Raw genomic sequence first — 144,179 nt, 5'->3', positions numbered from 1 at the left:
CCCTCAGCCATGTACTTGTAAGTTTGGGGGATGCTATCAGATATTAGTCCAGATTCATTTAATTTTTTTTCCAGGTTAGACACAAAAAGTCTTACTTGATTCTACAATAGCTCAGCAGGCCACATGTGCTTTAACTGTTTTGGAATTCTTAATAATGCAACACCCTTCAACAGTGAAGGGTGTGGATTCTAAAATTTTAATATTTTGATTAACATCTCATCTGATTCAGCTGAAGGTTTAAGAATAACATAGGGAAATTATATGGGTAAACCCGTATCAGTAATAGCAATGTCAGCTCTAGGGCGCTTGAGCAAGACACCCTCAATGGGGCTCCTCCTTCAGGGAATCTACCTTCTCACCACCATTGTCATCAGCTCCTATTAACCCTCATCCCCCTTCTCATCATCGCTACCACTTGCTTGCTTGACATGCAGAGAGCCAGGGAGCAAGGAGGCTGTGGCATCTCCTGCTCCTCCTTCTCATCACCACCATTGCCTGGGCCAGAGCGAGAGGCAGGCTAACAAGCAGGTTGCAATGGTGAAGAAGAGGAGCAACTCCAGGGGGTTCTTGTCAGTGAACCCCCGCTGGAGTGTGGACCCCCAGCAGGTGCCCAGCCATGCCTGCCCTTGACGCTGTTCCTGATTAAGGGACTGGGATAATGCCTGGAATATTTAAACACTGAACTGTATTCACTGAAATGGATTTATAGATGGTATTTATTAAATTTAACTACATATAAAAAATATTTGCTGAGGCTGCAAATTTGTTGGATCACATCATATGTGGTGGAATTGTAAAAAGGTTTCGGGTTTAGGTTTATGATGAAATAAATAACATTATATATTATTTAATTCTAAACACTAAGTTACCCTTAATTGGAATTTTTAAATGAGTCTTGGGTGATTTGCCTCACAAAGACATGCAGTGCAATCCTATACACATCTACTCAGATGTAAGCCCCACTGAGTTTAGTGGGACTTGCTCTCAGATGCATACAGGATTGTCAACCTATACACACTTTCCTTGGAGTAAGTCTCATTTCATGAGGTTTACCTCGGAGTGAACATGTATAGGATTGCATTGTTAGTCATTGTTTGGTTGTTGACAGCATATTTAGAAATCGATCACATATGGAAAAATAATCCACTTACACTGCAATCCTATATATGTCAACTCAGAAGAAAGCCTCATTTCGTTCAGTGGGGCTTTCTCCCAGGTAACTGTTACAGGACTGCAGCCTTATGATACACAAAGGTATAGATAGGATATATCCTTGACGGACAAATTGACTGAATAAATTCAGGTGTCTGACAGATGAACATAACCAAAGTTATTTGTTGATGGTTTAGGTTTTTAACATATATAAACAATAATTCTTAAGCAGACATTTCTCAAGTCAGCACATTCCTTTTTGTATTGTTACACTGACTGATAGCAGTTCTCTAGAGATTCAGGCAGGATTCCTTCCTAGCCTTGCCTGGAGAGGCTGGGGATCAAACCTGGGACCTATATGCTGTCACACTGAGCTAAAGCCCCTCCCAAACCTCTGTACATGGAACGGGGGAGGGAGTGCTCTCTTGTCCTTCACCTCAAACGGCAAAGTGTCTTGGGCCAGCCCTGTTCTACACTATACGTTTACCTCTCATCAGTGTCATTCTCAAATTTATATCCCTTAGTTGAAACGTTTGAGTCATTCAAGTGGACTGGAAGTGTGTGTGTGGTTCAAACTGCACCACTTCGAAGACAGAGGACAAGTGTTCCTATTAAAGCTTTGAAGGATGTGGTGGGGTGAAATCCTAAACATAGTTTAATATGGCCCTAGTTCTAGGTGTCATATCCTAAAGGGCACCAACCAAACCTACCTCTCTGACTTCCCAGATAATTTTTCCTTATACGCCACATCACAGTAGTGATGGAGACATTAAAAAATACCACCACCCTTTCCTTCTGTCTCTCAAACACGGTTTCTCTATACCATTCAAACCTCTCTCTTTTAACATATCGTTTTACCTATATGGAGCTAATTGCTCAATAATCCTGAAGAGAGCTGGGAGAGGTAAAGAAGGCATTAGCAAACAACACTTGTAGTATAGTAACTGCTAGTACAACATGCTTCCCTTAAAATGTTCAATGTTGTGAAAGCTGCATCTTGTTCTCATTGTCTAGGATTGCGCTTGTCAACTATAGGTACAAAATTATTGCATTGTGATCTGAAATTAGCCCATAGTTGTTGTGCACTGTCCAAAGTGTTTTGTATATATTTCTTTGCTTTTCTCCCACCACTTATTTTGTATAATGCTTTTCCTCCAAAAAGCCAGATGGAGGAAATCATGTCTGATTTCATTTGAGATGCAGGGATTTCCATAACCTGTGATACATGAGGGAACGCTGTGCAGCCAACATATTAGCTGGCTGCCTTAATTTACTCATCCTCAATGGGCCTGATGCAATCCATAATCTTCCCTCATCACTGGATCAGACCAAAGTCCATCTATTTATTTCAATTTATATCTCTCACTGAAACCCAAAGGTCTCTCAGGGCGGTTTGCACGCTGTTTCCAAAAGCAGCCTGACAGATATCCTTGGAAGCTCACAAGCAAGACATGAAGGTGATGGGCATCCCTTGTTTGATTACCAAATAACGGTGACAAGTGTATGCTATTTCTGAATATAGTAGTTCAGCTTTAGTTATGAGTAGACGTTGATAAACCTGAATCCGTCTAATTTTTAGAACTATCTGCACTGGTACTGCCACCACATCTTGTGACAGCAAATTGCACCAGTTAATTACGCATTGTATGTAGCAGCACTTGTTTGAGACTTAACACTGATAGCAGTGTATAATAATACAGCAAGTCAAGTAATATTTCATTTGTCTTGACTTGCATATTTGAAATAACTGGACTTGCTTTCTCACATTAGAGCAGCCTTCCCCAACCAGGTGCCCTCTAGATGTCTTCAATTACAACCCCCATCATCCCCAGCCAGCATGGCCAATGGTCATGCTGGCTGGAGACAATGGGAGTTGCAGTCCAACTTATCTGGAAAGCGCCAGGTTTGGGAACACTGGAGTACAGGAACTTCAGAAAACAGATTAAGACATCCTGATATAGTAAGAAACTTTTTTTTGGCACAACTTTAAGTCGGTTGGATTCAACAATATTTTTATTGTTTTTTTTAATACAAGTGTATAGATTAGAAGATTTGAAACATTATAAAGCAATATACATAATAAATAACATGCACATGAGAGTCATGTTATCTACTTTATATAACACTGGCTAGTATTCAAAGAAAATCCAGTGACATTGGATAAAGTCCATAAAAATGCTATCCTGTCTTCCCTTGTATGAAATTGTTCAAGTATAAAAAGATTCCAATACAGTGTAAAATATTAAATTCCTTTTTAGGTCAAGAATAAAAATTGCAAGTTATTGCAGTTTCACAGGACAATGTTAAGCAGCATTTCCTAGCAAAGGAATAAGAGTTGATCTATACAGAGATGAAAGTGAAAAACTACCTATTTTTTGTAGGAGAAAATACTGACAACCCACAACCCATAAAGACATTATGTGGATCATTTTATGGGAGTTTATTTCCACATATTGCATTTAAGATTGGGGCTTCAGACCCAGTCCTCCATACACATGGTTGGGACCAAGTCCCACCATGATCAGTGGGACTTAGGCCTAATTATATGCTACTATTGCAGCATAAGAGCTGTTTCCACGCAGTTCAATTCCATGTGGCACCAATACTGTCTGCAAACAGGAATCCCATGGATTGGACAAATCACATGGATATTTCTGACATCATTCATCTGATTCACACTGTGCCCATTTGCAGACATTATTGGTGAGGTATATGACCAGACCAAGCAGTTCCTATTACACAACAGCAATGCATTAATCGGGCCTTACTCCTGAGCAAGTGTGTGGAGTATTATAGCTTTATAGCCCAATTCCTTTACCAATTCCCACTTCCAAGGAAATAAGTTTTACTGAAAATCAATAGTGATTTTTTTCCATGAAAACAGTTTTTACAGTCAAGGAGATAGAGGGAAAATCATGAAACTAGCATTTTTAAGATCAAAACCTTTAAAAATGTGTTTTAAAAGTACCCTTACAATATGGTGTACTTACTGAATTTAAATAAACCCATGTCAGCATCTATAGTCGATTAGGTTAATATTTTATATACTATAGCTAAACCTGCTAAATAACTTATACCATGAGATGAATACATAATTTTACAGTTTCACATCTAAGGTTGTTTTCTTTAGAGCGCAGCATAGTAGAACTTTCAAAATAAATATATCTTTAAATAGCATTACAATTAAGGCACAATATAACCCACATAGCATTAACCCTTGAAGAACTGCAATCTCCACAAGCTGTCTCATGAAAAGACTTGTTTTGCAAATAAATATTTAAATAGGTATTAAATTGTATACAAATCATTCCACTGCCCACCCCCCAATCCCTTAACACAGTTCTTAAAGGTTTAAATTCAGCAAATTTCTTCCTGCCTTTATTCGCAAGCCATGAATAGATACAATAAATAAAAAGAGAATGCTGTTGTAGTAAAGGGCTGATCCTATTTCAGAATCAGAATAGCTGACACCAGCAGTCAAAGTTTCCTAAAAGTGAAACAGGATGAGGAGAGGGATTAGAATGTGACAAGCTCATCAAACAAGCACAAGTGATGTGTTCTTTCCAGAATGGTCTGTGTTATTGATTGTCTGTACAGCTGTTGCACCCATTAATTCCACACCACTTGCTCCATAGTCCCATTCATACAGAGGACAGAAGAGAAAAAACTTTGGTGCCTGTCCACCTCCCCCCCCCGGAAAGGCCACGTTCCTTAGTTTGTTCGATGCCCATTATGAGATCATCAGAAAACATTTTCTTATTATTCAAAGAAAGTTCTGTAGGCCATAATGAAAAGTAGCAATGACAGTCAGTGCTTTCAATATTTAAATAGTCATCTTCAACTTGATACAGGCTACATATTGCTCACCTGGACTTTTTTCCCTGATATTGTAAAATGCATCTTCTACTGGTTTTTTGTTTAATATAAGCTTCTTTTGTTACTTCTGTCATCCTTTCATGATAGGATGATGCCTTGGCTGATACCATAAAGCTCTTACAAATATCCACCCCACAATACCACCCATGATATGGATGCATACTGTACAAAGACAGTGGCATTTGCTTTTGTAATACTATATTGCATTGTAGCTTTCCTTAAAGCTGGATGAGTTACGGTTAATTGCCTCTTTTAAAACTATTTCTATTGGAAGGCTGGAAGGTAAAAATATAGGAAGAATAAGAGAACTTTCTTCACAGGTCCATCTGCTATTGCATTCGATCTGTTTGCAGCTGTTGTGGCTGGTATTGGCCAAAAGCAGCAGCAGCTGCTGCAGCTGTCCCAGGTGCTGCCGCAGTGATTGGTTGCTGGACTGCATAGCCATAGCCCCCAGCAGTGACATATCCTGCAGCAGCTGGGGATGCTGCATAGGGATACTGGTCATAGGCTGCAGCAGCAGCAGCAGCAGCAGCAGCTGAATACTGAGCATATGCCGCTCCAGTGTAGTCAAGGTAGGGTGTGGTAGAGGCAGCAGCTGCTGTAGGCTGGACATGTGGAATGACTACTCCTGGTTGCACAAAAGCCTGTGGATATACATAATGGGCAGGGATCCTGTTGAAAAACAGAAGACCAAGTTAGATCTCACAAGTAAATCTCACTTTCAATTCAGAACTAAAAAAACAAACAAACTCAAATTTAGTTGTTGTTATATGCATAGGGTTGCCACAATAACTAGTTCCAATAGAAAAAACTGATCATCTTAGAAGCCAAAAGGGAGAGGCATTATTGAAAAAAAAAAAAAAGTGTCACAGTGCTGGCGCTGACTTAACAGCACTGATAGTAACTACTGTAAGGCCACATTACCAATAATTTTAAAATAGTTAGCGGGACCTTGATATGTGTGGGACATCTATTAGAAGAGGGAATAAATTATAGTTCTAACTACTAGTCTGGAGAATACAGAATTTAAAGTCACATAAAAGTGACTCATTTCCCCCTAATACTTGCTAATCTATTGAGAGTGTATAACATTCTTAGCTCCACAGAACATTATTAGTTTTTGTAACTACATAACAAGTTTAGTTTGACAATACAATACTAAAAGTTTCCAGGACTTCTTTATTTGTTTGACCACATTACCTATGTTACACAAATATCATGATCTAGAGTAATAAAAGTTTTGTATCGTGGCAACCCTACTTAAATTGCTATGCAGACTCAGCACACATTAATTCCTCTGCAACCTCAGTCACCCTTATTAAAAAATAAAAAAACACAGGCGACAAAGGAGTTTAAATAGAAGTTCACAAGTGTGGTAAACACAGCAAGAATCACACTTTTCAAACCAACTAAAGTGCAATTCACTCCGTCACAAAAGGCCATTGAGGGGAAGCTACATAGATGCCATTAAAATACATAACAGTGATCCCTACACAGGTGTGCATTACACTTCTGAAAAGATTATAAGGCCGCAAAAGTCAAACCTGCTGTGACTTATCAGACCACGGGTCTCCTGCTTTGTGCCAGCTTGTTTATTTCTATACAAGACATAGCTTTGGAAGGGGTGGGGAGAGCTGGGGCAGGTTTATGTTCGGGTAGATCTAGTGTTTAACAGAAGCAGAAACATATTTTGAGCAACAACCCCACGGTTGTTAAGTACATAGTTCAATATCCTCCACATCATGAACTGTTACTTCTTTTTGTGCGCTTACTAAAACAAGCAGGCTAATCTTGGTAGTTGTAGCCATGCTGTCATATCTCAAAATACAGCATTTGTATAGTGCTTTGAGTGCTCGAAGTGCTTCACATATATCATCTTGTTAATCCTTACAAACAAGTCTGCAAGGCAGATCAGTATTATTGTAGGTGGGAGGGCTGAAGCTCAGAGGTGATGGTTTGCCTAAAGGCCACTGAGTATATGGCTATGTTAAGATTTGAAATATGGACCTCAAAGCTCACACCGTTCAGCCACTAGGCTACCCCAGCTCTCAGTTCCCCACCTGCCATACGACATGAGCATGAACTGATCCCTCACATTACATAGAACCCAAAATGTATTATTTCCACCAGCTTTTAGCAGTACTATCTTCAAAGCTTTGACCTGTAGCTCAGACTATAGGGAAGAAACAAACCCTCTCACCCACATGAAGAACGGCTTTAATGAGCTCCAACACACGCACGCGCGCGCACACACACACACACAGCTCCAGATGCAGAATAAAAGCTTTCAACTTCTCATGCAATGTCAAAAGTTTTCCTTTCCAGCTGTTGCACAAGTCAGCTCCACCTGGTCACCCTATATAAATATAGTTAAGGTTAATAGAAATGTGTTTAAATAAAAGTTACTTTCAAATGCCATTTAAAGTTGCCGAGCAAGAGAATACTTTCAGTTCACCAATGTTGTCAATTCTGAAAAGTAATTTTTCAAGACTTTAAAAGCTAAGGTTTATTAGTTTAGCAACTAATCGCTCCCCCCTTCAATGTTTGCAACTCAAGCATTGAAATATTACAAAACTAAGAAAAATATTATTAATAGTAAGAATAAAAAGAATCCAACTAAGAAAAAATATTTACATCATCACTCTCCCACTGTTCAGAATGGGAGAACTGCAATGTGTTAGAATGTCACATGGAAAAGAGGTGGGCAAAGTAAGAAAAGTGAACCTTATTTAACAATCAAGGGCCTTTACAGCTTTTCAAATATGGTGGTAATGATTCATCGCTTCTAATGCTGAGTCCACACTAGAAATATTTCTGTGCTTTTAAAGTGCTGGAGAAGACTCTTATGAGTCCCCTGGACTGCAAGGAGGTCAAATCAGTCAATCCAAAAGGAAATCAACCCTGACTGCTCATTGGAAGGACAGATACTGAAGCTGAAATATTTTGGCCACCTAATGCGAAGAGAAAAGTCACTGGAAAAGACCCTGATGCTGGGAAAGACTGAAGGCAAAAGGAGAAGGGGACGGCAGAGGATGAGATGGCTAGATAGCATCACCAATGCAATGAATATGGACTTGAGCACACTCCGGGAGAGAGCGCAGGGCAGGAAGGCCTGGAATGCTATGGTCCATGGGGTCACGAAGAGTCGGACACGACTGAACAACAACAAATCAATAATAGCTTTGTGGCTTTGTTTTTAGACCACACAAGAAGTTAGTTCGTAGATCATTTGACTATATTATTCACTTAAAACAGATAATTCCAGAGGTTTGTTTCTGTCAAATCTAACAGAGAGGGAGTCTTTAACTATCATGTGAAGGTCAGCTTATCATAGTAGTTGGCAGGAAAGAGGGGAAAAAAATACCCTCCAGCTTTCTGTGCCTACAGAAGCACCGACCTCATGGATTTTAGGACTTGAATCCTTCTTGTTAAAAAAAACCCCAAACACATAAATGAACGGAAGCCCTTGTGATTTGTTTCTTTTAAGCCAAGAAACTAACAGGTGGGGAATTATGAAACTTTATCCCTTTAGAACCTCTTAGTCTACAATATGCATGAACTCTTTTCAGGCGCCCCACTATTATGCCATTTCGCACATGGTGATTGACAGGACAAGCTGCAGCGGGTCTATTTTTGATCATCTGTCATGCGACAAGGCCTTCCAGCTGAGTAAAATGACTTTATAAGGCCAAAGTAAACTTCCATCTGTTGGAAAGGCCAGCATGCAGAGATCGCCATGATACTGTAACGCTAGCTCCTTTTATGCTCAGCAAGGTCAAAAGGTTAAAGAGCAGTTTCCCATTATGCTGCTGAGGCATCTTTATTCAATAGTTTGAGGGGCATTCTTCTGAACTTATTGTGTAGTAGATGGTAGTAACACTGGAATCGAACATAGTTTCAGATTTCTTTCATGGAAGGAGGTATTTTTACTTTGGTTGTTTTAATGCTTATTTCTACTATACCAATCTTACCCTAAGGATGTGATAGCAAACATGCTTACCTGGGAATAAATCCCATGGAACACAGTGGGGCTTTGAGGAAACATGTGCAGGGCTGCACTGCAAATTTGGAATGTCCCAGTGACTTCAACAGAGCTTATATTTAAGTAAGTGTGGGTTGGATTCCAGCCATGCAGCCTGATCCTATGCATATTTACTCAGAAGTAACTCCTGCTGAATACCCTGGTTAATTTACATTAAACTAAGGAATATTTCATTGTTTTTATGGTGAGAGCCATCACAAAGTTAATAAGCTGCATCATATATATTGTATAGCATAGAAACAATGAAAACAGAAACATAACCTAGTCAACATAAATATAGCTACAACAAAAAGTTAGTATCAAAGTTTCATATTCTTGACCTATTAAAGCAGAAATTCTTAGTGAGGGCCTTTTCTGATAGCTAGCACATTGCATTCAGAGTCAAACCAGGAACACACTCTTTATATCAGAGGTTGTATATGTATGCAAGAATCAGAATAGTTTCACTATTCTTTCACTCTTTACTGCAAAAGATATTGTATCATTTGCATTTTATTTTTCCACAATTCTCAAGTTCCTAACATTAACCAGATGTTTTAGTCATGATTCTACATTTGATCACACACTGTGCAATGTGCCCACCACCATCACTGTTAACAGTTGCATAAAACTGGTAATGGAAGCTTTGTGGAAGCTCAGTTACTGCTAAGCATTTCTTGATTAGCTTTTATTAGGCCTAATTTTGTTCCTATTGATCACTGTGGGAGCATTTCCAATGGAATATGAATAAGGCCTTAGAAATATGGAAATAAATGTATTTAAATAAATACGGAAAGTTACAGATAAGTCATATGTAAAACTACAAAATACCACCTCTGATACTGGTTCAGTCATTACAATAAACCATGTGAATAATCCTAGCGTCCTGCCAGGTTTACATACTCCTTCCTCTTCTTTCCTCCTCCAGAGCAACCGCAGTGAAACTTTTTGAAGTTTTTACTTCCATTTTTGATTAACCATAGCTTGTTGTGTCATCTGAACCTGACAAACCGTGGTTAATCTTAACTACGATTTGTTTGAAAGACGCCAACGTCAAACCATGAATTATGAAACAGGCCTATTCAAAACCATAGTTAAAATTAACTATAGTTTAGGGTTTACTGACACATCAAACTGTGATTCATCAAAAACTGAAGCAAAGCTTTCAATCTCATCCTCACAGCTGTGCCAGAGAAGAGGGGAGGGGGACTGCACGAGCCCAGGGGCAATGCTATCTTTGTTCCCATCACATTGAACAACGGTTTATTGTGACATCCAAATGCAGCCATCAAATGGAGAAAGAATGGCAAGCAGAGAGAGAAAAGCAAGCCACAGATTGGCTGAAAGACACTTATCTTGAATTCAAAAACAATTTCACTACAGTTAATAAAGAGATTATACAGTTATACCCTGTTCCAGAATAGAGTAGCTCTTCATAATATAGTAGACATCCTTTCTAAATTTCATAGCACTCTCAGTTCTTTATCGATCCACCACCTCCAATCACATGGAGGTGAATTAAAAAAACCTCTCACTATTTGTGCACCACCCCCCAAACATTATATGAAATATATGTTATATTTCCTTAAACAGACATTCCAGGAAATAATAATACAAATATAAGAAAATAAATAGGTCAGCTCTGTGTGTTAATCTCATATATATATGAGAGAGAGAGAGAGATAACATATATGAAATATATAACATATATGAAATATATGTTATATTTCGTTACACAGACATTCCAGGAAATAATAATACAAATATAAGAAAATAAATAGGTCAGCTCTGTGTCTTAATCTCAATTTACAAGGTAGGTGGAATGGAGAAGGATTCAGTAGCACATTTTAGCAGGAACACACTGACCCAAGAAAGAGAGAAGCAGCAAAAAGTGTGCATAATGGGATTTGGAGTGGGTAGAGCCATATCACCCTTTTGTCTTAAAGAACTACATTTTTTTTAATGACCCCAGAAGTAAGAGTTTACATGGGATAGGGAATGAGGTGTGAATAACACCAGCTAATGATGGTGGCAAGGACAATGGACTGCATGAAATACACAGAAACATACCCCTCAGAACTAACCCCACCAGATCACCATCCTTAGTTTTAAAATGATTATGGTTATCTAGCACCCAGAATTACATGAACACAGCACGGTAGTTATAGTAAGATTTCTAAAGGATAGATCAAGCAAATGTTTTTGAACTAAATATAACCAGCTTGGAGAGAATAAACTGAATATATAAGGGCATTAAGAACATTCATGCTGGATCAAACCAAGGGTCCATCTAGTCCAGCATTCTGTTCCTACAGTGGCCAACTAGCTGTCTGTGGGAAGCCCGCAACCAGGACATGGGCAGAATAGCACCCTCCTGCTTGTATTCCCCAGCATCTAGTACTGAGATACATACTGCCTCTGATACTAGAGGTAATATATAGCTATCATGACTAGTAGCCATTGATAGTCTTATCCTCCATTAATTTGTCTAAAGCCATCCAAGTTGGTGGATTCAGAAGGCACTAACATCTGGCTAGCAGTGTTATGAAAGCATAAGTAGGTCCTCTCACTATACTTAATATAAATAATCTACTTTAAAAGCATCTTTGGCCTACAGCAGAGCATAGCTGTTAAGAGCAAAATACAACAGACACTCGCTTTTCTGTTAATACGAATTTCCTGCATTCTAGACATGGCAGGCTATTAGGAAAGAAGCCTTTCATCACTCTTATTTGCAAAAGGCACGGTAGCAAGCTCCACTGTTATCTTTGCATATTATGCTAAGGTGCACCCACTCAGATAATGGTAAAAAACACAATATTTTAAAAAGTAATTTTTTTTCTCCAAAGGATGTGAAATACCTCCCCTATACTATACATTTCACACCATGAAAACAGTAAAGTATTGCTAAATGATCACTTAAAGGGCCCAACTTATTTCCCTACTATTAAATCACCTCCAGTCTCTCATGCTTGCATTGCCATTACACACACACACACACACACACACACATATATAAAAGGTAAAGGTAAAGGTGTCCCCAACCAGTCGTGTCCGACTCTAGGGTGCGGTGCTCATCCCCGTTTCTAAGCCGAAGAGCCAGCGCTGTCCGAAGACGCTTCCGTGGTCATGTGGCCAGCATGACTGAACACCGAGGTGCACGGAACGCTGTTACCTTTCCCACTGAGGCGGTAGCTATTTATCTACTTGCAATTTCTTGCTTTCGAACTGCTAGGTTGGCAGAAGCTGGGACTGAACACGGGAGCTCACTCCGTCACGTAGCGCTCGGGTCTCGAACTGCTGACCTTCCAGTCTGCAGTTCATCATCTTAACCACTAAGCCACCGTGGCCGATCTATCTATCTATCTATCTATCTATCTATCTATCTATCTATCTGAAACAAACTGTAAGAAAAATACTGAAGGGAAGCTTTCAATGAAGACATTTTATAAAATATAATTTTTTGGATTTGCCCATCACAGAAAAGGTGATGAAAAGAAGTGTTTAAAAGTTTATATACAGTGCTGCATATTCCGTTCATCTTACAGTGTAGAACCTTACTGTAACTCAGTCATATATACCACATGTCAAAACAATACTTAATTCACCCAGTTACAGTAAAGACCCACAAGTGGCTTAAACTTGATTCACTTACAGCACAATCCTATCCATGTATACTCCAAAATAAGCCCACCAAGTTCAGTGGGGCTTATCCTGAACAAACAGATAGGATTGCATTGTCGAGAGTAAAGGATGAAAGACAGGCAGAAAATTCTGTAAGGGTGCAATCCTATGTATGTTTAGACAGAAAAAAGTCCCACAACTCCCAGCATGCTAGGAACTGTATGACTTTTTTCTGTCTAAACATGCATAGGACTGCACCCTAAGCCAGTTAAAATAGAATATTAAATGGACAACTTAGTTCTTAACTCAAACTCTGAGCTGAAAGGCAGGTCTAATATATAAATGAATGAACACAGTTTCATTTATGTCCTGATTTCAAGTTCTTCCAATTAGCCACACTCACATACTTAGAATTAAGCTATACATTCTTATGCATGACTACCTGGATACATATTCCACATTCCAAGTAAGTGCATTTAAGACTGTATACCAGTTACCTTGACTGCAGTAGTTCTCTGACCCTGAAGTTTTTGTGCTGGAGTGTCTTACTTTAAACAGCAATTCCTTGTGAGCATGAGAGCTTTCATATGCATGCAGAGTCCCATCCTTGCCACTCCCGCAAGGCATTGATTTCAGTGGAGAAAGCAGCTGTATATGCATAAAATACCACTTACATGGATCTACCCCATCTACATAAGTGACTGATGGAACACATTATAACATGATGGGACCCTCAAGGATGGTAATATTATGACCTGTGACATTGTGCTCATGGAGATGTTGGTAAAACGTATGTGCTCGTTCAGCAAACTTTAGATCAGTTTGTAAATTGACAAAATATCCAAATACTCTTATCTTGCATAACTTGTTTATAGACTGCAGCCTAATTTGAAGCCCAATCTTATACACACTTACCTGGGAGTAAGTCCCATTGAACTCAGGGGGATTTACTTTTGAAGAGACATGCACAGGATTGTGCTGTTAGTTAGACTAACTGATTTTTGGCTCTCCCATCTCAGTGGTAGAGGGGCCAGATGCAAAAGAGGACAAGGCTCCTGCACCTTTAATAGTTTATTATTATTTATCCCATATAAATGTGGGATACATTTACATCCCACGTTTCCTCCAAGGAGTCCAAAGCAGCATACGAGATCCTCCTCCTCACCATTTTACAGTTGTGTGGAAGACGGAATTTTAGCCAGTGTAGCTGGTCCATTTCAGCTACACCTGCTGAAATTCCCTCTTCTACACAACTATAAAATGTGCAGGAACCCTGACCTCTTTTGCATCTGGCCACCCCACTCAATGGACTGACTGAGGGCCAAACTAGACCTGGCATTAGCTGCATAGTTTTTAGAATGTAGACAGCAGCCATGGGGAAGGGGATCAGGACCAGAGCATGTGAGGAGGGGAAGGGGTTAACACTTTCCTCCCATCCTGTGGTCCTAATGAAAATCTCCCTCCTGAAGCTGCTATTTCTACTGGAAGGGAAACTTCCAATGGTGCCAGTGGAATCATTTCTTTTGGGGTGCATAACATTTGGAGTGGTATTTTCACTCGGACTGCAGTGTGGGAGGGAAGGGTTAAACCTTTCTCCCTGCATGCTACATTTCTGATCTCTCCTCGAATGGCTGCGATTTAAAATTTTAAGAACTAGAAACGCACAATGCAATAATAAAATCAGCAAACCACATCTGGTTTGGCCCTGAGTGCCTCCTGTTGTCCTGTCATAGAAAGAGAACAATGAGATTTGTGGTACTTTAAGGACTAATACAGAATAATCCTTTTCTCACCCCTTTCACCTATTTAGATAAAACTAGTAATTTTGTGAGAGTTATATTGTATCAAAGTTTCCTTCAAAAACAGTAACAGTACTCAGGAAATTATCTGTTTGCTTTGCAAAAACGTTTTACAATATTTTGGGAGCTATTTGTAGGCTGGGATAAATGAAAAGAAGCCAATTCAAAACAAATAGCAGGGCTATATTTCAAGTTTTCTGCAAGAAAGAAAAGAGTCAATACAATAAAGTATGTTGTAGATTTGGAAGCTTTGGAAAATTAACACTTAATAGCTGGCTGAAACTACACACACACACACACACACACACACACACACACAGTTGCTTTTTCTTTTATGGGAAAAGGATAAAGATCCCTGTATCTTTGTCCTGTGAGTGGAAAAACAGCTGAAGGGAAATTTGAGCAGAAAAACAGCTAAAGAGGAAAGGTTTAAGTATCCCCTCCCCATGCCAATCAATCCTCCCCGTAAATCTCGTGGGATCTGGATTTATTTAAAAACCAATGCCTGCAACTGCATGCAATGGGTTGGATCCAGAGTTGCATGGAGAACTGGATGATTCTGCAGGCAGAGGGGGAATGGCAATTTTCACCAATTCCCCCCTCTGGTGAGTTGGGAAATCCTCCAGAACAGTGTGCAACATGGCACTAGGAATTCCAGCAGAAAGGAGGATTGGTGAAAACTGCCACCCTACCCCTTTCCTTCAGTGGGGAGGATCCACTGGATTATAGTTCTCTCCCCCAATGGAAGGCCTCCTTCTATTCACAGACGGCTAACCCTGAATCTAACCCACTGGGCCAGTTCGCACAATCACTGCAGCCCTCAGTGGCTTATTTAAAGTGCCAGCGGGCATTTTGAATATTCAAGCTGCAGCAAGCATGGGTTATGTGAGGGTTGTCTAACCCTCGCATAAGCCACCCTCACTGCATTTGCATGACACAAGAAGCCACAGCGACTGCCTGCCATGGCTTGAATATTCAAAAGGGCAGCCAGCACACCCCACAACCCACCATGGCTTAAATGACCTATGTTGGGTGAGGTAATCATGCAAACCCGATCATTGTCTATTTTGAGCTTTAGTGAGCTAGTTAATAGTATAGCTGCTGGTATCTCATGATAAGACATAACAATCCAAAGTTATTGTTCAGTAAGTGTCTGTGTTATGATGTATCACCCTTGCTTCCTTGTTAAGTATTTTACTAGTAAGTTTTGCCATGAGTCTTACTCAGCAAGAATTAGAAAGGATATAGTGCAAAGAAAATTCAAGGCAAGCAGACTTCACCTCCTATTTTTATGCTTATAGAATTAAAGAACAAAATGACTTTTAAGAGTAGCATATGTTTAAAGAAATACTACATATTAAATCTGATAAAGACTAAAAAAATTATCTAATGGGAAAGTGCAGGTGGACGCATATTGTTAATAGAAAGAGCTCCACACCCTTCCCAAGAAACAAAACCAAAACTGCAACATGCAAGCAATGTTGATTTTTCTTTAAAAAAAAGAAATAAAAAAAGAAGTCACACAAATTTAGCACTCACTACAACGTACGGTTAAAAAAAAGATAAAGAATTCACAGGCTAAGCTCGAAAGCAAGAGAGAAAAAAAGTCCCTTTGCTCCCCATGGCAAAGTCAACACTTCTCAACAAAACCAAAATGAGAAGACCACCAAAAACTTTCACTACAGCTCTTTCAATTAAATAAAAGCACACAGTTTAGCTATCAACACCACTTCATTACTGTAATAAATAAAAAAAGCACACGGATATCTATTGACTATATAGAAAAAAACATACATGCATCGTTAATCACCATTTTAGCTTGTTTGTGTGTTTGAGTCTACTGGTTACAGAGTTTAATTCCAAACAGAACTATTCCACCTCTTATCATCATATCCTTCTCATCAGTTATCTTAACTGTAAACGATCCCTGTCAGATTAGAAAGAGATAAATAAACATTGAGTCAAGCTGAAGAAAAATGGGGCACAGTGGGTTGTTTATTAAAGGCACACCTTCTTTTACCACATGATCTTACAAGCAAAGGACTGCTTGAGTACAAGGATAGCATGCATCTTAACACCACTTGACTCAGCTCTAGTACTTATTAAGAGAATTATTAATGAAGTGATAGCATCTTAAATCTGGAAATTTGAAAAATGTAATTTTACTACTAGCAGCCACATTAGAGGCCATTACCATGTACACCTTATCTTTTTCCCACCCCAAAGACTAGTTTAAAGCAGACTTACCCAAAAGGCCTCTGTATTAATGCTGGATGGAGCTGCTGAACACCAAAGGCAAAACCTACCAACAAAACAGATCACATTCTCTATATGAGCATTTTGTCCACTGCATTTTAACTTCACTTATAATGTAATCCTATACATGTCCAGTCAGAACTATGCCCCATTAAGTTTAATGGAACTTACATCCAGGTAAATGGGCATAGGATTGCAGCCTTATACATTCTAATAAATATTACCCTGGGATCAGTGTTGATGAAGAGGTGTGTATAAATCACCTAAAATATATAAAATTGTTAATACATGATCCAGATTTTAGGCATAGAAATGAGAAAAATATGATCTAACCTGGTTTTAATAGCTTTAATAAGATCAGCTGTACACAGTACAGTAGTCTTTATTCTACAGTACAATATTAATGAGAGAGAATTAATGAGAGGTATTATTTCTCACGAGTCACTGTAGCTTGGGGCAGAAATAACATTCAGAATCTCCTAACCTTAGTTACTATGGTCTAGTGTGCTCCTTTCCCTCACCTCCTGTATGAATTTCCCCCTGCCTATCATGGTTTGCTTTAACCATGATGTAGGATTATACCTGCACTGGCACTAACCATGGTTAACACTAACCAGGTTTCTGTTGTTAAGGAGAGTTCAAAGTGAGTTTGTAAAACATGGTTACAACATAATCTAGTTGGCGTTAAGCCAGTTAGTTAAATCTGATGCAGAGGGAACGACACATCATGGTTAAAACCAACTATGGAAGGGAGGGAGAAGTTCATGCTGGAGAAGGAACTTGTGTGCCTGTGGCACATTCCCAATCTCCTAACCAGGGTTAGGAGATTAGGAACATTTTCTCTGAACCAGGCTGGTTTGGTCCTAGTTTCATTCAACAAACCATAATTTAAACAAACCAGAGTCCGTTCGTTTGTCCCGGTTTGGTCATAACAATGAACTTTGATTAGGTTAAAACCAGAAATGCACACATTCAATCACCATCTTGTGACCATGCCAGAGGAGAAGGGAATGCAGAAACCGATGACTTGATTTGCACACAACAACAACCCAAGTGGAGTGTGGATTTTTGTTGAATTGCGGGTTGTCATTGGGTGCAAATTTATGGGTTGTTTATTTATTTATAATATTTCTTGGCTGCCTTTCAGGGCAGAGCCCTCCCAAGACGGCCTACAGCAATAAAATACATAAGAACAGTTAAAATTTTAAAAGTGATAAAAACATCAACACAGTAAAATAGCAATAAAAACAATAAAAGACAACAATAAAACCAGCAACAACAACAACGGCAATAATAGTCATATCAAGAGAAAGCCAAGGTAAAATAATAAGTTTTCAAGGCTTTCTTAAAAGCTTGCAATGACGGAGCATGGCAGACCTCTGATGGCAACTTGTTCCAAAGTTGCGGGGCCACTGCAGAGAAGGTGTACCTCTCACAGATGGGCAAATGAGAAGGGCCCCACTTCTGATCTTAAACTGTGGGCAGACTTGATATGGGTGAAGGCAGTCCAAGTAACTTGGTCAAAACCAGGGTAACCACAAACAACCCAGAGTTCACAACCCAACAACAAACCATTGGTTCTCTTCCTCAGTTGTTCATGGTTAACAACCCATAGTTAAATCATAGTGCAGGGTTCACACGTAATGACAACCCACGATTCAGCAACAACCCATGATTCAATGACACCCATACTAAACCTGTATTCTGGGTTGTTATGTGTGAAACAAGTCGGACGGTTGCGTCTGCCCATTCACATAGTACTAACCGTGGTTTAGTGATACATCTGAAATGGGGCAATTTGAGTAACCAAAGGAATTAAACACGTAGTTTAGATGCTTGTATTTTCCATCTTCTCAGTTTCATTGGTTTGCCCCCATCTCCACAGGGCAGTAACCTCCAGAGGTGGAGCAATGGCTGAAACTATCATTTGTCAATTCAGGCACCATGCCAAACCATAGCACAAAGTATAACTTGCAATTCTGGTTTACCAGCCAACTGCAAATCATGGCACATCAATTCAGACATCACCCTGAACTATAATTACGTTTGCTTGACTATGGTTCGGCATAATTTCTGACCTAAGCCAGTGTATAGAACCCAATATTTGCTCATACAAACAATATCATACATTCCCACAAGAAGTATAGGTCATTTCCTAGTTACGGATTTAAATGTATAGGGGAAATAATCTACAACATAAATCAATTTCTTAGTACCTAAAATAAATAAGGCATTACTATAACATTACATTCATATTGGCTACAGTAGTAATACATTACTTCTAAATTATTTCTATACCACTACATAATATTTGTATAATACAGTACTCTCCAACCTCATGCCCTACAGCCATTGTGGACTACAACTCTCAGCATTCCTGATCATTCCACATACTGGCTGGAGTTGATGGGAGTTGAAGTCTAAAACATCTGGAGGGCACCAGGTTGGAGAAGGTCGGTATAATACCCAAGCTGGATCTAGAAGATCCACTAATGATAATAGAAGGATTAAACACAGAGGTTTCAAAGAAGATGGGGATAAACATACTTTAATGCTTTCAATGGAAGAGGACCTTAGGAATGGCATGGTGTGTTAGGGGGAAGAGGACATGCTGAGATGTTAAAATTCTGTGTGGTACACCCATTCATTCTCCCATAAGAATCCTGAAAAATAATCTAAAATAAAATAATTTCAGAAATAATTTCTAAATCAGAAGCACTAGGATTGGAATCCATTCTACGAGTTTGGGGTGCATTGTAGGCTGGCCATGATTACTCAATGGTGAGGAAAAGCATTCTGCACATGCTCAAAGTACTGAGAAAAGTTCCTGTGCAGGTGATTCATCAACCTGATTCGGTTTACCTTCTGTTATTATATGATATTCTAAGTTATGTTGCTTGTAATGGCTATTAGTCAAATACAATAAAACGTTCAGACTCAAAGAAAAGTTCCAAGGCTAAACTCTGGCCAACCTTTACCAAAACAACTAATAGTATTTAACTCATGAATGCTAATACCGAGCTTAGCAAGTCCATGTAGCCAATAATGTACTTTGCTATTCTTGTCAACCTGAGATAACATATTCCTGTAGATGCAGAATGGGACTTTGGTCTCACAAGGAAATGGAAAGCCATTCCAGCTGTCACTTCAGCTTATGCCAGACAAAAAGTCTGAAAGAAATCTACAATAAATGGCACTGAGTGTCTACGGTGACTGCTGAAAACTGTCAACTTGTTGCACCAGAAATGATGAGTCCAGTATTACAGGAGCACATGTGCAAAAGGTCTCCTTCTTAGAAGAAGTTGGTTTCAGAACCAGACATTTATGTAAAACCAGGATTTATATTCATAAGATGGTGGAATGAATCTTCAATAAATGATAGTGCCATTGTAATTTTAATTTACTAAAAGTATCCAAAGAAGGACATTACTTAATTTAATGGATGTACCACACAGAACAGATATATAGGAAAAGCTCCTTTGTATTTACTATTCCCTGGGTATCTACTGTTCACATACATTAAGGCTATAATCCTACGCACATTTGTTTGGGAGCAAATCCCACTGAAATCAGTGGAACTTGACTACAAGGAAACTGAGTAGGGTAGGCTGGTTAGCTTTTAACAGGAGAAAAACTGCGACATACATTGCCAAGGCACATGCAAATTATACTCCACAGTGGTTTTGAACTCACTCCATTTCTAGGACCCCTCCTACTCCCCCTCCATCTATTTGCAGACTCCCCCTCCATCTCTTTAGCGGGGGAGTCTGCAAAGATTTTTGTACACAGCTAGGTGCATGTATTCCGCAGTAGTGCACAAGGATTTGTGGAGCAAGACAAAAGGATACTCAAAATTATTTTAACAGTGGGTAGTCACTGGCAGCTCCTTCTTCCGTTTGTTTATTATAGAGCGTGTGTAACAGGGAGTAACTCCCAGCCACTGCTCATCTTCTGGCAGTGGTAGATCACTCCACATTCCTGACACATAACCCTGCCCCAGGTGCCTTATGTGTCTCCCACCCACTCAACCCCTAGGACGGCCTGCCTCACCATTTGTGGTTCAGACTCAAAGGGCTGTAATGTCACTGTGACAACTAAGTCATATTTGTGCTAGTGCATCTGTCTTTGTTTCCTCATAATATCAAGTTTTGTATTACACTGGCACAAACCATCTTTCACCATGCACTGGCTGGCATAAAAGCCATAGAACTGGGTGACAAAGGTGTTGTTGTTAGAATTGTGTTATTTTCAGAAAGCTAGGACACAATCCTCAAACTACTCATTCCAAAGTAGCTCCACTGAAATAGGATAGGGTTTTCAATTTCCATTCTCTGTGCCAGTAATGAGAAGTCAGCTACAGAAGAGTGGGGCTGTTCTTACCTGGCTGCATTATTCTCGGTTTTGCTCCTAGGTATGCTAGATTCACATTAGCCTTTCTTCCATCAATGATTGGGTTAGGATCTTTGCAGGCCCTTTCAGCAGCAGCTCGGTCAGCCATCGTCACCTTGACAATAAAGCAGTGCAAAATATCAAAACTGTTATATTAGGTACAACTCAGCCCAACGCTGTGCTTCCACATTTCATTATTATTGTATCTCGCCCTCTTGCAAGCAACCCAAGACGGCTTATATAGTCCTCCTCTCCATTTTATCCACACAACAACCCTGTGAGGTAGGTTAGGCTGAGACTGGCCCTAAGTTACCCAATGAGCTTCACTAGAACCCAGATCTCTGGAGTCCCTGTCCAACACTCTAACCACTACACCATGGGGGCTCGTATAGCAAAACACTGTGTGTGAAACCAAACACTGTTTCCAATAGACTCTCTCAGATCCCTTCACCCCTCCTCATCCAAAACACTACCAGTCAGTAACTTTAGTCTCTGCTTCTCTGTCAAATTAATAAAGAAAAAAAAACCTAATCAGGCTTTTCAGTTTCCACAAACTGTGCGCCCAGAATTTTGCAAGCAGGCACTGAACACCAGTAACACAGGAGCATGTGCCGGAGCAGATAAAAATACTAGCATGTCATATCAGTCTGAAACCAGCTGGCTTCATCTGATGCCAAAATTTCTCTAGCAACTTTTCATATGCAAGTAGGATGCAAATCTCCAGAGGACACGGCACAACTCTCCCCCCCCCCCCCATACACGGAAAAGAAGCAACACACCAAAATACACAACTCCTTTAAGAGGGAAAATAAAACATCCCCTTTTAAACTTCGTATGTATTGCGTATCATCCTACCAGCTGGTTAGCTGCTGTTCCCGTCGGTTGCTCGCAAGTTTTACTAAAGTTCCAGGAAGTTTACCGCTCACCTGCCTTTCCCATCCCCGCGGCCTGACGGTGATCAGAACTCCCCCCTTTGGGGGGCCAAGGGGGATCGGCCGACACAAGCCCCAAAATGCCACGAACTGCCTCCCGTCTGCCTTTCCCTCCCTTACTGCTACTGGATAGCGAACTGCGTTAGCGGCACACGCACATCCCCGCTTTGACTTACAAAGCCGTAACCCCGGGATTTGCCCGTCTGCCTGTCGGTGATGACCACGGCTTCCTCGATCTCCCCGAAGACCTCGAAGTACTTGCGGAGGCTGGAGTCCGTGGTGTGGTAGGGCAGACCCCCGACGAAGATCTTGGTGTACGTGGTATCCTTCTGAGTCGTGTGCATCTTCCAAAAGATGCCGCTTCCCCTCCCGCGAGCCCCGCGCAACAAGGAACGAGGAGGAAAAGGAGCAACGCCTGTTGCTGCTGCTGCTGCGGGTCAACGGCGACTTCGACGGCTCTGCGCGCGCGCGCGCGCCCGCCCGCTCCCAGCCAGCTTCGCCCACCGGTCACCCAGCAAGCCCCTTTCTTTCCCCCAAAACACAGCAGCCGCCCTCGCTCTCTCCAGACCAGCTTCAGGCCGACGGGAGGCCTCGCACGCTGCCTCGAGGAGGTAGATGGTGTTAAAGGAGAAAGAAGGGGGGAGGCGGCAGCTCCAGGGGAAGCGCCGGGCCCAGCCGCAAGCGCTTGGGGAGCCCTCGCCCGTCTCCGGCTTTCCTCCGAAAGCCGCCCGCGCGACCTCCCCGGCTGCCGCCGCTCCGCCCTCCCTGTAGCAGAGGGGGCGGGAAGCCGGGCGGGGCCGGTGCGGCTATTGGCCGCTTCCTCCCGGCCGCTAGTGAAAACTGCTCCAGCGAAAGCGCTGCGAGAGAAGCGGAGCAGAGGCAGGCGGGCGGGCGACGGGGCCTCCCTGGCGAGCAGCCCCTCCACGTGCGCCTCGCAGGGGCCGCGGCCGGCTCGCGCCCCCCTTTCCCTTTTGTTCGTCAGTGCCCGGAGAAAGAGGCCGCCGGCAGAAACCAAAAGCGCGTCTAAGGTCAACGAGCCTCCCCCGGGGGCGCGTCCTGCTTGACCTCGGACGCCGCGAGGTGGAAGCCGCGTGGAGGCTTCTTCGTCTCTGGCGGGCGGGGCCGCCGGTGTCATGTTATGGCGGCCGAGGGCACCCCCGAGCAGCCGGGGGGGCGTCCTCCTCACCCCTGAGCCAGCCCGTGCCTCCCGCGCGTGCGTCGCCGAGAGAGAGCGCGCCCCGAGGGGGCGCTCCGACTGGGGCAGCTTAATTCGGAGGGCTGAGGCTCCGTGGTGCTATTCAGAGAAGGCGAGCACGAGGAGCGGCGGTCTCTGCTTAGTCCCGCGCTCAGTAGGGAGAGTTGGGCCTAGAGGGGGTGCAAGGAGGCAGAGGCGGCTGTTTGCTAAGGAGCAACCGCTTCAACCTCCCGCTCCTTAGTCCGCTCCACCCTCTCTGGGAGGTTCATACAGCAGCTGGCATTAGAGGCAGCAAGCCCAGTTCTCAATACTGCATCACCCAGCAGAAGCAGCTTCCGCTCGCTTCCTTGGGGAAGCCCTGCTGGCTGTGTACGGGTTGTTGAAATGTGGGTTGTTGTGTTGTGTTAACCCAGCGGTGCTAACAAACCATGTTTGTTAACCATGGACAAGCCACAACGAGAACCCATGGTTGTTGGCTTGTGAACTGTAGGCTGTTTGTGGTTAACAAACCATGATTTGTTAGCGTGGCTGGATTTACACTACACAACATCCCATGGTTCAGCAACTACCCACAGTTCAGCAACAGCCCACAATCAGTCCATCATCAGCCTGAATATGGGTTATTGTGTTGTGTAAAGCCAGCCATAGAGTGCATTATAATAGTCAAACATGGAGTTTACTAAGGTGTGGATAATTGTGGTCAGGTCTGACCCCGCCCCCTGCAAAATCTCTCATAGTTCCTAAAAACCAGTTACTTCCAGACTGCAAACCTGATTCATCAGGGGGAGTGCAACACTGTCCATAACAGCTGAGCTCCCATTTCTAGATCAGATAGTCCCCTAACCAAGTCCCACCACCCCCATTCAGCCCTTCACAGCTGTTTAAGCAATGGTTCAGGGTTTCAGCTGCCTTCCTTGGATCTGTTGAAAATGAGAGAATAGCTGTGAGTCTTCAGCTGATGACTCTGTAGCCTAAATGTTTGGACGACTTCTCCCAGCAGTTTCATAAAAATATTAAAAGGCATGGGGGACAAGATGGAAACCTGTCTTACCACATGAGCTAAAAGTCAAGGGCTGACCAGTATTCCCCCAGCACCACTTTCTGGGCCCTGCTCACCAGAAATGAGCAGAGCCACTTAAGCAAACTGCCCTCCATCCCAACCCTGCAAGGCTGCCAGAAGAATATCATGGTTGGACACAACTGAGATGTCTAAGAGCATCCTTAGGGTCATGTATCCTTGCACAATTCATCCATTAGGGGTTCAAAGGCAGTTTCTGTTCCAAAACTGGGCCCACAATTTCATCTGAAAGGGATGTGGATTTACAGATATAGAGCTCCCAGAAGTATAAACAGCCCATACAACTGATAGATTACTGGCAATCTTCATCTCAGTATTCATAGGGCATTCATATTTCATAAACTGCCTTATTGTGTTACTCTTTGCACAGTAGTTTGTTATTCCCATTTTACAAAGAAGCAACTGAGACAAATTAGTCCATAAGGTCTCCCAGATTCAAGTTCAACTCTACCCACTGTCTAGGCCATACTGGCTCTCATTCACTCCACTTTTACCCTAATGCTAGGGAACAAGTAGGGTTCACCTGGCAGACATGGTAGGATTTTTCCCCCCAACTTCATTTTATTTCTAAACTTAGGGATCATTGTTGCAAACTCTGCTACCAGGGTTGCTAAGTACTTTTTCCTCTCAGCAGCTCCAGTGCTTCTCTGCATGAGAAGCCAAATATCAGTTGAAGTTTTTTCCCCTCACAGCATCACTCCCAGGAAAAGTAGCACAAACTAAGGTGTTCCTGGTAAGTCCAAAACAAGGGAAACTTTTTTTAAAATATTGCCTTTGATTTTATTGGCAGAGTGGGGGAAACATTTTCTTCCCTGGGGAATAAAAGGAGAGAATGGTGCAGAGGACAAGAAGGGAAAGTTGGAGAAGAGAATGTGGAGAAAACTAAACTGGGAAATTTGGAGAGCTAGCTAGTATTACCTTTACTTGGATACTGACCTCAGGAGGGGGGCTATAGAAGTGTTCACACAATAGTCAAAGTAGCCTTGCTGATTGGTTAGTTACACTGCTTTGTCAGGGGAAAGCCCTACTTTCAAGAATGAAATACATAGTATGTCAAATAATTTTAGTATTCTCAGGTATCTCTTTGAATCATTATAGTTGAATGTGAGTCTCATAAGAAGCTGATTCTACTTCTCTTACTATCCTATGGGAAAACATGGCTTTGATATCCTGAAGCTTTTGCTTGGCTGCACAGAATTTTAATTTTTTAAATTAAAACTTAGGTAGCCACACAGTCACTTTTGGTTTATGAAGTCAGACATTCAAGGCATCATGGTGCATACAGTACATAAATATAGCTATGATGGACAAGTGGCAACCTTGTTCCCACTTGGGTAAAAATTCAAAGAGCATAAGAATAAGAATGATCATACATGATATACGTTGCTAGGGTACTGAACCAGCGGAGCATTTGTCTGCATCGTTGCCTCTTACGTTTATGTGATATATAAGGAAGACATACACTTATTTTTACATGCTCCCTTCACGATAGTAAAGCTGACATTTTAATATTAGATACTATATGATTGGTAGTACAATGGTTTCAGTGCCAAAAGCCAATTGTTTATAACCTTTATATTGTACGTGCTGCTCTACTTACTATAAGAAATAGGAAACAGATACCAACCATCTTTGCCAGACAACCATCAATAAAGAATTACTGTGGTCAGAGTAAATAAGTACTTTTAGGTGCAATCTTATGTACGTTTAGACAGAAAAAAACTACAATTCCCGGCATTAGAGATGGCGGAGAATTCTGCCACAGACCCCAATGAGGCCGGATTCTAAAGAATCTGGCCCCCTGGAGTCCGTGGTGGAACGGAACACTTACCTCCGCCTCTCTGCGGAGTCCTCTTCAGCTCCTCTGGCTCCGGAGCGCCAGCAATACGGCCGTCATTGCCGTATCGCTGGCTGAGGGGGATTGACTGCGGATGCAGATGGTGTCCAGGATGCCATTTGCAGCCGTAAAGGTCTGAGTTTAAGGTAAATGCAGCCGTAAATGGCTGCATTTAGCTTAAACTAAGACCTTTACAGCCGCAAATGGCATCCTAGATGCTATTTGCATCCACAGTCAGTCCCCATCAGCCAGCAATATGGCAATGGCAGCTATATTGCTGGTTCTTCGGAGCCAGATGGTGGCTCTGTGGAATCGCTGCAGAGCCAGCTGAAGAGGATTCCGGGGGGAGGAACGGATCATCTCCCCGCAAGGGCGGATTCCCGGCCGGACCAGCAGGTAGGGAATCCGCCCATCCCTACCCAGCATACCCCAGCCAGCCAGTCATGTCTGGCTGGGGAATGCTGTGAGTTGTATGATTTTTTTCTGTCTAAACATGCATAGGATTGCACCCTTATACTATATCAGGCAAAGGTAGACAGATCCTGGGAGTCTGGGTAGCCACTAATCCTGAGCAGGGGAAAAAGCTGAAGGGCTTATTTTCATTAAAAATCGAATGGGGTTTTAAATGTTTTATTTTCCCAGAGTTTTAACATCTGACAAGGTTTTTTAAACATGTGATGTAGTTTTATTCTAGTGTTTTATTCGATTGTTGTTTTACTGTTTTTTTATGATCTTATTTCTTATGAATTGCCCCAGTAATACTTACTGAACGGTGACATATAATTTAAATAAATAAATTGGAGCTGAACTTATCTTATTTTTGATGTTTCGTCGTTTTATTACATTAATTACGTTTATTGTGTAGGTTGTTTTAATAAGCCATGTCAGGAAAGGATGCTATAAATGAAATGAGCCGCAACAACATATTTTAAAAATACAGAATGGTTACATTTGTACCAACCTAAATAAGAAAAAGGCCATAAAAACAAGATCCTCAGGTACACTGTGATAACCAAAGAGAGATGTAATACTGCAGTATAAATCATCTCAGAATGCAGTCCTAAACATGTTTACTCATTGGCCAGAATACTGAAAAGCAGGAGCAAGCTTACTTCCTAGGAAGCCATTAGAAAGAATACTGCCTGCACGCATTTACTTACATCTCCATAATTAAGGGCGCAATCCTATCAAGATAGGTGGTCGCCTCCAAACTCGGAGGCGACCACCTATCCTAAGCAAGGCAGGAGAGGCACGGGGGGATCATTCCCGCCGTGCCTCTCCTGCCCTGCTATTTTCCGCTAGACAGCCGTTTTCAGCTGTGTAGCCCCGGGGGGCCGACCAGGAGAGGAGGCTACATGTACGACACATAGGATGTGTCATACAGGCAGCTCTGCTCTCCCCTCCCCAGAACACCCCCAGCCCTGCCCCTTTTCAGTCACTCCGCGCTCCTCTTCTGAGCGCCGAAGATGGGGCTTCTCTGCGCTGCCTCTGAGGCAGTGCGGACATGGGGGAAGGGTGGTTTTCTGGAAAAGAGCATATCCTATGGCCCTCTAGACAGTGTCTAGTGGCCATAGGATTGCTCCCTAAAAGGCAAGAGTGAGAAGCTGAAGGAGGTGGTCTAAGACCATAACTGGCCCGCAGGCAGCTAGCTGGCCAATGACCATCCTTGATCAAGAAGCACATGTTTATCATATATATCACATTTATAAATATGACAAGCATTCAGAAAGCATGCATGCATTTCAGGGGTGCCATTTAAAATTAACTTCAGATAGAAGGATTTTTAAACCTTGTGAGGAAGGCTTGTCCCATCATAAGGGTGTCCTATATACACTTGACTGGGAATAATTCCCTTTGAACTCAATGCGGCTTATGACTGAGTGGACGTGTTACAGGATTGCACTGTAACTGCCATTGCAAATCCTGCTTCCCCTTCAGTCTGAGGCTGTTTAACGTGCAGAGTTCTTACAGCTCATTGTTCTGTGCTATCTGTACCTTGAGTAATTCTGTGCTAGAAAGTTGCCTACTTAATGATGCAGACCCCACGTCCTTAGTTTCAGGATTAAAAAGTACTATTTCCAGATTTTTCTAGAAATCAGGTTGTTTACTGCATATTTACTAGATTTCAGCTTTGTATATGCTGTGAAAGAACCTTAATAACCAATTTAGAACATTTTTCAGTGATCAAGCCACAATTGTTCCTGGCGTGAATTCATTTGTAATACTCTTTATGACTGTAACCATTTGAGAGGTGATTCATAAAATGTGACATTAAGATGTAGGCCTCTGTAACCCAGGAGAGAATCATTCGCTGTCAAATGTTCTTTTAAAATGTACTATGAAGCAATAACTACATTTCTTGTCAGAAGTCATACACTTACCGATAGTTTAGACTCATTAGAGAGAGAGATTGGTTATTGACAGGCATAAGTAGAATTCAAAACTGAATCCTGACAGGTTGAGATTTTAAGTTTCCTAATGTTCTTCTGAAATCCCATACTCATCTGGGGCCACCTAAGTAACCCAAGTCAATTCCAATGATAATGCCAAGGACATTAACAAATGGTTCAATGTAAGAATAAGGATTATTTCCTACTGCAATTTAAATAAATTATCAATATCCATGCAGGGTATAAGTTAGACTGTCTAATGTGTCTTTTGGAAATACAATAATATGGCTTCTTTGAAGCTGACTCAAAGGCTATCACTTACAATGAATAGTTTTCACCGTTACACTTTATTATAGTCTTCCTGTCAGGGTAGCTATGAGCAGACAGCTTGTCAGCTTACCAAGTGCTACTGAATTCAATGGTATTAACATTAAGTGTATTGTCAGCCTTTTTATTTATTTATACACACCAGATGCCTGTCATGTCAGAGAGCAGTGGATGTCATGTAGTCATTCAGTAGGCTGCTGAAGACAACAAAGGCCTTCTGATTATATTCCACTCTTTATTCCTACCAATGGTTTATTTCAGCATATGATAATGACCCAGAAGGACATTTGGAACAGGGCATTATGACCTAAAAGCACAATCCTATACATGTCTACTCAGAAATAAGCCTCATTGAGTTCTATAGGACCTACTCTCTAGTAAGTGTATAGGTTTGAAACCTAAATTGAGTTTTCTGTTGATACTTGAAATAGAGATGGAGTTATCAGGAAGCTTTCCTTTCACATACTAGGATAAAACAAAAACACATTAAACAGTGAAATCTAAATTTATAAAGTGACTTCGTAAAGAGTTTAAGCTGTGAGCTCGCAATATTAGATAATGCTTTATTGACTAATTATTGCATTTCAAACAAAATTTCATCAATGAAATGCATGTAATATATCTAAATGAGTTCTCATTATACTTTACGTAGGATATCATCTACGTGCTAGAATGTCCTAAATACTATAGAAGGGTAGCAAGATATCAGAAAAGTAAATTGTGCAATTGGGGGAGACGAGTCCTCATTGTATTCTAATTAATTTTATAATTCGGTTTATGTACTTTAGCTTTCAAAATTGAACAACTATCAAAAGTTACAGTAGCTTGGTCAGATTGTGTTTAATCCAGACAAAAAGGGGCATAATATAAGCATAGCAGACAAAATGCCAGCATTATTAAATGTGCAAAGGTCTAGAACAAATTAAGAAAGAAGAAAAAGAAAAGTGCCATATTTGTTCTGAATCTACAGTAAAGCAGGTCAACAAGGAAGTGAAGGACAGGTTGCTAAAAATTATGATTGCTGATAAGATTAGAAACAGGAAGCTAGACAGAGGCAGCTTTTGGAGGATAAAATAGTGTTCAAGGAAATATAGCAGAACAAAAATACTTTGTATCTTTTTTCAGTGGATCAGATGCAAGAGAACTACCCACAAGTGAACCAAGCATGTTGTTTGGAGAAATGCTCACAATTGGGTTGCATAGGCATGATGACATTTTAGAACAACTTGACAAGCGAATAGTAACAAGTAATCTGGGCCAGAGAGGATTCTCCCAAGAGTTCTTGAAAATGGAAACCCATTGAGAAATCACAAAATGTATCAACTAAAATATATAACATTGATGAAAATAAGCATTCAAATTCACCATCCTGATAAATATATCCAGAGCTTTAAAGAACCCCTGTATTCTGATATAGACCAACAGTGTTATCTAGAACATCTGTAAATCTGAACCTCTGCAGCATTATCCTTGGCTTCATTTCCAATCCACTTTCTGAGTTTAATCCCATCATATTATAATAGTCTGACCAATGGAGGCTGGTGGCTCCGATGTCAGTGGGGCGGCGAATCCACTCTGGGTTTCAGTAAGAACTCCAAAGGAACTATCCAAGGTGCTTGGATAGTTCCTTTAGAATTCTGACTGAAACCAACAGTGGATTCACGGCCTCACTGACATCGGAGCCATCAGCCTCCACTGAGTCCAACTGGTCTGAACTGGCTAGCTCTTTCGTAATGTAAGTTCAAAACCATTAGGGAGATGGAACAATCCTTAAGTACATTTCTAATTGGCTAGCTAGACTTCTTACTTCATACGGTCAAACTACACTTCGTCTGCGTAAGGAGGCTGGCTTTCACTTGGTCCCCTAAATATGTGTGTTATAACCCCAGTACTTCAGTTCTCCTTGGGGACCCACTCTTTCAGACCTTTTCTGCAAGGAATTCTGTGTGGAATTCTCTGAAGCCCAGGATTCCCGCCATCTGCTGGACTAGTATTTATTGCAAAACACTAAATTTTTCAAAGGAATTACCACAGACTCCTGCCGCTAACTACTGGCTTGGTATATTTGTGCTGCATTCCATCTGGTACCAGGGCAATCGAGGGACACTCACTAACACTTTGCATTTGGGGGTTAACCTAAAGCCAAAGGACGCTGATTTTTCTCGGCATATCTAGACCTTAGGAGGAAGTGAGAAGGCTTCTTTTGGAACTTGGGTATATCATTCTGGTTTTGTCTATGCTATTATTTTTGACATTGTTGCCATTTGTTAATTTATTTGGTCATAGTTTAGGTATTTATGAGGGGAGCAACCACCCAGACATCTGCATAGCGGTCCCAGGTTTTCCTGGGTGAGGGCTCAAGTCATAGCTGAATATCAAGAAAGGGGTATAACCCCTTAGATACCAGGTGGGGCACCTCTTTCAGCCTGACAGCCAAATTCAGTTGGAATTTGGATTTGGTGGGTAGGGCTGAAGGCAAAAGGTATGGGTCCAAAAATACACACAAAAAACCCTACCACATTTTAGCTTAATGTTCTTACTACCAGTGGCTAAGCCTTAGGAGAGGCATTTCAACCTTAGAAGGCGGGGAGGGAGGACTGCACAAAAGCCAAAAAACACTAAGCTATCAGTGGTTGGAGGAAACTATCAGTGGTGGGGCCAGGGGAAGGGGGCATGGTCATTTGGGGATCCCAGAAGTGCCGGATTTGGCCCCTGGGCCTGAGGTTCCCCACGCCTGCCCTAGATGCTGACCCCGGCCCTGGGTGCTGACCAAGGGTTCCATATACACAGCAGAATCTTTTACACATTTACTTAGCAGTAAATCTCACGGAGTCCAATGGGGCTTACCCTTACGGAAATGTGCACATTGTAGCCATAATGATATGAAAGGTATCACTGGTGCTATCAGCATGCGTATGTTTCTGCAGAACATGTGTAAGATATAGGAAATGTCACAAGGCAAAATATAATGGCTTAATATTATTGCAAACTATAAAACAGAAGAATTCCTTGTGGGTGATATTATTGTCATCATTACTGTTATTGTGAGCAGCTGAAGCAGGGACCCAAAGCATCCCTGTATTATTCCCTTGTATTATTAGGACTGTTATGGTCTATGTAATAATATTATATTTTATGTGCTCTAAAGAAATAGCATGATCTAGAAATATAAATACTGAACAGTTTTATATCAGTTTTGGATATATATGTGCGCTGATGTACATATAGACTGCTACACATACAGACACATATAGTTTTGTTAGCAAGCTTTGGTAATCTTGAGCAAGAAAGATATAGATGTTATAAATAAAATAAAATACTGTCTGTGGCAGGCTGGTGTCACCTGAAGAAGAAACTATAAAGATTCCCTCAGAATATATTAACATTTCTCATATTCCTACCCATGCTATGTTCCTAGTCTTGGAGATTTATTATCCTTGAAACCTGATTTACAACAAGGAAATGTGGCTTTGGAGCTCATGGATGTGCTACACATTTGGGGGGGATTACACATTTGTTATTCTTAATTACTGTACCTGATTTAAAAAAACATACAGTCTAATCCTGTGGTCCCACTATAACAAGTGATTGCTTATGACAGCATACGTAATGAAGTTGGAATCCTGTTCCCTCTTACAGGAAAATAAACAGCAAAACTACCTGTAGAAATGAGATGGCATAGCAACACAGACCAATAGTCTCACAGTGTTGATGGCAACTCTACTATCACTCACCAAAGCATGCTGTTGTGTGCTCTGCAAACCACCTCCCCCACCCCCGCAACACATGCACATTACCGATGCATGGAAGGAACCAAGCAATGTACAGCAATGGCATGACAACTCCATGATTTTGTTATGCATGCTCCAATCCTTTGAATGGTGATTTCCAGGGATGCGGTGTTTACTCTGGCTTTGGTTTCCTTTGGAGTGAGGGCACTGGAGGCTTACCGGCATTTGGTAATATTTATTTACAAATATATAGTTGAACATAGGTGGAAGCTCACAACTTAACACTCCCAAGTCTGCTGCTCCCCATCAGGTTTCTCTAGAGGGGCAGCTAGCACCCTAAGATTCCTGAAAAGCACGTGCTCAATTTTCTTCCTCCCTGCGTTCTCCCAGACTGCTCTTTCTTCACACACCAGAGCTTGAATAACTTGTCATCCTCTCTAACCAAAGGAGAGAAAAAGAAAGACATGCTCCCTTTGGCCATATCTTTCAGAGAAAAATAGTCTAACTAGCCTGTATGGCAACCTATCACCTTAGCTTACTTAACAATAGAATGTGCCTGGGCAAAATCTATATGGCAGGTTTTAGGCCCATTAATCCTCTCAGAATCAAAATCCATGGAGTTGGGAGGATCTGTAGAGATCATCAAGCCCAACCCCCATGCCCACAACACTATCATACCCAACATGAATAAAAACACATCATGAAAGCCACAAAGACACTACTACCAGTATACATTACTGTGGCACAGTCAGGGAGAACCTAGCAAATCCCAGGGGCTTGAGTTCCTTGGTAGCATGAACACAGTTTGCAAAGCACACAGGGCCACAAGGGGAGAAAGCCCTATTGCCCAGAGTATGAGCTCTACAGCTTAGTTGATTGTGAAAAAGACAGAAATGAACAGACACCATTCCACAGATAAAAGCTCCATGCACTTATTAAGGCAATTAAGCACGCATACATACACGAGGAGCTGAGAGACACCAGTCCAGATATATGTTTGTAATGGCTGATCATGGTTTTGGACAGAATGATGAGCTCCAGATGATGCGACAAGTCACTTCAGTTTGTCCAGTTACTCATATACTACTCTTTATTTTTCATCCTCTTGAAAGTTTGGGAAGAAGATATTTCATAGATTATTTGCATTTTACTTTGTGAGCATTTTCTTAAACATCCCTAAAAAATTACTCCTGGCTGCTCCTTGTTACCAGACATCTGATATTAAATGGATGATAATAAACCCAGTCTAAATTTTGGTTGCATTCAATATAATTCTTCTAATGTGGATGGTGCATGTAATGTAATGTGGATGGCATCCTTATGACAAGAGTAATATTATAGGCTGCTTTACCTCATGCCTGGGCTACTGAGGAAAAGAGTTATTTCCTTCATTAAGGCTGTAATCCTGTACCCACTTACCTGGAATTAAGACCCATTGAACTCAATGAGACTTACTTCTGAGTAAACATGTATAGGATTGCACTATGAGCTATTACTCTCCGCAGCACAAACAATTCAATCTATACTGAGGATAACATCCCAAAGTATACAAAAAAGGAGAGGTTTGGGAGGGAAAAATATATTAACCATTTTCCTACAGTATGCAATTTACTTCTTAGCCCTTTTATAAACCAGGTTGGGGAAAACTCATTTGTACATTAAAAAACACTCCAGTACTCTTAATGATTGTTCATGTATGTAAATAATCACAGGTTTTTATAGCACACATGCTGTTGTCCACAAAAAGCATATATAGTCTAACCTAGTGCCATTTGGCATCACTGAGAAATTGGCAAGACATTTAGTCATGAGCTATAGCAGCTGCAGTTGGCTTTCTGTTTCATGTCACAAAATTTTCAAGAAGTGTGTAGCCATTGTAGTTTAGACACACCCCTTATCACACCCCTTATCATGCTTTGCTGATTGTATAATGTGCCTGTCTCCCTTTTTGGTGACCTTTTCCGAGTCGTGAGTATGCTAAGAGTGAAGTGCTTCAGAAAATACACTGCATGCTTCATAAGTAGACTATAGTATCACCAAGACTGGTTTTATTCTGAGAAAGATTCCTCCAGGCCTAAGGAAAACAGATCCTCTCTGTCTGACACAACCAAGATTGAGATAGTAAGCGTAACATGATAATGCACAGATGTTCTGCTTGGCATTTTACATGACAAAAATAAAGACAGTGCCCGTATAGAGACTTGAAAGTCACCCCAGAGGATATACTATCAAGGTAGTAAAAGTAAGCACTGTAGCTCATGGGCACCTGTTTATAATTGGACAACTTTAACACTGATATATGAAGGCAGATTTGATTTGAAAGCTATTTAGAGCTTCAACACACATGAAATCCTTAACAGGTGTGAACCCTTTGACATTTTTATATAAAGAAAAACATGGTAAAGTAATCTGTACATAGAATTATGTGTTTTTCAATAATGTCGCCTGATCTTACGCATGTTTACTTGGAATTAAGCTCCACTGAGTTCAATGGGACTTACTCCCAGGTAAATAAGTATGGGTTACATGCTTTATACATTTTAAATTGTTTATAAATACATTCATGTAAGAGTTTTATTTGAGAATTTTCTTGTGCTGAAATTTTGTAATGTATTTGTGAATGCATATAGTTGATTAGTCCATCGTATTTTTTGTGCAGTATGTCTTGTGTATGTATATGTATAAAACTGTCATATGTTATGTAATATATATTATAGTGAGCCCCTGAGGAAGGAGGTTATCTCCAAAACGTTGGGCAAATGACACAAAATAAACTGGCACACATGATCTTGCATCACTTTGTTTTTTTGGCTATTTTTAGTGCCCCCTGTTGTTGGCTGTGGACAAGGCAATAAGACCCATTGACCTCAGGGGGATTTACTTCTGAGAAAACATGCACAGGATTGCATGGCAAGACTCTCTTCTTGTTGCTTTATAATCTTTTATTCTGCTATTTCACTTGTGAAACTGAATACGGAAATAAGATACAACCATGAATAAATCAATAGGAATAAACTGAACAAAGGCAACAGTATACTAGATGGTGTTTACTTATTGATGGCTTCTTTGTGAATACTAGATTTTAGGAAAGAACTGGCGTCTGCTTAGTTCTTAAGTGTGCCACTTGGATTTTGTGACAACTGAATCTATGCTTTCATAATGTTTCTGTTTCTGCCCACTTTATAAACTTTTAAATGCTTAAAGTACGTCCATATTTTATTCAAGGAAAAATTATAGATTATAAAATTAGGAATAAAGTAAGAAGATTTAGCATATGGAGAAGATAATAGGAATCCTGTCCTGAACTGAATACTAGAATTATTAGCTGTGGAGAAAGAATGGCCATGTAACTCATGGTGCTTTCACACATAAATCTTAGAGCCTTTCTACATGAGGCATTTATTGTGCACTCATGATTCCTTACAGTTATTTAAGGGTTCTTTAGACAATGTTTTGATTCTCCAGTTTTGTGTCTGTTTTCTAAGAGCAGGTTCCTGGGTTTTTTTAGAGTGGGAAAAATGGAGTATTGTTTCTGAAAGCAAAAGAAAAGGCATTTCCCTACTTGTGTAATTGAGTTATTCTACTATAGCACAGCACCACCTAGAGGTTATGTAGTGGAAAAGCAGGAAAAGAAAAGCTGTGTAGAGCTCAGATCTGTGATGAGAACAAAAGTATATACAGCAATTAACAGTCTAGTGTAGAAAAGGTCTTAAAAGTGGTGCTTGTTTCAATTACGATTGTAACGCAAATGTACTAAGAACTGCTAATTCAAATCTCAGCTCAGCTATGAACCCCATAGGTGATTTTGGGCGAGCCATAAGCACTATACACACCCACATTTGATTTTTTCCCCCTTTCTTTTATGGGGAAAAGGTAAAGGTCCCTGTATCTTTACCTACTCTGGGTGGAAAAACCGCTGGTGAAAATTTTGAGCAGAATACCAGAAAGGGTTAAGCAGCCCTCCCCAAAGTCAATCTTCTCCATAAAGAGTGTGGAGACACCAGAAGAAAGGCCTCTGAGGGTGACCTTAGTGTGAGCAGGTTTGTGTTAGAAGCAGTCTTTCAAGTTCACAGGTCCCAAGCCATGTAAGGCCTTAACAGTAAGAGCCAACACTTTGATTTGTACTTGGAAATGAACTGGGAACCCATGCATTTGTTGAAGAACCCATGGGATGTGTTCCAGTTGACCAGTCCTGGTTAGTAATCTATCAGCTGTATTTTGATGAAGTTTCTAAGAAGTCTTCAAAGGCAACCCCACATATAATACTTTACAGTAGTCTAAACTGGGAGGGGTTTTTTGCTAGGGCACAGGTAACTGAGACAAGGCTATTTCTGTCCAGGAGGGGTTGCAGCTGGCATATCAGCCCAGCTGGTGGAGGACACTGTGTACCACAGATCCCACTTGGGACTCCAGTGACCAAAGGGTCTTCTAGAGGGAAGGGTCCTAGCATTAACCATCAGAAAGTATTGTGCAGCTATTCTGTCTTTGCTTCCATAATGGATTTTCCACAGCAAGAAGAAATACAAAAGTGGTGGGAAAACATGGAAGAGTTATGACTGAAAGATGATGACACCTGACCGCCCCCCACCCCCACCAATCCCATGAATGAGGCAGGGCAATAGCACCATAAGCACCTCAGCTGGAAGTACTCAAAGCTGGATTTATCAACACTCTCAGACTGTGAAGCTGTCTCTTTTGGGGGGAGCACAACTCTGTATAGAACAGGTTGAACAATCGTGAAATGTTACTTCCTGTGCCTTCAACAACAACAGTATGGCAGGAAGTGCAGTACACTCTACAGCTTCTTCTATCATCAGCTGGTGTGGTGGGAAAAGCAGCACTTGCTGTTCCTTTCTCTGCCACAAAGCTGTCAAAAGCTCAAGAGTGTCCCGTTAGCCAGCAGAATTCTCCTAACAACATTCTGAAGCATTCTTGTGCTTGGACAGAGCCAGAAAAGGACATGTTGCAGCTTGGCCTGATGTGGTGGCAGAGAGAAGACAGAAAGGCTTTTGCTTTGATATTTCATACACAACAGTAGCTAGACTAGGAGCTGGAATCGTGCAGAACTGCCTCTAGCATTCTGCAGTTGTCTGGCAGCAGGCATGTTGTTATGGCAGCTGTTGGAAAACGTTATGTCAGACTGCCCCCTTTCCCTTTCTTCAGGATTAGGGTGTGTGTGTGTGTGTGTGTGTGTGTGTGAGAGAGAGAGAGAGAGAGAGAGAGAGAATGTATTTTGTACAGTTAATATAAGCTTGGCCTGCATCCCCAGCAAATTAAAAGTAACTACATGACTTGCTACACTGAATACTCACATAGCAGAACTACCTCAGATGTTTTTCACCGGCTAAATAATGCAACACCTTTCTGCTCAGCTTTCATTTTTCTTTCATCTCAACTCCAAAACTGCACCACTCGCTCTAAATTTTGAAGAATGATTCACAATTCAACAAAATGGTTGAATAATGATATTGAACAAGGATTCCGAGAAGGAGGTTGTTGTTGTTTTAAGCTGAGGACATACTGACTTTTACAGATTTGGCTCCTTAAGGCTGAGCTTCATCAAATAAATTGTTTTTTTCATTTCATGAGGCTAAATTGTCCTTTTGACTGGGGAAATTCTTAGTATGGTTCTATTTAAAATGAATATGTATATTTATTAGCAATGGCTGTATATCGCCCATCAACTAACCTCCTCTGGGCGCTTAACAATACATTGTTTAAAAATATAAAATTAAAACAAACAAGGATTACATCAAATAAAACAACAAAAGTATAACACCGAAATAAATGAAAGCGTGTTAACTTTTTCACACTTTACAGAAACATTTGCTTATCATTCATTAGACAAAGGAAGTGAGAATTAATGCCATCTGCTCCACTTCTTTATTCATTAGCTGCAAGGGAATCTACTGAATTTAAGGAATATCCAGGTTTTTCTCAAAATTCCTGGAAATGGCAAGATTTGGATATAATTCTCCCAAATAATACAGACAAATATAACTGCTAGTTTGGGGCTCCTGTCAGTAATTATATGATGTATAATATTCACGGGTTTCTGTGGTTTTACTCAAAAGTACTATTTCACCAATATGGGGAAAAATATGGTTTGAGGTTACTTTTAAGAAAGATAAAGCACCCTCGGGCTACAGTCTCATATCCACTTACCTGGGACTTAGCGCCATTAATGGGACTTGCTTCTAAATAGACATTTATAGGATTGCGCTGCCAGTCACAGAAGATACAGTAATCTGATGTCTTTCTTTCTAGACCAGTGTTCTGGCTAAGCTTTTAACACCACAAAGTTCCTTGATTATCACTTGTTGACAGGAATGCAGACCATTTCAAACATTCTTCTTATGTCTATTTTAAGGCAAGCTGGATGCACATATTTTGGAATTCATGCAGAATAGAAATGCATGGATTGTGGGAGCTATGTCTTATTTGCCAGATGAAATGCACAATATTCAAGACATGTCTTGGCTACTGTCAGGTATAAAGCTCTAGTTGGGACAATGCTCTAAAAACACTACCAAACAATTCAAGCAGAACCTTGTTGTCATGACCTTACAGATATCATAATAGCATTCACCAAGAGAAAATTATTTCCTAGTAGCTGTTCCCTATGGCAGTGTAATGATAACACATCTACCTTTGTTTCTTAGTTCCAATGCTTTCTGTTTAGTAAGTTTATAATTTTGATGTGCTATATAACATGGTGTTGGGCTGGCACATCCCATTCTAAAGGTATGTCAAACCCACCCTCTTCCATAGCCTGGACAGACCACTAGGTAATTATATAAGTGTCTTATTTATGGATACTGTTGTGATGGATGTGGGAGGAGGGATGACTCCCTGTTGGTGGGCCCATTCTTTACAAGTTTTAAAAATATATACTGATTGGCTTCCACCAGTCAGGTTGAACCTCCTGACATACCCTAGTCTGGTGGCAGGGGGCCACCCTCCAGCCCACAGCTTAATCTGGCTTACAGAAGCTGCTTATTCAGCCTGTTAGCCTTTCTGGATTCTTCCAGGGTAATGGGTCTTGGCCTCCTGTTGGCCCTCCCCTGCCCTTATCTGTCAAGCTGCTTGGGGAGTTTCTGAACTCTACTGCCGAGGGTCCCTCTCTTCAGCCCAGCCCTAGGAAAAGATAAAAAGGTGCTTTGGGTTTTCTTGCCCAGAGCTCAGATACACAGAACTTTGTGTGAAAATCCTAAGAACATCATCATCATCTTTTATTTGTATGCCCTTTTCCACAAGGTTGTAAGCAAAGCAGCTCACTACATAACAAATGAACAAAAATATAGTTTATAAGATAACAGCAAAAAATATAACAGTACTAAAAAAAATACAATAGAAACAACTACAAATCACCATAATGTTCACAGTAGAAATATCAATATATATATATATATATATATATATATATATATTGGTATTTCTACTGTGAACATTATGGTGATTTGTAGTTGTTTCTATATAGATAGATATATCTATCTCCAATAAAACAGAACAAATAAATTAAACTAATCCAACAAATGAGCACTAAACAGGAGAATAAAGCAGGATACAAAAATATTAATAAATATAGATAGATCTCTGTTCCACATGAGGGTTCTCCACAATTAGCCAACAAGCACTGGTTTGTAGGTCTCACTTGTGGCAGCCTTTGTCTGTCCCAGCTCTCACTTGCATGTCCTCTCATAGTTCCTTCCCTGTCTCTCACCTGGGGAGCTAAATATTGACAGTCCTTCTTCAAGCCCGATATATCCACAAAGTTTTAACATTGTTCAATCTCTCTCCAGCAAACACTCCTTCCAGCACTGGTCTTCAGGCAGCAAGCTTTGGGTGTCTCTACATTAACAGAAAATCCCACAGCCCTACCAAAGCATTTTGCTTCTGTTTCTGTGGCACGATTAGGATTGGCTCCCTTAGACTATGAACGTGACATGGAATTGAAAACACCCTTTCTCAGGAGCCTTAATGGGGCTTTCTATATTTTTCAATGAAACAGTGCCATCTAGCAGCAGAATTATTGTGGTATGTCGGCTCTACACACTGCAGAAATGGCAGCTTTAAAAAAATATTCCAGCTTATCTCCAATCTTCTTTAAGGTGGGATAACTGGGAGAAACCACTGAAGACGTCCTGGAGCTTGATGATGTTGTGTAAAGGACCCACAAATGTCCATGAATGGCCAATCACAAGCACACGATAAATGCCTCATGTAGAAATAGCCTTTATCAGGATCCAGGGTGGTGGGTGAGGCAGGTGGCCTCAAGGGGCTCAACACCTTGATGTTAGTCCCCCTCCAGCAAACACTCCTCCCAGCACTGGTCTTCAGGCAGCAGGCTTTATCAGGATCCAAGGTGGTGGATGAGGTAGGTAGAAATGCTCAACCCCTTGATGTTAGTCCTTCTCCAGCAAACACAAGCCGTAGTTTTGTAACCATATGGTCCTTCCTGTACAGAAGGGTTGCACCAATTCTGAAGGAATTACATTGGACCGCTATTTGCTGCTGAGCCCAATTCAAAGTGCTGGTGTTTACCTTTAAAGTCCCAAATGGCTTGGGGCCCAAATATCAGAAAGCGCATCTCCTCCCATACCATCCTGTCCATGCATTGAGATAATCAGGGGTGGCCCTTCTCCAAGTTCCATCATTAGAAATGCATTATGCATTTGCAAAGGAGAGGGTCTGGAATGTCCTCCTGAGAGAAGTATGACTGGCACCAGTACTATTCCTTTCAGCTGAGTCAAACCCTTTGTATTTTCCCAGGCATTTAAAACTGATGTTGTTGGTGTTTGCTGGCTGAATAGTTTTCTACCTCTCAATGTTACTGTATTGATGTTTTCTCTTTTACTGCTGTTATATTACCATATTTGATTTTAAAGCCATGTACTCTGCCCGGGCCCCTTCATGGATCACTGCCTTGTTGTGGCGAAGGGGCTTGAGTAACTCAGTGAAGCCATAAGCTATGCCGTGCAGGGCCACCCAAGACGGACAGGACATGGCAGAGAGTTCTGACAAAATGTGGTCCACTGGAGAAGGAAATGGCAACCCACTCCAGGATTCTTGCCAAGAAAACCCCATGGAACGTATCACAAGGCTAAAAGATATGACGCCGGAAGATGAGCCCCTCAGGTCGGAAGGTGTCCAATATGCTACTGGGGAAGAGCAGAGGGTATTTCCAAGTAGCGCCAGAAAGAGTGAAGCGGCTGGGCCAAAGCCAAAAGGACACTCAGCTGTGGATGTGTCTGGTGGTGAAAAGAAAATCCGATGCTGTAAAGAACAATATTGTTTAGGAACCTGGAATGTCAGATCAATGAATCAAGGTAAGCTGGAGGTGGTCAAACATGAGATGGCAAGATTGAACATCGACATCTTGGGAATCAGCGAACTCAAATGGACAGGCATGGGCGAATTTAATTCAGGTGACCATCGTATCTACTATTGTGGGCAACAATCCCTTAGAAGAAATGGAGTAGCACTCATAGTCAACAAAAGGGTGGGAAAAGCAGTACTGGGGTACAATCTTAAAAATGATAGAATGATCTCAGTACGAATCCAAGGCAAACCATTCAACATCACAGTAATTCAAGTCTATGCCCCAACCACTGAGGCTGAAGAAGCTGAGGTTGATCGGTTCTATGAAGACCTACAACACCTTCTAGAACTAACACCAAAAAAAGATGTCCTCTTCATCATAGCGTATTGGAATGCTAAAGTAGGAAGTCAAGAAATCACCAGGATAACAGGCAGGCATGGCCTTGGTGTACAAAACGAAGCAGGACAAAAGCTAATAGAGTTTTGCCAAGAGAACATGCTGATCATAGCAAACACTCTTTTCCAACAGCACAAGAGGTGACTCTACACATGGACATCACCAGATGGTCAATATCGAAATCAGATTGATTATGTCCTTTGCAGCCAAAGATGGAGAAGCTCCATACAGTCAGTAAAAACAAGACCTGGAGCTGACTGTGGCTCAGATCATGAGCTGCTTCTTGCAAAATTTCAGCTTAAATTGAAGAACGTCAGGAAAACCACTAAACCGTTCAGGTATGACCTAAATCATATCCCTTATGAATACACAGTGGAGGTGAGGAATAGATTTCAGGGATTAGACCTGATAGACAGAGTGCCTGAGGAACTCAGTAGGTCCGTAACATTGTTCAGGAGGCAGCAACGAAATCCATCCCAAAGAAAAAGAAATGCAAGAAAGCCAAGTGGCTGTCTGATGAGGCTTTACAAATAGCTCACGAAAGAAGGGCAGCGAAAAGCAAGGGAGAAAGGGGAAGATATACCCAACTGAATGCAGAGTTCCAGAGAATAGCAAGGAGAGACAAGAAGGCCTTCTTAAATGAACAATGCAAAGAAATCGAGGAAAACAACAGAATGGGAAAGACTAGAGATCTCTTCAAGAAAATTGGAGATCTCAAGGGAACGTTTTGTGCAAAGACGGGCATGATAAAGGACAAAGAAGGCAGGGACCTAACAGAAGCAGATGAGATTAAGAAGAGGTGGCAAGAATACACAGAAGAACTATACAGGAAAGATCTGAATGTCCCTGATAGCCATGATAGTGCGGTCACTGAACTTGAGCCGGACATCCTAAAGAGTGAAGTCAAGTGGGCCTTAGGAAGCATTAGTAACAACAAAGCTAGTGGAGATGACAGTATTCCAGCTGAGCTATTTAAAATCCTAAAAGATGATGCTGTTAAAGTGCTGCATTCAATATGCCAACAAATCTGGAACACTCAACAGTGGCCACAAGACTGGAAAAGGTCAGTTTACATTCCAATTCCAAAGAAGGGCAACGCCAAAGAGTGTTCAAACTACCCCACAATTGCGCTCATTTCACATGCCAGCAAGGTGATGCTCAAAATCCTACAAGCTAGGCTTCAGCAGTATGCGAACCGAGAACTACCGGAAGTACAAGCTGGGTTTAGAAGAGGCAGAGGAACTAGAGATCAAATCGCCAACATTCACTGCATCATGAAGAAAGCAAGAGAATTCCAGAAAAACGTCTATTTCTGCTTCATTGACTACGCTAAAGCCTTTGATTGTGTGGATCACAACAAACTGTGGCAAATTCTTAAAGTGATGGGAGTACCAGACCACCTTACCTGTCTCCTGAGAAACCTGTACGAGGGTCAAGAAGCAACAGTAAGAACCAGAGATGGAACAACCGATTGGTTCAAAATTGGGAAAGGAGTACGACAAGGCTGCATATTGTCACCCTGCTTATTTAACTTATATGCAGAGTACATCATGAGAAATGCCGGGTTGGATGAATCAGAGGTCGGAATTAAGATTGCCGGGAGAATTATCAACAACCTCCGATATGCAGACGATACCACCCTAATGGCAGAAAGCGAAGAGGATCTCAAGAGCCTCTTGTTGAGGGTGAAAGTGGAGAGTGCAAAAGCTGGTTTGAAACTCAACATTAAAAAAACTAAGATCATGGCATCTGGCCCTATCACTTCCTGGCATATAGAAGGGGAAGAAATGGAAGCAGTGACAGATTTTACTTTCTTGGGCTCCAAGATCACCGCAGACGGTGACTGTAGCCATGAAATTAAAAGACGTTTGCTCCTTGGGAGGAAAGCTATGGCAAACCTAGACAGCATAGTAAGAAGCAGAGACATCACCTTGCCGACAAAGGTCCGTCTAATCAAAGCTATGGTTTTCCCAGTAGTAATGTATGGCTGTGAGAGCTGGACTATAAGGAAGGCTGAGCGCCGAAAAATTGATACTTTCGAACTGTGGTGCTGGAGAAGACTCTTACGAGTCCCCTGGACTGCAAGGAGGTCAAATCAGTCCATCCTAAAGGAAATCAACCCTGACTGCTCATTGGAAGGACAGATACTGAAGCTGAAGCTCCAATATTTTGGCCACCTAATGCAAAGAGAAAACTCCCTGGAAAAGACCCTGATGCTGGGAAAGACTGAAGGCAAAAGGAGAAGGGGACGGCAGAGGATGAGATGGCTAGATAGCATCACTGATGCAATGAATATGAACTTGAGCACGCTCCGGGAGAGAGCACAAGACAGGAAGGCCTGGCGTGCTATGGTCCATGGGGTCATGAAGAGTCGGACACGACTGAACAACAACAACTCTGCCCGGGATCCTCTCTGAATGAATGTGTGGCTTAGAAAGTTTTAAAATAAATGCATAAAGTCACATTTGTAACATCTAAGTTGCATATAAAATGGTTGTGTTGATGATCTTTTATACTGAGCACGAAAGAACAAGATTACTGCTTCAGCTGAGCTCTTAAGCACAGAGGTATAAAGAAGATATCAGAGAAGGAACAACCACATCCTTAGACCATATAAACCTATCTGGGTCCATTGATACTTTGTTGCAGAGTTACAGACAGGAGGTTTAAATAGGAGATATTATTTATTGTCAGGGTTGGAGACCCAAGTGTGAGGAGGTGGGGATCCAAGACTCCCACCCAAGTACCTTTAGGCACAATATTGCCTTACAACAATGTTGGCTTCAAGATAGTGCAACATGAGAATGGCATGTTGTCTGCCTCCTGAGGAATCTGTATAATGACGAAGTAGCTACGGTAAGAACAGACCACGGAACAACGGACTGGTTTAAGATTGGGAAAGGAGTACGGCAGGGCTGTATACTCTCACCCTACCTATTCAACCTGTAGAGAACACAAAATGCGACGTGCTGGGCTTGATGAAGCCAAGGCTGGAGTTAAAATCGCTGGAAGAAACATTAACAATCTCCGATATGCAGATGATACCATTTTGATGGCTGAAAGCAAGGAGGAGCTGAGGAACCTCATGATGAAGTGAAAGAAGAAAGTGCCAAAGCTGGGTTGCAGTTAAACCTCAAAAAACCCAAGATTATGGCAACCAGCTTGATTGAGAACTGACAAATAGAGGGAGAAAACGTGGAGGCAGTGACAGACTTTGTCTTTCTAGGCGCAAAGATTACTGCAGATGCTGACTGCAGCCGGGAAATCAGAAGACGTTTACTTCTTGGGAGGACAGCAATGACAAATCTTGATAAAATAGTTAAGAGCAGAGACATCACACTGACAACAAAGGTCCGCATAGTTCAAGCAATGGTATTCCCCATAGTAACCTATGGCTGCGAGAGCTGGACCATAAGGAAGGCTGAGCGAAGGAAGATAGATGCTTTTGAACTGTGGTGCTGGAGGAAAATTCTGAGAGTGCCTTGGACTGCAAGAAGATCAAACCAGTCCATACTCCAGGAAATAAAGCCAGACTGCTCACTTGAGGGAATGATCTTAAAGGCAAAACTGAAGTCCTTTGGCCACATAATGAGAAGACAGGAGAGCCTGGAGAAGATGCTGATGCTAGGGAAAGTGGAAGGCAAAAGGAAGAGGGGCCGACCAAGGGCAAGATGGATGGATGATATTCTGGACGTGACGGGCTCGACCTTGGGGGAGCTGGGGGTGGCGACGGCTGACAGGAAGCTCTGGCGTGGGCTGGTCCATGAAGTCATGAAAAGTCGGAAGCGACTGACCGAATAAACAACAACAAACACGGAGCTTTTGTCCTACAATTGAGACTGCTCTTTCACGGAAGTTTGCGGGCACTTTACACAATGCAGTGATCATCTCAGGCATCTCCTGCACTAAATGCCCTTCGTTCCATTTTTAAATAGCTCGTAGATCATGAGCTATCAAATTACCCTGTTGTGTTCCGCTTCAGTTTCCTCTGTGACAAGAGTTAAAGCGGCAAGAAGAGGAGCGAGATCAATGATAGATAATGGAAGACTCAGATACGGGGGAAGGGGGGGAAGGGGAGGGGGGAAAGGAAGCGCGTGTAAAGGGAGTCCATTGTGATCCTGCATTTAAAACAGAAGCAGAAAGCCCCGTTTTAAATGCAGGATTTTAGGCTGGTGTAGAGATGCCCATTACGTTCCAAGATAAAACATTAGTTTAGATTGGCCACAATTCTGTCACCTTCTTTACTGATAGTGATGGGCTAGTCAGAGTGGATCCACCTCAGGATCTAGGTAATGCAAGACACATTGGCTAGAATGGAGTAGACTAAATGTTCTTCTTTAAGGCACTGGATTTCATGTTGACTAGATATCTTACATATTTATTTATTTAAGGACGCAATCCTATGCAGGGCGGTTGGAGCACAGAGGGGATCCTCTCCTCCATGGTCCAGCTGACCTGCATTTTCAGCTAGATGCTTAATTTTGTGTGTCTAGCCGGGGATGGCGGAGCGGGGGCGGGGGAGGCTGTGTGCACATAGGAAGCCTTGTAAAAAGGCTTCCAGGGTCTCCTCCCCTCCCCGCCCCCTTTTCACCCTCTCAACACTCTGTTTGTAAGCATGGAGAAGCAGCTGGCACAGAAAGAACTGTGCTGGCTACAAGGGGGAGAGGGAGGAGTACAGAATGTGGTTTCTTGGAACCTAAATATCCTACGTCCCTCTAGACAGTGTCTAGTGGCTATAGGATTTCTCTCTTAAAGTATTATACTTTCCACCTTCATCCAGAAGATGTCAGGGCAGACATTTATGACAATAAAAACAGTATGAAACATAAAGAGACATACAGTAAAATTAACTTGCATTTAAACTATTTCAACCAGTTAAAAATACACATTTAAATTTTAGATGTGATTATCTCAGTGAAGGTGGGGAGGTCATGCTGCTGCTTCAGGTTGTCTTTTTCCCTGTGGTTATTCATAGCTGCTCAGTTCTGATTAATGTTTGTTATGCTGTTAAGTGTATAGTGATAGTGAACAGTGATAGTGGGGTAACAATTTTTTAAACATTCTTCTTCCTGTTTGCTGTTCTTCTCCTTGAACTTTCAAAAATATACACAATCCTGCTGAACTATTTGCATCATGCTCTTATTTGTCTCTTGAAGAAAGAGAAATTACCTGACCAAATTAAAACATAATCAAATATTCTTTTTGTTTTGTTTTTAACGCTTCTTTCAATGTAGGAGAAAAACCTAAAGATGATGACAATAACATTTAATTAGATTAAAACTCTTATGACTCAGTATGTTTCAAAGCAGTTTTGCTGGTCAGAATACTTCATTTATTGTGTTATAAGTTACATCTGACTCCACCACACTAAACTCTTCCAAACTGTTTACATTATCATTCACATCTTCCTTCTCCATCCAAGTTCCTGCCCTCAGATTATTTAAGGACTGCAACTGAAAAGTATTTGAAGCTTTTTTAACTATAGAAGTTGAGCAGTCTATCTCACTCCCTGTAGCTCTGCTTTCATGATAGATTATTGGTGAAGATTTGTCAACCAGCAATTCTTTTTCCACTTGTTCTTCTCCTGTCTGAAAAGAGATGACTCTTTAGACAGAGTAGGCATAACATAGTTTTGGAGATGCACATATACATACAATAGCCCCATGTAGAAATTATTAATATGGGTATAATCAACATGTGGAGGGTAGGGTTCAGGATTGCAGTGGCAGGGCCCATCCTGACCTCCACATACTGATTGTTCCTTTTTGGATACAACTTACATGTATACAAGTTGTACGTGTGTAGGCCCTGCCCTTTTCAGGGTACAGATTGCACAGAGAGAGCCTGTGTGCATAAAACTTGTACACACATATGCTCAATGCACAGATGAACAGTCAATATGTGGAGGGCCTACCACCACAATCCTGATCCCATTTGCCCTCCATGCATGGATTGTAACCACATTAAGAACACCTGAACAGAACTATTGTTAAAGCTACCATTATCTTTCTGTCAGAGTTAAATGGGTCTATCAGCACAATTAATGTTGAACTTAGTTTATAAGAAGGATCGAGACTTCCCTAATTCAAAGATACATTATTGTGATGATACATACATTCTCGATTATTAGGTATAATTAGGTATAGGTATAGACATTATAGTAAAGTGGGTCAGATTAGTGGCTTTCTTCTATTTTCAAGAAAAGTGGTCTTGTTTTCAGTGATCTCTATTGTTAAATTATGTTCTTTCTTCCTTTTGTTTTCAAGCTTTTCCAGTTTGGCTGGTGGTTTCTGTAGTGGTCCTCCCATATGTACCAACTGTTGAAATAGATATATACAATTTTATATATGTGTGTGTGTGTGTGTGTATGTGAAGGAAGACAGTATTTTAAAGGTGAAGAGCCTATTCTACTTTGTATGCACATGTGAAAGATTTAAATTGCAAGCTTTGAAAATGACTTCTGTTAAGTAGAATGGAAAGAAATACACATTGAAGGGAAGCACTACACACACTGCAGTCCTACACACGCTTCACTATTGCCATTGAACATATTGGAACTTACATACATAAATTACATACATCAAAAATCTATTGCATTCTAATGAACTCAGCACACCTATGCAAAAATCCCTATATGATGAAGCGGAACAGATGTACAGATTGATATTTCATAAGACATTTGTTGCTTCCTGTTCACTAGAGGATTAAACTTAATTGTTTCATTGAGTATATGAGATAATTGTTACGTGATGGCATTCCAATGAGATCTAGCTCTCTGGAAAATTAGTAAAATATACAGGAACCAGCACATTAAACACTAGTATTGATATGCTAAAAAAAGTCTGTCATTGTTGTGATATAGCAAAACAGTAGTGAAATTCTGGGTAATAGTTGTAAACACTTACAATGACATTTTTTCAGCAAGTCCATCCAATGTTTTGTCTATTAAATTTTGTCAAGAACTTGCTTATGTGTATGGTCACAGCAGCAAGAGTTACATTTACAAAGCAACAAGACCTACAAAAACTGCATGGTTATATAAAATGGTATCTAATTAAATTAGATATATTAAATCAACTTATTAGAATCAGATCAGATAATAGGTATCAGAAAGTTTGTATAAGCTAGAGGCCAGTGGAACAATATATTTCAAGTGCTCTTAATGGTAATGAGTTCTATTTGAATTTGGTTTAATCTGTGTTTGGCATTCTTACATTTAAACTGTAATTTCAAAATATATTGTGTTTTTGTGTCTATATCTATGTAGCATATCTTTGTATTTTTTTTGTAATTTGATAATTTTGAATTTTCATTTTTTTAAATTAATACATTACGACTTACTTCAGAATGGATATGAATAAGACTGGCCCATTACTTTGGTGAGTTTAGATTACTTTCATACATGGAGCTATCAGAGGCCAGTTCATATTTTTTGCTAGCCTATTACCAATGGCTGCATCCAGACATCACAGGCCTACCTGGGCTCACACACTCTCCCACAACTCTCGTTCTCTGGCATGGCTGTGAGGAGGAGGTCAGAAGCATTCAGTTCCATTTTTTATTGTTGTGTCATCCAAGCCTGACAAACTGTGGTTAATCTTAACAATGGTTTGTTTAAAATAAGCTAGCCTCAAATCATGATTTATGAAACAGGCTTGTTTCAACAAACCATAGTTTGAGATTAACTGTAGTTTCAGGTTCTAACGACATGCTAAGCTGAAGTTAATCAAAAACAGAAGCAAATGTTTCCGGTATCCTCCAACCTGATTTTGGGGGATCCCCACTTCCCCCTCAGGCCCTGCACCACAGCCAACCCTATTTAGCAGGGTCCCCGCAAACACAGGGGGAGACTTTAGGGGGGCTGGGGGGAGTGCCAGGGGAAGTGGAAGAAGGAAAGTCAGCTTCCAGCCCCACGTGTGTTTCTGTGGAGCCAATCCTATGGCTTTCTTCACATGGAGCTTTTACCTGCGACTGAGATTGCTCCCTCACGGAAGTCTGCAGGCTCTTTACATGATGCTGTGACCCTCCAGGGCGTCTCCTGCACTAAATGCCCTTTGTTCCATTTTTATATAGATCATAGAGCTATCAAATTACCCCACTGTGTTCCGCTTAAGTTCCCTCTGTGAAAAGAGGAAAAGCAGCAAGAAGAGGAGCGAGATCATTGAAAGATAATGGAAAACTCAGATACAGGGAGAAGGAGTGGGAAAGGAAGTGCATGAAAAAGGAAGTTGTTGTGATCCTGCATTTAAAATGGAAGCAGAAAGCCCTGTTTTAAATGCAGGATTTTACGTGGTGTAGAGATGCCCTATGTATTCAGCCCAGTTATTCAGTTTGGGGAGAGGGATTGTGCCAATGTCTTCGTAGAAAAGGTGGGCTTGGGAGAGGGAGTTGAAAGAAAAGAGAGAGGCAGTATCAGAAAGGTTTTCTGGGATAGAGGTGCAGACATAAGGGCAAGGAAGAAAGCATAAAGCTGATTGAGAGAGCAAGAGGCCTTCAGAAAGAAATTGAATGAAATCAATAAAATTAGTTCCCTGTTCCACAAGCCAGATTTATCGTAGAAGTAACCCATAGCTTATAGCAGAAAACATCAACTCAAAGCTGAAAGTATATTTCAGTTAATTTTGAAAGTTACTTACCATGGTGTCATCTGCTATTCTATTTTTAGAAGCTGCACTAGGGGTCTTGATTATTCCTTGCATCCGAAGCTCCTCCAAAATGTTAGATGATGTTTGTCTTTCACTTTCTATTAAACTCACTGGTTTCTTGGGAAGTCCAGCTCCTTTGTCTTCACAAATAAAAAGTTTTAAATTATATATTTTTTCTTAATAAAGAAAAAACCGTAATCAGGTTGAGTTCACTGCTATTTTAAATTCTTGGAGTTAATTCATATTTTTATTTACACAAGGAAAAATGTTGAGAGGGGAAATAAGGTTGTGTACTATAATCGAAATCTATCCTAAAGTCAAACACAGAAATTACATTGTTCATTGGCCTCAGGCAGGTTCTCTGCTTACAAGAGGATTTTTATACTGTGTTGGTTGAACATTTAGGACACAATCCACCAGGAAATTATCCAGCAAAAATACCCTTGAATTTATATGAGCTCTTGTGAAGTTCCAGTTAATCTTTTTAATTTACCATTTTCATCAAAGATTACATAATATTGTCATATACATAAATGTTATCCTAAATTCCAATCTTTAACCAATATTCTGTAAATGCCATTAAATCATAAATCCCCTTCCTTTCTTGAGCATATCTAATAGGGATCTGATTTTACATTGCCGCAGTCCCCCAGATTTATTTCCAAAACTCTCTGTGCTCTGGAACAGTGTTTAAAACTCCAATACCTAGCATAATAATTTTTATAGTTTCATCATTAAAAATACATTATTTCTTTTAGAATTGACAGCTTGACTTAAAGTAGAATCATACTTAAATATTGTCTGTGTTTATAAACTGTAATTTCATAATTACTTCAGTAATAATATTAAAATTAGGAATGGGAGAACCATGTTCATTTGTGACTTTTTTTGGTTCATTTGAACAGGAAAAGTGAATATTTCTGTGTGCATTTCCTACAATGTGTACTTTCCCCCATTAACTAAAGCGTGAAAATATATATTTTTTTTGGACAAATGCACGTTTTAAAATGCAAAATTAAGATAGGCGGCCATCTCCAACCTCGGAGGCGACTGCCTATCCAAAGCAAGGCAGGAGAGGGACGGGGGATCGTTCCCACTGTGCCTCTCCTGCCTTGCTATTTTCTGCTAGACAGCCATTTTTGGCTGCCTAGCCACGGGGGGCTGACCAGGAGAGGAGGTTACATAGGATGTGTCATACACGTGGCTCCACTCTCCCCACCCGGGAATGCCCCCAGCCCCGCCCCTTTTCAGTCGCTCCGTGCTCCTCTTCCGAGTGCGGAGGATGAGGCTTCTCTGCGCTGCCTCAGAGGCAGCGTGGACATGGGGGGAAGTCGGTTTTCCGGGAACCAACCTCAGAGTGTGGGCTCCAAGATTGGTTCCTGGAAAAGAGCATATCCTATGGCCCTCTAGACAGTGTCTAGTGGCCATAGGATTGCTCCCTTAGAGACTTTTCTGGAGGATTCCCTCTCCCTTACTTCTTTTTTGGAAGAAGTAAGGGAGAGAGGGCATCTTCACACAGATCTTTAATCCTGCTATTGAGACTTCTCACAGAAGTTTGCGGGTACTTTAGATGATGTCATAGATCTCCAGGGTGTCTCCCACACTAAATGACCTTTATTCATTTTTTTTAAAGACTGGAGATAGTGAGCTATCAAATTATAGCACTTGAGTTCTGCTTGAGTTCTCTCATGGAAAAGGAAAGCCGCAAGAGAGGCGCTAGACCACAGCGCCATCTAGCAGTATGTTTCATTATACAATATGTATAATGAAACATATTGAAGAGTCAGATAAGGGGGAAAAGGAGCAGGGAAGGAAGCGTGTGTAAAGGGAGGTCTTCATGATCCTGCCTTTAAAACAGAAACAAAAAGTCCTGTTTTAAATGTGGGATTTTAGGCTGGTGTAGAAATGCTCAGGGAATCCTCCAGAAAAGTCTCTAAGGGTTCAGTCCCATGCTGGCTGGGGAATGCTGGGAGTTGTAGGACTTTGTTCTCTCTAAACATGGATAGGAATGCACCCTAAGAGTTTGTAAGTCCCTTGATAAAGACCTGTGTTGAAACGTGTTGGGAATTCAATTGGTGCAGCTGTTCCTTCTTTATTTTGGTTTCCAGCCTTACAGCTGTTTTTTCTGATCCCCATTGGTACTATTACGTTTCAAAATGCACATTAAAAAAAAACTCACAAATTTTTTAAACATGATCACATTTGGGAATGTGCAAATATATATATTTTTAAATGTGCTCCCATTTGCGTTTGTAGTGGCGAACGGGGCAAGTTCGGATGAGTTGTGAACTGAAACAAAATTCTCATACCTTCCTAATTATAATATCTAGAAACTTTAGGGCAAATTGATCATAACTGTTAATAGTCAGCATGAATCACACCATCTTCAAGCAGTCAAAAATATTTGTCTTGTTCATTCTATTTAATTTTGGTAGAGTGGTATACAATCTGTAGATCATTACACCATTTATAGATTATCTTAAACCAGGTTTCCTTTAAATGTAAAAATAAGGGGAATTTATCTGCTATACTTACAAGCAGCCTCCATTGTCCTGGTGTAAGAGCACACCCTAAACCACAGTTGGGTCCCATTCTGGTCAGTGTGGTTTGTGCAGCAATACATCCTAAGTATTTATGCCATGGCACAAAGCCTGGTTTAAGAAGGAAGGCATTCAGCATGCTGCATGTTTCAAGTTATGCATATGCAAGTTTAGTTTCCTTTACAAAATACCTTAGAGAACTCTAATCCAGAAGCTATGTAGTTTCAAAAGGCTCCTTCACACCAGGCTTTTATCCTGTGACTGAGATTGCGCCTTCACTGACGTTTGTGGGTTCTTTACATGATGCAGTGACTCTGCCGTGACCCTGCTGCACTAAATGCACCCTTTGTTCCGTTTTTAAATAGATTGCAGATAATGAGCTATCAAATCACACCGTTGTGTTCTGCTTCAGTTTCCTCAGTCAAAAGACTTAAAGTGGCCAGAAGAGGAGCGAGATCAATGAAAGATAATGGAAGACTCAGATACGGGAAGAAGGGGAGGCAGGAAAGGAAGTGCATGTAAAGGGAGTCAGTTGTGATCCTGCATTTAAAACAGAAGCAGAAAGCCCCGTTTTAAATGCAGGATTTTAGGCTGGTGTAGAAATGCCCAAAGAATCTGTATAACAAGCTACAAACTTCAGTAGAGCAGCTACTGGGTCAACAGTCTAAAGACTGCGGCCTTTCATAGTGAGTCACAAACCACTTTAGCAGCCGTACCTGCAATGGAGTATTGAACTGGGGATTTGAAATCTTGGTGCACGATCCAAACAATAACTTGTGTGGATAATGGATTTTATTCCCTTTCACATGTGCATTTAATCCACCAGTATTGGGCAGTGTCCACATGACTGCTCCTTGTCTTGTTTACGTTTGCTTCTTCTCCTTATTCCTGTGCGTTCCAACGCTTATCTGTCTGTGCTTTGCAGTTCATGCATGCACAGCTCAGCATAGAAATACTGGCACTCTAACCATTTCAAGAGGTCAGCTGGGTGGTTACCCACAAGTAGATCTACTGTCTCCCTACCACCCCATTTCAAGAAGCAGGCTGGAGTGCCTAGGTGAACATCCATGGTTCTGTCACATGTGGACTATAAATGTGCAAAGAACATGAAAAATAAGAGATAAATGACAACAAGAAGAAAAAAAGCTGGATAAACATTTCTCTTCCTGCTATCAAACACAAAACACTGTTTTTGTAACACAAGACTTGTTATAATCCGCACCTATATCTTGCTCATTATTTTCTTCTTTAGCACATGGTAACTGTTCTGTACCGTCTTCTGACAATCTTCCTTCACAGGAATTATCGTCAACTCCCGACCCACTTTGAGAGATATTGTCACATGTTCCAAGAGATGCATCCTTTTTAGCCTACAAAATAAATGACATTAGCATGTATATGTACACAAATCCTACTGTGTATGTGTGTGTGTGTGTGTATATATATGTGTGTGTGTGTGTGTATGTATGTGTATCTATATCTATATCTATATCTATATAATTCCAGAGTTTGCTCATGCTCTTGGCTCAATTGTCTAAGTCTGTTCTATTCTTCTGAAAACTGCCACAGAGGAAGGGAAGGGCTGAGAAGGGCTGTTCTCCTCCCCTGAATGTCAGTGGTGATTGTTGTGAAAGGCAGCCAAGGATGTTGTAAACCGGACTGCTTCATGGAGGCCATAGTCCTGCCATCCTTTGCATCTGGTCTCCTTTAGTTTGTTTACATTGCGTCATAAATGTGCATAATATTTAACACCAGAGCTTTGATTCTGGCCATATATTACTGCCAAGCAGACTCAGAGTTGGCACAGCTGTGAATTCTCTGATGCCAAAAATGCTACCCCAGCTCCTGTTAATATGATTTTATTTCCATGCCTGTTGGCATGGCTTTTGCTTGCATCAGCCACCATTCTAAACTTGCCACTGTTGCACTGTTACTTAAAAAAATCTTGCAGAGGATTGTACAAATGTGCAAAGTAAAGAACTGTGTGGAGAAAATCAGAAAAGGCTTGGGGAGGGTGGGGGGATGCAAGAAGGTCACATCTGGAGGTGGCAGCAGGTAGAAAGGTGAGGGAAGGCACAATGTTGGACCACCATGACCAATACATGATGGTAGCCATGATCAAGATTACAGCCTTAATTTGGTATTTTTCCAGAATCAATTTTGCTAACTGAGAACGTTTTCCTCTCTTCATAGTAGTGCCATGCAAACATAACTACCTTTGAGTTTTATACATTGTTGGCATAGGTGCTGTGCTCATTAAATCCATTTCAACCCAGTATTGACCAAGGGTACTTCTGGATGAGGCTTTTATCATTCAATCACCCTGCCTCATTCATGGAATTTTCCGGGGCTCCAGATAACGTCTTCCATTTGTAACCCTACTGTGTTTTCCCACCACTACTGTCTTTTTCTTTCTACAAAAAATCAGTTGAGGAAAAGACAGAATAGCTGCACTATGTACTTTGATTGGTAGCAGCACTAGGTGACCTCCATCTGGAAGGACCCCAAGAGTAAACTCGTAATATATAAGCACAGATCACTAGGAAGACCTCTCCCAGTGTTTGTTTTATGGATATCATTTTCTTATACCATCTCCTACTCAGTGCTTTAATATCAGAAAGACTTCCTCTTGAGAAAGGCTCAGTCAGGCACTTTCACCAATATGAGCGGCTTATATACACTTTGTTCTACATGCCTTTTAAAACTCTTTCTAAATTTGGAAATTTAAATTTTGCTTATGGCCAACACCTTTGTTACCTTTGCTTTTCCTACTCAATTGTCTCTGGACTCCACACAGCCTCCTCCCCACCCCTCTCAAATAGCAGAGCGCCAGCTACGTGCTGGCAGAAATCCCATCTGGCTACTGGGCCTTGCCGCAGCTGCTAGACCACAGTGGACAGAAGGTAGATTGAGATCTACTGGTACATCTCTGGAGGATTTGCAGTCGATTGGCAAGGGTTTCTAACTCTTAATTGCCTAACTACAGCAACAACTAAAAAGCTTGCCCTCACCCAGCCAGCCTAAATTAGGTTGCTAAACGTAATGCTTGTGAGAAAGCCAGGAATGGATTTCTGCATGAAAGGACTTGTGAGCTTGGTTCTGGTTTGTTTGTTTATGTATGTATGTATGTATGTATGTATTTATTACATTTCTATACCGCCCAATAGCCGAAGCCCTCTGGGTGGTTCACAAAAAACTGCTGCCATCTTTGCTGAGAGATTTCCAGCATGGGGAACTAGCAGTAACCCCATCTGTCCCCTTTTGTACAATGCGTATTTAAAGACACAACAATCAAATATTAAATACAACCCCCAAAATAGAGCTCTTCGGATCACAAATTCTTGGGCTGAGCATCTGCTGAGAGCCACCCTGTTCCTTAATTCTTATAACATGTTTGCCACTTGAACCACAATTTTGCAGCTGGCTCCAGTTGGTGGATCTCAGGGTTCAAAGAAAAAACAAAGGAGAACCCACAAGCCTGAAGACAACACACCCTGTGCTAATTATCTTCTTCCTTGGGGAACAACTTTTGCTCCCCCAAGGATTGAAAACTAGCAACAAAACAAAAGGGTGCTGGTGGAAGGAACATGCACAAATAAACAAGGAGAGATGCAAAGAGTTGGCAACTGCTGCTGTACCCCTCTGTCCTCGCTCAAAATGCAATCTTCCACCGAGATGGATAATTAGCAAATTTTACACAAGCAAAAGGGAATATTTTTCTCCCAACACATGCCACTTTGGACTCCTTACAATAGTTACTAAGAAACAGCTTGTTTTTCCCCATTTATTGTCAGAATAATGAAACTGAACAACTAATAAAGGAAATAATAATTAAAAAAACATGTCCACCTCCTGACCTAGAACCTTTCCTTTAAACCCTTTAAGTTGTTCTTCTATTTCTCCTTCCTCAAAGCCATTTATGGGGACAGCTAATGCATCAGGAACCAGGATTCTGTCTGGTTGGCCTGCCCTGAGCAGGGGCAAAGAAGATTCTAGAGGCAGAGAATAAAGAAAGCAGCAGAAAAGGAAGCCTGAGGAGAGGCTAAGTTTGTTAGTTCCTCAACCACAACAAAGCTGTTCAGGGGGTGGGGTTTACTCAGGGTAGAATCTTTTGGGTAGAAAGCAGGCAGCGTTTATTTTCCCCAGACGCTCTTGAACAAAGCTGGACAGGAGGTGCTGGATAGTAGAACAAAGGATAATTGAAGAGATGTGCAAAATGGTGGTAGGTTTCCCTGCCTGATTTATCAGTGCACTGTCAAAACCACACCTCTTTGGAAAGTTGGAAGAACAGCACTAAGACTGTCTACACATATGGAGATTGCACTGCTCTTCTGGGCTTTTTTAAAAACTGGATTTTCTGCAGTCTAAAAAAAACCTAAAGAAGGATGAGGAAAACAGAGGTCAGTAATTTGATAACAACATCGTGTGAATGCCCCATAAAAAGTGAGTGAACAAACAGTGGTAATTGCATATGAATCCCTTGTTTAGAAGCACTGTAGGTCTTGTTTTCCAACCTCCTTGCTATTTCAGTCCTATCCTTTTGGTTCCCTTTTGCACTATCTGTCTCTCTGAAGACGACTTTACTGGTGTATCACTAATAGGCACTGAAAAACTGCTTCCTCCCTGGTTTGGTTGCTGGTTACTTCAGTAACATTTAAGGCTCTGTCCATATGGGTTTGTGCTGATTATGTTGTTCTTTCCAATACCAGTGGAGCTGGCATGGGAAGAAACAATATGATCTTCATGACACCACACAAACAAGACTTGATAGTTTATTAAAGCAACCTTGGAATGAATGAACCTCAGAGAAATAGGTTGTTGGATGGTTAATATACTACCTCAGTGACATATAAATAGTGTCTTAGAGCTTTTCTACACGAAGCATTTATTGTGTGCATATCATTCCCTACTCATGGTTGTTTACGGGTTCTTTACATGATGTCATGACACTCCAGTTTCACTTTTGTTGTAAACAGCACTGTTGGCAAGTGTTTTTAGAGCAGGGAAAATGGGGTACTATTTCTGATGGTGAAAGAAAATGCTGTTTCCACTTGTGAACTTGTGCTATTCCACTATACCACAGTGCCACCTAGTGGTTATGTAGTGGAAAAGCAGGAAAGGAAATGCTCTTCTTGTAGTGCTCGTGTTTCAATTCTGCAACGAAACCAAAAGTAGATGCAGCAGTTTAACAGCCTCATGTACTTTCAGATGATGCTTTTATTACGCAATTGTCCTGCCTTGAACATGGAATTTTACAGGGGGTCCAGACAATGTTGTCTTCCATTTGTAATCCTCCCAAATTTTCCCACCTCTTCTTCCATCATCTTTCTTGCCACAAAACAATCTGTTAAAGAGGGAAAGACGGAACAGCTGCACCATGTCTTTCGATCAGTAACTGATATGTAAGATCAAGAGATCTTGATATCAAGAGCTTCGGCTATTGGGCAGTATAGAAATGAAATAAATAAATAAATAAATAAATAATAAAATAATTAAATGTGTTCACAACAGCAATTCTATGGAAATGACACTATATCTACATAGCCGTTACCAATACTGTTAGGAAAATGGCTGCAAGCGGGGCGTCTGTGCTGCTCTAGGTTCCAAGGTCACTGATTTCCTTAGACTGTGGTGGATAGATGACCGGGTACTATAGCAGTTTGGGGGCAAAGCTGAACTGATACTTTTTCAGACCCCCTTCACACTTATAATGAAGCCTATACCTGTGTTTATAAATATCACAGGACTGAGTGAAGTCCAGAATAAAGATGTCCTGAATTGGAGTGTTTGGACCTAAGAGGGTGATTTACACACAAGCACGCACACAGGGTATACACACATATATATATTACCTACTAGAATATACTCAGGGGGCAGTTTAATATGGCTTCAAGCAGATGTAGCATTATAGCAGGATCTTCACCCATTCAGTTAAGAGACATTAGTCACCCTTAGTGAGGTGATAGAGGCATTTTCCTCCACTCTTAAACAGCAAGGGAAAGAAAAACTACTTCCATAGTTGGACCCATAGTGAGTCTTGTCTTGCCTGTTCAATGTTAGTGTATTCAGTGCCATGGCTACCTACATATGTGTAATGAGCCAGTTCATTCTAACAAAAGGACTATAATGGCCTGGAATCTACTTTGGGAAAGTGACATCCATTAGAGTTGGGGGAAAGGACAGAATGAAACTAGAAGCAATTCTTGTTTGGCTCGGGACACAGACTGGATGATAGAGAGATGGCAATTTTTGACTGGAGTTGATTGTATTGCAGTCTGAGGGACAGCAGGAGTTGTTGCTTTGGGAAATCTAATGCAGGAGGGGTGAATTTGCTGTCTGCTGCAGGAATCTTTTGTTTCCCACTAAGGTCTGCTATAAGAATGGGCATCTTCCTGGGGTGCCCTCCTTAGAACCCACCAGGAGTGTCCCCCCCCGTGCTGAAACTGCTGCAGATGCCAACATTGCCACTTCCAGGAGCATGATACTGCTTCCAAACAAGGTGTGCATGTCCTGCACACCTTGCTTAGCAGGCTGCAAAAATAGCCACGGGAGCCACATTCAGCCAGTGGACCATGTGGTGCCCACCTCTGCTCTACTCATATGTGTGCAAATAAGGCAGACATTACAAAGACACCATCATTCTCCAGTGATCTTTCATCTAAAGAAAACAAAACTCTGTAGCAGTGACTTTAGAACTTCTCACTATTGGCAGAAGTGGAAAACACTTAACAATGTATTACCTGCTTTTTGGCTTCTCTGCCGTGATGTGGATTCTTGGGTGATGGCTTCTCAATAATTATCCTGCTGGAAGTGCTGCATCCCATGGTGTGTCAAGTGCCTGTTTGGAAGCAGTTCTGCCTCCTGTTTTTTTGCAGAAACTATGAGCGCACTTCACCATCACTATGGACTTAAGCTGTTGCCAAGGCCTGTTACTACAATAAATCACACCCAGAAAATAGCCTTTGTCTGATGTCTAGCATGCTGTAGTACTCAGCATCTTAGTCTAAGTGACCCTGTCTACGCATGAACAATTGTCTTGGGTCTGATGTAGACAGCAGAATGACAGCAACAAATCTTGGTGGGTTATGGAAGAATCCTAGCTATCCCAATTAAACAGGAGAAAAACACATTTTCATGCTGTCTTTTCTCCTGTATCAATTTATATCCAGATCCTTTTGTCTTGACTGCAATAAATAAATAAATAAATTGATATTAGAAAGTTCCCAAAAAATGGCTGTTTGGGTGTATATTAATATAAAATATCAGAGACAGAAACCCCAGTGAAGAAGGACATTAGATAATATCAGTGGATAGGGAAGCTCTTTAAACTGCACTGTATAAACAAGCTGTTATGAGTTTCAGACAGGAGTCAATTGCTCTTCAAACACAGAGGAAAGTTTAGCCCTCTTGCTTTGAGTTTTTGTCATGTGAAACATGGAAATACCAGAAAAGTTCAGGAAGTGAATAAAAGAGGAAGTCAAGACATAATTGTGTTGGGGTATTTTGATAAACTAGCTGTTTGGCGTTTGGGATGTTTTAAAGACTATAAAACATGCTAACATTTGTCCTCAAGTATGATTTCTTAGTTTCTTCTAGGCCTCATACCATTATCTTTCTGTATTTTCACTTTATAGGAAATGTAGATCGGCATATGTGTGCATGGAAGCTTACAGTGCAATTCTAATGGTAGAAAACCACCACAAACCAGATCTGCCCCAGTTACCTCAGTTACAAATCTGCTGTATCCAGTTGTCAGGGAGGAAATAGCCATGCCTGTGATATCTGTAGCAGTTGTGCTGACAGCATCCAATCAAGAACCATCACATACCCACAGCTGCCCAGCGACACAGCCTGCCCAGACTTATCTTTGTATGCCGCTCTGGGACCTTTTTACCTGAAAGGCGGGATGCAAATGCTATAAAACAAACAAACAAATAAATAAATGAGGCCAGACAATCAGCTCCTGACATCCACCGCGCACAGCCCCTCCTGCCAATGTCATCACCCACACACTGCTGAGAGAGTGAAAGCACTGAGAGACTGGAAGAAACCAGGCCTCACTGTGGTAAAGCCTGACAGTGTAGCCACACACATGGCCAGGATATGACAAGTAGTAGTTGTTGTTGTTGTCTGCAGTTCTATACTGTCCCATAGCTGAAGCTCTCTGTTCAAATCCCCCAAGGAGATTACCTTTTTATTTGTTGCAGCCCATTCCATCCCAGAAGAATACAACCCCCAGACACATTCAACCCCCCCTCGCTCAAATACACACCCACACCATGCTACAAAGTCACATAGCACAGTATCTTTATTGTCCCCTTCGTGTTGAAAAGGTTTCTGTTTTCATTTTTGTTTGTGCAAAGTCCCTTTTCTGAATGCAGAGTGCTCCCCCTGTGTTGTGCAGACTGCTATTTCTCCTTAGAATCCCATCACCAGAATTCACCCTTCTGAAATCGAAGTGTGCAGGACATAAACCCAGAGAACTATTGCCTCATTCCACACAATCTATCATTTTAGAGCCTTTCTACACCAAGCTGTTAATCTGCTGTATGTACTTTTGGTTTTGTCACAGAATTGAGATCTGAGTTCTACATAAAGGAGCTTTTCCTTTCCTGCTTTTCTGCTACATAACCTCTAATGTGTGTGCTATAGCAGAATAACACAATTACACAAGTAGGAAAATTTAAGTAGGAAATACAAAGACCTTTTCTTTCGCTTTCACAAATAATAATCAATTTTCCTGCTCTACCCCCCCCCCCGGGAAAGTGCTCTTAAAAAACAGACGTCTAAAGAACCTAGGGATGTAAGAACTCACCCTAGCTCGGTTTCTCCGGGCGCTCACTGAAGTGGCGCACCCGCTCGCACCCCCCGGACCTGTGTTTGGGCCGCCCACGAGCTTGGCAAGTTCCTCAGGCTCACCGCGATCCCGGTGACTGCCCGCCATTTTCACCTTTGATTGCTACATAAAACAGGAAGTTAAAACATGCACATAAATATGCGCAGTTTGGAACTGGGAAAGCTAACCAAGCGCAATATTAGAGGTATAATCCTCTAATATTGAATGGGATTGCGGTTAGTCCTGGAGGGCGCAAACAGGGGGCAAGCAAGGACAGCGTCTCAAGGGGTGCAGTCCGGGGGTTGTGGGCGGGGGGAGCCCAACAAATTCCCAGACCCAGTTGGGCACCCATGACATCCCTAAAAGAACCCTTAAACCACTGTGAGTAAGGAATGAATGATGAGTGCACAATAAATGCCATGTGTGGAAAAGCTCTTAGTTATGGTCTCCCTGTGTAGGGTTTATATGCTGATGATGGTGTGCTGTGATTGAGTGCTTTCTGAGTGGGTGTGGCAGGAGGTGGTGGCAGAGAGCTTTTTAGAATTCTGTTTTCCCCTCCCCTAATGGGAGGGAAGTTTAATGCACAATGTGAGGGGATTAGTTACACCAACCTTTAACTATGTGTAACTTTACACTTCAGTGTTGGCATGTCCATGGAATGGAGGGAATTTGGATGCAGCACAACTGCTCTCTGCCCATACCCTGCCCACATCCCACCAATGCTTCACCCCCTTTCTGACCCCTCCGCTGTCATGTCTTCTGTGGTGACGCAGGTCTGCCGGTGGATGCCTGGGCTGGCAGGTGGAGGTGGGAGGCGATCCAATGATGGAGCTTGACGGAGCCCAGCAATGGGCACTTTCCACCAGGGGAGGCGCTTTACCTTATCCTAACTACTTCCATTCTGCAGATCTTCAAGTTAGGATTGCACTGTTATGCATAATGGCAATATTATTACCTTTGTATGCAGAGCATTATAGAGTTTGCCATTTGGGCAGGTCCTTTAGATGACATCCTCCTCTTCCAGGGCCTCTCCCATGCTTTGTGACCATTATTGCGGGGGTTTTCCTAACAGGGAAAATCTAGTATTTTTGCTCAATGGCATTATAGAACCTTCATGTAATTGCACAATTCCACTATACCACAGCGTCACCTAGTGGTTGTGTAATGGGACATATAGAAAGGCAGAGAAACACACACACATGCATGTGAAAAAACACATGTAAAAGAGCTGATATTAATCCTGCAAATGATCCAGAAGCAGACACCTCGGTAAAGGTGTGAGTTAAAAGCCTCATGTAGAAAAGCCCATTAACTCTGCAGCTACAAAGGGGAATACACTGATAGCACTATTTTAAAAGTCACTTAACTAGAATTGCTAACTACAGCCCAACAAGTAGTCTGACGTTATCTAGTAGTTAACTACATTTTAGTAAAATAAATTGGAACAACTTTTGTAACTACTTTGAAGTAAAGTATTTTTAGCTTCTTTCTTATAACTAAGCCCCCCCCTCCTGGGGCTTTCTGCATGCTGAAAGTTGCAGAATTTTCTTTCCTGGGTGCTGTATGTAGTCAAAACAAAGTCTGTGTACAAATACTTATACATTGATACACTTGTAAACAATCAAGAGCTTTAAAAAACAGTTATAACTTGCCAGAAAGTTAATCCAACTGAACTCATTTGGACTTACTATTGCATAAAATCTGAAGATCATACTAAGATCATACATGCTCTAAGATCATACATGCTAAAAAATTAGCATCAGTTTCTAACAAATTTTTATTGAAATGGTCGTGGTTATAAACAAACTTACTTACAGCTCTTATTAGTTCATTAAGTTAAATTTACACAGGTCTGACTTCTTGTTTGCTTTTGCAGTTAAGAATCATGAAAAGGTAATAGTGTTGTATGGAATGATCTTTAAACCAATAAACATTTATTTGTGTAATCTTGCCAATAAGCCACAGAACGTCTACTTTTCTCAACTAGCAAGAGCAGCTAAAGAAAAATAGAAATTAAATGTCAGCAATTAGGAAAAACAGATAATCAAATGTAGGTGTGAGATATCAGGTTGTTGCATAAACATAAGTCAGGAAGCTTTATTTAGAACCACATTTCATAGTAATTTGCAAATGGAAAAAAAGGCTGGTGGGAAATAACATTATGGGTTGGATCCAGACATAATCAGACTTATAATAAACCAATTGAGATTGATGGGACTTAAGTTAGTCATGATTAATGTAAGTCCCATTGATTTCAGTGGATCTACTCTAAGTATGACTACATCTGGATACAACAGTAAGTGTTTTAGAAATGGCAGCTGGTGGATTCTTAAGCCTGCATATGTTTGAGAATGAGAAGAATCTTTCTTTTTTCACCAGGTCATAGGCTTGTCCAGCACATGGGCATAAGAGAGGCCAGCTAGAAGTATGGCGATCAGTCACATGCTCAGGGTCAGGCAGGGGGATAAATCTGGGCAGAATCAGGTCCAAGGTATCCTGGATCCTATGCCAGGAATCAAGGCCAACCCACCGTGTTCCATCTGCCATTTTTTGTCTGTTGTTCTGACCAATGACAGGATATCAGATGGAAAGAGTGTGGGGAGTGTGTATACCTGCTGATCATTGCAAGAGCTTGTTCTTATCGGAGTTCTAAAAGCTATCGTGGCTATGTCTGGGTATAGGATCTTGTAAGCCCTGTTTCCATAAAAAATACCACTATTTTTGTGGTAGCTCTCTCTCCCATCCTTTAGATAGCTGGGCCCAAGGCATGGGTGGGTAGAAGGTAGATCAGAATCTACCAATAGATCTCTGGGTGATGTGCAGAAGGTGAGCAACAACAAAAGTATTACAGCAACAAAATGATCCTCACCCACCCTAAATTATAATGCTCAGATGAAGAAAGCTTGGAGTATGGGTTTCTAGGCATGAATTTTTGTGTGAAAGGCCTGTGGTATCAATTCAGTTCTGGTACACAAAACAAATTCCTGAGCTCAGAATTTGTTAAATTCTAAGTGCAGGGTGCTTGTAGACAAGGCTTTTATTGTGCAATCATCCTGCCTCAAACATGGAATTTTATCTTTGACGTGTGACACGCTTTTGTTTTCCCACTGTTCCGTCTGTCTTTTTTCTTTCCACAAAAATCCTTTAAGGAAAGCAAGATAGAATAGCTACACTAGGGACTTCTTCACAGGGAGCTTTTATCCTGCTATTGAGATTGTTACTCACGGAGGTTTGCGTGCCCTTTAGATGATGTCATCAACCTCCAGGAAGTTTCTTGCACTAAATGACCTTTATTCTGTTTTTTAAAAGATCAGAGATAATGAGCGGTCAAATTACAGTGCTTGAGTTCCGCTTGAGTTCCCTCTTGAAAAAGGAAAAGCTGCAATAAGAGAAGCTAGACCACAGTGCCATCTAGCATCTGTATAATGAAACATATGGAAGATACAGAAAAGGGGGAAAGGAGGGGGGAAAGGGGGGAGGGAAAGGAAGCCCATGTAAAGGGAGTCCGTCATGATCCTTCATTTAAAATAGAAGCAGAAAGCCCTGTTTTAAATGCAGGATTTTAGGCTGATGTAGAGATGCTCAATGACTTTCTGTTGGTAGTGCAAGGGACCATCTGTCTAGAAGCACCCTATGACTTTTACCCCAAGCTCCAATTGGTGGACTTTGAGGTTCTAGTAAAAAAGAATGCAAATCCCACAAGTCTGAAGTCCACCCACCCCTGTATTATGGGGTTTCTCTATGCTGGTATTATGGGGAACAGTAGCAGTACTTCTGTAATAGCAAGAGGCAAGGAGAGAGGGGTGTTTTGTTTTGTTTTTTTAATGAATAAGCAGTAACCATGAAAATCCACCCTATCTATCTCTCCATCTGTCCATCTGCTTAAGTTTGATGGTACTGAGATATGACTGTAGATCAATCATTTTCTTATAATGTGTGCATACATAATAAAAGCCAGTAGAGGGCAACAATATCACAGTGGAAAAAATCAACAAGAAACACTGCAATCATATTAACGTTAACTACAGTTGCCCCACTTTATTGCTTATATCACATTGTATTTTCATCCATGATATTGGGATAAACATAATATCAGAAAAATGATAAATAACCTTGGCCACACATATAGAGTTTTTAAAATATATAACGATATACCTGGCTCAACATTTAAAAGCATATTTGAACTCATCCGTATTCAAAAATAAATGTTCATCTTCATCTTCAAAGAAGGGTTTTCTATATGAGGCATTTATCGTGTGCTCATCATTCCCTATTCATGGTTGTTTACAGGTTCTTAGGATGATGATGTGACCCTCCAGTTTCACTTTTGTGTCTAAAGAGCACTTCTGGCAATTTTTTTTAGATCAGGGATGGCTTTAAAAGGGGGTTAGACAAATTCCTGGAAAGGAAGTATATCAATAGTTATTGAGGGCTATGTGCTACCTCCGGTACCTGAGGCGGTATGCCTATGTACACCAGTTGCTGGGGAACATGGACAGGAGGGTGCTGTTGCACTCGTTTCCTGTTTGTGATTTCCTGGTCGACAGTTGGTTGGCCACTGTGTGAATAGAATGGTAGACTAGATGGACCCTTGGTCTGATCCAGCAGGGCTGTTATGTTCTTATGTTCAGGGAAAGTGCAGCATTTAATTGTGAAAGCGAAAGAAAATGAGATTTCCTTTTGTGTATTTGTGCTATTTCACTATACCACAGTGCCACCTAGAAGTTATGTAGCAGAAAAGCAGGAAAGGAAATGCTCTTTGTGTAGTGCTCAGATCTCAGTTCTTCGACGAAACCAAACATAGATACAGTGGATTAACAGTCTCTATACAGAGACTGGGTGGCAGGTGCTGATGGAGCACTAGGGGCAGGCCATGCCAGGTAAGGGGAACAAGGGAGAGATGTGTAACATATGTCCCCTGTTCTGGGCCTGTCCAGAGCCAAAGGATGGCTGGGGGAGGCGTGACTCCATCTTCTGGCCTTCGTCTGCTGCTCTGCAATGCCAGGTCTGTTACCCAGAAAAAATCCCTCATCCATGACATGATCCTGGATGAGGGTGCAGACCTGGCATGTATTATGGAGACCTGGCTGGCTGAGGCCACTGCTCCAACTCTGGTGGCCATGTGCCCAGCTGGATTTTCATATGCACAGCAGCCGAGGGCTGGGGATCGGAGAGGGGGAGTGGCTGTTATCTACCAAGAGTCCTTGGTCTTCACCAGACCCCCTCTCCAGGACACCAAGGTCGCTGAGTGCATGTACTGGAGGTTGGGCCCGAAGGGCAGTCTGGGGATTCTGCTCATGTACCATCCACCCCACTGCACGACTGACTCCCTGGCTGAGGTGCTTAAGGTGGTCTTTGATGTGCGTGTGCAGTCCCCTAACTTATTGGTGTTGGGGGACTTCAATGTACATTCAGAGGCCATCCTCACGGGGGCACCTCAGGACTTCATGGAGACTATGGCTTCCTGGGAGCTGTACCCTATTCTAACTGGGCCCACCCATGTAGCTGGTCATGCACTAGACCTTGTATTTGTTTCTGGAGAAGCGGGGAGTGATCTGGAAGGCGGGGGTATATCCACCACCCCCTTGTCATGGTCAGATCACTATCTGGTGACGCTGGACTTCTCGGTTCCACAATCCCTCCGCAGGGGTGGAGGACCCATTAAGATGGTCCGCCCCAGGTGTCTTATGGATCTGAATGGATTCCTGAACACGCCTGGGGATTCTCTGGAGCACGCAAACAGCCACTCGGTCGAGGCCCTGGTGGGTGGCTGGAATGCTTCAATCACTGGGGCATTAGATTGGGTGGCTCCAAATCGCCCTCTCCCCCTGAACAGGGTTTGAACTGCACCATGGTTTAATCTGTGGTTATGAGCCCTGAAACAGGAGGTGAGACGGCTAGAGCGCCGGTGGCGGAAGTCTCGCTCTGAAGACCATCGGACATGGGCTTGAACTGTATCTTCAGCCTATCACGTGGCGATGAAGGCAGCAAAAAAGGAATACTATGCTGCCTCTATCATGTCTGCAGAGTGCTGTCCCAGGAGGATGTTCCAACTGGTCCAGAGCCTGGTTGGTCTAGTTGCTCTGGAACTGCTGGAGCATTCTAAGGCGTCCTGTGAGGCCTTGGCAAGGCACTTTGCAGATAAAATTGATCAGATTAGGAGCGTTATTCTGTGCGCCGTGGATACAGTTAGCGAGCGAGAGGTGGCCTGTGGCAAACCAGTTTTGTGGGATCGATTCCAGCTTCCTCCTTCTGTTGAAGTGGACAAGGTGCTTTCATCTGTAAGGCCGACCACCTGCTTACTTGATCCTTGCCCATTTTGGCTCATTATGAGCTGCATAGAGAGATTGGGTGAGGGGATCAGGGCAGTGGGGAATGCTTCCCTTGAGGAGGGAGTGATGCCATCAGCCCTCAAGGAGGCAGTGATAAGACGCCCTCCTTGGATCTCCAAGTTTTGAACAACTTTCGCCCAGTCTCGAATCTGCCATTTTTGGGCAAGATCATTGAGCGGGTGGTGGCGATGCAGTTGAAGGCACATTTGGAAGAAGCCGAAATGTTATTATCTAGATTCATTTCAGTCGGGCTTCAGACCTGGGCATGGGACAGAAACAGCCTTGGTTGCTTTGTGGATGATATGAGGGGGGCTTTGGATAGGGGTGAATGCCCCTTCCTTGTTCTCCTCAACCTCTCAGCGGCTCTTGATACCGTTGACCACGGTATCCTCTTGGACTGCCTGGAGAGGATGGGCATTGGAGACATTGTATTATGGTGGTTCCGGTCATTCCTCTCCGGCAGGTACCAGAGGGTAGCACTGGGAGAGGAGGTGTTGGACCCGTGGCCGCTCATGTGTGTGGCGCCACAGGGTTCCACCCTCTCCCCGATGCTATTTAACATCTATGTGAAGCCACTGGGGGCTATCATCAGGAGGTTTGGGGTGTGGTGCCATCAATATGCGGATGACACGCAGCTCTACCTCTCATTCAAATCTTCACCAGGGTTGGTCGTAGAATCCCTGTCCAAATGTCTGGAGATGGTGAGTGGCTGGATGGGGAGGAATAAGCTGAACCCTGACAAGACCGAGGTACTTCTGGTGGGAGACAAGAGTAGGTTGGGGGATGATGACCTGGTGTTGAATGGGGTACGGTTACCCTTGAAAGACCAGGTCCGCAGCCTGGGCGGTCATTTTAGACTCCCAGCTGTCCATGGAGGCTCAGGTGTCAGCTGTGAGCTGGACCGCGTTGTACCAACTCCATCTGATACAGCAGCTGCGCCCCTACCTTCCTGACCATCTGCTCCCTTCAGTAGTACATGCCCTGGTCTCCTCTCGTCTAGACTACTGTAATGCACTCTATGTGGGGTTACCTTTGAAGACGGTTCGGAAGCTGCAGCTGGTGCAGAACGTGGCAGGTTGCCTGATTAAAGGCAGCTGCCAGCATGATCACATCACTCCGGTGCTGAGGGAGTTGCACTGGTTACCAGTTGTTTTCCGGGCCAAATTCAAGGTGTTGGTTTTGACCTTTAAAACCCTATGCGGTTCTGGCCCAGCCTATTTCAAGGAGCGCCTCCAGCAACACCAGACAGGCCGCTTAACAAGATCAGCCTCAGATGGCCTTCTCTCTGTCCCATCAGCCAGGACAGCTAGACTGGTGGGGACGAGGGAGAGGGCCTTCCACAGAGTGGGGGCCACCACAGAGAACTCCCTCCCTAGGGAACTCCGCCATGCCCCCTCTTTAATGAGCTTCCACCACGCACTGAAAACTTGGTTATTCAGGCAGGCATTTGGGGTGGGTTAGGGTATTTTTAAATAATGTTTTAATGTATAATTTTACTGTTTTAAATTGCACCATTGTACATCGCCCAGAGTGGCCGGGTGACTGGCCAGATGGACGATTAAGAAATTTAATAAATAAATAAAAATAAATAAATAAAAATTAACATCCTCATGTAGAAAAGCTCGAAGTATATGACTTGTCAAGAGATATTTGCTTGCTAAGGACTTGAGACATTAGATTTCTGGTTCCTAAAACATGTTTTAAACTCTCATTGCTGTCCAGTACAGATAAATCTTTTGCCAACTTACACTTGTGAATTACTTGATTAATAAGTTCAGGGTGTTTGAATGCAGATCTTGTGTGAAATTATGCCTTCTCTTCTGGCCTTTAAGGTGGGCCTCTGATCTGGTGGTCAGATTGGATTGCTTTCTTAATTCCCCACTGACTTTAATTCACCCTGGATAAGGTTCTAGGGCTGGTGGAAATGTAGGGGTAGGTCAAATGGTGCCCCAGGTGAGGTGTACCTTTGATACCCCCTCCATTTCTTGCTTTTTTTAATGATTTTTTTAAAAAAATGCATTTGGAGCCCATTTGACAACACTGATATGTAATTTATATGCATGATTTATCTCTGTCATTTAAAACAATAACTGTATATGCATGGCTGTGCAAATTCCTATTTGGACTTGACTGGCGCCCACATTGTAGTGTTTTTGGCACCAGATAAAGACCTTTTTTATTTTCCCAGCATTTTAGAAAATAATTTTAGTGCTTTTAGGTCTTTGCACTGTAATTTATTCTCTGCTGCTGATTTTGTTTTGATTTTTATACTGTGCTATTTTACCTGTTATTATTTTATTTTTATCTTGCATTTTATTATTTTGATTTACTATATACTGCCCCAGAAACTATGGTTATTAGGCAGTTTATATAAAAAAAGAAGAAATAATACATATTCATCCCATATTTAAGAAATTAAAAAAAACAATCTTGTTTCTTCTAAGAAACTTCTTAATTTTAAGAATAACTGAAATGTTCTAACATCAAGAAATTGAACTTTGCACCAACAGAGACTGGGTTAGAATGATCAGTGGAAGAAAAGAAGCCACCATGGCTTCTTTTCCCCAGCCTGTGCATGCTCTAGCACACCTGCCATTTCCCTCATCACGGCGCAGATTGTTGTGTTGTCGGAACCCAGTGAGGTGTGCAGTCGGGGTGCTTTCCAAACCTACAACAAGCCATGGGTTGCAGGGTGGTTTGGAAGCCACCCCCACTGCATACCTCACTGGATTCGGACAACACAGCAACCTGTACTGTGGTGAGAGTAATTAGGGAAATGGCAGTCGCACGAGTGCCACACGCAGGGCAGGGAAAAGAAGCCACCATGGCTTCTTTCCCTGCTGATTATCTGAGCCCAGCCACTAGGTGAATCAGTATTAAGTAGTGCTACAGCTTTAGTGAGGATTAGCTGGTTATACCAGTTTTTCAGCTGTTGAATAGACAGTTGATTAGATAGCCTATGATGAGTGTTGCCCAAATCAGGGTGCCCCCAAGCCTGGTGCTTCAGGATGTTGTCTGCCCCTAAATCTGACTCTGGTTAGGACTCTATAGCCAGGGCCAGTGCAAGCAGCTGCACTGAGGTGGGCTAGTAGGCAGGCAGAATTGCCCCCACCTCATTCCCCCCAGCTTGCCTTTTAAAAATTGTTATGCTGTTGCAGGCTTTCCAGGGCCATCTCACCCCTCAATGCCATGTTCCAAGGAAGGAGTGTTTCCTTGGAGCAAAACATTGTGGGATGGGTACACAGTGAACAGTGCCTGTGCTGCCGCTGCTTTGTCAGGACAAAAGCAAATACAGTTTAAAATAAATTTAAACATTAAAGTAACCTTAAAGTAACTGTACATTGTATTGCAGTGGTGCAGATGCTCTCCAGGGCCACCTCACGCACAATGCTTTTCTCTGAAGAACCGCTTCTTCAGAATGAGCAGCAAGGTATGGGGCAGGCACTCCCAAAAACCCTGCCACCACCAGCTATTTACTTACAACAGCAAGTGGGTGAGTAGGTTGGTACAGCAGCAGCCAGCCAGGGAGATGTGGATGCAATTCTGGCAATGCCAGATGCTGATATGAGTCACACTCAAGGGTGGCCCGGCAGCGATGGGGACCAAGTGGTGAGCAGATGGCTGCAGTGGCCTGACGGGCAGGGCCCCTGGCCCTGACCTGCTGCTTCCCCACTCTTCTCACTCTGCCTCATAAAAGCACTGCCCTCGTCTGCACTGCCTCCCTAGTTTGCCTCTAGTTAATTTATCCTGTGACTGGGCCATGGTTTCGTGCCAATTAGGGAGCAAGAGGGAACTGTTCTACCTGCAAGCTGCCCCTAGCTCATGTAGTAAAGAGATGCAATGGGACTAACAGGTGGAATGTTTTGTTGATCTTAGTATGTGTAAGCATCCATTGAGCTGGAGACTGTTAATTCACAGTTCAAATCTTGAATCCAAGTCTAAATGTGCTTTCTCCAGAACACATGCTGTGGGCTTGATTTGGTGAGATGCCATTACAGAGAAAGGGTAACTATTACTGTTATGCTGGCTGGTGCAACATGACATCCCATGGTGTTGTACTGGCATTACAAACTCACAATGGATGTTCCATCAGCAGATTGTTCAGTGGTGCTATGCTAGCAAGAGCTACTGTTACTAGATATGACAAAGTTGTCCCATGGCATGGACTTGGATGGGGCGTGATTGGGATGGTTTTGAGCATGACACAGTTAAAGGCATTCAGCTACCATACAGCTAGTTTCATAAGCACAGTCCTGTACACTGATATTTCTTAATAACTTCTTATTGTGAGGGGCAGCTGACAAGCAGTATAACACAACAGATTTGCCTCACTCATGAAGCATAGGGTGTCACTGTAGCTGTGCTGGTGCATATCCACTTGCATGCCAGCATATCCACACATATGTAGAGGAGTGTGGGGTAAGCAACATTTATGTTCCAGATTGCTTTTGAGCTGGGACTCTGTACTGGAACAAGTTTAAATCTCTGAGATTAAAATTCTACAATATCAAGTCAATTTTCTGCATTCCCAGTTGCTGAATGGCTTCTGCTTTCCTCCTGGATAGTCATTTGTTATTGTGGGAGATGTTTCTGGCACGGTTTCAGCAATCCACTCAAACATTAATCTTCTCCTCCATGGAAAAAGCCTTGGGCAAGACCTTCTCTTAGCCTAAACCACTTGATAGTGTGGTTGCGAAGATTAAAAGGAAAATAACCCAATGTACACCACCATGAACTCCCTGGATCTACTATAAATACTAACAAATAGCTGAGATCAGAATCGGTCCCAGGTTTATACACACACGTATGAATATATGACACATAGGCTTTTAACAGAGAAAAAAACTGAGACAGCATATAAAGCACCATGGAAACACCAAAAGAAAAACAAAAAAAGACAAAAGGACAAAATATTGAAGTAAGAGATTGTCTTTGTGCGCAAATATGAATTTCAACCATGGTGAGTAGGCAGGTACAATTGTATAAGACTGTTCTATACATAGCGAGAAGAGAAATCAGTTTGCTTCTCTCTGAAAAGCATCCACCTCTAGATTGGAAGGCAATGGCTATTTTTAAATCTCAGTGCAACATTTCACAGAAACTGCATCTGAAACTAGTTTTGAAATGACTGGCCAGAGTAGTTGGAGATCAGATGAAAAAATGTAATACGGATCTGAATCATCATGAAATATGAGACAAAAGGGACTTCGCTGAGTAACAGTCAGCAAAAATCAGATACGATGGAATGTCAACACTACAAACATATTCATAAGAGAGGGTTAGGGAACTTCCAGATGGCTCGGATTTAAGAGATCACATGTGCTATTCTAGTATATCATATGAACAGGTTGCTTCAGGCCAACTGGTGCCCAACAGTACATATGATAGGCACTCTGGGCTACTCAGTCATAATGGCTGGTTTCTTTTCCTGGAACTGTTCCAATGGTCCCAGTTGTTTGCTACACAACCATCTTCAGAAGTTACCATCTGAAAGAGCCTTGGTAAAGCCAAATTGTCAAGAATTTGGAAATTTCCCCCTTCTGTCCAATTTCCCAGTCCTTTTCAGCTGCCCATATCCTTCAGAGCACTGTTCTAGCTTCCTCCTCTCATAGATATCCCCAGAAAGAGAAATTGCTGAGATTGTTCCACAGTCATGCCATCTAGCCTACCAGTTATTCATTCATTATGTTTCTATATTGCCCAATAGTCAGAGCTCTCTGGGAGGTTCACAACACAGTAAAACATAAGGTACAAAAATTTTAAACAGTTTGAAACAGTTAAAAATAATTAACAATAAAACTATCAGGACCCCCGCAAAACCCTAACATTAAAAGGCCCCATCATATGCCATCAAATGCCTGGGAATAGAGGAAAGTCTTAACCTGACGCCAAAAAGATGACAATGTTGGTGCCATGCAGACCTCACTGAGGAGAGCATTCCACAATCAGGGGCCCACCACCAGGAAGGCCCCCTCCCTTGTTGCCATCTTCTGAACCTCCCTCAGAGAAGACACTTGGAGAAAAGCCTTAGATGTTGATAGTAGTATACAGATAGGTTCATAATGGGAGAGGCGTTCTGCTAGGTATTGTGGTTCTGAACCATGCAAGGCTTTATAGGCCAAAACCAGCACCTTGAACTGGGTTTGGAAATGTACAGGCAGCCAGTGCAAGCAGGCCAAAATCCCCACTATCAATCTGTTCATCACATTTTTCACAAGCTGCAGCTTCCAAACCATGTTCAAAGGCAGTCTCACATAGAGTGCATTGCAGTAATCTAACTTGGAGGTTACTTCTTAGAGTGTAGACTACTGTAACCAGGTTATCCCTGTTCAGAGAGGAGTGTAGCTGGGCCACAAGCCTAAGCTGGTAGAAGGTACTCCGTGCCACTGATGTGTTCTGTCAAATCACATGAGCTCAAATCTCCAGGACCAGATGAATTGCATCCTAGAGTAATGAAGGAACTGGCAGAAGAACTCTCAGAGCCACTGCCTATTATCTTTGAGAAATCATGGAGGACAGGGGAAGTGCCAGATGACTGGAGGAGGGCTAATGTTGTCCTTATCTTCAAAAGGGGAAAAAGGAGGAACCTGGGAACTACAGACCAGTCAGTCTGACTTCAATCCCTGGGAAAAGTCTGCAGCAGATTATAAAGCGATCAATATGTAAACAACTTGAAAACAATGCCATGATTACTCGAAGCCAACATGGATTTGTCAAGAAGAAATCCTGCCAGACTAACCTGATCTCATTTTTTGATCAGGTAACCTCCCTTGTGGACTGTGGGAATGCTGTGGACATAATATACCTCGACTTCAGCAAAGCTTTCAACAAAGTGCCCCATGATATCCTGATGAGCAAACTAGCTCAAAGTGGGCTAGATGAAACAACTATCAGGTGGATCTGCAGTTGGCTACAGAATTGGACTCAAAGAGTGCTTATTAATGGGATCTTTTCGAACTGGGGAGAGGTAACGAGCGGGGTACCACAGGGCTCAGTCCTGGTCTCAGTGCTCCTCAACACTGTTATTAATGACTTGGAGGAGGAGGTGCAGGGAATGCTGATCAATTCTGTAGATGACACAAAATTGGGTCGGATAGCTAATACCTTGGAAAACAGAAACAAAATTCAAAGTGTTCTTGATAGACTGGAGCGCTGGGCTGAAAACAACAGAATGAAATTTAATAGGGATAAATGCCAAGTTCTGCACCTAGAAAAAAGAAACCAAATGCACAGTTGCAAGATGAGGGATACTTGGTTCAACAATACTACAAGTGAGAAGGATCTTGGAATTGTGGTAGATCACAAGCTGAATATGAGTCAACAACGTGATGTGGCTGCAAAAAAGGCAAATGCTCTTTTGGGCTGCATTAATAGAAGTATCGCTTCCACATCCCGGGCAGTACTAGTTCCCCTCTACTCAGCACTGGTTAGGCCTCATCTTGAGTACTGTGTCCAGTTCTGGGCACCACACTTTAAGAAGGATGCAGACAAACTGGAGAGGGTTCAGAGGAGGGCAATGAAGATGAACAGGGGACTGGAAACAAAGCCCTACAAGGAGAGACTGAAAGAACTCGGCGTGTTTAGCCTTGAGAAGACTGAAGGGAGATATGATAGTGTTCTTCAAGTACTTGAAAGATTGTCACAGAGAGGAAGGCCAGGATCTCTTCTCGATCATCCCAGAGTGCAGGACACAGAATAATGGGCTCAAGTTACAGGAAACCAGATTCCGGCTGAACATCAGGAAAAACGTCCTGACTGTCAGAGCAATACCACAATGGAACCAATTACCTAGGGATGTGGTGGACTGTCTCACACTGGAGGCATTCCAGATGAAGCTGGACAGCCATCTGTCAGGGATGCTTGACTTAGATTCCTGCATAGAACAGGGGGTTGTACTTGGTCTTATAGGCCCCTTCCAACCCTACTATTCTATGATTCTATGATCTATCCTGATGTATTATGTCAACAAACAGACACTTAGGATAGGCTCCACTGATCAACATGCCACCTTAAAACACAGGTCTGTATCAATACTGTTACACATTTGTGCAGTGCCAGCTATTTTGTGACTAGAATATCTATCACTGCAGAACCACAAATCCAGGCAATAAGACGTAGGGCAAAAACAGATTCATCCAATTAGTAATGTTTAAAAAATGAAAAGTAAATAGAAGCTGTGGGGAAGCCTGATCCAGATCAGGACCATGGATGGGGTGGCAGGAGGGAGGAAGAAATAATGTAGCCCTTTGCCCCTGCCTTGGTCCTCATCCAGATCAGGGCCCTCTACAGCTGGTATTTGCTTTAGGAGGGAAGCTCTCTTGGGGTAGAATCCAGCTAATGCCCTACTTAGAGTAGACCCATTGAAATGAATGGGGCAAGTTAGTCATTACTAATTTGTCCAATTAATGCCCATGGGTCTACTCTAAGTAGAACTTTAGTTGGATTCTTCCCATTGTCTCCAGTAGGAGCTTCCCTCCTAATGCAAATAGCAGCCACTGAGTGGGGCTGATTTGGATCAGGACCGTGTTAGCAGCAAAGGGTTAAAGCACTGCTCCTCCCATGCCATGGTCTTGATAAGATACCACAATTAAAAATTACATGAATCACATCACACCTGCTTTGGAAGAATTGTGTGCTTTATTTTTCTAGTATAGTTCCTATACTGAAATCCTGTAATAAATGTTAATGGAAATAATTTCTAAAAGCACATAAGATTATTTAAGACTGGAAATGGGCTTGTTCTTCTGAATTAATTCTGTGCTCAAGTAACAGTAATGTGACCATCATGTTTTGTCTACACTACAGATTTTACAAATATACTTATTGGTAAAAAGCAATGTGAAAAGAAAGAACAGGCTGTTACTGTTACAAAGGAAAAATAAGTAGAAGGCCAACATTCAGTTCAAATATAAATCTCTACTTCTTGTATTCCAGTTGCTCATTAAAATAAATAGTACTTTTGATAACTATCTCTTAAAACACTGGTTCTTTTGTATGCAGAAGGAATTATGTTCCTGAGTCTCTGACTTTAGTTGATAATAAGTTTGCCACTTCTTTTCTGACAGAGATTTTGTACCTTTAATAACTGCATGAGAGGCAGAAATTCAACAGTAGGTTTCCCAACACAATCTCCATTGACTGTCATATGGCTGTTAGTCACAGAGCCTCTTTATGGGAAAATGTGGCAACCTAAAACAGTAAGCAATTCAGGTTACAAGGGACTATGATCCAAGCTTGCATCTGTTTGTGATTTTATTGCTGTCTCTTTTATGATATTGATATTTCTGTTTTATTGCATGGTAATCTAGGAATACCTTAAATAAATAAAAGTAAATAAATAAAATCAGGGGCCATGATCGATGCTACTGCAAAAAGGCAACTCCATTGCATCATTGGGTAGCCATCCAGCAGAGCTTTCCTAGGTGGTAAATAGGTTGTTGCCAATAGTCCCTAAGTGGGGTGTTGTAGAACCCTCTGAGGCCTGCCATGACAAATTTACAAGGCACTTTGAGGGTATAGCCACTCATATTTGCTCTGAACTTCATGCCAGTGTTGATATAGTTTCTGTGGAGGCATCAACAGCACCACCTAGTCTGGTTTTATGGGAACAGATTCAGTTTTTCCAGCATGAGGATGTGGACATAGTACTTGGAGAGGTTTGATCAACCACCAGTATTCTTGACTCTTGCCCATTCTGGCTTTGAACAGCAAGGCACAGTGGACCCACTGGGTGGGTCTTGGAGGTGGTTAATGATTCTGTGCAAGAGGGCTTAATTCCAGCCATTTTGAAGGAGACAGTTGTGACATCCCTTTTTTTGGACCAGAGAGATTATAACAGGTATCGCTGAGTTGCTAACCCCTTTTTGGACAAGGTGCTTGAGGGGGTGATGGTGGTTCAGCTCCAAGCGTTTTGGGATTATCTAGATTCATTTCAATCCAGATTCAGGCCCAGGTTTGGCACCAAGACAGCCTTGGTTGCCTTGATGGATGACCTCTGTTGAGAAAAAGACAAGGGGTGTGCCGTTGATGCTCCTTGACCTCTCAGTCACTTTTGACAACATCGGCCATGGTATCTTGCTGGATCAGCTCTGTGGTTGGATATAGTGGGCATGGTGATATGGTGGATCCATTCCTACCTGAAGGGTCAGTTTCATAAAGTAGTACTGGTTTCTGCTTGACTCTCTGGCAATTGTATTGTGGTTGTCCCGGAAGGTTCCATTGTATCCCCATGCTTTTTAACATCTATATGAAGCCATTGGGTGAGCTCATCAGAGGGTTTGGAGTGACGTCATCAGTATGCTGATGACACCCATCTAGAATCTCTCTGTCATCTGAGTGAGGTGAGGCTGTGCCAGTGCTGAACTGATGCCTGGATGAGAGCCAGTAAACTGAGGCTGAATCCTGACAAGCCATAGGCACTGTGGGTAAGTGGGTCTTATGTCCCAGAATTAGGCGTACAACCTTTTTTTAGATGGGGTTGCATTCCTCCTGAAACAGCAGGTACATACCTTGGGAGCATTGTCACTGGAGGCCCAGGTGGCTTCAGGGGCATATGCAGAGTGCCTTCTAACAGGTTTGGCTAATTTGCCCACTACATAATTCTTTGACAAGGATAGTCTGGATACTGTGATCCACACTCTGGTAACCCCCAAACTGGATTAACATTGTAGGTGGGGCTGCCCTTGAAGATGTTCCAGAAGCATCAACTGGTGCAGAATGTGGCTGGCAGATCCTTAACTGGTATAGCCAGAATCATATTACACTGGAAGAATTGAAATGGCTGCCTAATTGCTTCTGAGCCCAATTCAACATGCTGGTGCTTACGTTTAAAAACTTAAATGGCTGGGGACCCAAATACCAGGAGGAGCACTTCTCTCTATTCCAGCCTGGCCATGCCTTAAGATCGTCAGTTGAGGCTCCTCTCCATGGACTCTTGCCAGGGGATTTTCGTTATGTGGCAACAATGGAGAGAGCCTTTTCTGTAGTGGTGCCTCAGCCTTGGAATACCCTACCCATAGAGATACAACTGACACTGACATTATAAACTTCTAGGTCAAAATCATTTTTTTATTTGCCCAGCCATTTTGAAGTCAATTTTATCATTGAATCTGCTGTGTGTGTTTTAGCTGCCTCCAAGTTGTTTTATCAAAGTTTTGTTTTATTGTTTTATTCTATTTGTATTTTGATATGACTAGTTTTGTGGGGAAATCAAGCATCTGGGGAAATTGCAATGCTGGGCGAAACTGAGGGCTTCTTCACATGAAGCTTTTATGCTGTTATTGAGACTGGTTACTCACGGAAGTTTGTGGGCCCTTTAGATGATGTCGTTAATGTCCAGGGCATCTCCCACACTAAATGACCTTTATTCTGTTTTTTTAAAGATCAAAGATAATGAACTGTCAAATTACAGCGCTTGAGTTCCACTTGAGTTTCCTTGTAAAAAAGGAAAAGTCGCAATAAGGGGCACTAGATCACAGTGCCATCTAGCAGCTGTATTATGAAACATATGGAAGACTCAGATAAGGGGGAAAGGGGGGAAGGAAGCGCGTATAAAGGGAGTCTGTCATGATCCTGCATTTAAAACAGAAGCAGAAAGCCCTGTTTCAAATGTGGGATTTTAGGTGGGTGTAGAGATGCCCTGAAGCCTCTCTCTGCAGCACACCCGAACTCTCTGCAGCACACCCAAACACCCAAATTGGGCGGGATAGCTAATACTTTGGAAGACAGAAACAAAATTCAAAGTGATCTGGATAGACTGGAGTGCTGGGCAGACAACAACAGAATGAAATTTAATAGGGATAAATGCCAAGTTCTGCACCTAGGAAAAAGAAACCAAATGCACAGTTACAAGATGGGGGATACGTGGCTCAACAACACTACAAGCGAGAAGGATCTTGGAATTGTTGTCGATCACAAGCTGAATATGAGCCAACAATGTGATGTGGCTGCAAAAAAGGCCAATGCTCTTTTGGGCTGCATTAATAGAAGCATAGCTTCCAAATCCCAGGAAGTACTAGTTCCCCTCTACTCAGCACTGGTTAGGCCTCATCTGGAGTACTGTGTCCAGTTCTGGGCACCACACTTTAAGAAGGATGCAGACAAACTGGAGTGGGTTCAGAGGAGGGCAACAAAGATGATCCGGGGACTGGAAACAAAGCCCTATGAAGAGAGACTGAAAGAACTGGGCATGTTTAACCTTGAGAAGAGAAGACTGAGGGGAGATATGATAGCGCTCTTCAAGTACTTGAAAGGTTGTCACAGAGAAGAAGGCCAGGATCTCTTCTCGATCATCCCAGTGCAGGACACGGAATAATGGGCTCAAGTTACAGGAAGCCAGATTCCAGCTGAACATCAGGAAAAACATCCTGACTGTTAGAGCAATACCACAGTGGAACCAATTACCTAGGGAGGTGGTTGGCTCTCCCACACTGGAGGCATTCAAGACGAGGCTGGACAGCCATCTGTCAGGGATGCTCTGACTTGGATTCCTGCATTGAGCAGGGGGTTGGACTTGATGGCCTTGTAGGCCCCTTCCAACCCTACTATTCTATGATTCTACTGTCAAAGAAAAGGTGGTGCTGGCTCTGCCACTGCCTGGCAAGAGAGAAGGGAGGAGAGCATCAGGTAGGGGTGAAGAGTGAGGAGAAAGTGAACACCAGGGGTGGATGAAAAACTGGGGAGGTGGAGCACCCAGGAATATGTAAGCCCCCCACCAAGGGCATCTTGCCCAACGTCTCCCTCAACTCTGGCAGCACCACTGCAAAGGAGACAACATCAAACCTCCAGGGGTCTTGGTGGGCAGTATGCAGTAGCTCCACTTTCAGGGTTGTAGCCAAGGATAGTCTAACTTAAGTCCCATTTATTGCAATGGGTCTACTTCAATTAGCACTGACATTGGCTATAATCTAAATTCTCTAATGCCGGGATGGGCAGATTGCCAGATGTTTTGGACTTCAACTTCCAGAAGCCCCTGCCAGCATGGCTAGTGGTCAGGAATGCTGGGAGTTGAAGTCTAAAACATTTGGAGATCTACCTCCTGTCCACCCTTGCTGTGATGCACCAGAATTCATCCAGATGCCCCAAATCACTTTGGTAGTATGGAAAAGAGAAACTATGGCAAGCATAGAGTACAGACTAAATGTATTCACCAATCCCTGGTTGTATAATTAAAACTTGTCACACTGAATCTTCAGGTGCGAAATTAGAAAGGGCTTCTGACACAATAGGCTTGAAGTGCAGAAAGTCAAACCGTTCCTTGGAAAGATGTGTATTCTGATACTGAATCTGAATAAAGCTTGGATAAAAATAGCATTCATGAGTAAATTATTAAATGTGTTTTACTTTGGAGGGGGCCCAGAATCTCACACAAGTGAATTATGTAGAAAACCGTCATATTGTACACTATTAATCTGGCCATGGTTCATATTAGATGTGTTCATAAATATTAATAACTAGCGCCTACAGATATGAATAATAGACTTCTCTGACATCACTGCAGTCCTTTTATATAATTCTAGTACATCATACACCGGCTTTAATTCAAGGCTCATTTTTACTCTACTGAAGGCCATATATAGATGCCGTTCCTTAGGAAGAGCAACAGAATAATGTTACTACCTGGTAGGATTAACTGTTTTGATAAGAATGCTACATAATTATAGCATCAAAACTACTTTTGATTTAAAAGAAGAGTTAAACCTCTTACAAATTCATACATGCACTAAAAAGCATGAAAATAGTAAATTGTGATTGTAATTGTAAATTAATTGTAACTTCCATGCTATTTAAGAAGCAGTAAGTACTTTCTACAGCCCCACATAATTTTGCTTGCTTACAATTTTTGCTCACTGCAGCCACACCTTCCCTTACATTTTTTTTAGCTCTTCCTCTAAGACAAGGGTGAGGAACGGTTTTTACCCAGTGGTGAAGAGGACCAACCCCAAAAGTGGGTGGGGCCAAATCCATCTATATGCCCCATTCACACACTCTATCCCGTCAGGGCTTGCATCCAAGCCCTAGTTCAGAAAACTTTACTGGCATCTTTAACTAAGATTCTCCAGTTTTGTTTTGTTTTTTAACCCTACCAGAAATCTCTAGCACTGAGAGATGTCCAACTGCCTGGATATTGTAATGAGTTTTGCTATCAAATTTTCTGTGAATAAGACTATCACTTTGGGTTCCCTTAAGGCACGCGTGAGTAAACTTTTTTCTGTTGAGGACAGCATTCCTTCATTGGCAATCTGTCAGGGGCCACATGGTGGTGGCGGGTGGACCTGAAGCCAGCAATAGGCAGGCCCAAAGCCAAAAGTGGGTGGGTCACCCATTTTCTCTTTCTGCCACCTCCTTCTTGCACGCTCTCTCTCTCCCTCTCCCCCTCCCCCCCTTCCTTCCTGCAATGAATGCTGCTAGGGAAGGGATAGATCACTTTTGGCAGAGGTCTGAACTGACTGCATGCAGAGGGCTTTTGGAATTAGGATGAGGGTCGCATGAAACCAGACTGAGGACTGCAAGTTGCCCATCACAGGCTTAAAGCAATACCTGGCCAGAGTCTAGGACTTGACAAAGGAGTGATTAGCCCAGGATATTCAGCAGGTAATGTGTTTCCATGGGAGGTACTTGTTAGACAATTGTTCCTCTTAGGTTGGAGAAGATGACGGTATTGACCACACCAGCACCAATGGTAGCATATCCCCTGGGGGAGGGGGCAAGTTAACTGTTAGTGAAGAGCAACAGACTGCAGTTTTGAGTGGGACACAGGGAGCTGAGGCTCTGATTCTATAAGCATTTTGAAGGCTGCCTTTCTCTGAAGATCTGATGTGGGGCAGTGGATTTGGCTGTCAGCTGCAGTTTAAACTTGAGTCTTCTGTTATGCTCAGGCTGTATATTTCTAAATAAACCCAAAACAGCAATAAGGCTCCAGTGAATCGCTTCCAAAGGAAACCAAACCTGGGTAAGTACTGTGTCCTGTAACGTCTCACCACCTGGAGAAATGAAGTGAGCATAACAATATTATATTACTTTTTTTCTGTGGAACTGACCTTTACCTTTTCTCTCCTTGTGTTGGAATCAGTACTACACTTGTTGTTGTTGTTCAGTCGTTCAGTCGTGTGCGACTCTTCGTGACCCCATGGACCATAGCACGCCAGGCCTTCCTGTCCTGCACTCTCTCCCGGAGCGTGCTCAAGTTCATATTCATTGCATCGGTGATGCTATCTAGCCATCTCATCCTCTGCCGTCCCCTTCTCCTTTTGCCTTCAGTCTTTCCCAGCATCAGGGTCTTTTCCAGAGAGTTTTCTCTTCGCGTTCGGTGGCCAAAATATTTGAGCTTCAGCTTCAGTATCTGTCCTTCCAATGAGCACTCAGGGTTGATTTTCTTTAGGATGGACTGATTTGACCTCCTTGCAGTCCAGGAGACTCGTAAGAGTCTTCTCCAGCACCACAGTTCGAAAGCATCAATTCTTCAGCGCTCAGCTTTCCTTATAGTCCAGCTCTCACAGCCATACATTACTACTGGGAAAACCATAGCTTTGATTAGACGGACCTTTGTTGGTAAGGTGATGTCTCTGCTTCTTACTATGCTGTCTAGGTTTGCCATAGCTTTCCTCCCAAGGAGCAAGCGTCTTTTAATTTCATGGCTACAGTCACCGTCTGTGGTGATCTTGGAGCCCAAGGAAGTAAAATCTGTCACTGCTTCCATTTCTTCCCCTTCTATATGCCAGGAAGTGATAGGGCCAGATGCCATGATATTAGTTTTCTTAATGTTGAGTTTCAAACCAGCTTTTGCACTCTCCTCTTTCACCCTCAACAACAGGCTCTTGAGATCCTCTTCGCTTTCTGCCATTAGGGTGGTATCGTCTGCATATCGGAGGTTGTTGATAATTCTCCCGGCAATCTTAATTCCGACCTCTGAGTCATCCAACCCGGCATTTCTCATGATGTACTCTGCATATAAGTTAAATAAGCAGGGTGACAATATGCAGCCTTGTCGTACTCCTTTCCCAATTTTGAACCACTCGGTTGTTCCATGTCTGGTTCTTACTGTTGCTTCTTGACCCTCGTACAGGTTTCTCAGGAGACAGGTAAGGTGGTCTGGTACTCCCATCACTTTAAGAATTTGCCACAGTTTGTTGTGATCCACACAATCAAAGGCTTTAGCGTAGTCAATGAAGCAGAAATAGACACTGGAGAAGGAAATGGCAACCCACTCCAGTATTCTTGCCAAGAAAACCCCATGGAACATATCACAAGGCTAAAAGATATGATGCCGGAAGATGAGCCCCTCAGGTCGGAAGGTGTCCAATATACTACTGGGGAAGAGCAGAGGGTATTTCCAAGTAGCGCCAGAAAGAGTGAAGCAGCTGGGCCAAACCCGAAAGGACACTCAGCTGTGGATGTGTCTGGTGGTGAAAAGAAAATCCGATGCTGTAAAGAACAATATTGTTTAGGAACCTGGAATGTCAGATCAATGAATCAAGGTAAGCTGGAGGTGGTCAAACATGAGATGGCAAGATTGAACATCGACATCTTGGGAATCAGTGAACTCAAATGGACAGGCATGGGTGAATTTAATTCAGGTGACCATCATATCTACTATTGTGGGCAAGAATCCCTTAGAAGAAATGGAGTAGCACTCATAGTCAACAAAAGGGTGGGAAAAGCAGTACTGGGGTACAATCTTAAAAATGATAGAATGATCTCAGTACGAATCCAAGGCAAACCATTCAACATCACAGTAATACAAGTCTATGCCCCAACCACTGATGGCAAAGAAGCTGAGGTTGATGGGTTCTATGAAGACCTACAACACCTTCTAGAACTAACACCAAAAAAAGATGTCCTCTTCATCATAGGGGATTGGAATGCTAAAGTAGGAAGTCAAGAAATCACTGGGATAACAGTACTACAATAGTACTATACTAAATGCACAGTCAGTTGTCAGTGGATTTTATTACTTCCTAACAGGTGTCCAGACATTAAAACTCAAGACTCTAAAGTGTTGGAATATTGGACATGCTACACATCATTGTTTGTGTCTGGCCTGAGGTGAGGGGAGTGGAGAAAGTCAAGGAAATAATTCCTATAGTTTTCCTATAATTCTTGGCAAGAGATAAATGCTAAATAAAAAAACAAAATGATCAAAGGGCTAGAGCAACTCCCCTATAAGGAAAAGTTACGTTTGGGCTTTTTAGCTTAGAAAAAATAAGTGAGGGGACATGACAGAGGTGTATAAAATTATGCACAGTGTGCAGAAAGTAGATAAGTTTTCTCCCTCTTTTATAATACTAATGAAGCTGAATGATGGGATATTCAGGACAGACAAAAGGAAATACTTCTTCACAGACTGCATAGTTAAATGATGTAATTTGCTACCACAAGATGTACTACAAGATAATGGTCACCAACTTGGACAGCTTTAAAGAAAAATTTATGGAGGATAATGCTATCAATGGCTACTAGTCATGATGGGTTTCTAGGCAACTCAAGCAAGAGGATGCTAAGGTACTGATGTTCTGTTTGCAGGCTTCCCATTGGGGCATCTCATTGGCCACTGTCCAGAATGCTGGACTAGCACAGCTCTTCTTGTGTTCTTATGTCATATCCCCTGACCAAACCCTTCTGAGGATTTGTTGTGTCTTGTCTGTTGTCTGTCTAGTTCAGTGTTTCCTCCAAAATGCTAAACTGCCTTGTTACCAGGTAGCGATGCAGTTCCTTAGCTTGGGTTGTTTGATGCCATTGATGCCTCAGCCTGTTCTCACTGGCTTTTCACAAGCCCCCATCACTCGCCCTTGCGTACGATAGTGATTACTTCACAAATAGCTTTCCTGGTACTACTTCCTGTTTGGCTACCAAGTCAGCTGTTACTGATACAGATACTCTTGTATCCAACTGTGAAGGTTTGAGACCTACAGAGACAAAAGGAAAAAAGGTCAGGCTTAGCGGCCTAGAGTTTCTGTTGGGAGAGGGTAACCCTGAGAGGAATAGTTTCATTTCTCCAGTTAAGTGTCAGTTTCATTTCTCCACTTAAGTTTCATTTCTTCAGGTTTGATGCAGTACTTTTGGTTTTGAGGGATGAGGGTATATAAAGAGAGAGAGAGAGTCAGAAAGACCAGGCTGCAGCCAGAACAAGAGAGAGACAGCCAGAGCCTGAAGTGAGAGCAGAGTCTGAAGAATATGCAGGAAGAAGCAGCCTAGAAAAGTCTAAGGACAGCTAGGGTAAAAGAACTTGTCTTTTGCTAATTTTATTTACTTTTAATGCATTTTGTATCACTCAGCTATATTGTGTAAATACATTTAGTTGTAATTAGTTTGCTTTAAATCTTCTAGTAAACTGTTGTGGTTAAACCCTGTATCTAGAGTGTCAGTCACCCCACATCTACAGCCTAAACCCCACGTTACTGGGAAGGGGAAGTTTAAAATAAGGAAGGTAGGACTCTAAAGGAGGCAAGAGATCCTTATGGGATTGCTCAGGGGGTCCAGGTCATAAGGGGAAGCTTGACACCAACATTCCCATAACAGTTCCATGCTTACCTGGATAGGTTCTCTGCACAAGAAGTTTACCTCCTCAACATTTGTTAGTATAAAGCCACAAGTATGTCTCCACTTAAGAGAGCTATTGCTCTTCTCCAGACTTGTTTACTATGTTTACACTCTGTACTTGTTTTCCTCCAGAGGTCCCTTTTTGCTCTGGACATTCTGCTTTAAATGACCTTTCTGGCCACACCCATAGCAACTCCTTTCCCTCTACTGAGAGGTTTCACCTTTTTGGTACAGCGTTACTTTTTCACCAGGATAAAAACTACTTTCTATTTTTACAGGGAATTCTTTCTTTACCCTGTAACCAAATTTCTTATCACTCTGAAATCATGAAGTTCTACTCCTATACCCCTCATGATTGAAAATTAGCTGGTCTGCAATTTCTGCAGTCTGCATCAGGGTTTCTGGTGACCTGTCTTTTACCTTGACCTTTATTTCCCTAGGGATCTGAAAATAAAACTGATCCAGAACACTAATTCAACAACTTTCTCCAAAGTATCCACTTTGGACCCTTTAACCCATTTCCACAACAGTTCTTTCCGTTTTAACTGCAAACTCCACCACAGACCCAGATCCCTCCAGGTGAACCTGTTTAAAACCTTTCCTAAAGTATTCATGTCCTAACTGGTATCAATCTTTTCCTTACGTTCAATATAAGACCCATTCCCATCATCAGGCATGCTGTTAAAAACCTCAGTTAATTCCCCTGTAATTAAACTAGGAAGATATTTCATGAAGTCTGCCTCCTCAGTTCCCCATTTCTTTGCCGCCTTCTCAAACACTGCAAATCCTGTCCTGCTATGAAGGATGTGAACTCCTTTGGGGTCACTCTGCTGGGTTCCTGCTGAAGTAGGCCACCACATTGCTCCAACTCCAAGCTCAGATGCTTTTCCTTGAGCTGAAGCCGCCTCTTCTCAAGATGTTGCTTCTTCTGTTGCTCAGCCTCATGTGATGCTGCACCTCATGCAGTTGAGCCTCCATCTCACATTGCTCAGCATATTGTTGAGCCTCCATTTGCATATGCTTTTCCTCCAGCTGCCTCTCTTTGTTGTGATCCTCAAACTACACCTAGCTTCTATCTCCATCTGCTTTTCCTACAGCTGTATCTGTTGGGGGGGGGGATTTTCATGACAATGGAATGAGAAGCATATTGAATTATGACCTGTATTTTCATGGAAATGGCTTTGCTCCATCAGGGACATACAAAGCAAGATAAGCTGATAGTACCGTACCTTTAAAATCTGGTTTTCAGGGGTCACAAAGCACTTGAAAGGAACATACTTCCAACTGGGGTGGGGGGAGTAGAACTGAACGTCATCAAACTGGCATGGGCTCAACCAATGAGAAAGGCTCCCCCCGGCCCACGTTCCCCCTTGTTAATACATTATTATGAATGGAGAGCAACTAATTTTCCCCATCTGTGCAGATTTCCCAGAAGGAGCCAAAATCCCTGGTTCTCGAGTACAGCATCTGAAGGGTCCCCCTGAGAGCTTTTCCCAACCCCAGTTTTGCCCCAATCCAGCAATCTGTGGTGGAGTTATTGCTCCCACCCGATTTTTTCCCCATGTGCTCCCTTTTGCCTTAAGAAGCCAAAATCCCCAATTCTCCAGGGCAGCATCTGAAGCCCCCCCCCCAGCCCAGCCCCTCAGTTTTGCCCCATTGCCACTCTGCCCTGGAGTTATTGCTTCCAACCCCGCCTCCCCCCTTCTCCCTTACTCCTTTTCTCCTTCTCCCTGCTCACAATGAAAAGCGATAAAGCGATAGAGCAGAGAAGGGACTTTACATAACAGAGAAACTATTTCAAACTACAGAACATCAAAGAAGCACAGCACTGCAATAGCTATTTAAGAGAGCAAGCAAAAGAGCACTTAAGGGCGAGTTACTAAAGTTAACCTTTAACCCTTTCACGGCAGGGTAGTGAGATCTATTTCTTACTTCTGAGTAAATATGCACAGAAGGGGAGGATATGTTAAAGCAAACGTCTATTTCTGCTTCATTGACTACGCTAAAGCCTTTGATTGTGTGGATCACTACAAACTGTGGCAAATTCTTAAAGTGATGGGAGTACCAGACCACCTTACCTGTCTCCTGAGAAACCTGTACGAGGGTCAAGAAGCAACAGTAAGAACCAGACATGGAACAACCGATTGGTTCAAAATTGGGAAAGGAGTACGACAAGGCTGCATATTGTCACCCTGCTTATTTAATTTATATGCAGAGTACATCATGAGAAATGCCGGGTTGGATGACTCAGAGGTCGGAATTAAGATTGCCGGGAGAATTATCAACAACCTCCGATATGCAGACGATACCACCCTAATGGCAGAAAGCGAAGAGGATCTCAAGAGCCTCTTGTTGAGGGTGAAAGAGGAGAGTGCAAAAGCTGGTTTGAAACTCAACATTAAAAAAACTAAGATCATGTCATCTGGCCCTATCACTTCCTGGCATATAGAAGGGGAAGAAATGGAAGCAGTGACAGATTTTACTTTCTTGGGCTCCAAGATCACCGCAGATGGTGACTGTAGCCATGAAATTAAAAGACGCTTGCTCCTTGGGAGGAAAGCTATGGCCAACCTAGACAGCATAGTAAGAAGCAGAGACATCACCTTGCCGACAAAGGTCCGTCTAATCAAAGCTATGGTTTTCCCAGTAGTAATGTATGGCTGTGAGAGCTGGACTATAAGGAAGGCTGAGCGCCGAAGAATTGATGCTTTCGAACTGTGGTGCTGGAGAAGACTCTTACGAGTCCCCTGGACTGCAAGGAGGTCAAATCAGTCCATCCTAAAGGAAATCAACCCTGAGTGCTCATTGGAAGGACAGATAATGAAGCTGAAGCTCCAATATTTTGGCCACCTAATGCGAAGAGAAAACTCCCTGGAAAAGACCCTGATGCTGGGAAAGACTGAAGGCAAAAGGAGAAGGGGACGGCAGAGGATGAGATGGCTAGATAGCATCACGGATGCAATGAGTATGAACTTGAGCACGCTCCGGGAAAGAGCGCAGGACAGGAAGGCCTGGCGTGCTATGGTCCATGGGGTCACGAAGAGTCGGACACGACTGAACGACTGAACAACAACAACCTAAGGTGAATGAGTGTCCCCACTACTGCGGTAATGTGAGGGGTCACTGCTGCACTCCTGGGGATTTTCTGAATGGGAAAAACAACTTCCATTGGGTAAACAAGAGGAAATGGGGTGTCCCACCCCCTTGACCATGTCACTGCCAGGTCACAGAGGCATACCCAGGACTTAAAGTGGTGGGTGGGGGACATGGCACACTGTGGTAAAACTTCCAGGAAGCCGCTTTCAGTAAAAAAAAAAAAAAAAAAAGTAGGAGTAAAAGGAGTTTCAGAAAAACACAGCTTTTCAAGAAGGAAGCGGCTGGTTGGCAGCAGATTGGTGACGACGTCATCTATCGCAAAGGAATTCAGACTGTTCTAACTTCGCACTCAATTGCTCGTGAAGACTGGACTCAGCTGTATAACACTGGGCGACACTGGGTTAACATTTGTCACTGTTGCATCATCATTGCTAAGAAATATAACTCAACTAACTTTTCCACATACAGAAAGTTTTTCTCTTTGCAAGCTTGGATCAAAGCTTCTTTATCCATACTTAAATGGTCTGCCATTTCTATCTTCAGCTGTGGTTCTGCTGTCTCTGAAAACATTTCTTTTCGGTTTAAAACCAAATTCTAAAATCCCTTTTTACTCTATCTGTCTCAGTGTGGTTCCAATAACTTCGATCCCACAGCTAGTGCCAGCACATATGGGGGACTTCCTCTCCCCATCACTGCCACCACCTATGGGGGAACTGCTCCCTCACGGGGCAATCCTACCTATGGGGTTTCTTCTTCATAGCAAATGCTTATATTTCTGTGCCTAAGAAACTCTCTGCTGCTATGAGCTTTTCTACATGAAGCTCTTAACTGCTGTATCTGTGTTTGGTTTTGTTACAGAATTGAGCTCTGCGCTCTGCACAAAGACCTTTTCCTTTCCTGCTTTTCCACTACTTAACCTCTAGGTGGCATTGTGCAGAATAATGCAAATACACAAGCAACAAACTACCTTCCCTTTCACTTTCAGAAATAATGCCCCATTTTCCCTGCTCTTAAAAACCCCTGTGAAAGTACTGTTAAAAAACAGAAATGAAACTGGAAGTTCATGTTGTTGACTAAAGAACCTGTAAACAACTGTGAGTGCAATAAATGGCTTGTGTAGAAAAGCTCTAAAATTCAGAGTTCCACAAGCTGACCCTTTTTTCTCTGCCACCAATTCTGTCAGAATACTTTAAAACCTCCTAGTAGCTGGTATAAGAGGCTTAGACGTGAGATGGACACCAACACAACAGACAAGATGAACTATTAAACAAGTAATGTATTAAAGGAATATTTTGTACAAAAGGGATTACTAATATTTACTTCGGGGTTTTCAAAGGACTGCTTAGTGACAATTCTTAAAGACTTAAGAGACACAGTTGCTGGTACAAGCCTCTCAATGACTTCTTTTACCTCAGGCCAAATTCCAGCAAATACACACATAACACAGTCTTCCTCTGACTCCCAAAGCTCCTCCTGTTGCGCTAGTGGCTGTTTGGATAGTCTGTCTGGGTTTTTACTGCCTGCTTGAGTAACCTTTGCGTGGCAAGATCGTAGGGCAGCCTCCTGGCACAACACAGCCACCTGCTCCCTAATTCTGATCTTCACCAGCTACATACAGTTATCCCACAGAGAAGGAATAGTTTAATATTCAAGTCTTAGCTATTCACTTTCTCCTCAGCTTTCTCCTAGTCCTTCTAAAACACTACATCCAACCAGCAGAACTCCCCCCACACTCTCCACAGGTTAATGTAACTGTCAACTATCATACCTTAACTTTCTAGCCACTCTTTTCCACCTAGCTAGAATCCCCAGCCAATCAGAATCAAATTTACTTGATCCAGGCCCCATCTAACACTACTCGAAATGGTTGTCTCTCTCCCCCGCTTCAAAATGTTGCTAAACAGCTACCACACCAGCCTTTGACAGTAAGGCCTCTGTAGCCTCACAGAGGCCATACAGAGTAAACATACATAACAACAACAGTTACATACAAGGCATGTCTTCACATCCCCAGATGGGGAAGGACACCTTGTACCCAATGGTGAAGAGCTTTTTCCTATTAAACTCTAGTCTAGAAAATTCAGATTTCAGATTGAGGTGCAGCTGGTAGTTGCTGGATTGGGATACACTTCCTTGTTCATGCTTCATTTGTTCTCTGGGAGAACATGTACTTGGGGGTTAATAGCAGCTTGCTCTTGCCTGCCTCCAAAACTTGGAATGTGGTTTGGAAAATTGACTTTTAATCCTTTAACGAAGCAAGTGTGAGTCTTGTCTCTTTCATACCATCCTGGGATAAAGAACCATATTTTGAAATACTTTCTTTCCTTTTATGTTAAAATGTCATGCGATTCTGCTTTTTGACATGCTTCCTTGTGAATGCTGTTCCCAAGTTGTGCTGATTCTTGTTTCTGTTGTTCTATAAAAGAATGTCATGTGATTCTGGTTTTCTAAGGATAGTTTGCTTTTATGTTTTACTGAATTACTGTGTCTACAGATTTAAACCCTCTGAGCCTACCTGCATGCTTAAACTGCCAATTGCGCCATCAGGGCAAAACTTTGGAGCAGAGTCCAGGGCCACAGAATGAGCAGAAGGGCCCTCAAAGACAGCAGGACTGGCTTAAAACATTGTGAAGTAAGTGAAGTAATATACACTACCATCTAAAGAGCATATAATTACCTAACTGCACAACTGTAAACTGCTCTGTTGCACTCCCTGTTATAGACTAACAGACAGTTTGGATTTTTATGTGAGACTTTAGGCATCCCCAAATTCCAAAAAGGCTAAACAAAAGCCTGAGGTGATGGCGAGTAAAAACGGCTGTTTTGGTGAATGTTTGATTTTTAACTAGGGGCTAGTTGCAAGTGCAAAGCAAGGAGATTAATGAAAACCTGCCCTTCCCCATTGTACTGCTTGTTGTTGTTGTTGTTGTTGTTGTTGTTCAGTCGTTCAGTCGTGTCCGACTCTTCGTGACCCCATGGACCATAGCACGCCAGGCCTTCCTGTCCTGCGCTCTTTCCCGGAGCGTGCTCAAGTTCATACTCATTGCATCCGTGATGCTATCTAGCCATCTCATCCTCTGCCGTCCCCTTCTCCTTTTGCCTTCAGTCTTTCCCAGCATCAGGGTCTTTTCCAGGGAGTTTTCTCTTCGCATTAGGTGGCCAAAATATTGGAGCTTCAGCTTCATTATCTGTCCTTCCAATGAGCACTCAGGGTTGATTTCCTTTAGGATGGACTGATTTGACCTCCTTGCAGTCCAGGGGACTCGTAAGAGTCTTCTCCAGCACCACAGTTCGAAAGCATCAATTCTTCGGCGCTCAGCCTTCCTTATAGTCCAGCTCTCACAGCCATACATTACTACTGGGAAAACCATAGCTTTGATTAGACGGACCTTTGTCGGCAAGGTGGTGTCTCTGCTTCTTACTATGCTGTCTAGGTTGGCCATAGCTTTCCTCCCAAGGAACAAGCGTCTTTTAATTTCATGGCTACAGTCACCGTCTGCGGTGATCTTGGAGCCCAAGAAAGTAAAATCTGTCACTGCTTCCATTTCTTCCCCTTCTATATGCCAGGAAGTGATGGGGCCAGATGCCATGATCTTCGTTTTTTTAATGTTGAGTTTCAAACCAGCTTTTGCACTCTCCTCTTTCACCCTCAACAAGAGGCTCTTTAGATCCTCTTCGCTTTCTGCCATTAGGGTGGTATCGTCTGCATATCGGAGGTTGTTGATAATTCTCCCGGCAATCTTAATTCCGACCTCTGATTCATCCAACCCGGCATTTCTCATGATGTACTCTGCATATAAGTTAAATAAGCAGGGTGACAATATGCAGCCTTGTCGTACTCCTTTCCCAATTTTGAACCAATCGGTTGTTCCATGTCTGGTTCTTACTGTTGCTTCTTGACCCTCGTACAGGTTTCTCAGGAGACAGGTAAGGTGGTCTGGTACTCCCATCACTTTAAGAATTTGCCACAGTTTGTTGTGATCCACACAATCAAAGGCTTTAGCGTAGTCAATGAAGCAGAAATAGACGTTTTTCTGGAATTCTCTTGCTTTCTCCATGATGCAGCGAATGTTGGCGATTTGATCTCTAGTTCCTCTGCCTCTTCTAAACCCAGCTTGTACTTCCGGTAGTTCTCGGTTCGCATACTGCTGAAGCCTAGCTTGTAGGATTTTGAGCATCACCTTGCTGGCATGTGAAATGAGCGCAATTGTGCGGTAGTTTGAACACTCTTTGGCGTTGCCCTTCTTTGGAATTGGAATGTAAACTGACCTTTTCCAGTCTTGGGGCAACTGTTGAGTGTTCCAGATTTGTTGGCATATTGAATGCAGCACTTTAACAGCATCATCTTTTAGGATTTTAAATAACTCGGCTGGAATACTGTCATCTCCGCTAGCTTTGTTGTTACTAATGCTTCCTAAGGCCCACTTGACTTCACTCTCTAGGATGTCCGGCTCAAGTTCAGTGACCGCACTATCATGGCTATCAGGGACATTCAGATCTTTCCTGTATAGTTCTTCTGTGTATTCTTGCCACCTCTTCTTAATCTCATCTGCTTCTGTTAGGTCCCTGCCTTCTTTGTCCTTTATCATGCCCGTCTTTGCACAAAACGTTCCCTTGAGATCTCCAATTTTCTTGAAGAGATCTCTCGTCTTTCCCATTCTGTTGTTTTCCTCGATTTCTTTGCATTGTTCATTTAAGAAGGCCTTCTTGTCTCTCCTTGCTATTCTCTGGAACTCTGCATTCAGTTGGGTATATCTTCCCCTTTCTCCCTTGCTTTTCGCTTGCCTTCTTTCTTCAGCTACTTGTAAAGCCTCATCAGACAGCCACTTGGCTTTCTTGCATTTCTTTTTCTTTGGGATGGATTGAGTTGCTGCCTCCTGAACAATGTTACGGACCTCCGTCCATAGTTCCTCAGGCACTCTGTCTATCAGGTCTAATCCCTGAAATCTATTCCTCACCTCCACTGTATATTCATCAGGGATATGATTTAGGTCATACCTGAACGGTTTAGTGGTTTTCCCGACGTTCTTCAATTTCAGCCGAAATTTTGCAAGAAGCAGCTCATGATCTGAGCCACAGTCAGCTCCAGGTCTTGTTTTTACTGACTGTATGGAGCTTCTCCATCTTTGGCTGCAAAGGACATAATCAATCTGATTTCGATATTGACCATCTGGTGATGTCCATTTGTAGAGTCGCCTCTTGTGCTGTTGGAAAAGAGTGTTTGCTATGATCAGCATGTTCTCTTGGCAAAACTCTATTAGCTTTTGTCCTGCTTCATTTTGTACACCAAGGCCATGCTTGCCTGTTATCCCGGTGATTTCTTGACTTCCTACTTTAGCATTCCAATCCCCTATGATGAAGAGGACATCTTTTTTTGGTGTTAGTTCTAGAAGGTGTTGTAGGTCTTCATAGAACCGATCAACCTCAGCTTCTTCGGCCTCAGTGGTTGGGGCATAGACTTGAATTACTGTGATGTTGAATGGTTTGCCTTGGATTCGTACTGAGATCATTCTATCATTTTTAAGATTGTACCCCAGTACTGCTTTTCCCACCCTTTTGTTGACTATGAGTGCTACTCCATTTCTTCTAAGGGATTCTTGCCCACAATAGTAGATATGATGGTCACCTGAATTAAATTCGCCCATGCCTGTCCATTTGAGTTCGCTGATTCCCAAGATGTCGATGTTCAATCTTGCCATCTCATGTTTGACCACCTCCAGCTTACCTTGATTCATTGATCTGACATTCCAGGTTCCTAAACAATATTGTTCTTTACAGCATCGGATTTTCTTTTCACCACCAGACACATCCACAGCTGAGTGTCCTTTCGGGTTTGGCCCAGCCGCTTCACTCTTTCTGGCGCTACTTGGAAATACCCTCTGCTCTTCCCCAGTAGCATATTGGACACCTTCCGACCTGAGGGGCTCATCTTCCGGCGTCATATCTTTTAGCCTTGTGATACGTTCCATGGGGTTTTCTTGGCAAGAATACTGGAGTGGGTTGCCATTTCCTTCTCCAGTGGACCACATTTTGTCAGAACTCTCTGCCATGACCTGTCCGTCTTGGGTGGCCCTGCACGGCATAGCTTATGGCTTCACTGAGTTACGCAAGCCCCTTCGCCACAACAAGGCAGTGATCCATGAAGGGGATTGTACTGCTTACTTAACACCAATTCTGGAGGTCACTTAAATTCAGGCCCTAAAGCAGGGGTGGGCACCTCGTGTTCCTCCAGATGTTTTGGCCTACAACTCCCATCGTCCCTCACCATTCACTCTGCTGGCTAGAGCTGATGGGAGTTCACAACCAAAACATCTAGAGGGCCACAAGTTGCTCACCCCTCCTCTAAAGGATAGACCTGGAAATATATCTGAAGTACTGTTGAATATATTAAACATAACAGATAACAATTTCAAAAATAAAGAATTCTCTAGAACTGTAGTTTCTGATGTAATGGGTATGTATCATGTTCTACTGTACTGTGATATTCTGAGATATGCGCCTGTCCTTTAAAATATAGGCTTTCCTTAAAATAAAGGACTTCTTGCAATAACACGAAATCAAATCGATAGTAATTGCACTGATCCCACAAAATGAGAAAAAACAGATTATATATTCTGTTGAAGAAATAAACCTTTAGAATAAAAGCAAGTTTGCAAATAAGACATGCTTCATCAGGCTTTGGCGTTCAGAGGAGACAAATGAAAAATAAAGGATGTTATACTGTATGCCAGCTTTCTCCAACTTGGTGCCCTCCAGATGTGTTGGACTACAGGCTGGGAATTACGGGAGTGGCAGTCTAACACATGTGGAGGGCACCAAGTTGGGGAAGGCAGTTTTATGCCAAGGCTGTTTGGGACCTGGCTGAGCCTCATGTTCAGCCTCAGAGGTATATTAATTAGATTACAGATACAGGCCCTGCTCAGAGTAGTTCAACTTACACAAGTTTCCAGAGGTGAAGAATTGAAATAATTCATTACAGTAACTAGATTGTATAGGGCATTTCTCCAGTCCTGCTGTGGCTTCACATAAAATCTTGTACGTCAGAGACCAGATAAAGTAAAACAAAAATCAGCATTAGCAAAATTGGAAATAAAACATTAAAAACATGCAGAGTAAAGGACCAGCTTTATTATTCATCCAAACTTCAAACTTAATGTTTCAACAGGCATGATTTTTTTCCCTGAGCATCTGTAATTAGCAATGGAAATTATTGATCAAAGACTACAACATATGTGCTACACATATCTGTCTATCTGTGGTTAACTGTGCCTTTGTTTTTGTTGACTTTTTCCAGCATAGCAAATTTCCCAGTGTTTATTTTTGCATAGATTGAGAAAACTTGTACAAATTTAGTGTAAGATGTTGCTGATAGTAAACATTAATTTGTAACCTCATTTCTGAAGACCCCTTGGGAAATCATTAAATGAACATAACTAGAAACAGAATTGCAAGCCAATAAGGAACCATTCCAGTGGATAATCAAAGAGCCAAACTGAGAAATACATTTTAAAAACATACCCTTCCCCCTCCCCAGAGTATAAGCAATCAGAAAACCCAAATCCTTATTGAGCTTCATGATAGAAAAAAGGAACCTTTTTCTCTGAAGGAGGTCACTAAAGTGTGTGAATATACAAACAGGGTGGCATAAACCAGTTAATTTAATTATATAGTTTTGCTTTGATGAGGACAACTCCTGTCCTGTTACACCTTTAGTATTGGTAAAGGACCAGTCTTAGGACCTTGGTGAACTATGAAATGTATTAAAATGTCTCCCTCTTACTTAATTCTGGGGCTCTTGGCTCTAGCAAACCCATCTTCACTTATTGGGCTTGCACATGGTTTACTGAGCCTCAGAGGGCCTTCTTTCACCCTCCATTTCCACTGTAGGGGACCTCCATCTCTTCCCACTTCCTCTGTGCTGTTAGATTTAGAAGGTTATTTGTGGTTCCTGTTTGCATGATCAAGTAGCTCACCGTGGCTTATCTATTTAAGCCGCAGTAGGCTGCAGTGCGGTCAGTCAGCTATTTTGAATATTCAAGCTGCAACTGCAGCGTGTAGTGTCATCTGAACCCAGCGAAGGAGGGCTGTTGGCATGATCAACAAACTACCCACAACTCTAAAACTGCTCATGGGTTCTTTTTTAAGCCATGGTGGGCTGTGGTGATTGTGCAAACCTGGTCATTATCTAGTTGTGTAGCTCTGCCTACAAATGGCCAGTAAGCAGGGTGGCTCCTTTAAAAAGCCATGACCTTGTTTGCTTGTTTGTTTTATTTAATCATTTTCTTGGCCGCCTTTCAGGATCACATTTGTCCCAGGATGTCTCATGAGAGGGAAGGAGCCTGCAACAAGACTGTATTGTTTGCTGCAGTATACGGAGCAGAATGGATGGGAGACTGATGAAGGTGCTTTTGCCCCATTGCTAGTTGTTAAGGTTTGGGAAGAGGAGGAGGATGACAAAGATGACAACAGGAACTATGACATCAGTTGATCTTACCCCTCAGAGGCACTGGTGGAGTCTGAGGATTGTGGGGGGTGAGTAGATGGGTCAGGTAGCAGTAGATGCTTCAATCCTGATGGCCAGGAGGAGGCACTAGGGACTGACATAGTGGAACCATGGGGAATTTGGATGCTTTCTGGCAGGGTTGCCAGTTGTATAAATGATGTGACATGTCACAGGCATATGGCAACATTGCTAATCACCACATCCTGAAAACATTATCAGACCTGCTTCGGTGTTACCATAGCAGCATGGTTACCACCAGCAACCCAAACTGCATAGGTGTATATGTGCATGATTAACCTCTTATATGAAGTGCGTCTGCAGTTGTGCGTGTGTGTTTCTGTTGCCTTTCAACCTCCTAAAGTGCTTATCTGGAATTGCTAAGCTAGTAAACTTACATGTTCTAGAATCCTTTCTCCAATGCACATTCAAAGTCCAAGATGACATAGACCACATGTTTTTTTTTTAGCTGCCCATGCTGTAGTACAGCTCCAACTAAATAATTTTGCTCCCAAACAGGCAGCAGGTCAAATCCAAACAAAGATTTCTCTAGCCCTGGTACTACCTAGAGCTGCTCCTACCCTAGGGCTGTATAAAAACATTTGCCCAGCAGTTTGGGGCATGGAAGAGCCCACAGATGTACACTTCCAAAAGAGTTATTAACTATTACACAAATAGTTAACTGGGGTTGCTGTTTAGTGCTGCTGACAAATTGCTTTTCCACAATTAGCTGGAAGTGGAATTAAAATGGAGGTTCTACACAGCACTTAATGTAGCATTATACTATCCAGCAATGTCTTACTTCTTACATTAGTCCATTTACCATCTTTCTTTTAGCTTTTACTGTCCTTTGGAAGTACAGCCAATTGCGCAAAGAGAATAGTGGAAAGATGAAGTCTAACCCATCTGGTCTTTTCTATTGCAAAGAGCTGGTACCTAAGGCTGGCCCAGTATAGATGACCAACTTACCAAGTGTCCCATCAGAGATTTGCTCAGCTGTTTGGACTGTGAAAAGCATGGCAAGATTTTTCCTGCCATGGATTCTAGTGTCTGTAAATGAAGGGGGTCTTATCAAGTGGTAAGGCTTCACCACATTAACAATTTGTTGAGTTGGTTGTCTGTATTAGCAATCCATGACAGGTGACATTGAGTAGAGAAGGTAGTCCTCTGAGCTACCAAGTCTCTCAGCTAGAGTTGTCTTTCAAGGAGCAGCATGTCTTTCCTGTTTTTTCTCAGATTTTTAGTTTCAAATTTCTATTCCAAGTTCTTTTAAAATTTCATTCAAGGTTTGCACTTATCTGATGTACTTAAAAAAAAATCACTCATGTTTTGGTGTGTTTGATGTTTTTCTTATCAAGAAAACCATAGTCATATTTCTGAAGTTATAGCTCTTTGTGTGTGTTGTGTGGTGAGGAGACTGTGTGGAATGTGTAGTTTATATGCTTGGTCTTGATTTCAAGGTTTAAACCGAACAATATTTAAGTTTCTTTTGCTTTTTGTTTGCTTTTGTGTGCACAAGTGCGTGTTGGTCATAATAAAGGTTGTGCCATTGTTTTCTGGATTTCATAGAATCATAGAATAGTGGAAGGGGCCTACAAGGCCATCGAGTCCAACCCCCATTTCATTTCTGAAGATTTGTTAAAATGATTAATGTTATTGTTACTCCCTTCTACATGTGGAAAGTAATTGCAGTTTCAAAAGATCTGTTTGCTTAGAGTAGCTTCTGCAGTTAAAATAAGTCCTTAGATGGTAAAGATAGGCTGTCAACCTGTTAGCAATGTCTTCATATGGCTGAATGCATTTTTGAGGCTATTATCAGACTGTGAGGTAAAATTCTAGCAATAAATTTACAGCATGGTCCTGTGCATGTCTACTGAGAAGTAAACCCCACTGAGTTCTTTGGAACTTACTCCTAGGTAAATATGTATAGGATTGCAGCCTTAGCTGATTTACCAAGCTGCCATTCCAATTGAAAGCTACTGGAAATGCATGTCTCTATGCATGTGTACACATTTGCAAAGTGCAATCACAATTTTAATAAAAGGTTAACCACAAACATGCATAGATAATATAAAATAAGAAATAGGTGGAATCAGAGGCTTAATGACAAAGCAACAACAAATAACTTTATAAGCTTAAAAAAAACACAATCTCTTTTTTAAAGGCTGATTTTTTTCCTAAGAGAAAGATACTAACACTAAAGAAACAGGAAAATGTTTTATTGACCTCTTTGAAATAAGACTATAATCAGTAAAAAAAAAAAAAGTTATGTCTGTGACTAAACCACCCACTTGCCTAAACAAAGAACTAGGGTGTGGGAGAAAACAGTACTGCAGCAATGCATGAAGGAATAGATCTTCACCCTGCAGCAACAAAACTAGTCAATAACTACGGGCAGAGCTGCAGCAATGTTAGAATAAGAGAGCCAGTGATGGTTGTCTGTTTTGCAGCATTTCACCACACTTTAGCTCACTTTAAAGAAGTAAGGAAACTGCCAAACATTAACCACGTGGTAAGTTGGTTGTCTGTATTCACCCATTGTCTAGTGATAGAGATGGCCCTAGATTAATATGAGCTAATTTAAACTGAAATAATGTATTGTGAATTTAATAATGAACAACTGAACATATAACAAACATGTAATGTGAAAGAACTGTATGGTATGTCACTGAAAAGTGGTATATTAGGTATATATTACATGGGCCTTTGAAAAAGAGAAAAAGGGATGGGCATAGACCTGACTGAACAAGGTACTTAGATATCTGGAGCTTATGCTGGTCAATGTCTGTCTCATAAATTTTACTTTCAGTTAAATATGCAGTTTCTGCTATTCTTCCTAATGATTTAATTACATGTTTATCACACCATTTCTCCAAGGGCTTTAGGGGAGCACACATAGTTTTCCCCCCTCCCATTTTATCCTCATAACAGCCTTGTGAGATAGGATAGGCCAGGGGTCCCCAATATGGCAGACACATGGTGCCTGCCAGCACCTCCAATGGCAACAGAGAAGGGGTCCCCAACGTGGTGTCCATGGGCTTCTGCACACCTTTAAAAAAATTATTTAAAATATTTCTTAGCTGCCTTTCAGGCAGAAGCCCTCCCAAGGAGGCATACAACAATAAAAACACATAAAACCAATACAATGTAAGAGCAATAAAACACAATAAAAACAAAATTTTTCCCGTTTTCTATATATAGGTACATGGATTTGTATATACCCATACCAATGAATGCATATGAAATGCATACAACTTTCTAGCAATTATACATAGGCTTCAACAAAAGCAGACTAGATATCCAAATAGGTACCCATTTGAAGGTGGAGTCTATATTCCATCTGTTCAAATACTGAAAGCATTGTAGGGTCCTCAATCCATTGCATTATGGAGGTGAGTGTTTATCCTCCCAGTGTTGTAATATCAGTGTTCTGGCTGTCAAAAGGTCATGGAGAATCCATTTATGTTGACCATTTCTTAATTTCCAGGAAGCAGGTAAATAGTTTAAAAGAGCAAATATTAAAGACTGTTCCAGTACAACATTTATCTGTATAATAACCTCCTCCCACAAAGAAGCAACTACTGGATATTGCCAAAACATATGTTTTAAAGAAGCATTAGCTGTATTGCACCACCAGCAATTAGCCAAATTAGACAATCCCTTATGAAAGAGATGTTGTGGTGCCAAATAGACACGAACCAAATGTTTTTGCTGAATAAGATGCAGCCTAAGATCCATAGATGTGACAGGTAGATGCCAAAGCAGCAATGTCCTGATTAGGCATTTTGTAATGGTGCCCACAGAAGTTTCACAAATTCCCAAATGTGTCCATGGGTCCAAAAAGTTTGGGGACCCTTGGGATAGGCTGAGAAAATGACCAGCCCAGTTTCACCCCATAAGCTTCACAATTAAGTTTGGATTTGAACCTAGTCCAATCCAGTTCTAAACACTACAATACACTGGCTTTCTTTGCACCCCTCTAGTAAACTTTTCTCCTCAGATCATCCCATTTTGCAGAGTTTAGGCATAGCCTACTGTGTATGCATGTTCCATTGGTGAAATATAGGCTCATGCTGGTTCTTCCAGCAGCTGCCAATACATGTGGTTTATGATATTTGCGTTAGCACTTCAGATGACAATGGTTCCTGCCAATAACAATTTTAAAACATGCTGTTTGGTCACAGCTATGCCTGCTGTGATTTTATAACCTGTTGTGTGAGGAGTAAATACTCATTAAAACAGATGTAGATATATATTTTTTTCAAATGCCAAACAACATTGTATTCTGTTTTATCTTCTAAATAATGTTCAAAAATATTTCTTTAGAAGGGTCATCTATACAGCCATGTCCAGAAATGGGAATATGGCAGAGGTTTGATGCGATAAAAAAGATTATATTCACTTTATTTACATCATGTCCATCTGCCCTGACTTTCATCTGACACATCCAGACTGAAAGACACCGACTGATTGCTTCAACGTGACATGGAATGTTACCTTTCAAATTGAGCATGCACATTATTCTGATGGCTGACAAGTTTTTTCTCTTCAAATGCGGGGTGGGACGCGGTGAATTACAAAACTAAGCTAGAGTTCAGGGCATGAAATAAACGGGAAAATCCCTTGTCTCCTGAGCTTCAAATACTTGAAAGGCAGCTTTGCAAACTCCAGTCTGCCTTAACTGCATGTAAGAGTGGTGAATGGTTCTCTTGGTTAATGATTAAAGGCTTCACATATAGTTTGCTTTAAATGTGGTCCTAAATGTTACTTTACAGATCTTTGTTAGCCAGTACAATGGAACGGGGAAAGAGGGTGAGTGTGGATAATCATGTTTTAGAGTGCCGACTTCATTGTGATGGTGGGAGCAATGTAGATTGGCCTGCAGTGGATTAACAGCCTCGTATAGAAAAGCCCTATGGCTAGCTGGCTAATAGTCCAAGATGATAAATTGATGTTTCATCAATGGCAGATATTGGTAGGCAGTCTCCTTCGAGAGACCAGTGCTCTGAGGTGAAAGGAGGGTGACAGGAAAACAAGAAAGTTTTGCAGTTTGAAGTGGAAGGGAGAGAACTGAGAGTCGAGCTAAAATTAGGCTGCAACAGCTCCTCTCTGGAAATCTGGCGTACAGGCAGATTGCTGCCTGCTGAAAGAGTAAATAAAACAAAAGATTACAAAGACACTATTTATCTCCAGTGCAATTATCAGCCAAAGGAAATTAAACTCTGCTGCACTCCCCTTTGGAAATTCTCTCCATTTGGAAGTGGGTATAGTGTGACAATATCCTTTTTGAGATGTGTATTTTATTTTTATTACATTTATACTCTGCCTTTCCTAGCAGCTCGTGGCGGTATGCATGGTCCACCCTCCATTTTATCTTAATGACAACTCTGTAAGGTAGGTTAGGCTGAGAGAGAGCTGGTGACTGGTCCAAGCTCATTTGTGTAATGGCATTATGATACTTAACTGTAATGTAAAAACAACAACAACCCTTTCCCCGTTAGAAATATTTATGAAATATCAGTAGAGATATTATACCACTTACCAAGCAGCCAATACAAAATGTCACAACTAACACCCTCTCTCTCTCTTGTCATTAAGGGCACAATCCTATGCATGTTTAGGCAGAAAAAAAAGTCCTACAGCTCCAAGCATTTCCCAGTCAGCATGGACTTTTTTCTGTTTAAACATACGTAGAATTGTGCCCTTAGACACTCAGGCTTAATCATTATATTCCAGAATCTGATCACATTCAATGGTAATGCTTCTGTCTAAGCATTCCTGTCACTGAATCTGCCTTTTGTTTATTTATTATAATACTAAACACAGTGAGATAATGTTTATGATATTCCTGTCTCCGGGTTATTCTCCCTCCCATTTCCACATGCTCGAAACTGAAAAATAACCCCAGGATGTCTGCCTCAGATTTGGCTAGTTCTCCTAACTGAATCCCAAATACTAACTGAATTCAGTTTTTTTACCTTGTGTCAAGCAGACACCCACTAGGTTAACTTGTTTTCTTTAACCTAGTAATGACGGGAAAATAGGTTTTTCTAATTTGGTAGCGATAACAAATCAAGCTGACATGGGGAATTATATAAATAATAAACAAATATTATTTACAAGAAAATTCATAAAGGTTATTATTTAATCATCTTATAAGTATTCCTAGCCTACCTATCTACCCCTTCTAAACCCATCACCCAAACCAATCTCACTAGATGTACATTAACTAGATCCCTAAACCCTTTCTGACTGTTAAACTGTCAAGTCTCTCTTTTTTAAACCCCTTAGAATTCCACTCACAAGCCCCTCCCACCTTTCCCTCCCACCCCAACGTTCCATTAACTCTAACTTACCTGGATAACATTCTGCAACTGAAACACATACATTTACATTACCGTGCATATGTTAGAACTTTTCACTAAGGGTCCGAGCTCCTCGTCCTGGTAATTACAACCAATTAGAACCCCATCTGCATATATTTTAAGTTAGGTCTTCTTTGTCCTGAGGTGTAAGCTTCATTTTGCTCTTCCTTACATGGAATCCCTCTACTTGATTTGGTTAGTGCAATTTTATCTTGTTGCCATTATTTCCACCCTAATGCAAATTGTACAGTACAGTCTTTTGGCACGATGTCACCTAGGTTTAAAAGGCAAAAGTCTACCACATGATAAGCAGATTTTGCAACTTGTCTTTTGCATGAAAGGGCAGCAATTCTAGGAGGAAAATATAGGCACTTTTAAAATGGCGTCTCCAGCACTGCATTACCTGAACTATGATAAAAAGCTATCCAATCTCCCTAATAATAACTTTACACAGTGTCCCCTCCATGCTGTCTCAGGGTGAGCAGTGCTGCTTGCATGAGATAAAATCACATACACATTTAAAACACATTAATAAAGTGGGGGAGGGATGAAAGATACACTAAAATGAGCCCTTTGCCCTCTGCCAGCAGATGGAGCTCTTTTACTATAGTGAAAGCAGACCACAGTCTAGTCAAAACGAATTACCTCATTTGGAGGGTTAATATATCTAGTCCAATTTATTTTATAGATTGTCTTTAGTGAGCATTTTCATTTGACAACTGGCTTTGTTGTCAATGTAGCGTAATAATTTTTTATTACAGTATTTCAGTTTTTAGTTCAGGCCATTAGGGGCTCCATGGTGCATCTCTTACCTGTTATTATGTACTTAGTGAAAAGAGGAGCAGAATGAGGAAAGGACTCTCTATAACTCAAGTTCTTTCATAAATACAAAGGAGCTGCTAAGATGAGTTTAAAAAGAGAATTGAGTAACTGTTATGAGGGATGTTTCAGGATTGTGAATCTGATCCCTCAGTTGTGGTCAGGAAGCTTCCCCACACCCCAAATCCACTTGCCTTTTCTCTGAATAATTGGAGACTGACACAGCTCAGGCAAGTTCTCATACTGTCAAATTCCTCAGGGTTAGTGTAAAGTGGCCTGGAGAAGTGGAGAGCCAGGAGCCATCTCTATGATTTTGGCTTTTCCCAGCAGCTGTGCCCATCAGTTCTTCACAGTGGACCTGCACAGACTAGTTTACACTAGCATTTTTCTGTGTGGGTATGTCCCTGTGGATACAATTGTGTGGAAGAGTTTGGTAGTGTGAACAGGCCACTGTACAACTAGCATCCACTTTCTTTGTTAGCTGCCTATGTCCACCGGTGAACTTATGCAGCTAACCAAGAAAATTGTCTCTTAGGGGAAACATAACGTGCTTCATGTTCACATTATATGGTCAGGTAGGGAAGGGCCATAGCTCAGTGGTAGAGCATCTGCTTTGCAGGCAGCCGATCTCAGGTTCAACCCCTGGCATCTCCAGGTAAGGCTGGGAAAGACCACTGTATGAGCCCCTGGAGAGCTATTGCTAGTCGGTGCAGGCAGTGCTGAGCTACATGGACTAATGGTCTGACTCACCGGAAGGCAAAGTCTTACATTCCTGTGTCTTCCAACTTTGGTATGCAAAATGAAAAGTGGGTCGCCTCATATATTATTAAAATTAAGGCGGAGATGTAATTCATGTTGAATGAAACTTTAATTATTTGAATGCAAACATAAAGAATGAATAAATGATCGCTTTCCTTTCCTAGGTCTTTGCTTCTCCTCCTCTTTCCTTCTGAACCAGAGATGTTGCTTCAGACTTGTCTTCAGACCTGTGACCAGCAAGGTGCAAGGTAAGCACATGTTCCGGACCTCTGTTAAATCAAGACATTTCTCATGGAGTTTTAAAAATGAAAAAGATTTACGGTAAAGCTATATGTTTGGTAATTCATAATATCTTTGGTTATGCTATTTATTTAGCATTTCCCTCTAGACATAAAACCTGAACTGTAATGTGAGAGGATGATAAGGGCCCTTGTCTCTCAATAGTGACTAAACCTAGTTGAAGATTTTGCGTTGAAAAACCATTAAGATCCAATTATATATTTGTTTTTCTACATTTTTACTTCAGGTAATAGATGCTAAAGTTGTTTATGATCTAGGCTGCAACTCTATACCCTCTTAACTAGAAGAAAGTCCCATCTGCTTACGTTTTAGTAGACAAGTATAGGTTTGTGTTGTTCTAGTTTTCAACATGAGGGTTGGTAGCAAAATATCTACAGGAGTATTTTTTTCCTTCCATGAAATTTGTATGTGTGAAAGCAAACATATATATCTTCTCAAATGTTAAGTGTGCCACATCAAACTTTTAGTAGATGTGAACAACAGATTAAATCATCAGAGGAGCACGGCTACATCAGAATGCTTCCATGGGATTTTGATCGTACAAGGGATGGAGATGTTAGTTTTCCAGTGTTTGAGCCAAAGCTGCTGACATCATCATGCAGACAGGGGAGAGATCATCTCAATAATTTAATTAAGAACATTAAAGATGGATAACTGAATGGGCTTTAACTGTCCAGAATTACAACTGTGGTTACCACTTTCTATGAACCTGAAGCAATACAACTCCATACGCTGCAAATGGCCCTGTCTCTCTGGGGACAATTAAACAGCAAGCAATGTCAGTGATGATTACAGCGCTTTCAACAGACATGGTGGTTTCTGGAGTTACATAAGCGAAAAGACAGGTCCCTGTTCCAAAGAGCTAATGATCTAGATGTCAACAGTTGGAGAGACTCCTCTGTGTGGAGGAGAATGGCCATAACTCGGTGACAGAGCTCATGTTTTGCATGCAGAAAGTCCCAGGTTCAGTTCCGGGCACCTCCAGATAGAGCTGTAAAAGTCTCATGTCTGAAACGTTAGAGGGCTGTGGCCAGTCTGTGTAGAATACCAGTTCTTAGCTAGATGGACAATACTGAACTAAATATACCAATTACTCAGTATGTTCCTAGGGTAAGAAATACCAGAGAGTAGGGAGGACAAGTGAGAAATGTGAGGAAATGCAGTCACACATACTAAGGGCCAAACCAGATGCACACATGTTTATTAAATGCACGCTTGCCAGTTCAGCAAAAAAGCAGAAGTGGGGTGGGAGGTAACTTTTAACACTAAAAGGAATGGTCAGGGTATGGGAGCAAACTCCACCCCCACTTCATCTTCAAGCACTCCCCTGCTTTCATATTTCTCCCCTCCCCAACCCAGCTCTGATACTAGAAATGAGCTGCCAGGGAAACAAAGTCTTTAAGCAGCAAGTAAGGCAGAGGCAGGTTTTGTCCTTTTAGCGTTAAAAGTTAATGCACACCCCTACTTTATAGTCAAACTGGTAAGGTGGCATCTGCTTTACTCCGGTTGGGAATAAGGAATTAAGCTAAAGGCTTCACCAAAAAACCTTTTCGAATGAATGAATGAATGAATGAATGAATGAATACATAACATTCCTCTTTATGTGAAATAAAATGGAAACATTACTATTGGATCATTTTCCTTTACACACAGTGTTAAATTGTATTCACCTCACTGCCTTTTTATTCATCTGTTTTAGGGATGCCATGTGTATTAGGACTTTTCCTCATATTTTCCTTTTTCTAGGTTGTCACTAACACACTCAGAGGATGTCACCAGGAAAGTATTCCTGTTGTTCAGAAAGCACGGTTTCCTAGGACTTAGGGTGCTTCCAGACAAGGCTTTTACCATGTCATTGTCTTGCCTCCTTTAGAGAATTTTCTGTGGTGTGTGTGTCCAGACAACGGGCTTCTTCACATGATGTTGTCAACCTCTAGTACTTCTCCCATTCGTTCCAACCATTTTCATGGCTTTATCTGAAGCGGAGATAATGATGAAACAAAAACAAACAAACAAAGAAACAAAAACAAATTGAATTTGTCAGTGTACAGAGGGAGTTGTGCTATAACAGCAGCTACATCTAGTGGCTGTATAATGAAACATATAGAACTTGCAGCCCCCAGAAAAAAAGTGGATGTGTGTGTGAAGGAGCCAATCTTAATCCCGCAAAGAATTTGGATGCAGAAGCCCAGTAAAGTTGCAGGATATAAAACCTGTGTGGAGAAGTTCAATGTTGTCTTCTTCTCATAACCCGGTGTATTCCCACCATCTTTTTCCTTACCACAGAAAATCTGTTAAGGAAAAAAAAGATGGAATTGCTATATGGTGCCTTCTGATTGGTAGTGCTAGGAGCCTTCCATCTAGAAGCACCCTTAGACTGCTAAATGCAGTTGCTGGGAGACAATGGTTATTGTTCCACCAAGTGTGACAATTTCATTTTCCTGAAGGTTGTGCTACTATCACATGGAAGGGATAGGTAGATTTCAGGCTTGTGGGATCTACTGTGATTTCTACTTGAAACCTGAGATTCACAACTGGAGCCAGGTGCAAAATAGTGGTGCAGGCAGGCAGACATACACGACAAATTAAGGAACACAGTGCTTATAAGCACATGCTCAGCTTAGGAAGTTGTGATCAGTACCAGAACCAAGTCCTTTCACACCCAAAACTACTCTTGGTTTTCTTCAAAGCACTTCTTTTAGCAACCTAATTTGCGGTGGGGGGAGGGGGAAGAAGCTTTTTAGTTCTTGCTATTATTGGACAATTGGAACTCAGAAAGCCTTGCTGATCTACTTAAAACCTCCCAGAGATTTTCAGGTGGATCCTGATCTACCTTCTGCCCACCCCGGTCATAGGTAGCCATTGGATGGTGTGTGTGACATCATTGCTATGCCTATCACAAGTCTCTCTTCCTACTTGTGCCATTTTGAGTGGCCCACCAATTAACTGTTTTTCCGCCATTTTTTTCTTTGATGATCATGTACTTAAATTGTCACTATTAATAAAAATCAGCCCTACAGCCATGTTTTAAGACAGGTGCGAGCAACTCCCTTGATTCTACACCCTTAGCTATGCTGGCTAGGGTGTAAAATTTTTGTAGGCCAAAATATCTGGATGGCCACAAGTTGCCCACCCCCATTTTAGGAGGGAACTTTAACAGTGATTATCTTTGGAAAACAGCATCTCACACAAATCTGTGGCAAAGTTGCCACATTGCTGCAAATAGACTTTAACTTTTTAGGAAGGAAAGCACCTGTCAAGTACAAAATGTAGCTTTGAAACGCTTGTTGCCTTTACTCAATATTGCAACACTAGGCATATCGGAGAAATCCACAACAGAACCAAATGAGTTTGGATTTTCATGAATCCCACCTGCTGATTCTGCAGCAGACCAGCTTTTACTCTGTTGGGTGGATTTTGCAGGCTTGTAGACCAGTTTTCTAACTTTCCCAAATTTTGTGCAAATTTCATAATAGAAAAAATTTAAAAAGCCCAGCCAAAAATATGTACTTCACCCATAAGCTAAAGTGTGAAAATGTGCATTTGGGGGAAATCTGCACATTTTCACACATGCATATTTGTGCAACTGCACATTTGTGCAAATTCTGACACCCCCCCCCCATCAGATTCTGGAAATGGGTGGACAACTGAACGAAAGGCGCCTGACAATTTGCGAAACACAGACAGAACAGATTTTACACAATCCATACATCCCTATGCAACAACTGTAAACTCAACACTGGTTGTTACATTACAGGAGCAACTTGATTGCTGTTCCCCCATGGCATAATCTCACCTTGCTGGGCAAATCGTGTAGGAGGGGCTAGTGATGCGGTTACTTCCATGACACTGTGACCCAACCCTAAACTGGGGCAACACTGATATGGAAGTCACTACGTTATTGGTCCCTCCTGCATGCTATCCTACCTTCTAACTTCACCAGAACAGTGTGGGATTGATCCATGGAGGAGAGGAAATCATGCTCTCATAACATAAGAATCAGACTTCACCTTCTTCATTTGCAGATAGACTTTATTTTTGCTTTTGATTAAGTTTCTAGGAAACTTTATCAGAAGATAGTCTAATGCACAGTACAAGTACATGCAATACACAATTTGGTAGTATGAGCACCGCAGGAATATCCCAGCACTACAGTTTTTCAGCTTGGTGCGTTCCCTTTCATGTCTCAGTGACCTATTTTTTTTAGGAGTTTTGCATCTGTTCTAGAAGCTCACTGACAAGCAAAAAACAAAACTGTTTACCGGCTGAATTCACAGCTGTTCCTAGTACTGGAAACCTAGCCAGAAATGACTGTTTTCTTGGTAAGCTCATCCTACTGAATGAAACTCTCTAGAGTTTCTTGAAAGTTTGCTTCAACTGGAGTAGTGTTCCCACATTTTTGCAGTCCTCATACTTCAGCTCTTTTAAAATCTCAGGCATACACTTACTTGGTTTTTCAGAGCCTTAACAGATTTATAATGGTCTCACCATGCCAACCTCCTCTCAAGGAATCCATATTCTTCCAACAAACGTCTCCAGAGTGGTGGCTGTGTTGAAACTTGTAGCAAGTACTGGTAACTTTCTTTGTAGAAACAGGCCTGTTTATCCATTCTAAAAAGAACACACTTTTACTCTGAGAGCACTGGTTTCCTTTGGAAAATTATGTCACTAATGAATTCACTGTTGCAAACTTTAAAGTATTGTGTGGTTATTAACAGGTATGAGGCAAATTTCAAAGTCCAACTTTTAAAAAGGCCCATTTGGAGGGGCAGAAATGTTGAATCATTTGTGCAAAAATATTTGGTATACATTTTAGGTTAGCTAGCATTTCCCATAATGAGGGAAGAATCTCCATAACTGCTGTGGGAGCTGCTGTGGCTATTAAACAGCTGGTCCAGGAGCCATTACTGCTGCTGCTGTGGGCTGATCTACACTTACGGTTTTTTCTGCCTCCAATGAGGTTCCACCACCTGTCTTTCACACTACGCAGCACCCCCCTCACATTGGAACCGGAATTTCCTGCTTCCAAGCTCCCACTTTCAATACCCTGTTATTCCGGTATTTCCCATTAATGTGCTCTGCTCTTCTGTGCTCATCACCATATAAGGTTGTAGTCCCCTCCCACACCTGCCCATATACAGCGGTGTTTGTATTTCCCTCCTGTCCAATCACAGCTCTCAATGCCCCCATTATGTCTTCCTGCTACTGATTGCATAGGTTCCTCAGCACTCAAAGGTTTATCACCAACATAAGATCACCCTGTAAGTGATTTTTTTTTCTTTTCTTTTTTAATTAAGGCATTATCTTCAAATCTTCAGATCTTCAAATCTTCAAAGAACAGTGGCTTCTTCAGCCTGATTTCTCTGCACACAAGCATAAATTTTTTCACTGGGCAGTCTTCGAAGATGCAAGCAGCCCCCCCCCCCCCCGACCTGAGTGTCTCCTGCTTCTGCATTTCTCAGTCAGAGGGAGAAGAGGGTAAACTGCCTCCCTGTAATGAAGGGAGACACATCTGATCCCCCACCCCACCAAGCTCAGAAGCAATGTCCTCTTTTGTTCCAGAGCACCCTATGGGGCTCAATGGGGCTTACTCGAGGCTTGCAGACTTACGGAGTGATCTTATGTCTACTCAGTAGTAAGTTCCATTGAGTTCAATGTGGCTTACTCCCCAGTAAGTGAGTGCCCAGGACTGGGGCTGCGAGAAAACATTACAGCACAAGTTAAGCTACCAGGAGAATCAGGGGGAAGGGTGGGGGAAGGCAATGTGTGTAAAGGCACTCAGTTGTGATCCTTAATTTTAAAAAAAGCCAAAGCAGGGGATAGAAGGAGGTAAAACTTAGTGTCATTTTAGGGGGTAGGACAACCCCCTGCTCAATGCAGGAAGTCTGATTCCCAGGTAGTCTCCCATCCAAGTACAGACCAGGGCTGACCCTGCTGAGCTTCCGAGATCAGACAAGAGCATGCACCTCCAGCCATCTCCTTGTTGGCGATAAACTTTTGAGTGCTGAGGAAGCTATGCAATGTCATCTCATGAGCAGCGGACAAAAAACAGGGCGGTCTTCGAAGTTGCACAGCTTCGAAGCTTCGGAGATGCTAGCAGCCCCCCCCAACCTGAGCGCTGGGTGCCATTGCTGCTGCCCCTCTTCCTTGTGCCAGCTGCAAAGGGCTGGTGCGGGGAAAAGAGTATTGGGGGACACCCCCCAGCCTCTTGCCCTGGCCTCCAGCGGCAGGGGGGAGAAGAGGATCCTCTTTCTTCCCTCCACCTCCACCTGCTACAGTGGTGGTGGCAAGGGACAAGCTGGTCATTTTCCCTAAGGCCAGGAAAAGTTACAGAAAACGACCAGCCTCTCCCACGCCACTGCCACTGTAGCAATGATGGGGGGAGGATGAGAGGCGCTACCTTCTTCCCCTGTTCTTGCCGAAGGAACTGGTGTCTGGGGGGGGCGTATTGGCAACTTCTCACTGGGCTTTGAGCCCCAACAGGATGCTTACGCCATCCCTACACACACACAGGGATAGAGGAAGAGAGGGACGGTGGGCGGGGAATCAGCAGAAACAGGAACAGTTTCTGCTCCTCCAATGAGAGCAGCCCTCTTTAAGAGCAGGAACACAGCGCTCAAGTGTGAACCATGCTTGCACATTCGATGAAGTTCTGGAACGGGGAAACAGGGTGAGTGTGGATAATCATGTTTTAATGCGAGTGCATTTAACCCGAGAGTATGCCGACTTCATTGCGATGGCGGGCGCAATGTGGATCGGCCCTGCATTCTTCCATAGCTGGCAGTGACTTCCGGAAATAATACCATGTGATGTTATCCAACCAATAAGGTATCATGTTGAAAATGGCATGATGTTACATGCTGATGCCTGACATAATTACGTCACGAATACATAGGAAATAGTCAATGGGTCCAGTACCCCTGCTTGAATTAGACTGGCCCCAATTTGGTCAGACACAGCCCTCTCTCAAAAGGGCCCATCCTTGAGTGGGGCTTGGGTCCCATCTCTTCTGCTCGCTGCTCTCATGCCACTCCCCCTCTCCCTTCTCCATGCCCTCCAAAACAAAGCAATTACATTGACATAGCTCTGAAAATAAATTGGCATTTTTTTTAGTGTTCCCATTAATCACTTGGAAAGCTTCACCTTGATTGCAACTGACACACAGAGACTGGGTTCACACAACATGCTAACCCACACTCAGTGGTTGAGTGTGGGTTGTTTGTTGAACCATGGGTTAATGTGTTGTCTGAACCCAGGACATTTTCTGCAGGTTGGCTTGTTAACCATGCAATGTGGCTTATTTTTCTCGAACAAGCCACCTTGAGAACCTATAGTTTGTTGTTGGGTTGTTCAGGGTGGTTAACAAGCCACCCTGAGGAAAATATCCTGGGTTCAGATAACACAGTAACCCACAGTTCAATAAACAAATCACGGTTCAATAACAACCCACAATCAACCACTGAGTGTGGGTTAGCGTGTTGTGTGAACAGCCCCAGAATGTCTTTCCCCAGTAGGGTTCATAGGGTTCAGCAACCCTGATAATGGTGCAACCATGTGTTGATCTAACATGATTTGAATTGCAAGCACTAATTTTAAAAGAAGACGAGCAAACACTGGAGTGTGTGATAGACACCAGAAATAAACAGCAAGATGAATTAGCAAATGGGCAAGTAGCATCTGCTCAACTATCGTTGTGATATCTTCGACTCAGTTCTGATATCATTTTATGATATAGGTGCAAAACCAGGTAAAACCCACCTGAGACAAAGCTTCTGAGATAGTTCCACAAGATATATTTCAGATTCACATTTGAACTAATTTTTTCCCAGTGACAAAATTTGATTTCTTGGGTGTTCTGTACCCAACTGTGTTCCTGTGTGATTTTAAGGCATCAACACCCCACCAAGGATCTTAATTCTTTTAAAGGCAGTTTACTCATTCCCCTCCACAGCCCAAGAGTGATTATGCCTCAGGACTCTGCTAAGTAGTAGTAAGTGACCTCCTGAGAGATTTAAACAAAAACAAAAACAGTGAGAACCCTACACATAGAGGTTTTACCCACAGACAGCCTTGCTGACTACAAATACATTCAAAACAACCTATAACAGCCAGCTTCCTCATCAATATGAACCCAAGCCAACGAAAAATAAAATAAAAAATGGCATACTCATCCTGTTCTTAAACTAAAAAAAACATCCCACGGCCACTAATGTTGTCCTAAGCCAGGAAAATAAATGCTCACCCAAGCCAGGAAAATGAGTGGCTTATTACCTTGCCTACCACTGTGGCTCAGTGGTGATGAGCTCAGAGTTCCATCAGGCTGTGGATATGTGTCTGGGCACATTCCATGTTAGAGCTCGGGGTGGGGGGGCTGTGTTCCAGTGGTGAGCAAAGTCAAAGGCAATAGGGGCAGGGCCAACATACCAGTAATGCCACCCTTAGGATATTTTAGCTTGCAGCTCATACTGCCAGCAACTAAGCTGTAGGAGAGCCATTACAACTTTTTAGAATGGGAGAAAACCCCCCAAACGCTAGGAAACTACCAAACTATCCGTGGTCAGAGGAGAGGGGGTGGGGTCAGGGGAAGGAATGTGTTCATCTGGGAACCCTGGAGGGCTGGATTTTGCCCCTGTGCTGAAGGTTCTGCACACCTGATCTAGTCCAATCCTCTGCTTGATGCAGGAAAACTGGAGCTAGACCATCTTCAACAAATGGGTGTCGAACCTCCACTTGAAGAGGAAGAGCTCACCACCCCTCTCAGGGACTAGTTCCATTATCATACTGTTTTTACCATCACAATATTTTCCTAATGTTCAACTGAAATCTACCGTTCTGTAACTTAAGGCCATTAGACCTACCCCTGCCCTCTGGGACAGCAAAGAACATTTTTTTAGCTCTCTTGTGTGTGACAGTCTCATGTATTTGAGGGTGCTATTATGGCTTTTCTCAGTCTTTTCTTCTCCAGGCTAAATATACCCAGTTCCTTCAACCATTCTTCATAGGATGTGTTTTCCATACTGCCACAGCTTAGAGGTAAAGTTGCAACTACTTAGAAATAAATGCAGTAATTAGAGCAATAGAGGATATAATCTAATTGATGCACAAGAGCCAAAGAATACACACTACAAGCAGCAAAGCCAAGATCGGGAATGAGGGGGAAGGGAGATATTCAGGTATATTTCAAACATGGTTACTTTGTACTGTATAATTTTGTACGCAAAACGGGTGTGCTCATCATATGGCATGCATACTGTGAGGCATTTTCTCTTGGCCAACAGAATTGTGATAAAAGGGGTCTAATTTTTAACGAAGTTCATTTCTAGCTGTAATAGCTATGAAAGAAATCATGTAAACATGACCATAGAGTTTATGCTTAAGTCTCTGAAACCAGACATCAAACAGATCTGATTAGATGAAGACTACAGAGCACTTACATAGCATATACTTACAAAATGACATTGCAGGCCAGGGCTCCATCCACATGGAGACACTTTATGATCGGTTTCAGGTTGAATACAGAGTTTCATCAATTCGGGCTTGCTTCTCCAGTGGCATGCGGTAGCTAGTAAAGGAATGAAGAGCAGCTTGCACTGGGCAAATGACACCTAAAGCTGCATTAGTTTAGCTTGGTTGGGCAGGTACAAGAACCACATCAATTGCGTAGGTGTGGGGCAGTGAATGAACAGAGGCTTGCTCTCCATCCCAGTTCTCCTTTCCCTGCTCAGTCAAGTATAGTGGATGTGCATGACTTACTTCCGAGTAAGCACATTTAGCAAATACCTTTCCTTGCATGCTCCCTCTCTCGGAGGAAGTCAGGGTGAATTAAAGTACTTGAATTAAATTGCTGTGGACGTGTGGACAGACAGGCTCCCCCCCCCCCGCATTCCCATTCTTTGTTAAGTCAATAGGAGGCACTGAGTTACTTCTGCCCCTGTTCTTTCCATGCTCAGTCAAATGAAATGGATGAGAATGAGTGGGGTGGGGATGATCCCGTATATGTGCACACTCAAACCATCACCTCAAAATCAATGAAGCTCTGCATATCTGCACATCTCACTTTTTTAGCCCTCTGCTCCCACTGCCCGCCTCCACTTGTTGAATCAACAAGCTTTCCCCTGCCTCTCGCTTGCGTGAAATGGAGGAGTTAGATGCAAACACCCTCCCACCCGCCTCTGTCCCTCCCGTGGCAGAGGCGCCCCTAACTGCGCAGTGACACTTCTCCAGAAAAGTGATATTGTGAATGACTGAGCAGCAGCGGTGCACAACAACAACAACAATGGTCCTGGCAGGATAAGGGGTAATTTGGGGGCCATCAGCTCTAAAGGTCAATAAAGCTCCGCGTACCCGAGAATCAGGAAGGGTGGGAGAGGAAGGGCATTGCAGGAATGAGTGTAAAATTATGATGCTGCCTGGAGATGTTTTTTTATTTTGTTACAAAGGGAACCCAAAAGCAACCTGTTGACTTTCTCAGGAGTAAGCCTCATTGAAAAAATGTGATTTACTTCTGAGTAGACATGGTTATCCATGCCAGCTCCTTGTTCCTTGAGGGAGAGAAATTAAAAGGGAGAAAGGAGAGAACTGGGCCCATTCATATTCGAAAGTGTACAGATAGGAGATATGCATTTCCAAACCTGTTAGGGAGAAGCCCAAGGTTAACTGCCTTCCATTCCTTCCCTCTCCTGCTGTTTGAGACTCTCCTCACCTCCCCCTGCCCCCCCCCCCCTGCAGATGGTGAATTGCAAAAGAAGATGAGTTACTTCCAAGCAGGGATGCATAGTTTTAAAATGGCAGGCTTGCTGTGCACCACTCCCGCCCCCTCAATGGATGTTAAAACAACAGGCAGAGGAATTCTCCCAACCCTCTGCTCCTGTACTCAGCAAAGTGCAAGTTGAAGTTATTTCTAGGTAGACATGAGTCTGCTCTCCGCACCCCCACCCCACCCCACCCCCACCACTTTCCCTTCCACCAATCAGTGCTGCTCCAGCAGCCAGCAGCAAGGGCAGTTCAGCTCACACAGATCCCAAAAGCATTGTGAAAGCTTCCGATGGGATAATCTGTCAGAAAAGCAATTTCAGAAACACCAGATTTTAGAGCTAGAAATAGTGCACTGGATACAGACAAGGGCATGTGTCATCTGACATCAACTTCAGGGCACAATAGGACCGGTGTAAAAGCCCTGTGTAGACACAGCCCAGTTTCAAACAATATAGTTATTATCAGTAGAAGCATGGATTTCTGAAGAATAAGTAATTCCAGACTAATCTTTTCTTTTAATTGGGTTACTAGCTTAATGGATTGTGGGAATGCTGTCAATGTAATTTTTCTTAGTTTTAGAAAAGCATAATACAGAGTTCCCTATGATATTTTAACCCATATAAACTGGTTAAATATGGGCTAGATGTTAGCACTGTCTGGTGGCTTCACAGCTGGTTGGAAAATCATAGTCAAAGACTGCTCATCAATGGTTCCTCATCAAAGAGGAGGGAGGTTTTAAATGTGATGCAACAGGGCTTTTTCTGGGCCTAGTGTACTTCAGAGGTATGGACAACAAGTTCTATGAGGAAAAATTTATTAAGTTATAGCAGGGGTGGGCAACACACTCCCCTCCCCCTCCTGGAGTGACCAGGGTGACAAAAATAATGTTTGTTAACAAAAAAATGGCACTTTTAGCACTATGGAGTGCTAAAGGGGTAAAATTTTGCTTGCACACAATCTGAGTTTAATCCTTTCAGTGCTCTGTAGCACTCCAGAGTGGTTTACTGCTGAATGTTGGCAGCGAACCACTTTTTTAACTTTTAGTTTTCACGGCACAACATCTTATGGAGTGTGGCCCTTGCAGGGGGAGGCGGTGGCGAAAATGGACCCCAGAACTTCCACCATCACCTACCCCTGAGTTACAGGATAAATTTTAGTTGTACATCAGAAGAAAGTCTTTAATGGTAAGAGCAGTTCGACATTGGACAGTCATCTGTTGTGGTTGCTCTAGCTCTGGATTTCCTGCATTGAACTGGGGGTTAGACTAGATGGCCTACAAGTCCCCCTCCAACTGAATGATTCTTTGATATGACCATTGATACCAGTTAATAAATGTCTCCGGTGGTGTAGGGCTGAAAGAAAATGGGAACTGAAGGATCCCCCATCCCTCCAAAACTGACATAGAGAATATTCACTACCCAAGGGACTGCTTTTCACCCCTGAAGGAACAGTGGTAGAAAAGGTTTTTTCAGAATGGCATTTAAGCAAAAGGCATCACACATGGCCTCAGAGGTCAGAGCAGATAGATCAGGGTCCATCTCAAGGTGGGGCAGTGCTTGCTTGGATTTGTAGAAAGCTGGATGATTTGTAGCAGAGCTTTATGAGATGAGGAGGCAGGAAAGTCCTCCCCTCCCCAACATAATCCAAACATAGTTTGGATTAATGTTGTAACTCTGTGGTAGAATAATATTCTTTGTAAATTTAATTGTTTGTTCTGTAATTGTGGAAGCCTTTAAACTGGTATTGTTGCCTATTCAAGGGTGGTATGTGGATACTTTCAGTCTAAGAAACTCTGCCTTAAACCACAATTGTAATCTTCATAAGTAATAGCTGCCAAAATTATCATGGGAAAACCTCTATTAGGAATTATTATCAGAGGTGAAATGTTAGCTACTGCCAAGGGGAGTAATGTATCTGAGGCTTTAAAGGTCCAAAGGAACATGTGTGTTGTACAATGTTTTAAAACATTACACAGAAATATGTGTTGTGTGTGCTTTAGACAGCCTCAGATATCCAGCTAATACAAAATAATTGCAAGCTCTAGACCAATAAACCATTTGTGTATTTCTTTGTTTGTCATGTTGCAAGCCATAGAACCTAGAGAGTTGGCAAAATTCGTTTTTTTCTAAAGTACTGAAGTTTTAGACCTGTCACTAAAATAAAAGAGAAAAAATGCCATTAGAGGGTTACAAAAAACTGATTTCTCATATTATTCATTTGACATTTGAAAGTTGCATGAACTGCTATCTACTTAAAAACTGGCAATCAAACTGGCAATAAAAACCCACAGCACTTTGGGCCTGTCAGTTTCTTCTTCCCAGGATAGGCAGGATATCACAGCAGTTGCTCTTCCCATGTTTACGTAATGGAAAAATTTTTTAATGCAGAACTTGCACATCAAAACACACATTCGGGTTGATTATATTACTAGCAGAAACTTGATCAGCTGTAAGCATTTCCCACAGAAGCTACAAACATAAAGGGGAAGGGAGAGGCCTTATTTACTGCCAGTGCCATGTGGTTTTCTGACTATGGGCCATGTACAATGAAAGACAACTGTTTCATTTTCATTGGAGGAAAATCCCTTCAGATATCAACTATGGGCCGATCTACACTTATGGGTTTTTTCACTTCCAATGAGGTTTCACTGCCCGTCTTTCACACTATGCAGTACCCGCCTCGAATTGGAACCAGAATTTCCTGCTGTCAGGAGCGCCCTAGCGGCCTCTTTCAGTACACTCCAATAGCGAACTCAAGACACAGACGAAAGGATTCTTTTCAAGGCTTTAATCCTTTTACAACTTAATGACTCTTTCAGATGCTAATCACCAGTGACTAAGCAATGAACAGCAGAGTAGGCTATGCTCCAGGTAGGCAGTTGGTCCCCGTTTGAATGGGAATCACTTGAAGACCCTGAACTTAAGGTCTAGGGAGAGATCCTCCCTCTTTCCCTTGGGTCCATGGGACGCAGCTGTTGCTTGCACGCCAAACGGGTGCTACACCTCCTTTCTGCTCCCTCTATTGCTCGTCGGTCCCTGCGTCTGTGTCAAGCGTCTAGCAAGCCCCCCTCCCACACTTTCTCACTGCCAGGGTCACTGTCTATCTCAGGAATGCCAGCAGGAGGAATCTCTGCCAGCTGCTGTGCCTGTGAGGGATGAGCTGGCTCCTCTCCCATGGATTGCTGATCCTCCTCAGAATCAGAACTGCTCTGGGGTTCTTTCGGCTCAGTTTCCACCCGGACATCCGCTTCCGTGCTCCCGCTTTCAATACCCTGATATCCTGGTATTTCCCCGTAATGTGCTCTGTTTTTCCACCTTCGCTACCGTATCTGGTCATAGTCCCCTCCCCTGCCTGTCCATATACGGCAGTGTTTGTATTTCCTCCTGTCCAGTCACAGCTCTTGACGGCCCCATGTCATCTTCTGGCTACTGATCGCATAGCTTCCTCAGCACTCAATGTTTCCTCAGCAACAAGCAAAGGGCTGGATGTGCACGCGCTTGTCTGATCTCAGAAGCTAAGCAGGATTGGCCCCGGTCAGTAGTGGGATGGGCGACCGCCTGGGAATCAGGCTTCCTGCATTGAGCAGGGGGTTGTTCTATCCCTTCAAATAAGACTAAGTTTTACTCCCTTCTATCCCCCGCTTTGGCTGTGTTTTTTTTAAATTAAGGTGTTACTTTCGAAGAATCGTGGCTTCGCCACAATTTTTTTTTTCTAATTCAGGCATGATCTTCAAAGATTTGAAAATTTGAAGATTGGAAGCTTCAAATAAACTTAGTCTCGTTTGAGACTTAGTCTCATTAGGATAAAACTTAGGAAGAGTTTCTGATCCTCCAATGAGAGCCTCCATCTTTAAGAGCAGGAAAACAGCACAGCACTCGAGTGTGAACCGAGCTTGCGCATTTGATGAAGGACCGCAATGAGGAAAGTGGGTGAGTGTGGGTAATCACATTTTAATGCGAGAGCGTTTAACCCAACAGGACACCAAATTCATTGTGATGGCGGGCGCAATGTAGATTGGCCCTATATGATGTAAGTTAGTGACAAAGAGCAGGGGTAGGCAACATGACGCCTGCGAGTACCAGTGTGCCCTTGGACAACTTTCTTGGCGTCTTCCTCCCACTTTTAATTTTGATATATAAAAAAAGTTCTTACCGGCAGCTGGGATCACTTCAAAGCAAAGCAAAGGGTCCCTGGCTGATCTCATCTTCATTTCCCATTAATGCGTCTGGGCCACACGTGAGGCTCAGAGACATCCTTAGGAACTGAAGATGGAGGTGGCTGCCTGGCTGATGCTTTCATCTACAGCACACCCATTTTGTGATAGTGCCCAGGACAGTTTCTCAAATTTCCAAATGTGCCCATGTTCCCAAAATGTTTGCCTACCCCTGGCATAGAGAATATGACATAATTGTTCTGCCAGCCCTAGCCCATGGATGGAAAGCCAAAGGTATTTTTGCATGGACCTTTCAGTCTGCTTTTTGTCTTTTATCTAGAACAGCAATGTTTCTGTTTAATAAAGGACCAGTTCTAATTAAGTGTGAGAAAGTGTCTGAAACTCAAATCCAGCATGGACTTGGACAAGCCAGAGATGCCAACTGACCTGTCCTGATGGGCCAACTGCCTTTGTGCTGATATGATACTTGTTCAAGGAAGAGAGAAAACTGAGGGGATCACATAGTTGGTTGCTACACAATTAGTCATATCTTCCCTGTTGTAATTTGGAAGCAATAAAGGATGTTTGTACAGTTACTAGGCTACCACCCACATAATTTCCACTAATTTCCCCTCTCCCCATTCCAGGAATAAGTTTTTTGTTGCATAAAAGCAACTGTAATATTATTGTGTTGCCCCATTAGATAACTAGTGGCCTATGTTTGTATATGGGAGCTCAGGGTTGGTGGTGTCCCAGTGCTTGGTTATAGTTGCCAATCTAGTTGCCAACCATGGCTCAGCTCCCGTGCAGGCATGTGTGTGCACACACATAGACACACAGAGGAAGGCTCTGCAAAGGATGCTAGCCATTTTGTAGAACTGGCACAGAGGGGGAAAATACTGACTGTGACACTGTCTCTGTGCCCAAACACTTTTAAGCTCCTGCTTGGCACCCTTGCTATGCCAATACAATTAATGATGAGGGGGAAAAGAGGCTTCTCTCAATGCTGTGAGCTCCAAAGATTCCCTTCATCCCACAGACAGATGATGTGTCTTAAAGTAAAAGGGAAGGAGGAAAATTTTAGGTCCTGTAGTTTGGTGTACCACTAGGTTGTCATTTGCACATGGCACTTGGGTGTATGTGCAAGACCCACATCTTATCAGGGGCCCATTGTCATGAAGCCCCTCAACCTGCTGCAGATCTTCAGCACTGCAGCCTGCTTGTTCACCCATCTCTTGCTCTAGGCCAGAGGGAGTGAGCAAACAAGGGAACAGAAGTGGTGAGAAGGAGTGGTGGTAGTTGTCATTGCTTGTTTTCTCATTGGCTCTCTGTTTGGCAAGCAGGCAGAAATCATGAGGAATAAGAGCAGCAGCAGCTGGTGACAGTGGCAGTGAAGGAGTAGGCTGGCTAAGTAAGGGGAGCCATTGAGGATGTCTTACCCAAGCCCCCCCCCCCCAAACCTGCAGCCAGCACTGAAGGATGCTGTATTCACACTGTACATATTACTGTATGAATATGCCAAGGCCTGTGCTGTGCTGGACTAAGAATCACAAGGGCACAGAATACTAAAGGCCTTTCTGCATATGTGAAATGTTGGGTTATGCCTAGTACACCCCCATCCTTGCTCACTGCGTGGTAGTGTCAGCCAAATGTGCAGCATACATGCTACTGGCTATGAATGGTTAGCACTCAGGAGCAAGCTTCCCATGATTAAGTCCTACATTTGTCACGTCCAGAGTAAGAATCTGGCACTAACAAGTCTTGACATTTAAATACATTAAAAAGGAAAGATATCAATTTTCTAATGGTGCTTAAATTAACAGTTTTTAAAGTTAACAGGATATTATTATTATTATTATTATTATTATTTGAAATAGAAGAAAATCAAATATTTGACATCAGAATAAAGAAGCCATTGAGCAAGAAATTTACACATGTCTTTTCACAACCTTCAAATGATTATAGCAGTATCCTCTGGTGAACTAAGAACGAAGTCAGAAAATTACTTCTGGAGATCTCTTTTCAAAAATAAATAATTCTTCATAATGTTGAAATGGGCTTATAATAATGTTTTGTTTTTAAAATGAGAGGTGCCAGAGATCAGGCATGCCTAGAAATCACATGGGAGACCTTCCCTCCCTGTATCCCAGATGTGTGATTCTCTAAGGGCGCAATTATATCTAGATAGGCGGCAGCCTCCAAACTCGGAGGCGACTGCCTATCCAAAGCAGGGCAGGAGAAACACGGAGGGGATCGTTCCCTCCACACTTCTCCTGCCCTGCTTTTTCTGCTAGACAGCTGATTGCAGCTGTCTAGCCGCAGACACATGGAGCAGGGAAGAAGGCTGCTGTATGACACATTGGATGTGTCGTACAGGCTGCTACGATCTCCCTTTCCTGGAATGCCCCCAGCCACACCCCTTTCCGGCCCCTCCACGCTCCTCTTGTGAGCACGGAGGACAGGGCTGTTCCGTGCTGCCTGCAAGGCAGCGCAGAAGTGCGGGGAGGTCGGTTTTCCGGGAACCAACCTCAGAGCACAGGCTCCAAGGTCGGTTCCTGGCAAACAGCATATCCTATGGCCGTCCAGCCTCTGTCTAGTGGCCATAGGATTGCTCCCTTAGTGGAGAGTTTTATTCTTGAAAGAGATGCTGATGCATGAATTCAAGGCTACTAAAGAACCTTGCTCCTAATCCCAGAAATATGTAAACTGGGTGATGGCTCTCCATTAGTGAGGGGAGCACATTTCATACATGCTCAGAGCAGTCTCTTTATTCCACATGTTCCAAGACAGCTAGATGTTCAAAACAAGTTCTGACATTTGGCCATGGACAACGTTCAGGATGGAATGGCATTTCCATTTGAGATAGAAGGACACCATCAGAGCAGGTTAGCTGGCAAAGGGAAAGGCACTTTGCACATGCTCCATGGAATTGTCTTCATTATTATGGACCAGGGCTATGGTCTGAAGGAACATGATGCAGCAACTTTGTTGAAGTAGGTCTGATTCCAGTAAGTGCCTGAATATGAGATTACTGGGAAGCCTAGTCATACCACCTTGAGCTTTGTTGAAGAAAGATGGAATATAAATATAAATGAATAAACATTATTTCTTGTGATCAAGGCCTAAGTCCTGACATCAAGGTGAAGCATTGGTAAACTGTGTCTCACATTAGCCTAGTCTTATAATGGTTGGAGTAGCCTAGCCTTTCAAAAAGTTGATTCTGCTTTCTGTGAGCAGAAAGTTCCTGGGTATATTGAGTAAATGAATTCTGAAAAATCCCAGTAGCTGAGTTTCTAATGAGGTGTTCCATGTGCTGTGCAACTGATACCTGAAAGGACAATATAAGCACCCAACTACTGTGTACATGTAGGCACCGCTGCACCAGATTTCAGATGCTTCCTGTTATGTCCTGGGGGATGTTCTCGCGGTGATTTCCTGCGGATTGGGAGCGTTTGGAGGTCGTTGGCAGCAGATGACGTCGTGGCAAAACCGAGGCCATCTCAGGCTTTGCAGTAAAAAAATCCATATTTTCTGAGGCTACTTATACCCTGTTTTTTTTCCCTTTAATTCGGGTTCTTCATGCTTCTCGTGCTGTGTATTCCTATTCTCTGCACCTACGTCGGCGTGATAGCCCTGCCCAGGGGTGTGTCAAGGGGTGTTTCACCTGTCTGTATTTCCCCAATGTTTCCACCATTTCACAGCCAGGCACTCCAGAGTTCCAGTATTTATTTTCCTCGCTTCACTTTGTCAGTTGTTGTGGTTGCTTTTTATCTTCTTAACTACATCAGCCACCCTGCATACTTAGGTGACCTCTGTTTAGGACCCCTCAAGTATTTTTTTTTTAATAAACAGGGTAAATCGTAAAAGCATTTTCTCCCTATCGCACATTGCAGTAACCACAACTGCTTGAACTAACCGGTAACCACTTGGCTACCCCAGCCAACTAGGGAGAGTGACCTGAAAGATCTCACTGATGTGTGTGTGCCCCGTTCATCCTACAAAACTAACTGTTGGCGAGGTGCACACAAGGTAGAGGGGTTAAATTCGTGAACTTGTTATTGCTGGAAAGGGTGATCGTACATTTAGCCGGGTGCAACTGGCATCATGTGTCCCTGATGGACCAAAGCCAATTCCATGAAAATCCAGGTAATACTCCAACTTGCTTCTCATTCCGTTCTCGTGAAGATTGCCCCCAGGAGACATTCATAGAATCATAGAATAGTAGGGTTGGAACGGGCCTAGAAAAGCCTTTTCAAAATGGTATTTGCTCAGCTGTAGATATGATATAGAAGTCATTACTTACCCTGCTTATTTACTATCCTTCTCTAATATTCTGGACATGAGAGAATTATTTTCCATCCCAAACCTCAATAATGATGACGACAATGATAATGCTGATGACAACATCACAGTTTCCTTCTTCACTCCTTGTATTGTTTTTAAAACATAAAACTGCTTTAACACCTCTCTTCTCCACCCCCTTTTTAACTGTTTAATTTTGGATCTTTTGTTATGTTCTACAAATGCAATAGGAAAACAACAGATAATATTATTTATTATTATTATCTACATAGCACCACCGGTGTGCATGGCTTTACAGAGTACAAGAGAAAGAAACAGCAGAAGAACAGGAGGGGAATAGAAACAAGTGTAAAAAGGGAAGCAACTTGTGGTCGTTTCAGTTGCATGTGCTTAAGCTTACACACATTTTGTTAAACTTGTAGCATGCAGCTTTGTCTGGGTTTTAAAAATTAATCCTAAGCACAAGGGTGTGCGGTTTTCACTGGGACCACAGCACATGGGGAAGACATTTAACCCTTCCCTCCCCATCCACAATCCCAGTAAAAATCACTCCCATGCATGGTAGTTGGCTTTAGAAAAGAAGCTCCCATTGGTGTCAATGGGGCCTTTTTTCTAAAGCTAATTGCTGGATGTGGGGCTGGGGGCTGTGATTTTTGTCAGGATCATGGCTGAGGAGGGAAGAATTCAAATTCCCCAACTTGTGCTCTGAGGTCCCAATGAAAATCCATCCCAGTGCATTTGGTATTCATTAAAAAAAAAAAAAAAAACTGACAAAGCTGCCTGCTATGCATTTAACATAATGTGTAGTTTGACCCTCAGTAGGGCATGGGAACTAGGAGGTTATATGAAAGGCCTCATGGAAAGGTAGATTTTGGAGTGGGATCTGAATGGAGGAAGAGAGATGGCATCACAAACAGCGTAAGTGACAGTCATGCAATATATAAGGGACAAATAAACAGTCATGGGATTGCTAGGCATTTAAACAATCTGCAGGTTCATCATGTAATTAAAAGTACAATTTCAAAGTAAATTAACTGGATTAATAAAACATTTTTTTTCTTCAGCTATCCCTGATCGAATCCGCACTTGTTAAACTGGTTGTGTGCACGGTTCAATTGGCATCCTGAGAATATGTTAATCCATGTTTGATTAACCTACTTTTTGCCATCTTCTGATTGTGAGTTGATCTGTGTTTTGGATTCACAAGCAAGCTGAATCAACAACATGCAAATTCAACCTGAGTTGACTGAAAAAAACAATACAGCTTGGACAAAAAAAGAAACAAAGCATGCATTTGAATTAGCCCTTCTGTTTACATGACTTCTAAAGCCTTATCCTGAATAATTGTGCTCACATTTAAGCAACAAGACTTTTAATCAGAGTACTGCCAGTGAAATCAACTTGGCCATTTTCGCTTTTGTGGTATCAGTGATATGACAAGAATTAAGATCCAGGTTTGAATCTATTGTCTTCATAACCACCTGGAATGATAAGAGGCAGAGCTCTCTGCCTGTCCTATGCTCTGCTGTCAAGACCCAGGCAGGGCAAGAGGACGGAGGTGATCTTACCTCTGTTCCTCCATTTAGATTGCAAAAAACAGCTAGATGGGCCTCTGAGCTTATCTAGCTGACTTACCTTTCTGTGTCTGGGGAGTGGACTGGAGAGGCCTTAGGATTATGCATATCCCAGCTTCTCCTCTCCCGCCCGCCCTGCCCACCATCATGCCCCCTTTTCTCTCTCTCCAACTTCTCTTAAGAACTTGATCTCATGAAAGAAGCTTTCCATGGTGCCTGGGGGGGAGGAAGGGGGGAGGGAGGGAAGATTCATGATGGGCTCGCCTCCTCCGTACTCATAGCTCTGTCTACAGGCGCAGAGGAGGAGATCTGCAGCATCCTATGGCAGCCCGGTTGCTGTCTATGGACCATTGGATTGCTCTCTTAGTGATAAATAATTGCTCACATACTCAGTTGATACACATTATCACTGCATATCCTCGGTCACATGTACGTGCGTGCATGCATGCATGCATGCATCTATACATGTATACCCACATACCCAACTGACATGTATATTTTAGGAGTTTGAACTAGAGTTATGGTGCACCATGGGGAGGTCACACTGTATACTTGTACCAAGGGGAAATTTGCAATAGGATACATATCAAGCCTTGGATCAAAGGATACTAATTTTATTACAGAATATTAAGAGGTAGATTAATTAATGTGCAACTTTGTACAGAATAGAAATATTGGTTAGATAAGCAGCATTCAGTTTGGACAAGCAGCTTGTATGGTGGAAGGAACATAGGGAGATGAAGACGTGGCATGCCAAGTGTGGCTAAAAGGCATACATACACACCAGATAGGTTTGTGGAAGGATGATAGGAAAGCTGAAGGAAACAATAAAGAACTAATTGCAACAGGGCAACTTGATATATAGGTGACACAGAACTTGGGGTTGTGCTGCGAGAAAAAGCTGCAAGTTTGAGAGAAAGAGAGAAGGATAAGTACTCAACATAAAATTACCTTTTATAGATCAAGGGAAGAGAGTAGTTTTCCTTCTCTAGGATGACATCTGCAAATCACAGTGTTGTCTTAGGCCCAAGGAGACTAGGGGCAGTGTATGTGATCCTTGTTAGGGAAACGAGGGGGCAACCGGAGCCCTGCATATCCCTGAAGTTATATATTGTGGGGTGTTTTCTATTAAAGTGGTCTGAAGGTGGGAGAGTAAAGCGGTGTGTTCCCTTGGAATCCTAACAGAACAAGGTGAAAGGGCTAAGGAAGGGTAAAGCTGACTAGTAAGATGATGGAGCATTCTGCTTTGATCTTGAAGTTGCACCTAAACTGCTGTTAAGTTTGACTGAACACTGAGATTTAGAAAGGTGATATCTTTTATATGTTCAGGTTTGGATGTAAACAGAACTTCACTTTATTTCTAAATCCTAAAGGAGGGGATTGTGGGTGCATCCACATCCCCGCCCCATTTTTATCCCACATGTGAGCAGGCTGAACACCTGCACAAGGCTTTCCTCATCCTGGCTAATCCTAAACCCTTGCTTTTTCAGCCATCCTGGACAGCATAGAGATTTTAGAGTCAAGGTATGTGAGGCATACTTTAAAATGGCAGCTCAGCTGAGCTCCTCAGTAACAACATGCTAACATCCTTCTCCAGAAGAGTTCTTTCTTATATATACAAATCACAGGATGCTATGACTCTGCATATTTAGAGAGTATTCAAATCTGATGTTTAATTAACATGATTTGAATTCTATAGCATTATTTTCTATGAGACCAGCAAGTTTACCCTCCTGCATTTTGCAGGATGGTGAAATTGTGCACCATTTAAATAAAATAGCAGGAATCTCTATCCTCAGCATTTTGTATTGGAAAGTAGTGAACAATGAAGTTGAGGCGGGGTGGGAAAGAGACAGGAGAAATAAGGACATGGGGTGCTCTGCTTACAGGAAAGTCATAAGGTCATGTTCATAGAACAGCCTTTGCCAACCTGGTTCCTCTAGATGTGCTGGGCTACAACATGGCTGGCTGGGGAATGTGGGGAGTTGGAGTCCAAGACATATGGAGGCACCAGGTTCAGAAGGCTGTCATAGAATATCAGCCCAGGCATGCCCAGATCTGACACACTTCATCACCACCATACAAGAGGGAAGAGGCTCCCCTACTCCATAAGGACAGAAGGGGCAAGGTGGCGACCAAGTCATGGTGTGCTAAAGCAGATCAACTATGTCACTGTTCTGTACCCATGTGCCAGGTCTGAGCCCAGCCTTGGCAAAGATGCGACCGACATACTTCAGTGCCAACAATCATTCTACCTTTAACGGTGTTAGAATACTTTGATTTCTATTTCTAATTTTTGTCAATAAATAATCTTTTCTAAAATCCTCTGATTTGTGCAAAATGCAGCTTCACCACACTGACCCAATCTCCATCTGGTGATAAGAGTTGAGAAGGGTGAATTGCAGGCGGTGCCACCCCACACAGATGGCTTTCTATTAATACACATGAATGATCCCAAAGAGGCATTTTATTTTAAAAGTAAAAATGTTACATCTTGTTGTTAGTTCAGAGGGCTCTTGCCATCTGAACTTTTGGAAGATCCAGGCTGTTAATTAGGAATTCCAGATGCCAGTTATATCTCATGGCATATTGGTATATTCTTGAATTCTAGATTCTCTTGGTGAAATGCATACTTGGCCAATAAAGTTTGGAATAGTCTTAATATATAAGGATTGAAGAGACATATGTAGCTATGCCTTGATTTAGCAGAGGGCATGAGTGAAGTTTGGGTTTTGGCTGTGACTTGTTCTCTAGGTTGTGACATGCCTCAGTAGGGGGGAAATGTGTGACATGACTAACTTTCTGAGACACATGCCACATGTCTCAAAATGCTGCAGCTTAATCTCACATTTTTATAAATTCCAATTTCCATTCTGTTGTATGTGTGGTTTCACACATTGTGTTCTGAATAAGTTAACAAGAAAGTACATTTCATCTTCATCTTGTTTTGCTTTGCATACATCTTGCTGCATACACTACAAGACATAGATTCCTTGAATGGTTTCAAGATGTGCCTCTGTCAGTTTCTTTTGTCAACTCACATAACGAGTCTCAAACTAATCCACAGCAGACACTTGACTATCATAGTAGTCTTTGCTAATTCTGAGTTAAGCTTAGTGCAACAAATATTCCCTATGAGAGTTGTCTCTTCATTCTTCCTACTGAAACCTATGACCTTCTCCCAAAGAAATATCACCTTCCCACAAGTACTACTTCTGACCGAAGGATGAGGCTCCTATCTCTGCCTAGTTGCATCTATTATAGTGTGCCAGCAGTCACTGGTGGTGGTGATGCTGATACATTTTATCGTTTTAATATTGTTATATATGTTTTCTTAGCTGCTCTGAGGTTCCTTGTTATGGCTGAAGATGCAGAATATAAATCAACTTATAAATCAATAAAATGTAGTGGCTTATTTGCTTTCATCCATCCATCATCTGTAATGACTCTAGTATTAGTGAAGTACATGCGGTTGGCAGTCTTTGAGACAGAAGTCCTCTGTCTATTGAACAGTTGCATCAAAGGCGCAGTGATGGAATGCATGGCTGTTCTTCAGCTTGAATAGGGTAAACCTTTCAATGAATACTCACAGAGGACATTAATTGTATTAAGGTACAGCTGTTCACTCAAGTTAGGATGCTGATCACCTACATTCTATAAATGTACAAGTGTACTCCTAATAAGACAAAGTCTCTTCTAGTGCAAGCTGCCCAAACATCTGTGGCAATGCTAAAGAAAACATGGAATAAGGGTGGGAAAACCTGGAGATGAATATTTCAGCAGAAACGTGGGAAGAAATGCAATGCTACTCACTCTCAGCCTTCTGTACTGCATTCCATAAATTATCACAATATACATTTATATAACTTTATACCACACAGGCTTAAACAAAACAAATCTTCAATGCTTAGCCTTGTATAGTAACTGTGAGTGAGTGGTATATGTGTTTATCCAAGTTCTTTGGACTACTGGAGAAAATTTTTGGGTGTGTGTGAAATAATGAATGCACTAAGTAGCCTTTAGCAAGTCTGCGAGACAAAAACACTGCTCTGAGTCCTTGAGGGACAATTGCGATACCATACCAGTGAAACACATGGATAAAGAAACTAATATTGACAGACAGGAATTGCCAGGACCAAATCTATGTCTATCTGAAATAGGAGACCTCATTACAGCAACCCTCTTGTGTGACTCTCTGGAGGGGGCAGGGCGAACCTGAGCAGGGGAAAGAACCAGACACAATGGCCTGACACCTCAGGTGTAAAAGCCTGAGGAAAATTGCTCTGACTGGCCTTCTGCATCTCTGGGAGCTGGGAAGAAGGTATCCATAGGGATGTACGAAAGTCACTTACCTTTCCGCGGATTATGTTGATGGTGGGGGGGGAGGCGTTCCGTCCCTCCCCCCGGAATCCTTGACGGGGGGGGAGGCAATCCGTTCCTCCCCCCCGGAATCCTCCACGGCCGGCTGTGCTCCGCGGCAGCTCTGCGGAGCAGCCGGCCAGGCCCAGCCAGGCCAGAGCCGTCTTCAGCCAGATTTCCGGCTGCAGAGGCCTCTGAGGAAAAAACAACAACAACCGCGTACCCAAATGGCGGCGGATATGGCCACCGCCATTTGCGTTCCTTATTTTTGGCCATCTAATCTACATAAATATTTACGTAGGCTAAAACGGCGAATCAAAATGGGACGCAAATAGCGCCCGCTACGCTATTTGCGTTCCCCTTTATTTTCGCCGTCATAGTCTACGTAAATATTTACGTAGACTAAGACGGCCAAAAATAAGGAATGCAAATGGTGGCAGCCATAGCCGCCGCCATTTACGTACGCAGTTGTTGTTTTTTTAACCCAGCCATGATAGGCTACGTAAATCTTTACGTAGCCTATCACGTCGTGTTTTTTTTTTTAAACCCAGCCATGATAGGCTACATAAATCTTTACGTAGCCTATCACGTCGGGTTTTTTTGGTTTTTTTTACAAGACTGCAAATGGCGGTGGCGGCAGCCAGTCGGAAGACCAGCCACCGCCGCTGAAGCCGCCGCCGGAGCCGCCGCCAGAGCCGCTGCTGCCTGGAAGATCCGGCCCAGGTAAGTCTCGTCCCGGGGGGGATCCGCGGGGGATCCGCGGGGGGGCAGGGGGCAGGCCTTTCCACCACGGAGTTTGGGGGGTCGAATGCACTGGCATTCGGCCTCACCAAGATCCATGGCAGAATTCTCTGACATCCCTAGGTATCCAGTGCTGCAATTGGTCTGCCCGTTGTGTGACATTGGGGGGTTGGTTGCATCTCTCTCTCCCCCCCACCCTGCTTTTTCCTTATTTCAGGGGAAAGGCCCAGGCAAAGTGTAGATCACACAGCCTATCATGCTGTTCTACTAGTTATTAATAAATTTCTTTAAAAAAAATTTCTTTAATAAATTTAAATTGTTTATGTGCTAATATTTTGGGATCAAACTTAAGAGATGGTTTCGTGTGCTTCCATTTTACCTATAGGGTTCTGGCCTATGGTAAAGGAAATAACATTTCTCCAAATATTTGTACTGCAAAAAGTTCCTTCCTTCCTTGAAATCATTTTTCCCTTGCAGTTTCTACCTCCTTGTATACCTAACACCAGGGGATGCAAAAAATATTTTGAGGAGCATATCACGAGTAATGTTAAAACCAACAATAAAACATTCTTTAAGGGTAAGGACATAAGAACATAAGAAGAGCTGTGCTGGATCAGACCAAGGGTCCATCTGTTCCAGCATTCTGTTCACACAGTGGCCAACCAGCTGCCCATGGGAAACCCACAAGCAGGACAAGAGTGCAGCAGCAACTTCCTGGCCATGTTCCCCAGCAACTGGTGTACATAGGATGCAGCCCAGAACTGGGAGTTGAAAGACTCTTTCCATCTAAAAATGCATAGGATTGTGCCCTAAGTACATCCGAAGCAGGAATACGACTAGGGAGGTGGTTGGATGTGGGATGACAGGGATACTAAAGAAGGATGTGGAGATAGCAAAAAACTTGAATGAATTATTTTCATCTGTCGTCACTATGGAGGATGTAGGGCAGATACTCATTCCTGAACTGAAATTTTCAGGAAAGGAGTCTGAGGAACTAATGCAAATAGTTGTGACCAGAAATTAAGTTCTGGACCTTATTGAATAAAATGACAATAAATAAATCACCAGGTGCAGATGATATCAATCTAAGAGTTCTTAAATGTTAAATCTAACCAAATCTAACAAAAATGTGTAACATGTCCCTAAGATTGGCTTCCGAACCAGAGGACTGGCCAGTGGTCAATGTAATGCCAGATTTTAAAAAGGAAGTTACAGGCTGGGTAGCTTAATGTCTGTTCTGGGTAAAATGATGGAAAGTTTTAAAGGTAAAATTATCAAGTATATAGAAGGACAAGTCTTGCTGATGAAGAATCAGCATGGCTTATACAGAGGTAAATCCTGTCTCACTATCCTTCTAGAGTTCTTTGAGAATGTCAACAAGCATGTGGATAGGGGTGATTCTATAGACATTATTTATTTGGACTTCCAAAACCTTTTCAAAAGCCTCCTGAGCAAATTAGGCAGTCACGTGATAAATGAAGAAGTCCTGTTATGAATTGGCAACTGGTTAAAGAACAAGAAGCAGAGAGTAGGAATAGGTGGACAGTTTTCACAATGGGTGGATGTAAAAGTGGAGTCCACCAAGGATCTTGTTCATGAATGATCTAGAGTTAGGGCTGAGCAGTGAGGTGGCCACGTTTGCTGATGGCAACATGTTATTTTGGGTGGTTAAAATAAAAAGAGATTGTAAAAGCTCCAAAACAATCTCTCTAAACTGGCAGAATGGGCATTGAAATGGCACAAATGCAGTTCAATGTAAGCAAGTGTAAACTGATGCACACTGGGGTAAAAAATCCCAACTTCACATATACACTGATGGGATCTGAACTGACAGTAACTGACCAGGAAAGGGATCTTGCAGACATGGTGGATACCTCAGTGAAAAGGTCAGTCTGTAACTGCTGTGAAAAAGGCAAATTCCATGTTTGGCATCATTAGGAAAGGAATAAAAAATAAAATTGCTAATATCTGTGGTGTGATCCCACTTGAAATATTGTGTGGTTTTAGTTGCTGCACTTCAAAAAGGATAGTGGAGGTGTATCCACGGTCAATTTGCTGTGAGCTGGCTCCATTTCGACGCCATTTGGGACACATGACATCGTAGCCATCCTGCAGCCACCTTGGAACTTTTCACAAAAAAACCAGATTTCCTGAGACTACTTTAAGTCCAGTTCTTTTCTTTAAGTTGGGTTATCTGCGGTATAGTTGTTGTGTGCGCAACCCCTGCATTTACTTTGGATATCCTAGCCCTGCCCAGGTGTGTGCCTTTCACCGTGACCCCGGTCAAGGGGTGTTTTTCCTTCCCTGTGTTTCCCAGCACAAACCAATTAGTGTCTACTCAGAAGTAACTCCCATTGTGGTCAAAAAGGCTTGACCCCTGAATGTGCACTTCAGAATTTACAGAGATCCCCCTCAATTGAAATAGACATTTTAAAGCATTAATTCCCTAAAGGCTGTAAAACGCTATCTCAAAGCTGCAATTCTCCGATGTTTGGTTTATTTCTGTTCAGAAGTAACTAATTCGCATCTTCGACCCTGTGCTGCATTGGGTTGGAACGGGGCTTGTTTCCTATCCCTGTGTTTCCTATCCGTGTCTTTCCCAGCGCAAACATATGTGTGTCTACTCAGAAGTAACTCCCATTGTAGTCAATGAGTCTTGTTCCCAAAATGCGCACTCCAGAAGTTACCGAGATTCCCATGCATCGAAATAATGCATTTAGGAGCCTTAATGTTGAAGCTGTGTGTCTTTAATGTTTGCTTTCTTGCTTTTCAGAAGTAATTAATTTGCAGCTTCGATCCTTTGCAGCATCGGGAGCTTCAGCAGAAAGGAGAAAAGGGATAAAAACGGGGGCTGGTTGGAGCCATGGTGCTCCAAAGTACTCAGAGGGTTAACTCTGCTAAAGGCTGTGAAGTGCTATGTTGAAGCTGCTTTCTCAGCTGTAAGGGAGTAATTAATGTGAAGCTTCAAAGCTTCAATTGTTCGCAGCATCAGGAGCTTCAGGGGAGAAAGAAGGCCGCACCACTATTTCTTTAAAGTTTGCTTTGGATTAATTAATGCTTCGCTTGTTCACAGTTTTGTCAGCTATAAGGAAGGACAGGGAAGCCTCTCGCATTAGTTGATCAGCCTTTGCCACTCTGATGATATTCACTCCAATCCCCCCACCCCACCTGGAAGTAAGTTCCTGTGAAGGGACTTAGAATGGTGCATTGCACTCATTTGTGGAGCTCTGTGCAGACCAAAGCTGGCTCCTTGAAAAATCCAGGCAAGCCACCATTGGCTTTGCCTTCTGTTGCCGTGGAGACTTATGACTTTCATAAGTCATTATATTTTCAGAACCTGATCTGGCAGCACTGGCAATGGGCTGTGGCTGACTAAATGGTTCTTCTGGCATTAGTATTTTAAATTCTACTGTATGTATACTGCAAGCTGAATCTTTTGAATTGCTGAATATTCCCAATTAAACCACTGTGATTTCCTTATTTATATTCTGGCACAGTATAGCTTTATATAGTTCTATACCTGTCAATCTTATCCTAAGAACATTCCTTGGAGCTGTATTCCATTGATTTTGCTAGGAATACTTCCAAGTAAATGTGCTTTAAGATTGCACCCTATTGGTTCCCTCTATAATTGCTTTCACCAGCACCAAAAAGTTATAGATAATCTGGTGTATGCTTATTTTTATGAAGAGTCACTCACTTAAATTAATCAGAAGATAATCCATTTCAAATTAGGGGTGGCTAGGAACAAATAGTGGCTATATATGTCCACTAAAAGTTCAGTAGTTTGTGTCAGCTGTAATGTTTATCCATTTGCCTTTGGTGTGGAAATTTCAGACATACCAGTTCTCCCAGTGGGGATACTACTATTTCCTGGGAAAGGAATATTGCATGTCCTTTCTCAACATTTTCATATTTTCTCTCCCTCTTTCTGTCAGTCTTTGGAAATGCAGAGATGCACCATGATTTAAAACAAACAAACCAAATCCAATGGGAATGAAGTAGAGCCTCTTATCGTGGGGACTCAAAACATGTGTGCTATAAAAGAAACTAATATATTTATAAACTAAAAAGTGCACATCCTTTAGTTTTTATTTAAACAATTACAAATTCACCCAGCATTAGAAATGGAGCTGTAAGCTGTTGCACCCTAAGCATATATTTTTGTCATTTGTTTTATATATAGATATAGATATATAGTTGAAGATGGAAACCATCAGCATTGAAGTAAACAAGGAGTGTTATAATATTTGACCTTAGAAAAGCATGAAGACCTCAGTGTTACACAGAGAAACAGAACAAACTCATGGATCTTGAGAAATGGCTCAAATAAAATTCCCATAATGCAATTAACATGATTTCACTGATTATTAGAGAAAATGTTTCTTATGACTTCAACAGCACAGGCCTATGCAAGTCTTCTTAGAAGTAAGCCCCATTGAATTCAGTGAGACTTACTCCCAGGTAAGTGTGTATAAGATAGCTGTCTTAACGTTCCCGCTCCTCCCTGAAAAGATCTCAGAGGCTGACAGGCATCCTGTGCAGAGTGGGAGGAACACAGAGGCGATCTTTGCCTCCGCGCTCCTCCTGCTCTGCATTTTTGCTAGATGAGTTTTTTTGCCTGTCTAGCTGGGGCTCTGAGGAGAGGGGGGGAAGGAGGCTGGGGAGGCTGGAGGATTCTTCATAAACCAGCCTTCCCAGTCCCTCCTGCCCCCCGCCCACACAACTGCTTCCTTCCATCTCCAAAGTTTCCTTGCATTCTCAAAGAGGCAGCCAGCTGGGTTCCTCTACACCAGGTGGGAGGAGGAAGGGAGGGGTGGGGAGCTCAGCCTCCTGGGTCCGAGCACTGTCTCCAACCTTGGTTCTAGAAATCTAAACTATCCTATGACCCCCCAGGCACTGTTGATAAGCAATTGTTTTACTATGCAGTTTCAGACCTAATACATACAATTACGTTTTGTAAAAATGTGAATATACTGGTGATGCTTAAGGTTCAATTAATGTTATGATACTGTAGTTCAGGCCTGCCAAACTCATGACCTCCCAAGAAACTTCTTGGGTTGGATCCAGATTTAGTTGTACAGAGTAGACCCACTGAAATGAATGAGGCTTAAGTTAGCTATGACATCTTCCATTAATTTCAGTGGATCTAACCCCCCTGTTTCTGTAATCTATGTGAGATTGCTAGTCATGTACCTGCTAACCACAGAACACAACTAGAGTACAGTCCAATGCCTGTGAGTCTGACAGGCCAGCTGAAGTCGAAATGATCTATCAGCCTTAGGAAACCTGTACTTACACATGCTAAATAACTCTGGTAGTACTATGTTCACAGTAATTATAGGTTGCTGATACTTGAATGGATTGTGTAACTGGATAGGGAGGAGGTACAGCTAGTTTGGATAAATAGTGGTCTTAGATAAATGAATCAGGGTAAAGCAGGGCTATTGCACAAAGCTCTAGCAACTTTTTTTTAATCCACAACCTCCCTTGTCAATATTTGCTAACTATTTGGGACATTATTTTTTAACATATCCTGAAAAATAGAGAAAGGTAAAGAACATTCCTCTAAGAAACTCTGGAATAGACAGACATTTAAAAAAGAAACTAGTCTGCTGGGAGCTGAACTATATTTAGTTTTCTAATGAAGAAAGCAGCTGTATTTTAATAAGCAAGGCACTGTGTAACATGAAGAGTCTATGGCCATGTTCACCTATTTCTGATGTTTATGGGGCACTAGAGAAGTGAAGTCTTTTGAGATTTTACAGTCTAAGGAAGCAGTCATCTTTGAAACTAGTATTCCAGATACTCGCAGAGAGTTTAGTGAGTAAATGGTTTCAGGCTTTCAGCAGGGTTCTAAATTTTGTCATAATGAGCATCCACTGGGAAAAAATACCCTCAAAGTAAACAGATCGTTTTCGTTACCAAGATGAGAAACCTGGATCTCTGTCAATGGAAGTCTACTTTACTGGAAGCTTACTTTTTGAATGGGCAGCTATCTAGACTATATTACTGCATCTCACGGTTCAGTGCAAAAAAAAAGAAGCTTTGGCCAAAGGGAAAATATCTTTCTCTGTGGTCTGATGATCTTCTCAGATAATCTTTTTTGGACAATAAATGCATAGTTGTTGCAGAGCTACCATATTGCACCTTAACAATACCATATTGTTAAGGTGCATTATTTTGTTGTTGGGAAAAAGTTATTCTTCCTCTGTTGGCATATCTATTGCTGTCATGAGTGCTTTGTGCACTGTGGTTGCATGAATTCTATTAGCATCATGGATCAATAACTATGACATTACTAGTGATATAACTTCTTTCCCTGTATCTGCACAGTGGTATGATGGATTGGATCAAACTGCTGCAGCCCTGATCCAGCAGCAGCATCTCACATGTTGCAGGGGATAGTGTGCTGCCCTCCAATGGTTAGAGCACAGAAATGTAGAGAGCAGAACTGACTAGCTTACCCACCTATCCAGGGCCCAATCTACATGGCCAATTTAAAGCGGAGGGAAACCATCTTGGGGTTGAGGGAGAGCACCTTGGGGTTGGTCACAAAAGATGCTGCTGCCACCAATTTGCAGCAACCCAGCAGCTTCCCTCTGGAAAAGGAACATTTTCACAAAGTAGATTTAGTGTACTGTTTTCCTTAAATGTGGCTCCCATGTGGTTCCGCTGCAATTTGCCCTGTCCACCAATATTAAATCCTGTGCGTGGTGTTTCTGTGACCTGGCCATGACCTGGTCAAGGGGTGGGGCTGCCCAGGGTGCTTTTGGACATGGGCTTCCTTTCCCCCTTAGCAGTACTTCACATCACCCATTCAGAATAGCGCATCAGTTTGCTTTAGCCATTCATAAATAGCAGCCTCTGGTTCTCTGAATCACAATCATGCGATCACGCCAATTCTCCCCTTCAGAAGAGCGCATTAGTTTGCTTTCCTCCATTCAAAAATAGTAGCTGGTTTCCTCCTTGATGTGTGCAGGTGAGTGCGTGGGGAGGATGAGGAGACTTCCCAGCTGAAACAAGACTTCAGTGCCAGAGAAGCAGAGACAGCAGCAGCAGTAGCCACCCCCACCGGCTCCAGACCACAAGCAGAGGGAGGCAACTGCAGCCCTTTCTCTCCGTGCAGGACTGTCAGTCTGTCCTCAGGCTTCAGTATTGCTGCTTCATGGTCCCAGTTGTTGCAAGGGGAAAGGTGTAGGGTAAACTACTGGACATGACTCATCTCTTCCATTAAACTTCCCTGAGCAGGGAAGCATAGAGAGGGGCGGGGAGCAAGCCCCTCTCATTCGCTGAACAGCATCTCTGCTGTTGATCATGTTCATCCGGTTACCACAATCCACTGACAACTAAAGAACACATAGAGGGGTAGGAGAAGGGATGGCCAGGAACAGGAGCCTGCAACTGTGGTATTTCGCAGTTGCGTTACAGTAATACAACTAAAGAATACACAGAGGGGAAGGAGAGGGGGTGGCCAGTACAGAAAGGGAGCATAGACAGAGTGAGAACAAGCCTTTCTCATTTGCTGAGCAGCATCATAGAATCATAGAATAGTAGGGTTGGAAGGGGCCTACAAGGCCATCAAGTCCAACCCCCTGCTCAATGCAGGAATCCAAGTCAGAGCATCCCTGACAGATGGCTGTCCAGCCTCATCTTGAACGCCTCCAGTGTGGAAGAGCCCACCACCTCCCTAGGTAATTGGTTCCACTGTGGTATTGCTCTAACAGGACGTTTTTCCTGATGTTCAGCTGGAATCTGGCTTCCTGTAACTTGAGCCCATTATTCCGTGTCCTGCACTCTGGGATGATCGAGAAGAGATCCTGGCCTTCTCTGTGACAACCTTTCAAGTACTTGAAGAGTGCTATCATATCTCCCCTCAGTCTTCTCTTCTTAAGACTAAACATGCCCAGTTCTTTCAGTCTCTCTTCATAGTGCTTTGTTTCCAGTCCCCTGATCATCTTTGTTGCCCTCCTCTGAACCCTCTCCAGTTTGTCTGCATCCTTCTTAAAGTGTGGTGCCCAGAACTGGACACAGTGGTCCAGATGAGGCCTAACCAGTGCTGAGTAGAGGGGAACTAGTACTTCCCGGGATTTGGAAGCTATGCTTCTATTAATGCAGCCCAAAAGAGCATTTGCCTTTTTTGCAGCCACATCACATTGTTGTCTCATATTCAGCTTGTGATCGACAACAATTCCAAGATCCTTCCCGTTTGTAGTGTTGTTGAGCCATGTATCCCCCATCTTGTAACTGTGCATTTGGTTTCTTTTTCCTAGGTGCAGAACTTGGCATTTATCCCTATTAAATTTCATTCTGTTGTTTTCTGCCCAGCACTCCAGTCTATCAAGAACACTTTGAATTTTGTTTCTGTCTTCCAAAGTATTAGGTATCCTGCCCAATTTTGTGTCATCTGCAAATGTGATCAGCATTCCCTGCACCACCTCCTCCACGTCATTAATAAAAATGTTGAAGAGCACTGGGCCCAGGACTGAGCCCTGTGGTACCCCACTCGTTACCTCTCCCCAGTTTGAGAAGGCCCCATTGATAAGCACTCTTTGAGTCCGATTCTGTAGCCAACTGTGGATCCACCAGATCGTTGTTTCATCTAGCCCACTTTGAGCTAGTTTGCTCATCAGGATATCATGGGGCACTTTGTCGAAAGCTTTGCTGAAGTCAAGGTATATTATGTCCACAGCATTCCCACAGTCCACAAGGGAGGTGACCTGATCAAAAAATGAGATCAGATTCGTCTGGCAGGACTTGTTCTTGACAAATCCATGTTGGCTTTGAGTAATCACTGCATTGTTTTCAAGGTGCTTACAAATGGATTGCTTTATCATCTGCTTCAGAATTTCCCCAGGGATTGATGTCAGACTGACTGGTCTGTACTTCCCAGGTTCTTCCTTTTTACCCTTTTTGAAGATAGGGACAACATTAGCCCTCCTCCAGTCATCTGGCACATCACCAGTCCTCCATGATTTCTCAGAGAATAGACAGTGGTTCTGAGAGTTCTTCTGCCAGTTCCTTTATGACTCTAGGATGCAGTTAATCTGGCCCTGGAGATTTGAACTCATTGAAAGTAATTAGGTGTTCCTTGACCATATGCCTATTGATCTCAAGCTGCAATCCTGCCCCTTCAGCCTGTCCTTTGCCTTTGCCAGGGGGGTCATAGACCCTCTTTTGGGAGAAGACTGAGCCAAAGTAGGAATAGAGCACCTCTGCCTTTTCTTTGTCATCTGTTATCGTTTTACCATCCTTATTTAATAGCTGAACAACCATTTCTTTCCTCTGCCTTTTACTATGCACGTAGCTGAAGAAAGCCTTTTTGTTGTTTTTAGCATCCCTCGCTAACCTCAGCTTGTTCTCAGCTTTAGCCTTCCTGGTGCCATCCCTGCAATTCTGTGCTACCTGCCTGAACTCTTCCTTTGTTACTTGGCCTTCTTTCCACTTCCTATATGTGTCCTTTTTTTGTTTTCAGGTCATCTCTAAGCTTTTTGTGAAGCCACATTGGCTTCTTCTGTTGTCTTCCACCTTTTCTTCTTGTTGGAATTGTTTGTAATTGTGCCTTGAGAATTTCCTTTTTTAAAAGCTCCCACCCATCTTGGACTCCTTTTCCCATTAGCGTCACATGGGACCTTACTGATCATTGTTCTGAGTTTATTAAAATCAGCTTTACTAAAATCCAGGGTATGCGTTTGACTACACTCGACTTTTGTTTCCCTTAGAACCAAGAACTCAAGTACAACATGGTTGCTTTCCCCCAGGGTTCCTGTAACTGCTGCTTTATCCAGTAAGTCATCTCTGTTGGTTAGGATCAAGTCAAGGATAGCTGATCCTCTAGTTCCTTCCTCTGCTTCTGTAGGAGGAAATTATCCACCACACAAGTCAGGAATTTCCTGGAGGGGCCATGTTTTGCAGAATTTGTCTCCCAACAAATATCGGGGAAATTGAAGTCCCCCATTACTACTACATCATGCTTCCTTAAAACATTGGCTATTTGTTTTTCAAAAGTTTCATCCTTGTCTTCTCCTTGATTGGGTGGCTGGTAGTAGACTCCAACCATCAGGTTCCTTTTATTCTTTGCTCCATTTATTTTGATCCAAATGCTCTCGATGGGGCTACCAAGCTCATCCTCCTGTATTTCTGTGCAGAGATATGTATTTTTCACATACAGTGCAACCCCACCTCCCTTTCTGTTCCTCCTGTTCTTTTTGAACAAGTTATATCCTTCAATTGCTGTATTCCAGTCATGGGAGTCATCCCACCAAATCTCAGTTATACCTATCAAGTCATAATTTCCCTCGTGTATTAAGAGTTCAAGTTCGTTCTGTTTGTTTCCCATACTCTGGCCATTAGTATATAGACATCGAAGACCATGTGCTTCATAGTCTGGCTTTCTTCCTACATATGTCAGAAGACTATTATTGGGTGCTATTAGAGCTGTTCTCTCCATTGCAGTGCATGAGCCTACATCCACTGTTACCCCCAACTTTACATCTCCCTTCCCCGTAGGATTCAGTTTAACATCATCAACTCCATCTTTGGAGTTGATGATGTTCACTTCAACTGGTGGGACTCTGCCCACCCAACCCCAAAGTAATGTGGTTTAAAGTACTCTGTGTGACTTGTGAAAGTGGGTTTTTAGGTGGTGCATACTCCTCTTTTCTTGCTTTGTGTGCTGCTGATGGCCAATTTCATGATAATTTGGATAAAAGCTGAAAACACTTCTGCCTGTGTTTCCATGTAGACTGGACCCAGGATGGCAACAGGCAGAAGCAGCTGAAGAATGCTCACCTCAGAGGCATGGAGACAAGGAAAAGCAGCAGGCTGTCTTTAAAATATATGTAATTTAATTTTTTGACAGTTGTGCACTCCTCCTCCCCAGCACTGGAGTACATTTATCCTGATTTTATTTTTGCCTTGAAGCAGCAAATAACTATGCTATTGAAGCAAAGCTTCTGTTCCCATTCAAGTATGTGCATTTTTCACCATAAAAAGAATGCTGTTTATGGTTTCATTTAATCAACACAAAACAACAAGATATTATCTTACTATCACACAAACTAAAGTACATCTGTGTCTTCCTATGAAATCTAGGTCTCAAGGTTTTTCAGAGGTAAAAGGCAATTCCCCACCCCCAGAATCTTTGAAACTGCATTTTGTACATTACTCAAAATGTTGATGCTTTTAAAAATATTCCCACGGCATAACTACAGTGACTGAGAATGCTAACAAGAGGCATTT

At 42.4% G+C, this 144,179-nt stretch overlaps 2 protein-coding genes and 1 long non-coding RNA gene across 4 annotated transcripts; 1 reads left to right on the top strand and 2 right to left on the bottom strand.

The window, feature by feature from the left end:
• Positions 1–3,147: 3,147 nt before the first annotated feature.
• RBM24 (RNA binding motif protein 24) lies at positions 3,148–22,768 on the bottom strand. The gene is made up of 4 exons (XM_084850261.1): positions 22,226–22,768; positions 21,109–21,232; positions 16,720–16,774; positions 3,148–5,700 (listed from the first exon to the last, which is right to left on the bottom strand). Exons 1-4 carry the CDS (start codon positions 22,391–22,393, stop codon positions 5,358–5,360), a joined length of 690 nt encoding a protein of 229 aa, XP_084706387.1. The 5' UTR covers positions 22,394–22,768; the 3' UTR covers positions 3,148–5,357.
• Positions 22,769–47,626: 24,858 nt separating this feature from the next.
• STMND1 (stathmin domain containing 1) lies at positions 47,627–61,527 on the bottom strand. Of its 2 annotated transcripts, XM_084850262.1 has the most exons (5): positions 61,405–61,527; positions 60,251–60,442; positions 54,733–54,880; positions 50,962–51,110; positions 47,627–47,913 (listed from the first exon to the last, which is right to left on the bottom strand). In XM_084850262.1, exons 2-5 carry the CDS (start codon positions 60,332–60,334, stop codon positions 47,644–47,646), a joined length of 651 nt encoding a protein of 216 aa, XP_084706388.1. In that variant the 5' UTR covers positions 60,335–60,442; positions 61,405–61,527; the 3' UTR covers positions 47,627–47,643. The 2 variants fall into 2 exon arrangements, with proteins under 2 accessions (XP_084706388.1, XP_084706389.1); XM_084850263.1 differs by lacking the exon at positions 61,405–61,527 and having other exon boundaries at positions 47,639–48,642; positions 60,251–60,360.
• LOC146347251 (uncharacterized) lies at positions 57,605–137,289 on the top strand. Its single transcript, XR_014790216.1, has 3 exons — positions 57,605–57,910; positions 106,919–107,002; positions 137,125–137,289. It is a non-coding gene; the product is annotated as an uncharacterized LOC146347251 (long non-coding RNA).
• Positions 137,290–144,179: the final 6,890 nt, after the last annotated feature.

Source organism: Heloderma suspectum, chromosome 4 (genome assembly GCF_057233095.1).
Source record: "Heloderma suspectum isolate Gila_16-S chromosome 4, 16-S_ref, whole genome shotgun sequence".
Taxonomy (NCBI): domain Eukaryota; kingdom Metazoa; phylum Chordata; class Lepidosauria; order Squamata; family Helodermatidae; genus Heloderma; species Heloderma suspectum.
This window is presented reverse-complemented; position numbering and strand designations above follow the sequence as displayed.

What these genes read in the sequence shown, in the direction of transcription:
- RBM24 (XM_084850261.1), bottom strand. Translation starts at nt 22,393, where the DNA reads ATGCACACGACTCAGAAGGATACCACGTACACCAAGATCTTCGTCGGG. An exon ending in ACCGAGAATAATGCAGCCAG is followed by an intron (nt 16,775 to 21,108) that starts GTAAGAACAGCC and finishes TTTTGTTGGTAG; the next exon opens with GTTTTGCCTTTGGTGTTCAG. An exon ending in TTAATACAGAGGCCTTTTGG is followed by an intron (nt 5,701 to 16,719) that starts GTAAGTCTGCTT and finishes GTTTTTCAACAG; the next exon opens with GATCCCTGCCCATTATGTAT.
- STMND1 (XM_084850262.1), bottom strand. Translation starts at nt 60,334, where the DNA reads ATGGGATGCAGCACTTCCAGCAGGATAATTATTGAGAAGCCATCACCC. An exon ending in GCAGAGAAGCCAAAAAGCAG is followed by an intron (nt 54,881 to 60,250) that starts GTAATACATTGT and finishes TTTATTTTGTAG; the next exon opens with GCTAAAAAGGATGCATCTCT. An exon ending in GAATAGCAGATGACACCATG is followed by an intron (nt 47,914 to 50,961) that starts GTAAGTAACTTT and finishes ATCTCTTTTCAG; the next exon opens with ACAGGAGAAGAACAAGTGGA.